Genomic DNA, 144,179 nt, shown 5'->3' with positions numbered 1-144,179 from the left:
GAAACAAAGCAACATTAAAGCTCAGCTGGCCTTTCCAGCCAAGATAAAAATACATTTTGCCAATGCGATGAAAACCTTTAATGACTTGGACGAAGCTACTATATTCATCAAAAACAAAATAGTTTCTATGCCAGAAGAAATGGAATGGATGGCCCCTAATCTTAAAAGAATAAAATAAATAAATCCTTGGAATGATGCTAGAAAGAAGAAACAAAAAACTGATTTCAAGATAGCTGTCCCTACATCTCTCAAAGTATCAACTGATATGATACATCACTTGTCATCTGTTTTTTATTTAAAAAGGAGGGATTCTTAAACAAATGAGAAACAGTAATGATTTATTCAGAATGTTCAAAGAGTCGAATAATTCTTCACAAACAAAGGTACATCAAGATGGGTTACAATTTATATATAAGCCAAACAAAGCAACATATAGTACAAACATAGATGTTTCAGTTCCTCTACTTATAGATAGCATAGCATCCATTACAAAGGGTTTAACTCAGTTCAACTTGACTCATCTAAAGAATCCCAAACTTCTACTATTTTCAACCTTCAGATAGTGCCTATAACAAACATCTGTGCAATCCTTGCATCATTCAAATGGAACAAACTAAAATCCATCCCCTTAGATGAAGTGATAATGCCATTAAATACAATATTCATCAACATTCTTAATAAAATAGCACCACAGTGTATCTTGTTCATTTTTAATTGATTTTACTTATAATAATTTAACAAGGTACCATTCATCAGAGTTCAGACTCAAATGTAACAAATTAACATCATATATAATAGCATTAACAGTAGAGTGTTTTAAAAAAACATGCTGCCATGGAGACTAATACCTTCTTCAGTTAAAGTATGATTTAGAAATGTCATGTATATCCTGGTTAAATAATAGTAGTAAGCTCTTAGTACAAATGTCATCATTATTCTAAATATAGTTAATATCAATTATGGCAAGTATCACAGATACAAGTGCTGTTTGATCGATCTTGATATGGTGTGCGTGTATACAGCTGTGTCTGTCAGCTAGTACAAATTTCATTATTATTCTGTCTAAACATAGTTAATATCAGTTATGGCAGGTATCATAGTTTAGAGTGCTGTTTGATCAATCCTGATATGGTGTGCGTGGATGCAGCCGTGTCTGGCAGCTAGTACAAATGTGATTTTTATTCTGTCTAAACATAGTTAATATCAATTAATGCAGGTATCATAGCTTCTAGTGCTTTTTGATTAAGCCTGACATGGTATGTGTGGATGCAGCTGTGTCTGGCAGCTGTTGTATGTTGCCGTTTTCATCTCTGGGAAGCTCTGGGATGCGGCTTGTGATCAAGGTTTACAAGGAATCAAGGAATGTGTTATCTCTTGTTGTGGCAGCTTGTTGAGAGTTTTTTTATCTGTTTGCTCTCCATTATTTTCCTGGCTGCTGCCTCTTTGAAAGGGAGGGAATTTAGGCTTCAGGTTGCAATGAAGTGAAGCTTTCTTTCAGGTGCATCTCGTGCATCTGGTAAGCATTACACAGACACAATAACAGAAATAGATGCTCCTAGGTTGCTATGGTAATGAACACAGATTGACGGTAATGCTTAATGGCTCTGAGGAGCCTCGGCGATGATTCTCTGCAATGAAGGTTTTGGTTTAAAAAATATATATATAATAAAAGGGCTGTTTTAAACCACATGTACACATATTGATGTTCTCCCAACACTTCCTTTAGCTCATTAAGTTGATTCTTAATAAAAAAAAAAAAATAATAATAATAATAAGCGGAATTTTATATTTAAAAAGTATTTGGTCCAAACACATTACGGACTTACATAAGAGGTGAAGTTTGAGTTATTGTGAAAGACTAAGAGCACTTGGTCTTGTGCAGTACCCTTTGCAGTGGTGTGAGGTTGCTCAGACGTGTTGGACATATGGGGATAGCTGATTTGAGGGGTGTTTGGAGTTGCTGGGAAGTGCTAGAGAGTCATCAGATTTCCTTCTGTGGGAATGGAATGTGTGTTGAGTGGTTCACTGGTAGAAAGGCCACTGCATGGAACAGGCTGGTAAAATGGAACAGGACAAAGGTTGGTTTGGATATTTTAAGAACAGCCTGGAAACATACCACATGAACTAGTGAATGGTATTCTGGCAAAACTGTATGGGCACTGTTGTCCATGCTTGAAGTACTGATATGTATGTATGGATGGAAATATAACAAATAAGAAACTAGAAGGGTTTCATAATTTACAGTCTATGGACTGTATAAACATGATGCTTGGAAGGAGCTAATAATAAGAATAAGCATTACAGATTGTGGCCTCTCAAATAACTAAGCAACAGCCAAAAAAATAAAAAACACACACGATAGTTATGTAATGTATGATTTTAGTAAATCTAGACATAAAATGTATACTCGTCATATAAGATGAAGTAGTCTGCTGAATTTAGACATTAAAAACAGGATTTATTAACATGGGCTTATGTATAATAACACTACTGTCAACTTGTCATAAATGACATTACTACACTGAACATCAAGGGAAGCATGATGATTTTCTTATATAAGTAAATATGCATAAGAAAGTCATGCTTTAATTGCTTTAACTTGAATTGTAGTTTTTGTAACCCATCTTGACTATATATACTACTTAAGTGGTTACCATGTTTAGATCCAACTCCAGGTTTGACTGCAATAGTAAGTTGGTGGTATATCTTGCTAAGTGCTCTTGTTGCCCAGCTTTCTATATCGGGAAACCGATAGAAGGCTTAGGGAAAGGATATACGAACACTTGTACAGCATTAGGACCATGAGAATGACCAACGCTCTGGTTAGACATGTACTTGACATCACTGGTCACCAATTTAAATTTAGGGTAATCGACCAACAGATTAGGGACATCAGAGGAGGGTACGATTCACTTAAATTAGAAAGAAAAGAACTCCTCTGGCAGCTACGGACTAATGCAAACCAGAAACCGGGATATAAATGAAATGACATCAATTGCTTGTATTCTCAAACTAAAGAACCTGGAAAGGTGAATCGACTTGAATGGCCAGAATTGGTGTTCCGTCACCTGTATTAAAATTTATAGGGGCCATTTAAATTGTTGAATGCAACACTAGAGAGGTATACTCCGTAAGGAATTATAAGTATGGCAATTGGAACAATACTATTGCCAATGAGAGAAATTTCCTCCCTTGATTTTCGGGTTACAACTATTGTCATTGGATAGTTGAATTTAACCGTAAAAAGGGTTATACTATTTTATTTTATTATATTATTGGCTAATCGACTAATTCAATTTTAGTGGACTTTATGGCCCATTACTAGGGTAAACTTTGTAATGTAATAGTTGAGGTTTTCCTTTATAAGTGCACGTGCTTTTTGTCAGGGGTGAGTCCATTTAGGCCTCCCCATTTTACATTCACCTACATTTTCCATATTTCTTACATTTTTTATATTTTTCATTTTTTACTTTCTATATTTTATTTTTATTTTTATGTTATTCTATCCATAATGGCCCCTTTCTTACATAAACACTTGCCCACCTAGAAACAATTTCTAATTCAATATTAACTTGGCAACCCCCAAAATCATAGTTGAAGGGATTTTCCGATGATACCGTGATAAAAAGGGGCGATGTACTGTTTAGGGTGTGGTATTAAAAACTATTAAAAACTATTAGAAATCCCAATATTTGTAGATCAGGGATGGGATTATGTTAGGGGGTGACTTTGACCGCAGGATTGTTAGTGTCATAAGGAGTAAAGGGACTTGTTCCCGCATTGCTGTGCTCTAGTATGTAGAGCGAGTTATATACTTATTTGAATTGTACTGAGGTTTTAAAACTCGTGAATTCCATTGAATTTTATAAGTTAGGAATCCGATTTTAAATGCGATGTTATGTACTGTCTGTGCAATTGAAGAACAACAACAGCCCTATTTAGAATGGCTCCTAGTGTTTTTGTGCCTGTTTTTGTAAACTAACGTGTGTCAGGATACAATAACTATGGTAACCATGGTAACACAATTATCAACAGGTGGAACCATTCAATCTATCAAACGTTTAGGGTTGAACTGCATGTGACAGTATTTAAGTGTTGTGGTTTATGTATTCACTGTTTTTGAGCTTCTGAGGAAGTCGGTTATTAGTACCCGACGAAAAGTGTACTGTAATTGACCGCGCTTTAAGCACAATAAATCTATTTTTTAGCAAAGAAGGGACCTGGGCCTGATTTGTATTTAACAGCCAAAAAAAAAAAAAAAAAAAAAACACACACAATAGTTATGTAATGTATGATTTTAGTAAATCTAGACATAAAATATATACTTGTCATATAAGATGAAGTAGTCTGCTGAATTTAGACATTAAAAACAGGATTTAATAACATGGGCTTATGTATAATAACACTACTGTCAACTTGTCATAAATGACATTACTACACTGAACATCAAGGGAAGCATGATGACTTTCTTATATAAGTAAACATGCATAAGAAAATCATGCTTTAATTGCTTTAACTTGAATTGTAGTTTTTGTAACCCATCTTGACTATATATACTAAAGTGGTTACCATGGTAACTAATGTTTTATACATGACATCAAATTGACAAAGTTGTTCAAGAGAAACAATAGAAGTCTGAACTTGAAATGTCACAGAATGTAACAATCATATTTTGAACAATTACTATTAAATTGACAACAGACACTCAGTTTAATAACACGGGCTTGTGTATAATAACACTACTGTTTTAATTTGTCATAAATGACATACACTATACTGAACATCAAGGGTGAAGAATGATGATTTTTCTCATATATGTAAATGTGCATAACAAACCATATAGTTGCTTTAACTTGAATTGTGGTTTTGTAACCCATCTTTACCATACATATTACTTAAGTTGTTACCAAGGTAACTGTTTTATACATGACATCAAACTGACAAAGTTGCTCAAGGGAAAAACTAAAAGCCTGAATTAGAAATGTCATAGAATTTAACAATCATATTCTGAACAAATAGCATTAAATTGACAATAATCACTCAGTTTAACCTTTGCTGATTATACAAAATAGAATGTTGCCATTTAAATCTAAACACTTTCAGTATATGCCATAAAATGGCAATTTATGAATAAGGAAAGGGAACTTGTAATCATTAATCACAATAAGTGAATTTGTTGTTTTTAACCTATAATTTCACTCATTTTATAATAAGAAATGACAGATATGAAAATCCTTATGTGTAGGAAATGGGGGGAGTGTACTGATAATTAAAATGTACTAACTTTCATCAATGTTTACATAAAATAAACTTGATGCATTAAGTAAGTTAGCAACAAATAAAGTGATTACTTAAATGCTGACAATGAAATATAACTTCTGATATATCCAGTAAAATGCATTGTATTATAAACATTAGGTATAAATATTATTACCATCTATTTATATTAAGTAGTAAGTTTTGAGAGACTTCATCAATCAGGGTGAATATGTTAAATAACTGTGGTATAATCCTTTACTGATGTTTTATATATGATGCATCCTACTTTACTATGACATAATTGCTTATCTATCTTTCATGTATATATTAATTGCTTATACAATAAGTAGAAATTTATATTGTATTAGAATTCTGTCTAATCTACAATCATACTATATCTGTTCAAAATAATATAAATATTGCTTATTCTATTACAAACATTCTCCATATGATAATTCAACTTATGGAGCTCAGATATTCTAGATTGTCAAGATATGAGTGATAATCTGATGGACTTAGGTTTATCCATCAGATTTATCCATCATATTTCATTCCATGGCTAGTGCGGATCATAGTTTTGTTAACATTTATTAATTTAAATTTATTTCACAAAAACATTTTTTAGTATGTCTGACCAAAACATTACTTTATTGGTAAACCCTCAAAGTATAAAACTGATAATTTTCTTTAAAAGCTCAAACATATACTTTATAGTTATCAGAGGAAAATGTTTATTAGTCACAATAAAACAAAAAAATGCATAGTCTAAATAACCTAAGATGGATTTAACTTTACTATCTTTAAATACCAATGGCCTAAACAATCCTAGCAAGAGATCAAATCTACTGAAATATTTAAAACTGAACAAAGCCCAACTTGTCTTCCTTTAAGAAACTCATTTCAAAACAAATGACAATTACAAATGGAATCCTAAGGAATATATGATATTGGCGCAAACCACTTAGAAGACAAAGACAAAAGGGGTAACAATTTTATGGAAAACAAATGTGATTAACACAGAAATCATTTATAAGTATGAAGATAAAGAAAGCCTTATGGCATTAGTAATAGTTGAATATAATAACAGAATATGGACCCTAGCCAGTATATACTGGTTCCCAGGCATTGGAACAGGAACTGTTAAAAAACACTTAGATTTCATTTCCAATAATTATAAAGGCAACTTAATATTTGGAGGAGATTTTAACTGTATATTTGATATTTCTGAAACTACAAATAAATGACCACTGCATACATCTGCTGTATCAAAATCTTTAAACAAATAGGTAGAATAATTTCATCTCTAGCTACTTTCAAATTTAAAGAAGATAAATCTCTGTTGTTTTCCCATCTAGATCACAGATTTGATACCCAAACTACAATAGATAAAATATTTGCTGCCCATGACTTACTCTCTAAAATCATTAATTTCTCAATCACTCCCTGTCCCTTTTCAGACCACAATTCATTGATAATAAATCTTCAAATGGGGACAAACCATTAATCTTTAACTCCAGAATTCCAGCATATATAACTAAATTAAATAGTTCAAACTCTGGTTATTATCTGAATTGAAGTTCTTCTTAGATATTAATTACACCACAGAGATAAATAAAATAATGATATGAGACTCATTAAAAGCTTACATATATGGTAAAACACTAACTTGGTATAAAAAAACATCAGAGAATGGGATTCTAAATTATTAGATCTACAATCCAAACTTTTGTCAGTAAATGCTGAAATAGCTCAAAATCATTTGGAGATGAAAAGAAAGTAGAAGTATTAAGCAATAACTACAATGAAATTATAATACATTAAACCAGTTTAGCTTTACAAAAACTAAACATTAATACCTTGGCCACTTCTCCCAAATATCTACATAATTTATCCACAAGAATCAAAATACAATCAAAAGCTAATAACATTAAAAGTATCTTCCTTGAAAAGAAAAGGAAAATTGTCTCGGATACAAGTGACATTCTTGATGCCTATAGAAATCACTATATGGAACATTTCCAAAAAGAAAATATACATATCGATCAATTAAATCTAGATGAAAAATGTTTCAATATAAAAAAATACCAAAAAAATGAAAACTAGATCTGCAAGCACCAATATCCTACAAAGAAATACAGATACAATAAAAATGATTAAAATAATAAAGCTCCAAGTATAGAGGGCATAATTATGAAAATATATAATTTTTTTCCTTCAAAGATACTATCCATCTTTAATAAAACTCTATTACAATTTCAGTCACAGGCTTTAATACCACCCTCTTGGTCTTTAATCACACCAATCCTAAAGGAAAACAAATCCCCAAACCTCTATACATCATATAGACCTATATCATTATTAAATAATGGCTATAAAATATTTATGACAATATTAACTAGCAGAATGAAAATACCACTATCCAAAACAATAAATAATGATCAAACTGGATTTATATATCATAGACACACACATGACAATATTAAAAGGATAATTTCTCTTACAGATTATGTTACTAAAGAAAATAAAGAAACACTCATAATTGGCTTAGATATAGAGAAAGCCTTTGATTTCCTAAATTGGGACTATTTATTCAAACTCCTAATGCTATCTGAATTTCCTGCATCCTTTGTTCATTTCATAAAGAATATGTATATACAAATAATTTAGCATATGTCCAGCTAGGTCCTTTTACCTCTGAATCTATACATATAACAAAAGGCACTAAACAAGAATGTCCCATGTCACCGATTCTATTTGCTCTGCCTATTAAAAAATTGGCAGATTCAGTTCATGACAATATATAAAGCAAAGGAATAGATGTTTATGAACAATACAATTCTAAAGTAACTCTATTTGACAATGACATATTACTAACATTATCTAATACAAAAGAGACATTACAAGAATTAGATATATTAATTGACAAATTTCACATGACTTCAGGACTCCATTACAATAAATCAAAATCAAAATTTTTATTTTTAAATAAAAAAAGAACTGCAGAATAAGGGGGAAAGAAGAATCTACCTTAACATATCTAGGAACTGAGTTATGCAAGGATAATGAATTAATCTCAAAAAACTACAATAATATCATCATTACAATTAAAATCTCCGTGGAAACATGGAACAAAATAATATTAACATTTGCAGATAAACTACAGTTAATAAAAATGGTTTTACTGCCCAAGATCCTATATATAGCCTTGGCAATACAACTGTTACCAGAAAAGAATATACTTAAAGAAATAAATTCATGCCTAATAAAATGTTTATGGTTTCCCAAAAGAGACAGAATACCTTTAAAACATCATATCAGACCATGGAAACAGGAAGGCTTAAACTTTCCTGATATAAAATATATATAAAAGCATCAATATCTAAAATAACCTCAGCTTGGATAAGCCCAAATTAATCTGCAAATTGGACAGAATTACTAACTGTAATATCAATAAATTAATTTGTTATACAAACAAAATTCAAATAAGAGATAAAAACAATTTGCCATTGCACATATTATGTATTAGTATGCAGTATAACATAACTAACCCCACTAAAACTTGTATGATTAATTATTAAATTGACTCATTTAGGAAAATTATTAATGCAAATATAGAAAACACCATTTATAGTCTCAAAGAACTATCCACATAAAATATATAGATAAATGATTAATTATTGGGAACAAAAAGGTTTTGTTTGTTGGTTCCAGTGTATCAAAGAACTAAAACTTTTAGATATGCAAGTAATAAAAACAACATACAAAATTCCACAAAAGGACTGGCTAACTTTATAGAGTATTCTGTCATATTCACAAGATTTAAGTAGAAAAATTAACAATTCTTCATTTAAAGAAATATCTAAATTTACAAAATACATATATGAAATCATATATAATGACTTTGACATGGGAAACAGTATTTCAAAATTTTACAAAATATTGATAAACTATAAAATAACACCCCAAACCCCAGACAGAATCAGTAAAATTAGTTCTTCCATAAAAGGAATACGTTGGAAATGTGAGCAAGTTCACAATGCAGATTGGAACTACAATTTCTTTGATTGTGTTAAAATTAAGCCATTTTGAAATGGTATTAATAACTTTCTACAAGCCTTATTTAATGATTCATTTTATTTAACTAAATCTCTTGTATTATTAAATGTGAATGAAGGTCCTCATTTGAATAGGTCAAACAAGCATTTAGTATGGCCTATACTTGCAATTTCAAGGAAGTGTATAACAAGCAGATGGAATAAAAACACAATACCAAATCTGGAAGACTTCTACAGCCTACTGAAGGCCACAGCATTATTGGAGATTAAAATTAAAGAACTAAGAATTTATCCAAAACCATTTATCAACAACCCTTGGGGGAAAAGTCTTATTGTTGGTTGACACTATACAATAATTGATCAGACACGCTGATAATGGATTGGACATACTTATAAAGTAACTGTATACATTAAGATCTGTTATAGTGTCAGGCTAATATAAATAGTGTACATAGTTATTTAAGATGTTATGTATAAATACTATGAAATTCGTTCAAATGTATTTGAAAAATAAAAAAAAGGAAAAAAAAGAACACATTCAATAAGCACAACACATATACACATATAGTACAGAGCACTTCCACTATACCAGCTTATGCTAAGTTTAAGATAACATGGTCTAACCCTCCCAAAATAAAGACTAAGAAATCTCAGTCATTAGTATATGAACCAACATGCCCCCCTTCACCTTTTACACCCATACCTAAGCCGCTACCTCTAAGAATCAATGGATGCAGACTCCAAGCAGTTATGGCCCACTAAAGCTGCACCGAACCAAGGTAATATTTTAGTAAAAAGTGACTATTGTAAGGCACATAAACACCACACTCACCAGGCTGGATAACAAAAGAGTGGCAGTTATTTGTCTTTCTGGAGCCAGAATCCAGGATGTAACAATGAGTCTTAGATCCCCACACCCTGACAAATCAGATTATGACTAGATAGTGGTTCATGTGTGGGAGAATCACCTTAGACACTCTACCCAGAGGGACATGCAGAACAATATGATTGAACTTGCTATGCATGTGTCTGAGGCAGGAAAGACAGTGGTGTTGAATAATACTTTCCATGACCAAGAATGATTCCCAGATTCAAAGACAAGATAATTGGCTTTAATAATTAGCTATATGGTTGGTGTCATTTTAGGGGGAGCGTGTGTCAGCATGGCATGAGATGGGTGACAAGTCTTCCTGCTTTGCCAGGGATGGCCTTCATCCCTCTCAACAAGGTTTCACATTCTTGAAATCCTAGGGTTGAAAAAAGACTCTTTAGTCTTCTAAGCAGTGGTCATCTACCAATAAAGAATGTCAACTTAGAGAAATGAATAAACTTCAACTGATCACAGAGAGAGAACAAGTACAATGCAGCAGCATTCAAGGTATAGAAGAAGATATATCATAATTCCTAGCCTCTGCACCTCTCACGAGGCAAGTTATACGTTTTACATTCTGGCATGATATTTGCTGTTCCCATAGCTCCATTTTTAGGCAGAATCCATCTTATGGACATTAAACCTAATAAATTCTAATTAGGAACACGTTAATGTGGCTCTAGTCATGCCAGGAGTCTTAACAAAAAATTCCAAAACTTGAGGCTTAGCTGTGATTTGAACACATTAATATATGTATAGACAGAAACATGGTTTCAGAGCAGTGAAAGCATTACCTCTATTCCTGGAACTCATTTCCTGGGTATAATGCCTATCATGTCTTCAGACTGACTGGAAATTGTGGGTGAGTATCAGCATGTTTCAAGGATATCATCATGAAATCTACTTTTAAACACCAAAATCCCAAAATACCAAAGACCACAATACCAAGACAAAAGTTGCTGAAATAGTATTACAGTGAATATTTACAATCCTGAATGTTGAAATGATAAAATGGCTATTAAAAAAAAGTGCTGTAACAGTTTTAAGAGGTGTTATGTCTTCAAGATGCTGTATGTTGTACTGAAACAAAGACAATGGCTGGTGTTAGGTTACAAGTTCTGGTAAGTGTCAGAGAGATATAGTTTACTTAAAGTATGGGAAAGGTAAGCAAGTCTTGCTTAAAGAAGGTTATGCAGATTATGCTGCACTTTAGACATGCAGCCCTACAGTGCATTAAGGCATATTTGCCATTTTCTTTGGTGTAGTGTGATCTTGGAATTTATATTTATATATTTAATTAGCAGGAGGTGAGGGGTGTAGGGGGGCTTGACCCCCTGCTTAAATGTAGAATAGTAGATATTGTATTACAGTTGGCTGAGTCCCGTGCTGCCAAACCTTCATTTGTGCTAGTCCTGGTACAATGAATGCACAATGCATTCACACATATGAGATCAATCTTGTAACTAGAGATCACGGTACAGTGGGGATCTGCAAATTTACCTTTTCCCCACTGCAGTACAATCTCATAGTTGGAATATATCATTTGCAGGGGGTGTGGGGGTGCAGGATGGCTTGCCCCCTGCAAAATCATCATATCAGGTGATGTGCAGTGTCAGACTGCAGTCTATGGATGTTGAGAAAGGTTGAATTTGCAACAAGAAGTGTGTTTGCAACATTCTGACCTTGTCAAGATTCTGAGTCAATGATTTTAGTCAACATTTAAGGTATGAATTTACTTTGACTGTCAACTATATGATAGTAAACCAATAGCTATAAAACACTCTCCATGTCTTCTTCTGAGCACAAAAGTTATCTTAACACATTAGCTGAAATTCTTATTCAACCCCATACCTTTCTGTTGTAGGATTTTGACTATCAATCAATAAATTGGCTGACTTACACTACAATGGTCGGTATGCCTAGCACTTCCTAGACATTACAAAGTCTAACTTTCTTTCACAAATTCTTAAACATCTTATTAGGGGCCCCAGTATCATGGATCTAGTCCTAACAAATATGGCCAGTTCTTGCACAGCTCTGTATGTTTTTTTCATGTCTTTTTAAGTCATTTACTCCAATGGAACTCAGGAAGTTTGTACTGTAACTACTAATGGGTGGAACCTAAGCCTTTTAACAAAATCAAATTATATCCTCATATTTCAAACAAATGTTCCTATCTCTAGAACCATAAGGGTTAAAAAAGAGTATAAATGGCAAACTCTGCAGCACAAACTATTTTTAGAGTGGTAATATTCTTTAGGTTCTAGGTCTTAAACCGAATTTTATGTCACCGTAACACAGTAACTATTAAGTTTGTAATATTTTGTAAACAACTTTCAATATCATAGCAACCACACAAGCTACACACATGCTATCAGCAGCATTGTATTCATCTAGCTCAGAGTTTTAGGCTAAGGTGTTCTGTCTGTGTTTCTTGGTTGTTAAGATATTTAGCAAAATGTGAAAATTACATCCATGTAAATTAATATCATAAAAACAACAGTTAATATCTATTTACCTGTACTAGACAGATGTCATATATTAATACATTTGAGTTTTCCATTGTGTCAACTTTAAGATGAAATCTTTTAGAACTGTGTACATAGCGTTTTGGAATTATTGATGCACATATGAACAAGCAATATTTGATGCCTAGAGGCCTCTGTTGGAGATAACTGCAGATGCACCTGGAGGCATCACTCAGATGTAATGAGACAAATCAGACAATAATTTAGTGAAAGTTTCCTTTAAAACCAGTGGTAGATCCCTGTAAATAGCTCTGTGTTTATGGATTTCTCAAAAGCAAACCTTGTTCAGATTCTTGATGATGTAAATAAATTCTGCTGTAATCCTCTTCTGAATTATCCTGTTCTTAAAAGTGCTGCCTGTGCTTTTGACTTCTACTCCCATTTAAATAGCTGTATTGATAATGCAGTCTGTATCCACAGCAAATATAATGAGAAGTTTAATAGCATAAAAACACTGGAAGCAACAGACCAAGGCTGCGAAATAAAAAATACAAAAAATTATTTCCACAATAAACAAACGGCGAGCTCTTTTGTGGACCAAGCCACTTCATCAGACAATGATTATAACTTAAAAAACTCCTTTTATACCAGTTCATGACAATTAAGCAAAAGATAGTGAGTATGATCATACAGCCCTTAAGAAAGAACTTTTTAAATTAGAAAATGATCTTTGCAAGTTTAAGCAGCTGCAGACAGAGACTCTATTTTGAAGCCTGTTTACATTTAAATATCTTTCCTCGTGGGCTGTGAGTACTCAACATGCCCACCTATGGTAAAACATACCAAGACTTGCTTTTGAAATGGCAATGTATCAATATAGAAACTAGCTGCAAGTACATACAGCTGCTGATTGATTTTTTTAAGCCTGAAGAGGCTCAGTTATCTGAAAGAATTTACAATATACAGGATGAAATGTATGGGAAGATTGCAAGCTCTGTCTTGGACATTAAATTGGATAATCTTATTAAGACTGTTGGCACATATGAGCGGCAACTGTTTGGCTATAAAAGGAAAAAGATCTTGAGAGACAAGGAATACTTTGCCAATGGGCGGGTCTTCGCTTGGCCCAGGGATCGCACTGGTCAACAACCTAACATCAGGACTTCCCAGCAGTCTACTACTACTTCCAATGTAGCTGGGCCGGTTCGTGAGGTGATTACCACCAAGGGAAGTGATAATAAATCAACGCCAAAAGAGGTGGAGTCTACAACTTTGATGTCTGATGCAACTAAGTGAGTCTTGGGGGAAGACACTACCAGGAGTATGGCCTTTACACATGTGGAAGATAATTCGCATGTTATCTCAACCCTCTCTAATTTGAGGGTTCAACCAAAGAAAGGGGCTGTCAGCTTTGTGATATTCAGTGGAGTGCGCAGCAAATACAGTGGGTCAGTACATGCACCCATTGTTGCAGGTATGCTACAGGGTCCTTCATCCCAAACTCTCACTACACCATACCTCATATGCCAAGTTCCTTTTCGCGACAGGCTGCCGCACAGAGGCTGCATGAAAAGAAAAGTGTCCCAGGAGGAGAAGCAGCTGCCCCTAACTTTAAAGAAAATGTGGCAAAAAGGGAGCAGACACTGATCTGGAATATTTCAAGAAGGACATTGAATGAGAATGAGACTGAAAGTAAGTTGTTAAATAAAGGTATGTCATTCATTCCTGCACATAAAATGGCAGTTATGGATAGCATTTTAGAACTAAAAGCCTTTACTCGAAGTATTATGTTGAAAATGCAATTTGGTGATGTTGGTAGTACCCCTGTTAGGGCAGATGTTTTTAAAAAAACAAGTGGTTATGTTCCCACTAACAATGTAGTGTTAGATGCTTTCAAAAGAGTGTGGATTAAAGAAATTTACAGCTTGCATGATTGCAATGTTCATGATAAATATTTTAATAATTTGAACAAAGAGGAAAGGATAGCCCTAGATTGTTTACGTAATGATGTTACCATCTCCATGAGACCAGCGCACAAAGGTGGTTCGCTGGTGGTGATGGATTATTCCTTTTATAGGGATTCCATGCTCAATATGCTAGATGACATCAAATTTTATTCTAAAGTGAGTTGGCAACAAGTGCAGAAATGTATTGACATTATATATAATGCACTGTATGAATGTCTGGCATGTCATATTATTGATTTTGATTTGTTTAACTATTTTATAGTGAAATATCCTGTAATACCAATAATACAGGGTCTCTCCAAAATCCACAGGGATCCTCTGTAACCACCAATGAGACCTATTGTTTCAGGGAGGGGTTGGTCCACCGCAACCCTATCAATTTATATAGAGAGACATTTGAAACCCATACTCAGGAAGAATCACATCATTTTATTAGACACAGAGCATTTTCTGAGGGATTTGTATTCATTTATTAGTACATATGAGAATGTAGGTAAACTATTGCTAATTACTTTGGATGTGCAATCTTTGTTTATTGTTATCCCCAACCAGGTGGAGATTGAATTTTTCAGGAAGTATTTATTAGATGATGGTTCATATGACAGACAGTGTGTGGATTTTCTGTCTGTACTCATGGAGCTCATTCTAGAGGACAATTTATTCATGTTTGAAGATAAGCTTTACAGACAACTAGATGGCATAGCCATGGGCACTTCTTGTGCCAATGGCTCGCCAATATTGTCATGGCCTCCTGGGAAAAGCAATATCTTTTGAGTGAGCATGGTAAACACCTGAAATTCTATAGGAGGTTCTTAGATGACCTCTTACTTCTATGGGAGGGGATGTGTCTACGTTTGACCCCTTCTTTTTGTATTTGAATGAGTCCACCAATTTTCTAAAGTTTACTATGCAGAGTTCTTTTAACTCAATTGATTTTCTGGATGTTAAGGTGATACAGAGGAATGATGGGGGTTTTGAGACTGAGATTCACAGGAAGGAATGCTATAGAAGTAGCTACCTACACAGGACAAGTATGCACCCCCAGCATATATTTAAAAATATTGTTAGGGGCCAAGGTTTGAGAACTTCGAGGCTAACGACAAGCCATGATAAGTTTGAAGGTGAATTGGCTGAGTTGAGAACAAGGTTCCTACATAGGGGATACACTGACAGAGAACTGCAGGGCACTCTGAGAGAAGAAATGGACTGTAGGGATACTGAAGGGAGGCCTTATTTCTCTGATAATGTACAGCCATCTCAAACAGTAGGTATGAGAATGTCGGTCACCTACTCTAGTAATACCAAAAGATTACAAGATATTTTTCGCAGGAACTGGAATATCTTATGCATTGATGATGCTGTAAAGGAGTTAGTGGGTGAGACCCTGAGGTACACTTTCAGGAACAAGAAGAATTTGAAAAGAATTCTGTGTGGACCCAGGTTACAACAGGGGAATGTACAGGTTGGTGATATGGGTCGAGGTGCCACCCTATCCTGTAACGGTTGTAATTATTGTACTTATATAGATGATAGTGGGGAGTTCAAACACCCAGATACGGGTAGAGCTTTTAGATTCAGACTCTCAGCCAACTGCACTAGCAGTAATATTGTATATTTGGCCCATTGATTGATCTGTATGTCATTTTATGTTGGAATGACAACCAGAAGGCTGAGGGATCGGATGCGTGAACATCTGTATGATATAGGGAGGGAAACAGAAACCAGTGCTCTAGCGAGACATGTCAAAGCTCATGGAGATGCACATAAATCTGTCTTCATGGTGATTGACGAGGTGTTAGGTGGTCTCAGAGGTGGAGACCTAAAATTAAAAGTGGAAACAAAAGAACTGGAATGGATTGTAAGAATCAAGGCCAATATGGGGAAGGGACTTAATGACAAGATTAACATTAAGCCCATTTTATTAGGAAGGGATTTTCTTAAATTATTATATTTTTAATTTTTATTTGTATTTTTATTTGTATAGGAACTCACTTTGGTTGTTATAATGTTTATTTGTCATATTTTTTACATATGATACTGTGTTTGTAACATGCTATTGCAATTCTTATGGCTGTTTGCTCTGTTGCTTTAAATGAAGGTGGAGATTTTTGCACTTGCTTAATTGTCATGAACTGGTATAAAAAGAGTTTTTAAGTTATAATCATTGTCTGATGAAGTGGCTTGGTCCAAGAAAGGGCTCACCGTTTGTTTATTGTGGAAATGCATTTTTGTATTTTTTATTTCACAGCCTTGGTCTGTCGCTTCCGGTGTTTTTATGCTATTTGACTGGATTTTGGAAGCACAGTTTACCTTAACCACTTATTTTTTGGTTTTACTCATAATGAGAAGTTTATAAACAAAAACCTGCTGTGGAATTCCCCATACAAATAAATTATTTAATAAGAGAAGGAAACTATTAATGAGTATAAGAATTTCTTTCTACCCACCAAGAGAGTAACTGCCCTGGGCGCAAAGTATTAGGGGCACATTCAGCCAGCCATCACCCTGATCACTAATTAGTGCAATATTGCCCTTTGCAGCTAAACCTGAGCATTGTAGCCCTCCATATAAACTTTAGCAAGCAGTTTGCTATAGTTTAAAAGAGATTATTTTAACTCAGATCTGAGTGATGTAGCTCTCAGTGCAGACAAGGTATTAACTGTAACAACTGTTTGCTATATTTGTACCAAGTAGTTTGCTACAGTTTTACAAATAAAATTATGGGCAGCTATAGAAGTGGGGGGGGGGGGTCACGAGCAAGACACAGAAACAGGACCTGAAGGGCTGGGGCATGAAGGTAGGTATGTGTGTGTGTGTGTGTGTGTGTGTGTGTATAATATTCACATATCATAATCTGTCATTTTTTTTCCGGGACTGCCAAACAAAAGTTTTCATATCTTGTACTTCTACATAGTTTTCACAATGTTTGCTAGAAATACAGAGATATATTCCTAGAGAGATTCAATCAAGATACAAGGCTAATATAAGCACTTGGGCACATGTATGGACTAACTCAAAGTGATTTGCTTTATAAAACAGCAAGCAAATAAAATGTATCATATTCCGAGGCCTTTGGCTTTTGTTTGCATAGGGTCCTGGTTTACTTCCCATTTCCTGTGAATGGATTCCACAAATGAATTAATTTGAATTCTATGCCATTATATATATTCCAGCTTGGTGCTTCTGTCTTATTTCTTTTTCAGCTCTGTACAGAGGTTCCCAACAATGTAGCTATTAAAATGTCCATCCTAATAACATGCTGTCTTTAAAAGAATGAAATAAACAGCAACCTTTCCTTTTTTTGTTAAACCTAATTTTCAATTTCCATTTTTGCCAATTGTTTAGCAGTATTATTGTCTTCCACTGGAGATGTGTACTACCCACTGCTAGAAAAAGATCTTGTTATATCAGACAAGCCACTTGATAATCACAGTTCAAATTAAATAAAATTGCATTCTCTGAATGCTTTATGTTCTCCCTTCCCTACAAAACTGTAGACACACAAGCGAAACATAGCAGTGAAGCATACATGAATTTCAAAACAGGAAACTGTAACCTAAAACAACTCTTCATTATAAATATATTTGCAGATGTGAGGCTATGCTTAAACATTTAAAAAAATACACCTTTTTTTGTGGAACTGTGACATAAGATTTCAGACTTACAAATTCATGGCAATGTTTTTAGTAATACTTCAATGCCATTGCAGATATTTCACTTCTACCTAATTTTCTTTGCTTATTTTTTTCATTTGCACCTCAGATATCTTATACAATCCTAAGCCATCTCTTTGAAAAAAGTAACTTATTTAATAATTGTTATTATTACCATAAGCTGGAAGAATTTCAGCTATACCTTAAGCTTTTTATTTAAACAACATTGAACAGCACTTTTTTCTGCTCAGTGGAGGTATGAGCTTTCAAAGGCCACGTGTAGTTATTTTTTATTATTCATTTATGTGGTGGTCAGCTGCAAATGAGCTAAATTATGACATGTGGCTGCCAAATGTTACTCATAAATTTGCAATGACATTAAAAGTTCCTTCTACATGAGGGGATTACACATGCACATCCCTTACAGACCAAAGATTTGCTTTACTGAAGAGCTGAAGAATTAGTATGTCTAAGAAAAAGGATATGCTTAAAAATCTTGTTAGAATATTGTATTAAACTATGTTTCAACACAGATGAGTTTTAGTGGTTCATTATAGAACTAATGCTGAATATACCATTTTTTTGATATTGTCAAATGACACTGTTTCACTTATCTAAAATGAAAGTCACGTTATTTAACTGAATTACGTATCAGCAGAAGGAGGAACACCATGATACACTATGGCCTGAATACCCTGACATCTTCATATATATTTTATTGAGATGAATATATTGAAACTGCAAAAGAAAGAAACTCCATATCATCTAACCACACTTCCGTGAACACTCCCCATCATCGAACCATACTTCCATGAAAACACCCCAGACTAAAACAAATAACTACAGAAACTCGACCTACAACATACCCACCCACCAAAACACTAGAAACCTACACTATCCTATCATACAGTTTAGCAGGGGGGCTGTGCCACCCTGCATCCCTACACCCCCTGCAAATTAAATATACCAACTCTGAGATCACACTGCATTGTAGAAAAGGGCATACACCCATGGCATGCCAAAATCTACCACCCTGTGAACTGTACATTTACAGTATATCTGTTCCCTTCACTACTCAAGTAAAGTCAAAGTCAAGTCAAAGAAAACTTTATTGTCATTTAGAACAGCAGTGTAGCTGAACGAAATTACAGTGCTTCATTCTCAATGCAGGAAAAAGTTGCACATATAGACACAGAAAAATTAATAAAATATCACAGTAGAAATGTTAAATAAGTAGCAATTTATAAGTAAAGTAAGAGAGCAGTGACCCACACCCATCCCAGAACAGGAGACAAGGAACACAAGGAACAATTAGAACGTAATATTCTCAAAGTAAAATTGAAACAATAGCAGCATATCTATCATTAGACTGAATTATTGCAGAGTTTGTATATTGAACTTTACAGTCAAGCACTACAGATGTGATGTTTGCTTTGAGAGTGTTGATGGAGAAGTACAGAGAAGGTCAGAAGGAGTTGCATTGTGTCTTTGTGGATTTAGAGAAAGCATATGACAGGGTGCCTAGAGAGGAGTTGTGGTATTGTATGAGGAACTCGGGAGTGTCAGAGAAGTATGTAAGAGTGGTACAGGATATGTACAAGGGCAGTGTGACAGTGGTGAGGTCTGCAGTGGGAGTGACGGATGCGTTTAAGGTGGACGTGGGATTACATCAAGGATCAGCTCTGAACCCTTTCTTATTTGTAATGGTGATGGACAGGTTGACAGACGAAATCAGACAGGAGTCCCAGTGGACTATGATGTTTGCAGATGTCATTGTGATCTGTAGTGAGAGTAAGGAACAGGTGGAGGAGAACCTGGAGAGGTGGAGATATGCTCTAGAGAGAAGCGGAATGAAGGTCAGCAGAACTAAGACAGAATATATGTGTGTGAATGAGAGGGAGGATAGAGGAATGGTGAGGATGCAGGGAGTAGAGGTGGCGAAGGTGGATGAGTTTAAATACTTGGAATCAACAGTTCAGAGTAATGGTGAGTGTGGACGAGAGATGAAGAAGAGAGTACAGGCAGGATGGAGTGGGTGGAGAAGAGTGTCAGGAGTGATTTGTGACCGACGAGTACCAGTAAGAGTGAAAGGGAAGGTCTACAAGAGGGTAGTGAGACCAGCTATGTTATATGGGTTGGAGACAGTGGCACTGACAAAAAGGTAGGAGTCAGAGCTTGACATGACAGAGTTGAAGATGTTAAGATTTGCACTGGGTGTGATGAGGATGGACAGGATTAGAAATAAGTATATTAGAGGGTCAGCCCAGGTTGGAAGGTTTGGAGACAAAGCCAGAGAGGCAAGATTACGTTGGTTTGGACATGTGCTGAGGAGGGATGCAAAGTATATAGGGAAAAAGATGCTAAGGATGAAGCTGCCAGGTAACAGGAAAAGAGGAAGGCCTAAGATAAGGTTTATGGATGTGATGAGAGAGGACATGCAGGTGATTAGTGTGACAGAGCAAGATGCAGAGGACAGGAAGAAATGGAAACAGTTGATCTGCTGTGGTGACCCCTGACGAGAGCAGCCAAAAGAAGAAGAAGAAGACTTTACAGTCATTCAGTGTGTAGGTGACCCACCTACTACTGTTGCTAGAGAGGAATAAGAAGTCCCTTCAGTTCACGGAAGTGTGGTTCGATGATGTGGAGTTTCGCTCTATTGCAGTTTCAATGCATTCATCTCAATAAAATATGATTAGGCATTGTGGGGATTCGATATTATAAGGTAGACCAATATATATATTGTTAGAAAAATATGTATTAATGTGTGTATGCTTAATGCCAATTAATAACCAAGTATTTTAATACGCTTTTCATTCTATTTTTCATGCACTGTATTTTACTCAAATTGAGTTTCATATGAGAATGAAAAAGATGCTTTTTGAAAACTGCAGTATGTGTTCTGAAACTTGCAAGTTGCCCTCTGACCTAGTAGCTGCTAGCACAGCAATATTCATGCTTATGCCTTTTGGAAATGTACTTGAGAAGCAGGTGCTTATCTGCTAGGTCAGGAACGAATGAATGAACAATTCTATATTCTGTAAATGTAATGATTTCAGACAATTAGCTCTGTTTGAAGGATGGGAACATGTGCAGCTACAGTAACTTAGAGATAAAGTAGACAAAGGATTATTAGAGAAATGAACTGCTAGCATTGTGCTTGAGTTAGCCATAGTATCTTGAATGGTAAAATAACATGTATCTAATTGGGAGTAATCAAGGCCATGTTGTTTTCCTCAGGAAGTTTCACATAAAAATTGATAAATCAGCAGAAATTCATGGGAAAGATGGTCAACAGATGATGATGAAAAAGGTGGTAATCTGTTATGTCAGCTTGGTAGGACATAACCAGTTTAAGAATGTATAAAAATGAAAGTATTTCCTGTTTCTGGTTAGACAAACTCTGTATTAGCATGCTTTTGTCTCCTTGCTGCAAGATTAAAGTGCCTTAACCTGAACCTACTGTGTTTTGATCATTTTTAAAGTATATTTTTCCTTTGACAGTTTGGTCCTTCAGACCGGAAAGTTCCTCTCGCTCTAGGCCTAGGTCAGAATTGGGCCCGGTGGCATGCATCCATACGGAGAAGAGGCCAAATTGGCTCTTCTGCTTTGAAAGACCTCCGACTGAATTGTCGTTCGAAAGAGGCCAGCCACTGTTTCTGATCTGGGATTCGAGGATGAGTCAACGATCCGGTGGATCAACTCACAGAGGGTCAGGTAAGGAGGAATTACCTTATTTCTGTTTTAAGATCAGGGACTAATTACAGAACTGTTTCTTCTCAGGTAGATTTAAATGTGCAGATACAGAAAAAGGGGTTACTGTTTTTGTCATAGATCAGGGAAACAGAATAGGTAGGCAGTTATTCTAGATAAACTGTGAAAAGGTATAGAACTGTGGTACCACGTGATAAAAAGGGTTACGTAACAATTTACAGCTTAGCTAAGGCAACAATGGGAAATCAGTGCACAAAAAGTTCCTGAGACCCCGCCCCTAACTGAAGATGCAAAATATATGCAATTACAGCGTGCCGACAATGTTAAGTATTACACAAAATGGGTTAAGTATAAATTTGATGGTAATTTAGATAAACTTGCACTTATGAAACTTGTTAAGCAATTAAAAATAGGCGCGAAAGGTCAACTAAAAAAGCAATGACAATTAGGAGTTCCTCAGGCGCATAGGTGACTTGAGGAAGCAAATCGCAGGGAACAGAGAATAAAGAATTCAAAAACAATGTTCTTAGACAAAGAAGATAATAACTTGGTAATAGCAACGGCCCCTCCTTCGGCCCCTCCACTTCCCTTACCAGAATATGAAGTGAGTGGACAAACTGATCCACTTCCGCTATACCCAGCTGTTCCTGCAAAATCATAACTGTTTGTCAGGGATCCTATCGAGACAAGGTCTCGAACACGCGACTTGAGGAGGGAGATTGAATTAAGTGAGATAAATAGAAAATCACAGGCTATGAGTGAAGAAGAGATATGCCCACTCATAGAAGTACCAAATCCTCAGGCAGGACAGGATCCGACTCTTTTAGTTTATAGACCATGGACACCGGAAGATATCTGGAAAGCCACGGAGGGAATTCCCCACCCAAAAGTGAATTTTTGAAAGTTTTTAGAAGACTTACAGGGTATGAGATTAACTTACCATTTGAATGGAGAAGAAGTAGAAAAAGTAGTTAGACAAATTGTGGGTCCAGATTGGCACATGATCAGTGGCGACTGGAACCCTCGTGACGCACAACTTAGACCACTCCCACATACTAATGCAGAACTGGATGGCAGAGTGAAAGTTCTGACAGACCGAATCTCTGAAAAGTGGAAGCCTAGGGCTGATTGGACTTGCATTAATCAATGCATTCAACAGGAAGGTGAAACAGTTGATAGATATTATGCTAGACTGTTAGAATGTTTTAATAACCACTGCGGAATGCAGATACCAGAAAACTAGACACAAGATTCCTCATATGAACAACAGTTAAATAATGCATTCTTGAAGGGTAGTATAACTCCCATTAGCAGCTTTATTACAAAGCACATGGTAGATCATCGTACAAGTAGATTACAGCCATTACTTGAATATGCTAGACATGCAGAGATACATTTTAATAGTAAAAAGAAAAAGAAAACTCATGTATTTTCGGCAGAAGATGGGTCAGAAGTATTTGTAGTACAAACTGGGAGAATGGGTAAGAAAAATGCCCAGGGAAATAAACAATCTGACAAGCGATCATAAGATTTCGTAGAAAGAAAGAAAAAAGGTGAATGTTTTAAGTGTGGGAAAAAAGGACATTTAGCAAGGGATTGCAGGCTAAATAAGAAGGTGACTACAGAGAATAAGGAAGATGAAGAATGACTATATGATAGTCAGGAATCACTGAATGAAAATAAGCAGGAAAAGACAAGTGCAAATATGATAGCAAGAGTAGAGGACGTGACAGAAGGGGTAGAGGATGTACATGAATTTGCAGACATTGAAGAAAATGAAATTTTGGACTTAGCCTTATTGAGTTTAGTGCTTTACTTAGCAGATAAAAAACCGGAAGCGACGCTTCTGGTAGAAGGGGGGGGGGGAAGTCAAATTTTTGTGTGATTCAGCGGCTTCACTGACCCTGATACACCCTTCCAAATTACCGGAAGATTCAGAATCACCAGATTATATACTAGTGAAGGCAGCTAATGGACAGCTGTACCGGGAGCCACTCTCCCATGACATAGCGATAACAGACCCTGTTTCAGGGATGACTAAGAGAAGTAAAATTGTGGTTTCTGCAAAATGCCCAGTAAACCTTTTGGTTAGAGACTTAATGCAGATATTTGGCATAGCTGTAGTTCCAACCATGCAGGGTATGGAAGCACCGCGACAGATGGATACTTTTGTAGTGCGACCGGGGGGTGAGACATATTATTGGTACAGCCAGGACTTAGTTACAACTGGTCCAGGGGCAGTAACCGAAGAATTGATGAACGCAGCCATCAGTAAGTCCCCCTCCCTCGACATTGACAAACAGCATTTGTTGCATTGTACTTTATATTACTGTAATAGACCAGGACCTGATAAAGATTATGAACAGGAATTGTTTCAGAACCATGCAAACAGACTAGAGTTACAAAATTTGTACTGGGATGCAGAGGGAAACAGTGTAGTGAGCTGTTCATTGCCCCAGGAATTTTTAGCACTTTACAAATATAATCGATTGCCACGTTAGCTTAACTAAGGATAAAAATTTGAAATGGGCAGACTTAGGTGAAAAAGTCACAAGATGGGAAAAGCAGACAGAATTAGAGCTCTCCGAACAAGGAGTACAGAAACGGAAACTGAACTGGATTACACAGACACACCCAGCTGTGCACTCACAGGCTAGTGAGAATAGCTGAGTGTTGCTCTTATTAGAAGAAGAGGAAAAGCCTCATGGCATACCAGACATTCTCTGGTCAGCAGGAAATCAGATGTAGGACTCCATACCTAACAGCAGGACCAATTACTATTACACCAAAGTCAGCTTTTAGACCCCAGAAGAGAGAGTATCCCTTGAGAAAGGATGCAGAGATAGGAATCAAACCTATAATAGCAGCCTTACTTAAGGAAGGAGTTTTAATAGATTCCATGCTCAATATGCTAGATGACATCAAATTTTATTCTAAAGTGAGTTTGCAACAAGTGCAGAAATGTAGTGACGTTATATATAATGCACTGTATGAATGTCTGGCATGTCATATTATTGATTTTGATTTGTTTAACTATTTTATAGTGAAATATCCTGTAATACCAATAATACAGGGTCTCTCCAAAATCCACAGGGATCCTCTGAAACCACCAGTGAGACCTATTGTTTCTGGGAGGGGTTGGTCTACCGAAACCCTATCAATATATGTAGAGAGACATTAGAAACCCATACTCAGAAAGAATCACATCATTTTATTAGACACAGTGCATTTTCTGAGGGATTTGTATTCATTTGTTAGTACATATGAGAATGTAGGTAAACTATTGCTAATTACTTTGGATGTGCAATCTTTGTTTACTGTTATCCCCAACCAGGTGGGGATTGAATTTTTCAGGAAGTATTTATTAGATGATGGTTCATATGACAGACAGTGTGTAGATTTTCTGTCTGTACTCATGGAGCTCATTCTAGAGGACAATTTATTCATGTTTGAAGATAAGCTTTACAGACAACTAGATGGCATAGCCATGGGCACTTCTTGTGCCAATGGCTACGCCAATATTGTCATGGCCTCCTGGGAAAAGCAACATCTTTTGAGTGAGCATGGTAAACACCTGAAATTCTATAGGAGGTTCATAGATGACCTCTTACTTCTATGGGAGGGAATGTGTCTATGTTTGACCCCTTCTTTTTGTATTTGAATGAGTCCACCAATTTTCTAAAGTTTACTATGAAGAGTTCTTTTAACTCAATTGATTTTCTGGATGTTAAGGTGATACAGAGGAATGATGGGGGTTTTGAGACTGAGATTCACAGGAAAGAATGCTATAGAAGTAGCTACCTACACAGGACAAGTATGCACCCCCAACATATATTTAAAAATATTGTTAGGGGCCAAGGTTTGAGAACTTTGAGGCTAACGACAAGCCATAATAAGTTTGAAGGTGAATTGGCTGAGTTGAGAACAAGGTTCCTACATAGGTGATACACTGACAGAGAACTGCAGGGCACTCTGAGAGAAGAAATGGACTGTAGGGATACTGAAGGGAGGCCTTATTTCTCTGATAATGTACAGCCATCTCAAACAGTAGGTATGAGAATGTCAGTCACCTACTCCAGTAATACCAAAAGATTACAAGATATTTTTCGCAGGAACTGGAATATCTTATGCATTGATGATGCTGTAAAGGAGTTAGTGGGTGAGACCCTGAGGTACACTTTCAGGAACAAAAAGAATTTGAAAATAATTCTATATGGACCCAGGTTACAACAGGGGAATGTACAGGTTGGTGATATGGGTCGAGGTGCCACCCTTTCCTGGAACGGTTGTAATTATTGTACTTATATAGATGATAGTGGGGAGTTCAAACACCCAAATACGGGTAGAGCTTTTAAGTTCAGACTCTCAGCCAACTGCACTAACAGTAATATTGCATATTTGGCCCATTGTTTGCTCTGTATGTCATTTTATGTTGGAATGACAACCAGAAGGCTGAGGGATCGGATGCGTGAACATCTGTATGACATAGGGAGGGAAGCAGAAACCAGTGCTCTAGCGAGACATGTCAAAGCTCATGGAGATGCACATAAATTTGTCTTCATGGTGATTGACGAGGTGTTAGGTGGTCTCAGAGGTGGAGACCTAAAATTAAAAGTGGAAACAAAAGAACTGGAATGGATTGTAAGAATCAAGGCCAGTATGGGGAAGGGACTTAATGACAAGATTAACATTAAGCCCATTTTATTAGGAAGGGATTTCCTTAAATTATTAAATTTTTAATTTTTATTTGTATTTTTATTTGTATAGGAACTCACTTTGGTTGTTATAATATTTATTTGTAATATGTTTTACATATGATACTGTGTTTGTAACATACTATTGCAATTCTTATGGCTGTTTGCTCTGTTGCTTTAAATGAAGGTGGAGATTTTTGCACTTGCTTAATTGTCATGAACTGGTATAAAAGGAGTTTTTTAAGTTATAATCATTGTCTGATGAAGTTACTTGGTCCACGAAAGGGCTCACCGTTTGTTTACTGTAGAAATACATTTTTGTATTTTTTATTTCGCAGCCTTGGTCTGTTGCTTCCAGTGTTTTTATGCTATTTGACTGGATTTTGGAAGCACAGTTTACCTTAACCACTTATTTTTTGGTTTTACTCATAATGAGAAGTTTATAACAAAAACCTGCGGTGGAATTCCCCATACAAATAAATTATTTAATAAGAGAAAGAAACTATTAATGAGTATAAGAATTTCTTTCTACCCACCAAGAGGGTAACTGCCCTGGGCGCAAAGTATTAGGGGCACATTCAGCCAGCCATCACCCTGATCACTCATTAGTGCAATATTGCCCTTTGCAGCTAAACCCGAGCATTGTAGCCCTCCATATAAACTTTAGCAAGCAGTTTGCTATAGTTTAAAAAAGATTATTTTAACTCGGATCTGAGTGATTTAGCTCTCAGTGCAGTCAAGGTATTAACTGTAACAACTGTTTGCTATATTTGTACCAAGTAGTTTGCTGCAGTTTTACAAATAAAATTATGGGCAGCTATAGAAGTGGGGGAGGGCATGAGCAAGACACATAAACAGGACCTGAAGGGCTGGGGCATGAAGGTAGGTGTGTGTGTGTAATATTCACATATCATAATCTGTCATTTTTTTCCTCAGGGACTGCCAAACAAAAGTTTTCATATCTTGTACTTCTACATAATTTTCACAATGTTTGCTAGAAATACAGAGAGATATTCCTAGAGAGATTCAATCAAAATACAAGGCTAATATAAGCACTTGGGCACATGTATGGACTAACTCAAAGTGACTTGCTTTATAAAACAGCAAGCAAATAAAGTGTAACATATTTCGAGGCCTTTGGCTTTTGTTTGCATAGGGTCCTGGTTTACTTCCCATTTCTTGTGAATGGATTCCACAAATGAATTGATTTGAATTATATGCCATTATATATATTCCAGCTTGATGCTTCTGTCTTATTTCTTTTTCACCTCTGTACAAAGGTTCCCAACAATGTAGCTATTAAAATGTCCATCCTAATAACATGCTGTCTTTAAAAGAATGAAATAAACAGCAACCTTTCCTTTTTTTGGTAAACCTAATTTTCATTTTCCATTTTTGCCAATTGTTTAGCAGTATTATTGTCTTCCACTGGAGATGTGTACTACCCACTGCTAGAAAAAGATCTTGTTATATCAGACAAGCCACTTGATAATCACAGTTCAAATTAAATAAAATTGCATTCTCTGAATGCTTTATGTTCTCCCTTCCCTACAAAACTGTAGACACACAAGGGAAACATAGTAGTGAAGCACACATGAGTTTCAAAACAGGAAACTGTAACCTAAAACAACTCTTCATTATAAATATATTTGCAGATGTGAGGCTATGCTTAAACATTTAAAAAAATACAACTTTTTTTTTTTGTGGAACTGTGACATAAGATTTCAGACTTACAAATTCATGGCATTGTTTTAGTAATATTTCAATGCTATTGCAGATATTTCACTTCTACCTAATTTTCTTTGCTTATTTTTTTTCATTTGCACCTCAGATATCTTATACAATCCTAAGCCATCTCTTTGAAAAAAGTAACTTATTTAATAATTGTTATTATTACCGTAAGCTGGAAGAATTTCAGCTATACCTTAAGCTTTTTATTTAAACAACAACATTGAACAGCACTTTTTTCTGCTCAGTGGAGGTATGAGCTTTCAAAGGCCACGTGTAGTTATATTTTATTACTAATTTATGTGGCGGCCAGCTGCAAATGAGCTAAATTATGACATGCGGCTGCCAAATGTTACTCATAAATTTGCAATGACATTAAAAGTTCCAGCTACATGAGGGGATTACACACCAAATATCTGCTTTACTGAAGAGCTGAAGAATTAGTATGTCTAAGAAAAAGGATATGCTTAAAAATCTTGTTAGAATATTGTATTAAACTATGTTTCAACACAGATGAGTTTAGTGGTTCATTATAGAACTATTGCTGAATATACCATTTTTTTGATATTTTTGTCAAATGACACTATTTCACTTATCTAAAATGGAAGTCACGTTATTTAACTGAATTACGTATCAGCAGAAGGAGGAACACCATGATACACTATGGCCTGAAGACCCTGACATCTTCATATATATTTTATTGAGATGAATATATTGAAACTGCAAAAGAAAGAAACTCCATATCACCGAACCACACTTCCGTGAACACTCCACATCATCAAACCATACTTCCATGAACACACCCCAGACTAAAACAAACAACTACACAAACTCGACCTACAACATACCCACCCACCAAAACACTAGAAACCTACACTATCCTATCCTACAGTTTAGCAGGGGGGCTGTGCCACCCTGCATCCCTACACCCCCCTGCAAATTAAATATACCAACTCTGAGATCACACTACATTGTAGAAAAGGGCATACACCCATGGCATGCCAAAATCTACCACCCTGTGAACTGTACATTTACAGTATATCTGTTCCCTTCACTACTCAAGTAAAGTCAAAGTCAAGTCAAAGAAAACTTTATTGTCATTCAGAACAGCAGTGTAGCTGAAGAAATGACAGTGCTTCATTCTCAATGCAGGAAAAAGTTGCACATATAGATACAGAAAAATTAATAAAATATCACAGTAGAAATTTAAATAAGTAGTAATTTGTAAGTAAAGTAAGAGAGCAGTGACCCACACCCATCCCAGAACAGGAGACAAGGAACACAAGGAACAATTAGAACGTAATATTCTCAAAGTAAAATTGAAACAATAGCAGCATATCTATGATAAGACTGAATTATTGCAGAGTTTGTATATTGAACTTTATAGTCAAGCACTACAAATGCGATGTTTGCTTTGAGAGTGTTGATGGAGAAGTACAGAGAAGGTCAGAAGGAGTTGCATTGTGTCTTTGTGGATTTAGAGAAAGCATATGACAGGGTGCCTAGAGAGGAGTTGTGGTATTTTATGAGGAACTCGGGAGTGTCAGAGAAGTATGTAAGAGTGGTACAGGATATGTACAAGGGCAGTGTGACAGCGGTGAGGTCTGCAGTGGGAGTGATGGATGTGTTTAAGGTGGAGGTGGGATTACATCAAGGATCAGCTCTGAGCCCTTTCTTATTTGCAATGGTGATGGACAGGTTGACAGACAAGATTAGACAGGAGTCCCCGTGGACTATGATGTTTTCAGATGGCATCGTGATCTGTAGTGAGAGCAGGGAACAGGTGGAGGAGACCCTGGAGAGGTGGAGATATGCTCTAGAGAGAAGAGGAATGAAGGTCAGCAGGACTAAGACAGAATATATGTGTGTGAATGAGAGGGAGGATAGAGGAATGGTGAGGATGCAGGGAGTAGAGGTGGTGAAGGTGGATGAGTTTAAGTACTTGGGATCAACAGTTCAGAGTAATGGTGAGTGTGGAAGAGAGATGAAGAAGAGAGTACAGGCAGGATGGAGTGGGTGGAGAAGAGTGTCAGGAGTGATTTGTGACAGACGAGTACCAGTAAGAGTGAAAGGGAAGGTCTGCAAGAGGGTAGTGAGACCAGCTATGTTATATGGGTTGGAGACAGTGGCACTGACAAAAAGGCAGGAGTCAGAGCTTGACATGACAGAGTTGAAGATGTTAAGATTTGCACTGGGTCTGATGAGGATGGACAGGATTAGGAATAAGTATATTAGAGGGTCAGCTCAGGTTGGAAGGTTTGGAGACAAAGCCAGAGAGGCAAGATTACATTGGTTTGGACATGTGCTGAAGAGGGATGCAGAGTATATAGGGAAAAAGGATGCTAAGGTTGAAGCTGCCAGGTAACAGGAAAAGAGGAGGGCCTAAGATAAGGTTTATGGATGTGATGAGAGAGGATATGCAGGTGGTTGGTGTGACAGAACAAGATGCAGAGGACAGGAAGAAATGGAAACAGTTGATCTGCTGTGGTGACCCCTGATGGGAGCAGCCGAAAGAAGAAGAAGACTTTACAGTCATTCAGTGTGTAGGTGAGCCACCTACTACTGTTGCTACAGAGGAATAGGAAGTCCCTTCAGTTCACGGAAGTGTGGTTCGATGATGTGGAGTTTCGCTCTATTGCAGTTTCAATGCATTCGTCTCAATAAAATATGATTAGGCATTGTGGGGATTCGATATTATAAGGCAGACCAATATATATATATATATATATATATATATATAAATATATATATAAATATATATATAAATATATATATATATATATATATATATATATATATGGTCTATATTATAACAACGAATGCTCAGATGATCAAATATTGTTATATCAGACTTTAAAGTTCGAATTCACAAAAACATCAAACAACCAGAACAATAATTTTTTTTTTCCCCTGGAAAAAAATTGTTGTTCCCAAAAAAAAAAAAAAAAAAAAAAAGACATTAAAACATTGCATAAAGTGGGGGAATATGCCCCCCACATGCCCCCTACTTAAATATACCAACTCTGAGATTGCATTACAGTGCCAAAATGGCAAAGTGATGGAAGCAGCCAAGCGACTTCTTTCCCAGGGAAAAAATTCGCTTATATGCTGCTTCGTCATTTTGCCTTCTCAACATTTTAAGTTCAACCAAGACGCATTCAACAAAATGCATCTTTGGTCATCTGATAAGAACCCTATATATATGTATGTATATATATATATATATATATATATATATATATATATATGGGTAGCTGTCAGGTGGACGAAAACCCAGTTTATCGACGAATACATCACTGAGATGACATCATCAACAGAACGCATCCCCGACAACTGTGAGTAGTGCAGAATGGGATTTATTCCCATTCCCTCACTGTAGTGTGATCTCGGAGTTGCTGTATTTCAGTAGGTGGGTGTGGGGGGGTGCAGGGGGTGTGCCCCCTGCTATACACACTCTAATGTGTTTTTTGAATGTATTACAGGAATGGATTCCATTCCATAATACATTGACTTACCATTGTTGGGGATGCATGTTGTTGGTGATGTCATCTCGGTGATGTGGTCATCGGTAATCTGAGTTTTCGTCCATCTTATATGGACCCATATAAATATATATATATATATATATATATATATATATAAAATAGATTCAGGAGATGCCATTTGAGAATTGTCCACAAAGGTGGAGTCTCCAGTGACCAAGGCAATTATAGGCCCATCGGCCTAAATAGCCTGATCTGCAAGGCCATGGAACACATTATCATGGACCTTATAAACAAGGATATTGGAAACCTCCAAATGCTTGACCCCACACAGTTTGGTTTTGTCAAGGGGAGATCATGCTGTTAAACATGGTCAGTTTCTTTGAAACAGTCACCAAAGCCATGGACGAGGTGAATATGGTGCAGACCACCTACCTTGACCTAGCCAAAGCCTATGACACTATTCCCCACTTGGGCATAATAGATAACCTCTCCCAGCTAGGCATCAACCCGTATTTTACCAGATGGGTAGCTAACTGGCTCACTGATAGAACCCACTCAGTCAAAATAGAGGAAGCCACCTCTAGCAGTAGACGAGTAATGAGCAATGTACCCCAAGGACTGGTCTTGGGGCCTGTACTGTTTGAGATATACCATTCCGAGATACAAGCCAAAACTAGTAGTCTCTGGCTGACTAGGTTTGTAGATAATGGAAAGCTGGGTGCTCTCTTAAATTCCCCTAGTGATGTGAACATCCTCCAAGAGGGCCTTAGCCAAACTAATGACTGGTGCCAGAAGCATGGCCTTAAACTGAATGCCAAGAAATGCATCATTATACCCTTTGGGGAAAATGGCATCCCCACTAATTATCACATTAATGACAATGTACTAAGCATGCAATCAGTCATGAGGGACTTGGGCACACAGGTTGATAGTAACTTGACTTTTGACCACCACGTTGCCTCCATTGTACAGAAGAATTTCTACACCTCATAAATAAGGATATTTCATCCAGGAGCAAGGTGGTCATAACATCTATGTACTCCTCCCTTATCAGACCCATTATCAAGTACAATTCTCCCTTCGACACGTTCCTTGCCAAGCACATGCAGCAGCTGGAGAGACTGCAGAGGTTTCTCACCAGGAAAATCCAGGGTCTCAAACACCTATCCTATACAGATAGGCTGAAAGCCCTGTCTCTCTACTTAGTCTCATATAGACTTCTCAGTGTTGACTTGTGTCTGGCAAACAAGGTAATTTCAGTCCCAGCCTTGATGGAGTTGCTGCATATCTGTAAGACAAACTCCACTCGCACAACCAGCATGCAAGGCCTTAACCTGGTCTCTGGCATTAATAGAACTTGTTGGTGGGATAGATTTGTGTTCCAAAGTCTCCCCCATCTGTGGAACAGACTCCCACTCCATGTCAAGCAGAGTACCTCTCTAGCCTTCTTTAAGAGGAACCTGGACAATTGGATGGGAAACAGAAAGTACACCCCCGGGATCCCACCTGTGTCCCTACTATACAAGGGAAACAGGTGCTAACTTTGAGGGAACATGGGTGAAATTCTTGGCTATGCTTATAAGGGCCTCCGAGTTAATAGCCTAGTATCATCCTATGAACCTACAAGGAGGATGGAATGACATAAAAGAAGGAATTCACTTGCTATAGCTGGTGACATTTTGCATATCATTTTAATGTGAGTAATGAAGCTATTAAGTTGAGAAGTGTTTAACAGCAGTGTGTGCGTGAAAGCAAAATTATGAAGAGATCATGGAAGGATTGAGATGGAGATGCTGAAGGCATATGGCTAGGATAGAGAAATAAAGGAAATAATTGAGAAGATGTAAACAATTAGTGTTAAATATGAAAGACTAAAGAAAGCAAGAATTTAGTATGCAGTGGTTACTAAAATGTTATATAGATGATGGCTGAAGCAGGCTAAATGTAGATATTGAAAAAGTTTGTCTAAGCAGAAGGCAGAAACTAGGCAAGAGAGAAAAAGCAGGCCTGAGAAGAAGGAAAAATAGGAAAGAATGTGTTATGGAATTTTTGTAATATCTTCACATTTGAGAAAAAAACTCATTAAATGACAAACTGAGTATAATATAAAAACAGAGTGCCATTCTGGCAAATGAAACAATGTTTACCTTTTTTAATATATGATAGTGCTTAAGATATGTGAGAAGAATTGCAGTAAAAAAGATGTACAAAGTTTTAAATATATGATGGGAAACATTGTTGAATATGGGCAATATAAACAAGGAAATTAGTAAAAAAAAATGAAACAGATATGTAATTGCATTATTTGGAAGTGAGCAGATGGAGAAATATTGATGAGTATAATTTAATAGGAAATGATACAAGACTATAGAATAATGTTTTTTTTTTTCTTTCTCTTTATTTCCTTTTGTTTTGTTATTACTCTTAGCAAAGACTTCTACTTACAGGGCATGTCAGCATATTATTTGTAATGAGTGCAAACTTTACTTCTGCTCTTCCTAGACTCTTCCCTACCCTAAAAAGTAGACATAGTCCAGAAAATTTTGTTTAAACAGGCCCCATTTATTACCAAGTCGAGTTAGTCTCATTAGAGAATTCTTGCCAAAATTCTTCCTACCCAGTTGAAAATATTCTCTGGATCAGATGGATCTTTCAATATGGGAGAGTCAGTCAAGGTTATAGGCTGAAGGAAGGACCAGTTGATACTGGTATGCTTCCGTGAAACCATATTATAGCATCTGATATCAGCTGCACTCTTTTGACCCTCCTCAGGTAAATGGGCTTTGTTCAGAAAGTAATATATTTTACTGATGATGTCAGTCCGAGCTGCAAAAGATGTGAAATCTTGTTTGGTGTGATTTAAGGCTCACCATATATCTGCCAGAAAGAAAATTCTCTCATCCACTCCTTAACATGTCTGAATATTTTTATACTTAGGTCCTTCTGGTGGAGGTTTGATCGTTTGCATTATTTAGCACTAGACTGGAATTCCCTGCTATAATCACTAGTACGTGATGTTCACTTAAAACTGTCAGAGCTTCATAGAAGTTAAGGTCGGAGGTTGTGAGTTCTTTTGGCCTATATAATTAGCCAGGATCATTTCCCCATGTAATATTTTAACCTTGACCACATCCCATCAGCCTTTACTGTCAATTTCTGAAGCAAGGTTCATCCATGCCAACCTGTCACTGACCAGAACTAATATTACCCTGGAGGCCTGGCCACTGCTGCACCAACAGGCCAGCTTTTTCATTGTCATAAATATTGTGAGATATCACTCTTTCTCTCTTTTTAAGTTTTCTTAACTGTAGAAAGGCTTTACCTGGTGACATTTTCACAAAATGCAAACTAAGTATATACTAGAATTGAGTCCCTGACATTCTGTGTAAGTCTGTAGCAAGTTCCGATCAATATTTTTCTCAATGCTGAGGTCTCTGGTATCCATGATTGCTATAATAACAATAATCACTGTAACAAAGCACACATCAGTTGAGCAATGATAGTCTATTATGTGCTTACTCAATGCATTCCAGCTCTTTGTGAGCTGGGTCTAGGCATTTAAAGTCCACATTTCTTCATCCTCAACAGATAATTCCGTCAGTGGCAAAATTTTGTTTTTTGAGTGCCCAAAAGAGTGTTTTGTCTGTTGAATAGTTCCAAATTGGTGATAGATTACCACATTAGTCACTTGAAAGGATTATGTTGTATGAGTGCTCTTTTTACTGGGTGACTTCTACTTCAAGATGGAGACTGAGGCAGTTTCCTTATGGTGTTCCCTATATTTGAGGTTGAGGGAAAATTGAGTGGTTGCTTTACAGAATTTTTACCAAGGAAGGCCTCCTCTTCTGCTGCTGAGCTCAGATGACACAAAAGTCAAGCCTTCCTTCAGCTATGATGACGATCTGCTGGTTTTCTATGAAGGTAAGAGGAAAGAACAACCAATGTCAAAGCAGATTATTTCAGAATAGTTGTCTCAGGCTATTGTCATTTGTTATACATGACTTAATAAACCCCTTTCTAGTTGGGTTAGGTCCATTGCACAAGGGCTTTGGCTTCTTTGATGATTTTCTTGAAAAGGATGGCTACTAGGAGAATTATAGAGGAAGCGGCTTTGTCCTCTGTACATACCTTAACAAAGCACTATGAACATTTTGCCAAGGTGTGGGTGTATACTTTTGTGTATATAGTTTACTGTTAGTTTTGTTTCCCAGCATTTTTATTTCAGGATCTTGGAAAAAAAAAAAAAAACGCTGAAGAGATTTGCCCTCTGTTGTTTAATGGAGCTCCAGCAAAGTTCTTGACAGAATGCATGGAAGGTGCCCAAAAGCTTTAAAAGATGAATAGTCACATGTTGATAAGACCCAAATAGTTTAATTACACAAATGGACTTTATCCCCTATAATTCTTCAAGAATGTTTATTTATAGTATATGTCCTGCTTATTGTACCCATCTGTCTCTGTGTTCATTCAAGTATTTGTTATTATACTATCTTATGAATTTAGGTGCATTTGCTGGGCATAACTTTACAGAAATTATGACCTAACATTCATTTAGGCAATAATACAATATATGATGCTTGATATGGTAAAATGTCCTACTTCTTAGGAAATATTTCAGAAAGCAATCCTGAATAGAGTTTGTTAATTGTTGCTTAGATCTCTGTTGAAACTGTTGTCTCACTGTTATGAGAGACTGATAGGCAAATATACAGAGCTGTGAATATTTTTTTGGTTTTAAAGTTTGTACTGTTAGCTGTTGCTTAGATATCTGTTGAAACTGGTTTTGTCCCACTCACCCTCCCTATTTTTTGGTTTGTAGTTTAAATTTGGTGGCTTTTGCAGTTGCCCGCCCCACTGTAGATTTGATCTGGGATACTCCCCCAGTCCATTCTCTTTATCACATTCTACCTAATAAAGTCTTTCTGCACTTGCTTTTAGTCCTTTTTAATTTAATTGCATTTTTAAACTGTGTTTGATCTAATACTGCTGCATACTCGTGTGCTAGCTTGCACTGGATGTGAATTGTTTTTGCTACTTTTCTGTAAAAAAAAACAAAAAAAACTGTAAGCCCGTTTCCTACCTTTCCTGTAACTAGTGTTCTAGATACAGATTTGCTGTATCCAGGACTGTATGTAAGCTTCTGAGCCCCCAAGCCTTTCTGTGTTGGAGGGAAGCCTTCTAGCTTATCAGTGGGAGTGGTAAGCACTAGGTAACCTGTCTACCACATAAGGAGTGGTTCTGGCCCAGAAATTGTAGTTATTGGCCGTTTGGGTAATCTTCCATCTCTCTCTCTCAACTTTCTGATTTGAAAGCCTGCATTTGAGCTTGTTTCTGTCCTGTAACTCATGTAGTGCAGATACAGATTCTTAGTTTTAGCACGTAAATTTGCTTATTCAGGCTCAGCACTTGTTCTGAACTTGTAAGCACTAAATAAGCTACTAATTACTATAGTACTCAGTCTTCCCCATTACCTAGTTTTGTACTCACTTTCCTCACTTATCTAGAGGAAAATAGTTTTTTTTTATTCAGGCATGTCCAAGGGTCAGCTCCCGGTGTTCTCTCCTGTCTATCTGAATGAATCTGGGTATCTTGAGGTAATGTAGAATTTGCCTTATGTACACAGACAACCCTCTCCTCCTACCACCCAGCACTACAACCTGTGAGAGATGCTCTTATCTAGCCAAACTGGAGGTAAAGCTCTCTCCAACCAAGACTGAACTTGACAATCATGAGGAGAAGGTAAACATTTGCACCACACAACACTCATCACATAGTCTCACTAAATCTACAGCACCAAAATCTACACATAGTAACACAAAAACATTTGCAGAGGCTCTCAATAATAATCTGTCTAAGCAACAGAGACCTCCAAAGCAGAAACGCAAGCAACCTCCATCCCCCAACACAACCCAAATGACACATAGCCCACAGACTCAGTGTGCCACTCAACCACAGCCAATAAGGCAAAACAACGCACCCAACACACTAGTCATAGGTGACTTTATAGTCAGGCACACTGATGTCCCACTCACCAGGATAGACAAGGAGAAGGTTACTGTCAGCTGCCTGTCGGATGCCAGGACCCGCCACATAACCCAGGAACTCAGGTCACTCCAAAACAAGTACAAATATGACTCTGTCATTGTCCATGTTGGTGTGAATGACCTGAGACGTACCTCCCTGGACTACATGAAAAGAGACATGGAAGAGCTCTTCGATCTTGTAGCCCAGGCAGGTATGACCCTAGCCCTGAGTAGCATTCTGCCATTGCCCAGAATGATACTGCAGTACAAGGACAAAATGATTGACTTCAACAATTGGCTAAGCTTCTGGTGTCATTCTAAGGGGATCCAGTATCTGTCTGCCTGGGATGACATGGTCGACAGACCACAACGCTTTGCCACAGATGGCCTGCACCTGTCACCCCTGGGATTCCGGATACTGGCTAAGGCTCTTGCTGCCCCTATAGTGCCTTTTTTAGGCAGGGTTCAAATAACAAATTCAACATCATAACAGAAACAGGCAAGCAAAAACTGAGGGTAATGCTACTCAATGCTAGAAGTCTAAGTCTCAAAATGCACTCACTCGAGACACTCCTTGAAATGGAGAACATCGATATCTGTGCAGTGACTGAGACCTGGTTCAAGGCTCCCCTGCACTACCAGGCTATAACTCATACCACACTTTTCGGCCATGTAACCTGGACCGAAACACCAAAGGTGGAGGTATGTCCATATTCATTAAGGATATCCACACCTCCAGGCTAGTTGCTCAGCATAATGCATCCAAGGTTATCCAAGTGCAACTAACTCTGGGCAAAACTGCAATCCAAATTGTAGCTTGCTACAGATCCCCCACCATGCCCCAGGATTTCTTGATGTACTGGAAAATATTAGGGTTCATCCAAACACCCTAATAATGGGCGACTTCAACTACCCCACCATTAACTGGGAAAACTACTCGTGTACCAACTCCTTAGCTCAACGCTTTCTGGAATTCATAAATTCCATTGCCCTAGATCAACTTATCCACACCCCCACCAGGGGCAACAATATCCTAGACCTAGTCATTACCAACATGAGTGACCGGTCTTCCACACCTGAAGTCAACTACTCATTGGTCCGATCCAACCATAAGCTTATTACCCTTGATATCCACATCCCACCCCCACCCCCCATTAAGGAAACCACAGTAAAAAAAATTCTCCAAAGCCAACTTCATGCTTCTTAAGACAGAAGTGGTGAACTTCATGACACCCATGCAGATGGATAATACAGTTACAACTGCTGAATCCTACACAAATGAACTCTATAAGCACTTACACGAGTCCTGAGACCTCTCTTGTTTGGTATCTACTTCTCTAAAGTACAGGCTACCACAGAAGGCCTCTGGCTAATGAAGTTCGCAGATGACTGCTAACTAGGAGCCATAGTCAAGTCCCCAAATGATGTGGACATCCTACAGAAGGGCCTCACTGAGACAGATGCCTGGTGTCAGAGCCATGGCCTCAAGCTCAATGCCAAAAAGTGCAGTGTCATCCCCTTTGTTAAAAACTCTGTACCCATGAACTACCACATATGCAGCAATCTACTTAACACCAAATGCGTGATAAGAGACCTTGGGACCCATGTGGACAGTAGTCTCTCCTTTGATAGTCACATCACCACAGTAGTCAGGAAGTCCTTCTACATGGCACACCTCATCATAAAAGGGTTCTCATCCAGGAAAAAAGAGGTCATGGTTCCCCTCTACTCGTCACTCATTAGACCCCATTATACAGTACAACACCCCTTTTGGAATGTACCTCACAAGACATCTGCAGCAGCTGGAAAGGCCACAGAAGTACCTCACAAAGAGGATTACTGGCCTCAAACAAATGCCCAATACTGACCACCTCAAAAAAACTCCAGCTTTACTCTGTAGCATATCGCCTACTCCGAAGTGATCTCTGCCTAACATATAAAGCTATGTGAAACCCTGAACTGTTGGACATGCTACACCTAAAGAAATCCCAATCCCTCCAATCTACATGCTCTAGGGACCTAAACCTTGTCACCACAATAAACAGGACACACTGGAGGGGTAGATTCCTGTCCCAGAGACTTCCTATACTCTGGAACAAGCTACCCATCTATGTCAAGCAAAGTTCTTCATTAGCACTCTTCAAGAAAAATCTTGATGAGTGGATGGGAAATAGGAAATCTGCCCCGGGGATCACTTCTGTGTCTCTGCTGGACAGTGGCACAGGAAAATAACTTTCTTGGGTGGCGTAAGCTATGGAACCTTGCTGGCTAGGCTTACATAGGGCCTTGAGATAATAGCCTAGTACCTACCTATGAACCTATGAATGATAAAATACTTTCTATCTGCATAAATTCATTTTTTTTTCAGATTAATGCAATTTTCTATTACCTAATAATTTTGCATACATTAACATATTCTGTAATTTTGATAAGCAAATCTAAATCTTAACCTGTTGCCACTTGCAAGACTAATTATGGTGTGATGTGTTTTCTTCAATAATGTATGTACTATATTCAGAAAATGTGAACTTAAGCTTCTGCAGTTTGTCTGTAAGAGGCAAGATGGTAATGAGTGTCTTACAGCTCTGTGTTTTAACCTGAGCAATAAGTACAAAATGAATGACCTGTGAGAGGACACAACTGACCACAAACTACTACGCTACTAAGCTGAGATGTGTACTTACAAAAACAATTGTATCTACTTTAAAGATGTCTCTACTTATGACATAGGGTGATCTTGTACTGGGAATTCACTTTTGTTTGCTATCAGTAGCTAAATAATACAAAGCAAATAATGTAAAAACAAAAGGCAGAAGGTTAGTGTTACTGGAAGATTATGAGTCAAAATAGTAAATATCGTTAGGTTACAACTTAAAACTGTTTCTGTTTATTTAGAAAGCAGATAACGTTTTATTATACTAAGTTAAATTTGATAAAAATGAACTGCAATGAACTGTAGCATTTTGCAAAATGTTGTACTTCTGGTATAAAATGTTTTTCCCCAAAGCTGAACATCACAAATGTTAATGAAAATGGGCATTTGATATATCATCACCTCAACAGCAGAGTGTTATTGTACATCCTGTTGTGGCAGTGTTTGACACCATGTCCAGATTTCCCAAAGACATAGATAACATTCAGGTCACTTCACCTGTTGAGTGGACTTCTATCACTGGCTCATTAGTATTGACATGGCTTTTCTGACCAAATACAGAACACAAATTGGGGATTGATATTTATAGGATCCGAGGAGGTTACTAGGCTAATGACCCTGGGGCCCTTACAAGCATAGCAAAGAGTTTATTCTGAAAAAGAAACATCAGTCAGCACCTGTTAACCCTGTCAATGAGAGACAGAGGTGGAGCCCCTGGGACAAATTTGTGTTTTCCCATCCACTTATCAAGGTTGCGCTTGAAGAGTCAGCAAGGTACTCTGTTTCACGTGTATGGGAAGTCTATGCCAGAAACAGGGCAGCTTCTGGGAGACAAACCTGTCTCTCCAGCAGGTTTTATTGATATCACATATTAGAGTCAGGCCTTTCAAGTGGGTAATGTGTGAGGAGTTAGAGTTATGGATATGGAGCATCTCAAGAAGAGAAGGTTCCTAGACTGCCTTGTAGGCGAGACACAGATCACCTCTAAGCAATCTGTATGATAATAAGTAGAGTAACAGTGATTTCAGCCTGTCCACATAGGACAGGTTTTGGAGGCCATAGATTCTCTTTATGAGGTATTTCTCTGGCCTTACCAGTTGGTGCAGATGTTTGGAGACATACCAAATGGGGTATTATACTCAATAATTGGTCTAATGAGGGAGGAGTATAGAGAGGTAATAACCTCCTTTTTTCTGGATGCAATCCCTTATCTTATGAGATGAACCAAGTAAAAGTCTTTTCTGACCACTGCTGCTACATGATGGGTGTTAACAACCTGAGTACCCAGGTGTCTCATCACAGGTTGTGTGCTTAGGGGGTTGCTATTGATGTGGTAATCAGTAGGGGCCATGTTTTTGCTGAATGGTATGATGATACGTTTTTATGAGTTTAGCTTGAGGACATGACTTTGGCACAGTTGCTGTGACACCCTCTTGCAGTATGTTAACATCACTTGGGAAGTCAATGACAGCACCCAACTTACAGTCGTCTCTAAACTTGGTTCGCCACAGGCCTTTTCTCTTTGCCTGGACCTCAGAGAAGTAGATGCCAAACAGTAGGGGTTCCAGGATAAATCCCTGAGGAACTCCACTAGTGACAGGTCTGCTTCCAGAGGTAGAGGCAACTATTTTGACCTTCAGGGTTCTGCTGGTGAGCCAGTTGGCTACCCACCTGATGAGATAGGGATTTTCACCAAGTTGTGTTAGCTTCTCAATGATGCCAGAGTGGGAGATTGTGTCAAAGACCTTGTCCAAGTCAAGGTAAACTGTATGTACTGACTTTCCCTTATCCAGGGCCTTGGTGACCATCTCAAAGAAGTCAACCAGGTTCAACAGGCAAGATCTGCCCTTTATGAATCTGAACTGTGTGGAATCAAGTGCTTGGAGATTGCCTGTATTTTTTGTTTGTAAGATCCATAATAATATGGTTCATAGTTTACTGATCAGACTTGTCAAACTAATAGGGCAATAGTTTCCAGGGTCAGTAGTGGCACCACCTTTGTGCAAGGGGATGACAATGGCAGTTCTCCACTCTGCTGGAATGAAGTCTGTACTTAGGCTGTGGTTGAATAGGGTGCTCAATGGCGAAGCCAGTTCTTGCCAGAGACAGTGCAGAATACAGCCAGGGATACTATCAGGTCCCATGGAAGCTGTTTTCTTTGCCTTGAATAGGGCCTTTAACACTTGATCAATGTAGATATGAAGTGCGGGACAGGTATCAGGGATGTCAAAAGGGCATTTGGGGGGCAGAGGGGTGATGTTTGCACTGAACCTATCTTCTAGCAGGTTGGATAAGTCAACAGGATCAGTGTAAGTGATACCATTACCTACTAACTCAGAACACACCTGGGCTGTGCTATGGAGGTTTCTGACTTAACTGAAGGAGGCTGTCTGGTTTCCCTTTGTTTCACAGGCTAGTTTTCATTCATAAATGGCTTTGCAGGTTTTCACTAGTGGTCTAATTTGGTTGTTATTAACAACATTTATTTCCACAAGGTGATGTGAAGCAAGTGATGGACCAAGCAATGTTTAACAAGAAAACTCTCTTCACTGGGTGTTGTTCTGTCTGCATCTGCATTGTTGGAAACTATTTTGTTTCCTCTAGTTATCACAAGGACCTGAAATAACTGATTCTGTGTTGATTTAGTAATTGAATTATATTCAAAAGTGAATATTTTTGGGACATTCTATTCACTGTCAGTTATGCTTAGTCTTGTTTGAGTCACTTCAGATTCTGCAACCGTTTCTTTGGTGGTCTTCCTAGACATCAGTACCATTTTATTCAATGGTTTCTATATGGTTCTACCGTTCTCCATACTGGTCATGTCTCTCAGCATCAGATGGACAGTTTAAAAGTACCTCCTTTCTATGTGTGGGGAATATATTCCTTCAACAGGTTTCTTACAGTACTATTAGTTTCTTACATACTTTTAGCATGAGAAACAAGAGATGACAGACATTGCTTTAATTTACTGTTCGTTTCCTCCAAGGATTTGATTTATATTTTAATGTTTACATTTAGTGGTTAGCTTGAGAATAAAATCATACTATTCATTCAGTTGATGACACAGCTTTCTATTTTAATTCTTCCAGCTAAGTAATGATGTTTCATTCTTTTGGCATATTTATTCTACCTGTTGGATGTGGTCACTAAAGCACTCCAGTCACTGTTTTTGCATCTCTTTATTTCTTTGCACATAGCTTTTTTGAGTTCCTGGCTGGTCAGTGTCAACTGTTTGCTTTGCTTTATACTCTCAAATTTCTTTTGTTGTGTATCTTAGGCCACTACATTATTTTGAGCATGATTCTGTGTTCACTTCTTGTTCTGCATTTAATAAATAAATCTCAGGTTGCACATTCAAATATTTTACTTTAGGTCAAGCAAGGTACTAGTAAACCTTCTGTAGCTCCTACAACAATTTTCTTTTTTTTTTTTTTTTTGTAAACACAGAATCTCAGCTTTGCACTGAAACTAACTTGCTTCATTGTTGGGTCACTTAAATTGTATGCCATTTGGTTTATGATATAGGTTGATCTAGCAATTTCAAGTTTACTTGTGTGTTCCACTGTCCCCCAACGTGTACAGAAAGTTCACTTTTTTTGCCTTCTTTATTTTGTCTTTATTTATTTGTTTATTTATTTTTTACCCTTGCCAAGGTCAATCAACAAACTTATAAAAAAAGTCTGTCATTTTATTTTAATTTTCAAAAAATAAAACATCTGTGATATCACTGTTATTCTCTGCTTGAAGGCAGCAACTCAGATGTGTATCAGACTTCAACTTTCTAAATAATGCACTGACTTATTGTTGTCAAGTTACACAATTTTGAGAGAGAGAGAGATACGACGACTGCTCTCTCTCTCTCTCTCTACTCTAACACTAGACACCAGGAAGACTCCTTATATATTCTTGCAGCTTGAAAATAAAAAAAAAAGTAAAAAGAAAGGAGAAGCTTGAAACTCTGCAGCCATGACACACAGAACAGTGCCTTAACCATCTATGCTAACTGATAAGGTTGTGTAGCAGGTCTTTTATATAGGAAGTATGGAAATCTCTGTCAGTTTTCAAAGACTGATAGGGATAGGCTATGCCTGTATGCGTATGTGTGTGGGTGTGTTGGGGAGATTTTGGGACAAAGCCTGGAGGAATAATAGAAAACACCAGAGAGGATCCTTTAACTATTACTGGGGCGCAATTAAAAAGTGAGTAGACTAACAGTTCTAGCATTACAAGGCACTTTATGAGCAATACAAAACAGGAAATTGTAATACCTGCCATTGTTGATTGTAAGTATTTGAGGGCAATGATAAAACTATAAAGCTACATGAGGGGCTTTCTGTCAACTCAGAGGCAAGTAAGTGGTATGTCTAGGGTGTGTAACTGTGTATATTAGTGTTTGTGTACATTTGTGTGGGAGAGCAACTGTAGGTGAGTGCCTGTACCAATGTGATGCATAAACTACTGGTGTTGACTGTTGAAGGAAACTAGTGATTTTCACTTGTGGTTGTTAAGGGCAATTCAGAGACATGCAAATTATCTGATAATGGGATCTTTCCTTATTGTGAATAATACGATGTCTGCTCTGAATCACTATTTCATGCATCAGAGAAACAGTCCCTTTTGGTTGCAGGTCTAACTGATGGTGTTGAGGTTCTTGCTGAATCCATGGGATAGTGTTTTGCATGTGTGTGTGTGTGTGTGTGTGTGTGTACATGCTGGGAATTTTGCATGTGTCTTGTGCAGTGACACCTTGAAGTAGAATTTGGGAAGAGCAAGTACTAAAACTTACAGGGGGACAATGGGAAGGATAGAGTGCTGTGGAATTTACTGAGGGACAATGGGAAGGAAAGAATGGTGTGGAATTTACAGATGGACAATGTAAAGGAAAGAGTGGTGTGGAATTTACAGGGGTATAATAGCAAGGAAAGAGTGGTGTTGAATTTACAGGGGTATAATAGCAAGGAAAGAGTGGTGTGGAATTTACAGAGGGACAATGGGAAGGAAAGAGGGGTGTGGAATTTACAGTGGTATAACAGCAAGGAAAGAGTGGTGTGGAATTTACAGGGAGAGAATGGGAAGGAAAAAGTGTTGGGGAATTTACAGTGGTATAACAGCAAGGAAAGAGTGGTGTGGAATTTACAGGGGGACAATGGGAATGAAAGAGTGGTGTAGAATTGAGGGAAGAAACATTTTATATGAGTCTACTTAAAGCTGCATATGGTTAGACCTCATGTACATTTTATATGAGTCTAGTTAAAGGTGCATATAGCTAGGCCTCATGTGGTCTATGTAATTGCTTGCATAGTATTTATGCTATTTCCTTGGTTCTATACTTTTTCCTGGACCACACTCCTGCCTTCCACTTTTTTTGGCATTAGGTATCCACCCTAATAGATTAGGTTACTGCAGACATGATCTATATGTTTAGCATACTGCCCTGTGTAAGTAAACTTACCATAGCAGTAGGTGTTTTGTAAGATCATTGTTGCAGTAACTGCCATTGTTTTCATATTTCCAGTTTCTATTTATTCTTCTTCATTGTTTTGTTTTCCCATTTTTTTTTTTTGCAGGCCCAGCCATTGTGCGGATAGAAGTGAGTCAGCATCCATCTTTACGCCAGACACAACAGTGACTTTTGGGTTCCAAGCAGGTCCCTGGCCTACCTCTGCATCATGTGAAATGTTACCCTGTAGAAGCTGACCTGGAATATTTGATGGTGTCTTCTACTGTCTCTTTTCAGGAGGAGCACAATCTCCTCTCCCTGTTTGTTTATATACCACATCATTATGGTGTTTTAGTGTACATTTTCAGAGGTCCTGGGGCCAGAAGTAAGGCTTTTGTGTCTCTGCCTATCCTTTATTTATGTTCCACTCCTCCCCATCACTAACTGTCCTCTATCAGTTTGAACCTCTCTGATTTTGTCCCCAATTATGTGTCACTACTACTACTGTCAGCCTTCCCCTCTGTTCTGTGTTTGTCAATTTGTACTTCCTACCTTATATGCTTTTTTTTCCAGTGCAGACCTTTCCCATGCTGCCTATCCCTATCACTTCTTCCTGTATGCAGGTCATATGACGCAGGTGATATCTATTGGTCATCCCATGATCTGAGAGCTGATGCAGGTACAACACTCAATATTAAGTATGACACGTTTTAACATCTTTGTGTGTTGTACTCTATGCCTCATCTTTGACTTTGAATGCATTGGCTTGCAGTGCTGTTTGGGCTTCACATAATTGCATTATATTTGCTAAATTAACATCAGCTAAAAAGCAATTGCTTCTCCAAGTGAAGGACTTGAAAATTAACACACTTTCTTACAATTTCTACTCTTACCTTACCTTGTAAATGTATAGAATGTATAGGATGTAAATGAGCACAAGTCACACATACTTTATTTTCATTAGCATAGTTCTCAAAACCCTTTTTTAATATGAATGGTCAAAATGTTCACAACTTCTGTGCATAGTTGTTTGTCAAGTTCTAATTGTTTTGGAATTGAGCCTGCATTGTTTACAGAAAACTGATTTGGCAGCTTTCAGAGAAGAAAAATATTTGGTTTTGCTAGAAAGCAAAGTCATTTTCTATTTCTGTGGTTGGGCAAATTGTGAACTCATTGCACAAGTTTACCACATGGGTGTGGACGACTTTTAGTTGTTGTAAAAAGCACTGTGTAAAACGAAGTACATTTGCTGCAATTATGTGATCTGTGTACATTTTATTACCTTAAGTCAATGAAACACAGTTTACTATACTGTGTTCCTTTAAATTGTTCCTAAACTATTTTATGTTAATATATTTACACGATTGCTTCTTCTACCTAGCCACATCTTAAGAACATTACATATTGATACAAAAATATAAATGATAAACTATGAATAAATTGAGTTTTCTGTCTCAGTAGTTTTATTGTTTTGATAATTTTCATGATAGGGTAGGTTATTATTATTATTATTACTATTTAATATTTTCTTAAAGCAAAGATAATAACATGAAACACTTCATACTGTATTTTTATTTATGGTTTATTTTTAGATGATTAATGTAAAGTAAAAAAAATCTCCATACTGGCATGAATGTTAGACATATTTATTTAAAATAAACATTTTTTCTAAATATGTCCAATACTGTATTCTACCTCGTTAACTTGTAAATAACATAGTTGATGATTAAAGTGGAACCGTGGCTGAGATTAGAATAACTGTGATGTTGTGGACATTGTGGGCATATTGTGGACAGTGCTTCATTTCATATTGGAATATAGACTACATTAGTAAACTATATTCCTGAGCTTTTAAATGGTGGATAGGCATGCATGCTGATATTCGTGATTCTTTAAATTGCCTCTAGATATGAAAGCTGCCATATGAGAGTGGGTAGGTGTTGAATTGTCTGATGGGTTAGTGTCTAATTAAGGATGACCTTTCCATGTTATGTGCACAGTGAGGGTCATAAGACAGTCCAGCTCCCTTGCAATCCTGATTGGATTAAACAGGTAATAAGAGAATGAGTTAATGAATGACTGAATGAATTAATTCATTAATACTTTTTGGGAGGGTCTTTTTTTTCCCTCCAGATATCAGTGTATTGGCTGTTCCAATTCCTCTCATCATTTAGTGGCTCTACTGTTCACACCAGTAGCACCCTTTGACCTCTTCCCAAACCAACTGCAGGGCTGGTGAGAAGATTGTGAATTCTGGTGCAGTGCCATCATGTGGCTGAGGAGTATTATTGTCTTTAATGCCCTGAGTGTTTCTCTCTTTGCCCCATCACATGTATCTGCTACGGTCTGGGACAGATGTCTCATGAGGATGTGCTGGTAAATCATCATTCTACTTCCTTGATAATTTATCCATTTCCCCTAACCTCTTCCACCACAGAGACAATGCCCACTGCATGTCACCAGTCTCGTCAAGAATCAAGTGGATATCCAAGAGTAAGCCCTCTCCTTCAGGATGAGCATAACCCTCAATCCCTGACAGCTCCTCAAATGTTCATGCATCCCATAGTCAGGGCATTATCCCCATGCCATGCACTGGCTAAGTAGATATGAATGAAAAAAATAATACAATTCAGTAATGTAAGCTGACATGAACTGCGAGACAACAAACAGAAGTTATGAATGACTGTCATACAAATTTAAGTGAAGAATTACAAATAATTTAACATACTAATTATTTATTTTGGAAAACATTAGATAAGATGATAATGGGAATAATCAACAATGACTGTTGGGGGGGGTGGCCTAATGGTTAAGGTGTTTGCCTTACAAACACAAGGTGCAGGGTTTGAGTCTCACAAGGGATAATTGGCTAAGCTTAAAATGGCTCGCAAGGGCAGTTAGCTTAGTACTAACCTATGAACCTATAAAGACATTAGGAATAAAATAATGTTCTTATCAAGTAAGGGAGAAAAATAAACACCCCTGACAAAGTATGTGTCATGTGTAATGCAAGAAATGTAAAGAAACTCAAAGCCACAGATTGGAGACAGACAGTCACAGAAACGTGAGGAAAAGAAAATAACACATAATAGGGAGGAAAATTATTTTCAGAAGCCCTAAAACAATAATTGGTGATACAATTAGTGTGAGCGAAAGAAGGCAGCATGATTATAAAATGGGGTATGAGATGGATCATCCATTCAGCACTTAGAGATTAATTAGTAATGTATGGGGAATAAAATGAAAAAATGTAATTAGCAAATCTGTTATGTACTCTAGGACCCTTAGTGAATCTGCTCAATGAAGACTGTGGATTGGATTTAGCTGATTTTATATGCAAATTGAATATTAACTGTATTAACTGGTCATTAAATATAACGCCAAGAAGCATCCAAAAATTAACAACTTCACCTATGCAAACTGATACTCAGCTTAGAATGTATCGACCATTTATGAATGCATGATGTAATGATCATATAGTTTAATTGATGCATTTAGAAACAGTCCATTATCATTTCATGAGTTTTGAATCTATGTATTGCCAACTTGTAGAATGGAAATGAGATTGTCAATGCTTGCAGATACAAAAAAATAAATTAGTTTCATTGTTGTACTATTCTGCCTCATATTAACCACAAAAATAAAATAAAATAAAATAAATAAATAAAAGGGGGAAAAACAGAGACCAAGGACTGAGCTGTATGGAATACTTATGACATCTGGGGGAGGTGATGGAGTATTATTACTCCATTGTACTACTAAAAGTCATTCATACTGGTAGATGAAGAAGTATGGGATGGAAGGATAGCCGACTGCATAGCTGGTGAATGGTTGGATAAGGAATGAATGACTGAGTGCATTAAATGCCTTTGATAAGTTATGAAAGAATGCAAACACTTAGATTTTCATGATTGAATAGAAAAAAGAGCAATTTAAGTACTATGACCAGGAGTGACGCTAGACTTAGCTGATAATAGGGTCCATATCATTCACAGCTGGTGAAAGTAGATACATAGAGACAAGAGTCTGGACATCTAATTAGTACAAAATATAAAAACCAAATAGCGCATAACTCTTCCTGTTTCCAGTAGGATTGTGGGAGACTACGATAAAACAAGAACCAGACAGTAAGTGTGATGCCATGCAACCTCCATAGTAAAATGAATAACCAAGAACATCTGAGGTTTACATAAGTACCGGTTCCAGTTTTGAATGAACAAGTTGCAGTTTTCTTGAATTAGACACAGTGGTCACACAATTGTAGGAAAAAAAAGTGTTTATAGTCAAGTGTTGGGCACTTTCATCCTGCAACTTGGGAGTTCATCAGAACATAAACAATATACAATGTTATCTAAGGTTTAAATAGTCCACCTAACTCCAAGAGGGAATTCAACTGGCCAGCCAATTAAGCAATTCATCAATTCAATGAGCAACAATAATAAGATGAAGAAACATTGCCAATCTACTTGTTAAATCACAAAGTGAATATAGTATAATATTAATTCTTGAAGAATGTATAAATAACATAGTTAAAAATATTGGTAAGAAAATATATTAGACTATTTCATTAAAATCCGTTTTTAAAATAGTCTTAAAAAACAGTGCAATCAGTAGTCACAAAAATAAAGTATTATACCTTAGCAGCTCTCATTTTAAGCCCAGAATGAAAATAAATTGTTTGAATGAAACCAGGCAGCATAGTAGCATCCAAGCTTACCTGCCAGAGGAATTCACTGTATTCCATATGGTTCTCCCACTGACCTCCTCTAATATTGTATGCAATCATTTCCAAAATACCAAATTCTAAATCTGAAAAATCCTCACAAACTAGTATTAAAAATGGCATTGTTTGTTATTTGTTTTCTTATGTTGTACAAATGTTCATAAATCCTTTTGGAAAGTTTCCTCTCTGTTTTGCCCATGTAAAATTCCTTATATTGTTTACACAAGGCTAAATACACTTAACCCTGAGACTAAAAGTTTCCTTTTATAAAAGTGACTTCATTAGAGCTTGAATGGGGCAGGGCTACCTTCCTCTGTTTTGAAACGTGAACAAAACTGACATCTTCTCCATTTGATAGCCGCACTAGGTGGAGATGTATTTTCTCTTTCCAGTATCTTTTTTATGTTATTATTAATTATGTAAACACAATGTGGGGTGTCTCCTACCTTGTGGAATACATAATCAAATTTATTTTAGAATGGATCAACTCCAATCTCCTTAATTAAAGAGTCAGAGTTGCTGTATGTAAGAGGCATGGAATTGTTAAAATATGAATTTGTGTTCTTGACACTGGACACATTTACCACCCTATGGATTCCATAAAAGTCGTATGTACTTCACTCTCCTAGCTCTAACAAGTTTGTCATATAAGTCAGTAACCAGGTCATCAGGGTAGGCCCTTTTTAAAGACATCTCTTTCATATAATCCAACTCCTGAATACATTTTTTACCATCAAACATCATCCTGGCCACCCGAATGAATTGACCTTTGAATAAACTCATTTTACAGTGCCATGGGTGGAAACTTTTGTAGTGCAAGTAGGAGTCGGAAACGTTAGTTTTCTTATATATAGAATAAGTAAATTGTTTATTAACTGCCTCAACATTCACATCCAAATAGTTAATCTCATGTGGAGAAAGGTTGTGTGTTAATCTCAATAAAATAAGAATCTGAGATGTGAAGTAGAAATTGTTCAAATGAAAACTTGTCATTCTGCCAAACAATAAAATATCACCCAGGTATGTACAGTAGAAAAAGCAACATTCAATAATAATGGAATGAAGCACAAAATGTTGTTCACAGTAGAGCAAAACTAAACTGGCAAACTGACACAAGCTGGCCTCATAGCTACTCCCTTAATGTGGTGATAAAATTCACCTTTATAGTATAAATAGTACTAAATATAAAAAGTAATAAAACTACTCAGAAACACTTTTAAAAATAAAGATTGTCAAAAACTACGGCACACTATAAGCACATTATCAGAGAGACACAGTGCAAAATCTGTCAACTTTAATGAAAGGTATTGCAAAAATTCTTTCACACAGGTTATTTATTTTTGCTTCTAAAAAGGGAGATGTAAGACGCCTGTCCTCTTCTTTAAATTATTGCTGCCACTAATATGGTGGCCATGTTGTGCCACTTTCTGTCTCCTAGACCGCTTCAAAAATCATGAGCGTTGAGGCATACGTATATATGATCTAAATGGTTCTCCTATCCCACTAATTTTCATTCATATTTGAAGAATTCAATCATATGACATGCCAACATGCTTGAATTATATTACTTCACCATGCATCTCAGTAACATTAACTGCTTTATTGTGTTTGAATAGGTGGTCTTTTTTCACTTCTTCCTCATAACCATGTGTGTGCCGTATGCAATAATTCAAAACTGGAGAATGAATTAAGCACTTGAAGACAAAGATTATTAATCAACTTGCTATCAGAAAGCTTTGTGACACATACGCAATACTGAAAACATGCAAAGCTGAAACTCAGCATAGAAAGTATCATAGTGTGTTGCAAAACTGTATATAATAAGCTCTACTCATGTTTTGCAGGCTTATATGCATCGATATGTGAGTGTGCCCTTTGATAGACTTATATCATATCAAAGGCTGATTCCTTTGCTTTGCACTGCCCACACAGTACCATGATACAATATGAGTGAATGAAGGAAATGATTTGCAGGGGATAAATAGCAGATTGTGTGTGTGTGTGTGGGCATGAGGGTGTATTTGTGCATGCATATGCTCATGTATGTGTATGCATATTTGGAATGATTTAGTTTTGGATGTGGTTAAATAGCAAATTGATACCATGGAAATTGTGAAAGTTTTCATCTTTTGTCATACTGTAGTTTTGACAGTGAATGTCCAGTTAATGTTTGAAAAATCCCTTAAGTACCAGTAACACATGCTTTGTGGCTTGAATTCATAGCATAGCTTCCTACAGTTCCAGAGATCCACTCTGTTTTTCAACAAAAACATCTTAGCTGATCAGGATTTTTCAGTCTGGCATTAAAAAAAAAAGAAAGAGTTCTTATCTTTACTCTCATGTCTGAATCCCACCCAACTACTGTCGCAGCCGCAGAAGGCAATGCTTTCATGTCTTTAAACACATGACCAGCTGCATGACTAAATGCATTTTCTATATCATATCAGATTATCTCAATGAAAGCCGTTTGTTCATTTTGTAGGAACAACTGCTTATAATTTTCACTCAGAGCAATGCAGTTTAGAAAGGCTTTCATCATTATCAGCAGAGATGTAAGCTTTCCTCTAAGAACTTCTCTCCCTGCATACTTTGACTGTTTCTGAACAATAATGATCTTTCTTTTAGTCTCTGCAATGCAATTTTTTCAAAATGTATATACAAATTAATCAGTCTCTGTATTATACATGAAATATGTCATAACTTTACAAAATACGCCACCATTAATCTAGGGCAGTTATACAATGATTTAGTATTTTCATATAACAGTCAGCTGAATTCTGACACTTTACTGCATATCTTTAAGGACTTTGCAAAACAAATATGTTTATCTAAGGATCCCAGTTTCAATCTTTTGTTTTATATTTTTCAGTGTACCAGCATTCTTGTTTGATGAGCTGTGCTCCTTGTTGCAGTCTGGTTATTAACAATTTATATACTAACATTTTCCAAAAGCCAAACACTTCAGTCATGTTACGATTGTTTTTGTACATAATTTTAGGTAGAATAAAATATTCTCTTCCAAATATTATTTTAAAGTATTTTAGATTTATCCAGTACTGACAATTGAAGATAATGCCTTTCATTTCCTTATAATCAGACTCCGTAGCGCTTTACAAACTCAGTATGATTTTTCAAGTTGCTGTATGGCTAAGCTGCTGTCTGAGAGTGATAGCTGCTTTCTGTTATACATGGTCTATTTTGTTTCCTGTTTTAAGAAATGTGCTTGGTCTGGTGTTTTTGGTCTATGTGAGAGATAGACATTTAAATTATCTACGCTGCACATTTCATGTTTTTTTATTGGTTAAATTGTTTCTTGAGTGATACTAAAATACACAGTGAATTTCTGGGTCCTTGTCTTTTACTGAAAATATTTCAAACCTGCATAACCTAAAGCACTACTGGTGATTCCCTGATGGGTGAGGAAAGTAAACCAATATTTTTTGTCTTATAGTGATAGAGCTGTTTTTTTTCCTGCTCCATTTTGTTTTCTGTTTTAAGAAATCTGTTTGGCCTTGTGCTTTTGTTCTATGTGAGAGATAGACACTTAAATTATCTAGGCTGCACATTTCACATTTATTTTCATTGGTTAAATTGTTTCTTGAGTGATACATAAATAAATACATGTTATCTAGGCTGTGAATTTCAAATGCTTTTATCACTGATTAAATTGTTTCTTGAGTAATACTTAAATAAATACGCAGTGAATTTCTGGTTCTTTGTCTTATTCTGAAAAGATTTCAAGCCTGCATAAACTAAAAGCACTGCTATTGATTTCCCTGCTAGTTTTTCCCATGGACTATGCCCTTCGTTGATCTGTGTTTTAAACCTGGTGATTTTAAGCTGCCCATCCCTACTATAAATCGAGCTTAATAAGCTATTTCCTTTCTATACTGCTGTTAATATCTTGAATTTGTTTTTTTTTGCCTTTCCTCGTGCTTATACTGAAAAAATGCAGTTTGCCTCTGATTGTCTGTTCTACTTACTTGATCTGAATTCATTATCTAGCTAGCTGTTTGGATAAAGTAGTGTATTTTTACAGTTCTACCAAACACTTGTTTTTACATCAAGAGGTCAGTGATTTTCCATGTAGTGCACTGGGAGGTAACCTGGTCTGTTTAGGTTGGGGAAACACATGAGATTTCTATATGTAATTTTATTGGCTGGAGGGCTCATTAATCAGCTTATCTTGTTTTTAGTGCCTTTATACATTCTGTACAATTAAGTGGATCATTTATACAAAGTGAAGTCCTTTTATTAACAAATCACACTTTTATAAGCTGTTTAAAGTACACTGCTGTATCTGTATCTTTAAGTTTGTTTATGGTAACATTTTGTATCTTTTCTTTGTGGTAGCATTTCACCCTTCACACACCTTTACTGTGCTTTTACATTAGGAGTACTGAGATTATTCATCTAGTGGCAGTAGGTGTTTATCTCATCTATCTGAGCTGGGAAACACACCAAAGGACTCTAAGTATTTTTGCACTTCTGTTATAGACTGTGACTGCACTTTGTTAGTTAAAAAAAAAATAATAAGAAACAAATAATAACGTATTGTCTGCTGCTTCTTTAAGTAGTTAATTGCATTGCATTACATTGTATCTGTTAGTTTTAGGGCTGTTATAGGTAGTTTGTGTGGTCTTGTTACACCTGGGCTCCAAACCAGCTATTCTACATTAAGAAGGTGTTTTCTGCACCCTTATAGAAAGAGTGTACTTATCTAACCTGGCTGAGTTGGAGACTGCTGGTGGAAGGTTTATTATATGCTTTTCTGATGCCACTAAACATAATGTATTGGTCATAGACGACTCCATTGTGAGACACATCAATGCCCCCCCTCATCAGGCTGGGCCCCTAAAGGACCCATCTCTATACCAGAAGAATGCAAGGTTCCTGTAATCATGGCTGCACAGGTAAAAAACACACTATCCAAAGCCAAGAACACAGCATCCATGGGACCTGATGACATCCCAGGCTGTGTTCTACATGAACTACAGAACGAACTGGCACCCCACCTAAGTACCATGTTCAATCATAGCCTCACCTCAGGCTATGTGCCCACTGAATGGCGCACAGTGACAGTTATCCCACTCCACAAAGGGAGAGCCACCACACACCCCGGAAACTACTGCCCAATTAGCCTAACGAGCCTGGTCTGCAAGGCTATGGAGCGTATCATCATGGAACTTATAAACAATGACATTGGTAATCTCCAAACTCAGAACCCCACCCAGTTCAGGTTTGTAAAAGGCAGATCATGTCTCCTAAACCTGATAGACTTTTTTGAAGCAGTCACCAAAGCCATAGATGAGGGTAAGGTGGTTCACACTGCCTATCTAGATCTCACCAAGACTTTTGACACCATCCCCCACTCTGGAATTATAGATAAACTCACTAAACTAGGTATAAATCCCTATGTCACAAGATGGGTTGCCAACTGGCTCACTGACAGAGCCCACACTGTGAAAGTAGCAGACTCCAAATCCAGCTTCAGACCAGTGACAAGTGGAGTACCACAGGGTTCAGTCCTGGGTCCTCTCCTGTTTGGTATCTACTTCTCTGAAGTACAGGCCAACACAGAAGGTCTTTGGCTAATGAAGTTCGCAGATGACTGCAAACTAGGAGTCATAATCAAAACTCCAAAAGATGTGGACATCCTACAAAAGGGTCTTGCTGAGACAGATGCCTGGTGTCAAAACCATGGCCTCAAGCTCAATGCCAAAAAGTGCATTGTCATTCCTTTTGGTAAAACTCAGTACCCATGAACTACCACATAGGTGGTACTCTACTTAACACCGAAAGTGTGATAAGAGACCTTGGGACACAGGTGGACAGTAGTCTCTCCTTTGATAATCACATCGCCACAGTAGTCAGGAAATCCTTCTATGTGGCACACCTCATCACAAAAGGTTTCTCATCCAGGACAAGAGAGGTCATTGTTCCCCTCTACTCGTCACTCATTAGACCCATTATATAGTACAATGCCCCTTTTGGTAAGTACCGCACAAGACATCTACAACAACTGGAAAGGCCACAGAAATACCTCACAAAGAGGATTACCACCCTCAAAGAGATGCCCTATGCAGACCATCTCAAAAAACTGCAGCTTTACTCCGTTGCATATCACCTACTCAGAGGCGATCTCTGCCTAATACACAAAGCTATGTCAAACCCAGAGCTTTTAGACATGCTCCACTTAAAGAAATCCCAATCCCTACAAGCTACACACTCTGGGACCTAAACCTCGTCACCACAATAAAAAGAACATGCTGGAGGGATAGATTCCTGTCCCAGAGACTTCCCATACTCTGGAACAAACTACCTATCTATATCAAACAAAGCTCCTCATTAGCACTGTTCAAGAAAAATCTTGATGATTGGATGGGAGATAGGAAATTCACCCCGGGGATCACGTCTGTGGCTCTGCTCGACAGTGGCACAGGAAGATAATTTTCTTGGGTGGCGAAAGCCAGGGTACCTTTGGCTAGGCTTATATAGGCCCTAGGGCCAATAGCCTAGTACCTACCTATGAACCTATGAGGATTGGGTTATGGTTAGCTGCCTGCCAGATGCCAGGATCCATCAGTCACTCAAGCTCTCAAGTCACTCAACCCCAAGTACCAGTATGACTCCATCATAGTCCATGTGGGGATGAATGACTTGAAACATACCCCATTGCACTATATGAAAAAAGACATGACTGAGCTCTCAGATTATGTGTCACAGGCAGGTACAGGCCTAGTGTTAAGCAACATTCTACCATCTCCCAGGATGATGTCACAATACAAACAAAAGGAAGTGTCAAAACAACCAACCTCCTAACATAACAAAATACTTTCTAGATAAACTCAAGGTACTGCTGTTTGATTCTAGGAGTCCAAACAAGAAACTGCACTCCGTGGAAGCACTCCTCACTTTCTAAGATGCTGACATCTGTGCAGTTACCGAGACATAGTTCAAAGATGTGAAAAGCACTGCAGTTGTGAAAAGCTACAGTGCCTTCCACACATTCAGGCCGTAAGCTGAGCATGAAAGAACCAAAGGAGGAGATGTGCTTATCTTCCTTAAGGATAAGCACACCATGACTCTCTTGAGCTATTCCATGTCCAATTAATGATAGGCCTAACACATCATAACTAGCTATATGTCCCCCACCATGAAACAGGAAAAGCATACCACATACCTGGACTAAATGGATTCACTTGCCATATAGTACAACACCTTACTGATTGGTGATTTTAATTATCCTACTATCAACTGGCAACTCAAACATGGTGGTTCAGAGGTTCTTGGACTTTGTAAATGCAAATGCCATGGAAGAGCTTGTCAGTACACCCACAAGAGACTGAAATGTTCTGGACAAAGTACTTGATAACTTGGGAGAATTGCACTTTCCTTGTGTTATGTGTTCCCTGTTAAGATCAGACCATAAATCATTTATTTGATGTAATGATAAGACCACCCCTCTATCCTTCAATATCTCCTCCAAAAATGGCACTATTATCTCTCCCGCTGACCATATCAAACTCTTAAGCACTGAAATTGATAAAAATCTACACATCAACATCCACATTTCATAAACTATCAAAAATGTCCATAAAAAATGGGAACACTAGTGTGTTCTAATCTGTACCTCTTTAAATCATTTATATAACTCTTGCTTCTCTTATTTGGCTTTATCATTGTATTTGTATTTACCTAGTATTTACTTTTTTTTTTTATATTTCTATCAGTGTATTTCTAAATGATGAACCCTTTTTTTTTTGCTCCCTCTCCTGAAAATGGACATATATCCAGTTGACTAGCCGGTCAACAAAGTACCAGTATTTACTTGTTTTTTAACCAATTATTGTTAGTCTAACCAAACATGTACCTTGAGGTTTTCTCCCCTCCCTCCTCCCACTGAAATGGACATGTATCAGTTGGGTCAACAATCATAAAAATAAAATAAATAAAATAAACACTATATGGACACAGATACCCCATCAAGCTCAAAAATGTTTACAAATTTTTAAAGCCAAATTATTGCCTACTAAGTCATGGTATAGTATAAGAAGTTTCAAAGCCCTCGTGAATGCAGATGACACAGACACCTATGCAGAGGTGTACCCCAATGCCCTGTACAACTCACTTTAGCAGTTGTATACAATCAGCTGCACTTCACTGGATTAAAATCAGGTATTGCTGAAAAAGTAAGCCACCCTGGTGTAAACAGGATGTACAACACAAGAAATAAACTAATGCCCAAGAACAAGAGGGAACTGGCTCAGCAGCAGCAGAAGTCCCTCTTGAGCTTAAAAAAACAAATTGAAGATCCTGTCAAGTCCTTCAAAGCTAATTATGAGCAAAAAAAGTCTCCCTAGCTAAGGGTAATTACAAGACATTCTTTAGCTACATCTGAAATCTAAAAGGGTACCCAACTCTGCACTGAACTGGTTGTGGATAGCAGCCAATAACCAACCTGTAGCTGACAGATTTTTTTGCAACCCCCCCCCCCCGTCCCCTCCAGTCATCCCCCAAAATATACTTTCCACCATTCCTCAGTCTATTATTTCGAGAGAGTAGGTCATCTCTGTGTTGTCCAAGGCCAAAAACATAGCATCAGTGGGACCACACAGCATTCCAGATTGCCTTTTAAACAACTTAAAACATGACTAAACAGACCCACCTGGTCGCCTGTTGAACCACAGATAGTGGAATGGAGGACAGCACCTGTAAGCCCCCTGTACAAATGGGGACCATCAACCAACCATGGCAATTATTGGCCCATAAGCTTGACTAGCCTCATCTGCATGGCCATGGAAAGAATCATTATGGACCATTAACAAGGACATAGGAAATCTCCAAACTCTGGTCCTGACCCAGTTCAGATTCATTAAATGTAGACCATGCCTATTAAACATGCTTGACATCTTCAGGAAAGTCACAAAGGTCCTGGATGATGGAAAGACAGTGCATACCACCTATCTTGACCTAGCCAAGGCATTTGACACAATCCCCCACTCAGATATTATAGAGAAACTCTCCCAACTGGGAATTAACCCCTATATTACCAGATGGGAAGCCAACCAGCTCATCAACAGGACACATTGTCAAAGTGGATGACTTCACCTCTAGCAAAAGACCAGTCACCAGTGGCACACCACAGGGTTCTGTGCTGGGTCCCTTACTGTTCAGAATTTATTTCTCAGAAGTCCAGACAACCTTGGACAGCCTGTGGATGACCAAGTTCATTTATGATTGCACATTGGAAGCAATCATTGAGTCCCTCAGCAATGTTAATATATTGCAGACAAGATTAACACAGACAAATGATTGGTGCCAAAGTCACAGATTAAAGCTAAATGCAAAAAATGCATGCTTATTACTCCCTTTTGGAAAACTGAGATCCCTGCTAATTACATTATAGGCAGCAGCCCCTATGTATAGACCCAGTGGTACATGATCTGGATACTTAGGTTGATAGCAATCTGAACTTTGACCACCATGTATCCACAGCGGTATGGAAGCCCTTATATGTGGCCCATCTTATAAGTAAAGGCATCACATCTAGATCTAAGGATGTTATAATTCCATTACAGTTGGCCCTCATCAACCAATAATTGAGTAGAATGCTCCCTTTTGAATGTACCTCACCAGACACCTGCAACAACTGGAGAGACCACAGAGGTTTCTCCCCAAGAAATTACAGGGTACACAAAACAAGTCTTATGCAGAAAGGCTGAAAGTCCTGTCACTGTATTCTCTCTCCTAGAGGTTGTTACGCGGTGATCTGTGCCTGGCTTACAGGGCAGTCTCTGACCTGGCTCTCATGGAAGTGCTACACATTCGTAAATCAAACTGCTGGAGGGTCACTCACTCCATGGATCTTAACCTAGCCTCTGACTTGAAGAGGTCATGCTGGAGAGATCGATACATCTCCAGACACTGCTCCTTCTCTGAAACAAGCTTCCAATTCATGTGAAACAGAGCCTCTGTATGACCCTTATCAAGTGCAATCTAGATCAATGGACAAGTGTCACTTGTCTAGTTAGGATGAAGTAGACAAACATTATGGGTTCTGTTCAAGCATTTTTATTATGTACAAACACATTAGAAATGAAGTTAAGTAACTAACATATATACAAACTAGCTGTCTCATACATAGATGTTGATACTCTGGCTGTACTCACAAAATGGCAATGAAGCTAGCACATGCTTGCTATTTATATGCACGTTCAGGTCTTAGAAATGCTTCTTAACAGTACAACACACCTGTTATTCTACATCCTCCCTATTTGAGAAATGAGTAATGCAATATTGACGACACTGACTGACATGCAGTTTATACAGAATAATTTTTATCATGCAAGCAATTACTTGAGAAGTCAAAGTGTGACAATACTAATGTCTTTTTGAATTTACTCAATCTCAGAAACATACCCCATGAAAATATACTTGGATCACACTCAGAGACATCTATCATAAACAAAAAAAAAAACATTGCTTATCATTTCATTTCCATTGAGGCCTAAAGCTAAAAACAAAAAACAAAAAAAGCCCAATTATATATTATTATCTTTTTTCTCTTTCTTTCCAATGAAAAATCAGATTTCTTCAGATTTTGGAAGAAAGAGAGACAGTGAGAGAGAAGGAGAAAAGTTTTGACCAGATTCCAGATTCAAGTAAGTAGGTGTCTGTGAGTGACTGAGATACCACTTAAAATCTCTGTGTGGAGTACAGAAGAAATTGCAGACAAGCAAGAATCGTCAGAACCAATATCACACAGCAGACCAATTGTTCCTGACTCTAAGACTCTAACAATTCAGACAAATGTTCTGTCACAATGTCATGTGAATCATGAACATGAACATGTCCTACTCTATGTCCCTAAGGTTGAACATTCAGCAGAGACAATCCCAGTTGCTGAAATCTAATCCCAATTTCTGTATCACAGAATAATTTTTATCATGCAATTATACTGACCTAGATAGATATATACAACTACATCCAACTATCATCATTCTCTGCTGTTTTATTCCTCCAGTTAATAACTCTCTCATCATTGAAGAAATGTTACAGTGGGTCACAGATAATCTCCCCCAAGAAACCATCTTACTAGGTGACCTGAACACTGATTAGTCAGCCTGTACCTCCAACAACCCCACTAACCATATTAATCTTTACAGTTTTACCCAACTTATCCAAGAACCCACTAGAATCGACAAAAAAAACTAGAGTCTATTCTAGATTGGACACTAGTTAACTGCCCCAAACAAAACTATCAGACAGGATGCCTTCCTGATGGTCTTAGTGACCATTTCCCTACCTTCCTCCTGTGGAAACATACCAACATAGCCATCCCATTTTATTTAGACAAGTCAGAGACAACTGTAAACTAAATATACAAGAACTAAACAGGTTTCTAAAACATAGTAACTGGAAACCACGACAAACCCTAAATCTAGGCCAAGCCATTGACTACTTCAACAATATTCTCATCAATATCCTTGACAGACTCGCACCAATTAGGAAAATAAGAGCCAAGTCAAACTATGCACCATGGCTAACTAGGGAAACTAGAGCCCTTCTAAAGTCAAGGGATAAGGCTTGGAGAATTTGGAAGAAATGCAATACTAGCCTAGCCAAACAAAGTTCCCTACAACTTAGAAATCAGGCCAAGAGACAAACTAAACTCGATTGACAAAATTACTTCCTCAATATCCAAAACAAACATTCACAAGATCCCCAAAGGTTTTGACATGCCATTAACTCACTCCTAAAACCAGACAAAACTACCACTCCCATGCCTAACTCCATGAATGCCAACAAGGACATTGCCTCCCAATTAAATCACCACTTCACAGAATCCATCTTAACACTATCCTCCCAACTATCCAAAAACAGCCGTACATATAACCCCAACCAAATGCCCTGACAACATCCCATCCTTTACGCTCTCACCCGTTCCCACCTCAACAATTAAAAAACACCTTCTAAAACTAAAACCTACCACCCTTGCCACTGACAGTCTACCAGCCAACTTCCTAAAAATAGCTGCTGAATCCTTATCCTACACTATTTCTATTCTTATCAATCGCTCCATAAAAGAAGCATATGTGCCAAAGCTATAGAAGGTATCATACATTATTCCACTACCTAAAGGGGGAAACTCTTATAAATACTCAAATTATTGCCCCATTACCATTCTATCCCCTTATCGAAAATACTACAGAAATGTATACTTTCTCAAGTAGCACAATTCCTAAACTCACACCATCTCCCATCCCCCACACAGCATGGCTTCCGGCAACACCATAGCACAACCACCGCTCTGCTCTCTTTCACCAGTCTGATCAACCAACATATAAATAATAATAACTTTGTATCTGCAATATTTCTAGACCTCTCCAAAGCATTTGACATGGTTTCACATTCCTTACTACTAGACACCCTGACATCCTTATCCTTTGCCCCTTTCGCTATAGTCTGGTTTAAAAGCTATCTGTCAAATAGGCAACAATCTGTCCAGTGGCAAAGTGTACTATCCCCCTTAATCCCAACTACCTTAGGTGTACCACAAGGCTCCATATTAGGCCTACTTCTTTTCTCCATATTTACCAATAATCTCCATACCTCCACACAGCATGCTTCACTTATACAATACGCTGACAATTCAACTCTTATCTGTTCAGCTCCATCACTTCCCACCCTACAACAACATACCCAGGAATCCTTTAGCTCTGTGGAAAGTTGGATCACTCAGATCCAACTTATCCTAAACCCTAATTAAACCGAATTACTACTTTTCACCACAAACAAAGCCATTTCAACCCCTCTATCCTTCAATATCTCCTCCAAAAATGGCACTATTATCTCTCCCACTGACCATACCAAACTCCTAGGCATTGAAATTGATAAAAACTACACTTCAACATCCACTTTTCACAAACTATCAAAAAAGTCCATAAAAAATGGGAACACTATATAGGCACAGGAAATCCCTCTCGAAACAAGCACGGATTACCCTAGAACCCACCATTGCTAGGCTCTATGGGAACTGCAATGGCTGGAACTTCCCCAGTTACTAACCTATCACCAATTAGTCATTGCCTGCAATGTGGTAACACATCCAGAAAAAAAACCCTGCACCAGGCCAACTTCTCACCCACTATAATACAAATCGTCATCTCCGATCTTCTGACAAACCCCTCCCCTGTATCTCTAGGCCTAACAATACTGCAGGAAAAGCACTGTTCTCCCACTCCATAGCTAGAACCTGGAATAATCTCTCTCTCCTGCTCTGATTTCTGCCCCTACCTCTTGTAATCTCCCTCCTGCCCTGATTTCTGCCCCTACCTCTTGTAATCTCCCTCCTGCCCTGATTTCTGCCCCTACCTCTTCTCACTTTAAAAACGCACATAGAACACACTTAAAGAATAAGTGGCTATGGCCATGTATTACATAAGTCCTCAAATTATTTCACTTATATACCTCACCTCCTAATATACTTACTGTAATATATATCACAGTCTAGGTCTTCTCCTAATGCTGATTGAAGTTGTACACTTATTCTGTTATTAACCATGTGTATCTATTTTTCCTGTATATATAGGTCTTATGTCTTCTGCTGTATACTGTATTTTAACATATTGTTTGAAAATTCTCTGTATACTGCATTTTAACATATTCTGTAAAATTGTACTTACTGTGGAGCTTTTCTCCCCAGGCCTCCACTGAAAATGAACCTGTGTCCAGTCAGACCATCCTGGTTAACAATTGTAAAATAAATAAAGAAATAAAAATAAATACATCCAGGTTGCTGTGTATTTCACACTGGATTTGGAAATAAGACCTAATCGTGTGATACAGAAATTGGGATTAGATTCAGCAACTGGGATTGTCTCTGCTGAATGTTCAACCTTAGGGACATCAGGAACATTATCAGAGACAGTAGTAGGAATCAAGACATGTTCATGATGTTCATGACAGGAACATTGTCTGAATTGCTCTGAGATTTAGAGTCTGTATCACAGGAACAATGCTGTGATATTGGTTCTGATACAGGACGATGTCTGCAATTTCTTCTGTACTCCACACCCAGAGATTTTACAAAATGGTATCTCAGCTCTAGACATGTACTTGTTACTTGACCAATCTGGTCAAAACTTTTCTCCTTTTGTATCCTCACTGTCTCTCCTTCTTCCAACGGATGAAGAAATCTGCTTGATTTGTCATAACCGACTTCTGGAAAGAACGCTTTATAAATAATTGGGCTTTGATTGCTTTGTTGTTTTTAGCTTTAGGCCTCAATGAACTGGAAATGATAAGCAATGTTTTCTGGTTTGCCTTGATAGATGTCTCTGAGCAGGTGATCCAAGTATATTTTCATGGGGTATGTTTCTGAGATTGAGTAAATTCAAAAAGACATTAGTATTGTCACACTTTGACTTCTCAAGTAATTGCTTTGTACTCTGTACTGCACATTCAGCTACACCATTTGACTGTCGATATTCTGGACTACTAGTAACATGTACGAAGTCCCATTCTCTTGCAAATTTTTGAAACAACTGACTGGTAAATTGGACTTCCATGGACTGAGAAATGATGTTTCAGTTTAGTAATCACAGCAAGAGTTTCTCCTGTTCGATTCTCGGCTGGAGTGCAGGGAGTGCCTTCTGTGTGGAGTCTGCATGTCCTCCTCGCAGTTTGGTGGGCATTTGGAAGACATGCGTAAATGGGCGTGCCTTCATTGAAGGTTGAATATTGAGCTGGCACCTCGGCGTTTGTCAATATTTACTGCCAATCATTAGCAGACCGGAGTTCCGTTGTGGCGACCCCTAACCGGGAAAAGCCGAAAGACAACAACAGTAGTCGAAGTTAGGTAAGGTAGTAGATTGATCTCAAACCAGTTCTAACAAGAGTCTACCAGTACTAAGTAATGTTGATTGTTCCACTCGAATATATCAGTGGCTACTGTTGACAAAGGTAGTTCAGGAACTTGAATTAGATGAAGTGGTTCCTTCTGCAAATATGGTTTAGTACTATTACATACTAAACAAGAAGAAACTACTTTATCAATGTCTTTAGTTACAGAAGTCCAAAATACTAGTCCTCTCACCCTTCTTTTGGTAGCTTGGGAACCTGGGTGACCACGATGCAAAATCTGGATGCATTTGTGTTGTAAGGAAGCAGGAATAACAATTTTAGTACCTTTGAAAATAATGCGATCTTTCATTAACATCGCATCTCTGGAAGGAAAGTAAGATTGCACTTCAGGTGGTATACTCGATTGCTTTCATGGCCATCCATCATTGATGTAGAGCTTGAGCTTTTGCAAAACTAGATCAGTCTTTGTGTGATCTCTTAGCTCATCAAGTCTTGTAGAAAAATTATGCACATCCATGACATTGAAATCAAAAGTCTCTGCCTCAAGCTGTTCCATTATATTTCCGGGCGATCTGGATAAGGTATCAGCCAATAACAAAGTCTGCCTTTTGAACAGACCATGTTGAAGTTGTACTTTTGCAATTTAAGCATCATTCTTTGTAATCTTGCTGGGGCTGAATGCATAGGCATCTTTAAAATAGTAACCTGAGACTGATGATCGGTTTCAATCTGAATATTTTGACCATAGATATAATCATGAAACTTGGACCATGGAAAGACTATTGACAAAAGTTCTTTCTCAATCTGAGCATGCTGCATTTCAGTTTGGGTAAGTGCCCTAGGTGCATAGGCTACTGGTCTATCCTCTTGAAGAATGACTGCACCTAGACCAAATCTTGAAATATGACAGGAAAGATTTACTGGTTTGTTGACATCATAGTATCTTAATGTAGGTGAAGGAGCAATTTTCTGCTTAAGGTCTTTAAATGCTTTCTGGTGGTGCTCTAACCATGACCATGAAACATTCTTATGTGTTAGCTCTCTCTAAGGCCCTGTCAACTCACTGAAGTCTGGTATAAACTTGCCTAAGTAGTTGACCATACCAAGAAAATGTTGTAGAGCTTGTACATTATCTGGTCCTGACATCTCAAGAATGGCTGCTTGCATGGACAGGTCTGGTCTCAAGCCAATGCTAGTAAATATATTTCCTACATATGTAACTTCTGGTAGTCTGAATTTGCACTTTAGAGGGTTGAGCTTCAAGTTTACTTCACATGCTCTGTCTAGAACTTTCTTAAGATTTCTGTCATGCTCTGCTTCACCATTGCCTCCGACTAACAAATCATCTGCTAGTATAGCAATTTGCTCCATTGCACACTGGAAGACCTTACTTGCAGAATTTATTCCAAATGGCATCCTGAGAAATCTGTATCTTCCAAATGGGGTACTGAATGTAGTCAGTAATGAAGATTTGCATTCTTGGTCACTTGCCAAATGAACTTTTTGCACCTAAGACAGAAAAAAACTGCGGCATTTGGTATTAGAGCTGCGACTTCCTTGACTGTACAAATAGGATGATGAGGTCTTTTTAATGCTTTTTTTCAAATCCCTTGGGTCAATGCTAATTCTAATTTCATCTGAGCCTTTCTTGTGAGCTGTTCCCATGGATGGCACCCATTCTGTAGGTTCTGTAACTGGACAAATTGCACCTTGCTGCACCATTTTGTCCAACTGGGCTTTGACTTTATGCTGCATGGCTATTGGAACTTTTCTTCCGGGTCTGACCACTGGACTGATCTTTGGGTCTAACTTCATAGAAAACACAACTGGAAGTTTGCCCAACTTGTCGTCGAAAACATCAACATACTATGAAAAGTTGTGTTAGTGAAGATGGAACTGGGGCACGTGCTTATTTGATTAACTTCTTTGGTAAAGAAAGCAAATTCATTCTCAAACTGTCTCGGAGACCCATCAATGACTGCACAGCTCTTCAGGCTACATAGAATAATAAGCTATCAGTTCTTGGCCACATAACATGAAAGCACTACTGCGCCTTCGGTTTGAATTTCTTCACCTCCACAAGCAACACGTTTCGCACAACTGGTCACATTTAGTTGTTCACCAGCTCTCACTTCAGCAAAAGTATCTGCAGACATAACATTACACTTTGAGCTCATTGGGTTTACCATTTATCTGGACAGTACCAAATGCTTCATTCTTTGCCAATAAATCTACTGCATCAGTTCTTTCCCCAACTACTAACACACCATCAGAAAGGAGACGGTTGCAGTTCTACTTTATCAACTTGCTTTTATGAATGACCCTTCTTTATAACAGTATGAGGCTTACTTGATATACAACATTTTTAAAAAATGGTTTCATTTCTTACATTTATGGCATTGCTGACCAAATGCTAAGCACTTTTCTTTTAGACTCATGGTTGGCACCACAATTGTGACATTTAACAATAAAGCTTGATTTGGGTTTTGTGGATTCATCCTTGTACTGCACTGAGCATGCTACTTTAACTGAATTAGTCTGCAAACTTGCTGGAAGATTGCAGGTTTTCTTTGCCACACCTACAGGGGCTACAGCTGCCACATGCTTTGGCCTGTTTCTGCCTGCCACATGTTGCATGCTGTCTACATCTGCTCTGGAGCCTGCCGAAACCATGCTCTTATCACTTGCAAGCATATTCATGTACCTTTCTGTAACTTCATGGATTTGACAAATCTCAATAGCTTTGCTCAGCATTAAATCACTGTCATGAAGCAAAATCTTTCTCACAGCAGCACTATTAATATAACTCATATTTTAAATCACCAAGTGTACGTGTTTTACCTTTGTTCCTCAGGTCAGTAATATAAGCTGCAAAAGTTCTCCTTGCTTTTGGTTTGTTGTGTAAAATAAATGCCTCTGTAATGTAACATTGGTCTGGGGGTTTCACATCTATCTGAATTTGTGCATCAAACACTTGGGGTCTTCCCTTTATTCAGCCTGAACAATAATACAATGTTTTCCCTTTCACCTTCATACACTGCTGGTGCATATAAAAATGAATGCTCCCTTTCAATGGCCTCTGACCCTGCCAGATTTGTCAGAATAAGCTGCTTTTATAAATATATTGTACTCTTGCTCAAATATTCTCAAATTCTCTGCAATATTCTGATCAAATACAAGTGGGAGTGGTTTTTGAAAGCCATCTGCCATATTAATACATATCAGTGAAGACTTTTGCCAGTATGCATGAACACAAACATATATATATATATATATATATATATATATATATATATATATATATATATATATATATATATGCCAGAAATTTATGCCAGTACTTGTAAATATGCCCAACAAGCGTCTGTATAACTGAACTTGCGAAGTACGTTTTTCGTGCACTGTAATACTCTTGAAATCACTGTACTGTAAAAGTCACATCATCATTTTAAGAAACATTTCAAATAACTGCACTGTGTGAATGAACTAGGCAGAAGAAGCTTAGAGTAAGAAACATTTTGAAGTAACTGCAATTTGCGAATAACAGTACACAGCACTCTGAAATTTCTCCATAATGGCTGTACTTTGCTAAACAAATCTGTATAGTTCAAGAAACACAAAGTAATGGCGGGACTCTTTTTATATACACACACCCAGTTCAAAACAATTTTCGAAATGGCTGTATTTGATTGCACTTTATGAAATAGTGGCACCTTGCACACAACAAATTCTTTGGAATAAATGCACAGTAAGAAACACACACTGTAAGCACTTTTACACACTTTGAGATACTTCAAATAACTCTAGTAATGCTATTCAGAGCTCCAGTCAATGTGTAGAAGTAGTTTATGCCAAAACACATTAATTCACTAAAAATGCAGTTGCCTTGGTTTATTATAGCAATAATCCACACTTGGGTGTGGGTAATGCTGGATTTACCCACGGTTGGTGTGGTTTGGTCATGAGGGTGAAGCCCGAGTGGACAAATAAAGACAACCATGGGTAAATCCAACATTACCCACACCCAAAAGTGGGTTATTGCTATTATACAATGACATTATTTAAGAAAAAAATAATTACTTTTCTTAAATAATGGCATTGTATAATGCCTCCTTGCTGCCCATCCACAGCTGTCTGGTATTCTGTGGCAGTTCTGATGTACTGCGTATGCGTATGCTTACGCAGTACATCAGAGCTATGGGCAAAAGGAATGGAGAAAGCAAGATCTCCGTTGCTTTTTACAAACTGTCTCGCTATGTTAAACCCATTTAACATAGCGAGACAGTTTTGAAAAAAGCAATGGAGAAAGCAAGATCTCTGTTGCTTTTTACAAAGTGTTTCACTATGTTAAAGGAGTTTAACATCTCGCTATGTTAAACGAGTTTAACATAGCGAGACAGCTTTAAAAAAAGCAACGAAGAATCTCTGTTGCTTTTTTTAAAGCTGTCTCTCTATGTTAAAACCATTTAACATAGCGTGACACCTTTAAAAAAAGCAACAGAGATAGGAAGATCTCCGCTACTTTTTTTAAAGCTGTCTCGCTATGTTAAACTCATTTAACATAGCGAAGCAGGTTGTAAAAAGCAACAGAGATCTTGCGTTCTCCACTGCTGTAAAAAAAAAAAAAAAAAAAAAAAAAGAGTTATACTAATGGAAAAAGTCCGGGCGACTGGACCGTTTTCCATTACTATAACTCTGATTTACAACATGCATGCTGACCAATCAGCGTGCACATTTTGGAATATTAATGGGGAGTAGTTGTATAATTGGGAGTAGTTGTATAATTATACTTAATGTGCCCTTTTTTGCCCTTTGTTATATTTGTTTTGCTCATTTAATCTCTTTTCATATCCATTATATTTTATTGTGCTCATTTTAACTCTAAACATGCCCATTTTACATTAAAGATGTTAGCTTTGCAATTCTGAGGTAATTTTAAACCCCTTATGGGCTTTTCTGATGGTCATTTTATCAAATATCTTAATTTCATACAATTTTGTCTGATTGATAAGCTTTTTCATGCTTCTCATTTGCTTAATAAATGTTTTTGTGCTATTCGTTTGCTTAGTAATGCATTTTGTGCCCTTGTAATGCTCTGTTTTATCTTTCTTAATAAAGAAAATGTTTGTGCAAGTTTTCATTACATCTAGCGAATTTTTGACTCTTTTTTTGCTCTAGGTTGACTTTGTTTGCCTTCACCATTAACTCTGCACCTCGTGGCTCCAAATAGCAGTCTCTGGAATCCCGGTACTGACACCATGTCGCTCGTCTAGTCAGTATGAAGTAGACGGACATTGTGGGTTCTGTTCAAGCAACTTTATTATGTACAAACACATTATAAATGAAGTTAAGTAACTTTAACATATATACAAATTAGCTGTCTCATACATAGATATTCACACTCTGACTGCAATTCACAAAATGGCACTGAAGCTAGCATATGCTTGCTATTAATACACACATTCAGGTCTTAGAAATGCTTCTTAAAGTTACAACACAGCTGTTATTCTACAATGAGTGACCAAACATTCACTCCTGCGTGACTGCAGATTCACTCCTGGGGAGTTTTCCATGTCTCTCCTGGACAGCAGAAGTCAATATTAACTACTATATACACTTGCCTCTGCAAACTTCACTCACCTAACCACTGACATTTGAGGCAACTTGGAATAATTATTGCTAGGCTTGCAAGGTCCCTAGGGCTGTTAGCCTAGTAACCTCCTATGAACCTACAAATGCCCAATAAATGTCAAAAGGAAGTAATGAATGTAAAACTTTAATAGCTTTAGTGACATTGTTAAAAATACTGAGTTGCAGACTCAGTGGTCATGGTCAGAATCTAATACTCAGAATAAGGCTGCATTATGTTATTCATCTTTCTATTTACATTATGTTTTTCCCTCATATTTGTTTGCATTTTTCTTGCCTTTTACTGGCCTCTTTCAAGACATGGATTGTTTTATCCTAAGGTTATCAACAAAGCATTGCATGGATTACTGACGATATTCACCACACATGTCCTGTGATATACTTTCCTTTTGTGTCTCATACTTTGAAATAGGTACTTCAGTTATCATATCTCCAGCTGATAAAGCCTTTTCTATAGTATTATCTCAGTTCATCTGTATAAAAGCTTCTATAACACCCGCTCCCTAACATTTTAACCCTGTGATTTTTTAATCATGGAGGCAGCACAGGGCGTCAGCAGGCTGAGCAGCAGCGCCCATTAGATATGCAGGCTGCCCATTGCTCTTACTCACTTCATAGCCAACAGCAGTGTTGGCAGCCATTTAAAGGTGCTGGGAAGCACAAGCTCACAATGTAAACTAAACTACTTGTCTGTAGGCAAACCCATTTTGCGAGCATGTGCGGAAAGCGTATATGAAGTAAGGACAGACTGAGAACAAGAATTAAAATGCAGGGGAGACTAAATGAGAAAGAGTTTCATGGAATACAATATTAATAGTGCAGACATTAGTACAGGAGGAAGATAAATGGAGAAAACGTACTTGGTTCATGCATTCAAATGCGATTACGTCACAAAGAAACTTTTTAAACAGAATGATGTCCATAATGATAAATAATACTGTTTTCAACTCTTTATGCATGTGCATAACTAAAACAGACATACTAACAACAGATGAGAGCGGGACACAATGTGACACCATAAGAAAAGGGAATAAATGTGATATTAATGTTGATAGCATGCCAAGTTGAGATAACAGTTTGCAAAGACTGTGGATACATTAGGTGCTATTCGCATACAGAGCAGTTACTGAATATGGGACATATCCACAGGTAATATGTGTGATACCTGACTGTAGTAGTGTATCCTCCACTTCGTCATGTATAAACAAGGAAAGAGCCATACAGTTATTGTATCATGCCCATACGAATGGGAGCAGTTTTATTATTTCTTGTCATTTGGTAGCCATAGACACGGGGTACCTTGACACATGTGTTAGACATGTACAACATAAACAATAATCTAACAGCACTCAAAATACAGAAGTGACAAATGACAACATCCCATGACATTATAGTATTTCAAGGTCTCCATTCATAAACAGAGAGTATCTACTACACAATTACTCTTATTATGCTCACAAGTCATTACAACAAACACTGCTATAACAACATGTAAAAACAGAGACAAAAGATCATCTAACATCATGCCATACAGTAAGAAATATTATGTAAGGCATCATGACCTACAAGGATGTGCAGTGTGAAGAAAAAATTACAGTCATACATAAATGTTTGGATGAAGACATGCGATACAGTGCCTTCTTATTTGGAATTAAGTAATGCCTGTGAACAATCAAGGACATAGTCAATATCTGCATCTTGCCAGACTCGAACATATGCCAGAACAGATATCTGAAAGTTACGTATTAACCTGTGACATCTGAGAAATAGGCATACAGTGTGTGTCATAATGGACACATCTGAAGGATTTATTTCAGTTAGTTACTGTACTGGGCATGGATCCCTTTTCTTGGAAGGTGATACTTTAAAATGATGCCCTCTGACTGTGCCATTAATACTTCCTTTGCCTAAGTCACTCCTATCTGACACAGAGATCCGACAAACAGACATTACCAAATTCAACCCCCTGCCTGTCATACGACGCACTCTACAGAGCTTTGTATTGACTGTATCTTCCACATGACATAGCAATGGATTTTGCCACAAATAAATTAAATTGTGCGAAATAATATAAGACATTTGAGGATAATTTGTATAATACGATTTTGTCAGAGCGATTATAAGGCGGTAATTATGTTAATGTTCAAACAATTGTGAGCAGTGCAATATTACTGTTTCTCAGCCAAGAAAGCTGTTCTTGTTGTCTGAGAATTGAAACACATTCTATCTGTGTAGATATGCTATCTATACAAGTCATTAATGAATGCATGTGCGGCAGAAACACTCACACTATGACATTCGCAGAACAACTGTTTGGCAGGATATTACAAAATGGCATTATATTTCTTTTTCCAAAGTAAAAATTGAGAGTAATAACATCATGTAGTGTGTCTGATGAATGCCAATAATACAACGTTGCCTTTTGCTGTAATCGATCACCTACCTAAGTTCACAGACTAATGACATGTATGAATCATATGCACCACAGTGGAAGTTTTAACAAAACAATTACACTCCACCTATGTGAAGTCATCACATCATATGATTGTGTTACAAACAATTTCTATAAGATAAAGGGGAATGGGGGAGATTTCTTCCACTGTAATTGCACATATTATAACAGTGTGGATGTCATTCATGCATAACAAAATTAGGACACAATGCTTAGAGTCAGTCAATGTGTTTTGTGTATGGTATTTACAAAGTTAACAATGTGATGACAGAAGCTATTTGATATTGCATAGAGTGAATGCACCACTGCGCAACTATGGCTAAAGTTGTGAGATAGTTGGTTATTTGAAGCCATGACATCATGTTATTACTGCAAGGGATATGTGTGCCTATAATTTCTTTAAAAGACTGCTTCTAAATGCCTCTTTCTCACACAGAATTGCCTGCCGCTATACCCAAAGACATGTGATATGTAATGCAGTTGTCACTGTGATTGAAAAATGGAAATTGTGCACAATGGCTGTGTAATCATGGATTCCAATATTTGCCTTACTAAGGCAAAAGCATATAGAACACTGATGCCCTCATGACATAAACAAAGCCTTAGTAGTTCTCATAGGAAAGCAAATCATTATCCTAGGGCATCACCATTATCAAATAATGCATTTGTGTGTGAAAAGTGAGTAAATTCTTGTAAGAGGAATCCCCAGCCATACATGTACATAGCAGATAGCTGGGTGACAACATTGTTACCTACCTGCACATTCACAGTCATAACCACACAAGTGATGGCTGGATATGAACAAAGTACCTAAGAACGCAAGGTACAGAACATTGTCTGAATCACATGCATGACAAGCGACGATGTTTTACAATTGTGATGAGGCCGAGCAGTTATACAGGAGGCATCACCATTCTTTAATATGTTGATGTTCATCTAAGAGGTATAAGGGTGGTTCAAGTGCATGGCAGCACTACACAACTACATGCATTAGAAGCCTTCTCTACACAGCATGACAGACAAACACACACAGTAGTCAGTCATTGCTGGATTCAAACCTACAACCTCTGAATTTATGCAGTGTAGAGAGCACAGTATCAACAGTCAGCAACACAGGACAGCTCATGTAACAATACTAATATAGTTATTTTTTGATAGCATGATGTAACCATTATATTTCCAAAACTGGGTATTGCTGGAGGTTAATACAAATTTATAGGGTAGATCTGTACAGGAAAGTGTTCACAATATGTATCAATCAAAAATATAGCAGCAGGTTATTATTTTATTAAGTAAATCTATAGCCAACATTTACACCCAAAGAAGTCATACCAAACATTCAAAAACACTCTGGCATACATCTGGAGTTGAACCTTGATAGTATCTCAAGAAAAATCTACAGACCTAAGTATTATCTAACTACACCACATAAGAACTCCTACTTTACAAGGTTCAAATGCAATAATAGATTGCAGAGAAGTGGAATATATACATTACTCCAGACGCACTAATACAAAAGGAGAAAGATACATAAATGTGGGAGAAGGTGGCAGAGACCAATTAGATTCTGACAGAAACAGGATAAAGGTGGAACAACACAATATTCACGTAACAGCGACACATAAAATAGTGTACTAAAAACAGTCAACAACACTTTGCTAATGCCTGGAATCGAACCCTGGGAAGTATGTAAAAATCAGTCTATATATGTGAGCATTATCTCATCATATCACAAAGTAACTCCTAATTCTCAAACTTTAAATCACACAATTGAAGGGACAGTGAAATTGTAGTGAAGCAGAAGGGATGAAAACAGAGCGAGTTAGAGTGAGAAACAGCAAAAATATATTTTTTTCTGGAACATGTAGGACCATCTTTACTCTCACTTATTACCTCACTGTTAATCTGCCATGCTGTGTACAATGAAATGCTTGCTATAGGGATCAAGAAGGGATAGGACAGTGCAATCTACATTAACACATAAGCATTAACCTACATTAACACATAAGCAGGATAAGGGGGAATTACTAAGTCTCCCTGTTGGCAAGGAATGTTCTTGCAAGTGCTTTCTTGCTGCACTATTCAAATGGTATGTAAATGAAATTTTGCAACTGTCGAGAAATACAGACATTTGCAGTGAACTACATGATAGCAATACAAAATGTCATGAGATAATAATTTGACATATAGCTGTAATTGAACCCATGACACTATTCAAATACATAAGTCAACATAAAGGGAAATTATCTTAACACACCACATAGGAACATGTTCGTTATATCCATCAGAATAATAACTGTTACAGCAACTGCCTCAAAGTAGTACCTTTACTTTGTAGTACCACAGCACAGCAGATTTTAGCAAATTTGTGAGAAAGTAACCAGACTACTGCATTTGAAACTAAAACCTTCAGCTTTTGCCATATAAAGTTAAATGGCATTAACTGTCTGTCAGCCTTGGTGCACAATGCTAACCTCTGTGCAAATGCTGATGACAAAAAGTGGAAGCTTTTAGATTGGCCATTTGTGGCCAAGTGTGTTATATGTGATTCTATTTTTGACCAGATAAAATATGTGAAAAAGTGGTCAATAGGACAGTGATGGAGATGGGGACTGCAAGCACAGGGTAGGACACCGGAGAAAGAATACAGGAATTTGCAGGAGGGTGGTAGGAGACCACAATAGCTATCCACTTCTTCACAATATAAATGTAGAATTGTTCAAAGAATTACATGACCTTTGAGAGCCACCATATGAGAGGTGGGTTACAACCACAGAATAATGTCCAGCAAATTGGACCGAGTCAAGAGGACACACAGGCAAAGTGGAGAGCTATGGATGGGAACTATATATATATATATATATATATATTTGTTTTTGGAGTAAGAGGAATATTGGGGAAAGTGCATAGGAATAAAAGGGTCGGGTAGGTAGAGTAGGCTAGGTAGAAGGTGAAAACATACAGGACATACAAGACGGACAGGGCAGATGATGGACACAAAAGGCTGAGGAGCATCATCATTGAGGATAGGCAGGGCACTTCAGAAGTGCATCCACATCCGGCTTGAGAACAGTGAGAATCTAGTCCTCACTGGAAGAACTGTCATAAATGTCTTCTGTGTCAGTGCCGGGTGTGGTATTGTTTTGGAAATATAGTCCAGGACCTTTAAAACCCAGCTAATTCTGGCACTGAGGTCCCTCACCATAATGCCCTCTATCACCTCTTAACTGGTGACAAAATTACCACCTCCACTACTACTGCTCCCAGAGGGTACTACTGCATCAGTAACCAGGGGCAGAGCTACCTGATGCAGGTGGAGCCTGTAGGGCAGGAGTTGTGGAGGTAACACTAACAGGTTGGATGTGCAAGTTGTCTATGCTGCCTGCGGTGGTGCCACTGCAGCCACCTGTGGAGGTATGACAGGATGAACCCCAGTGGTCAGTCTACATCCCTGTGCTGTTGGTCATTTTGTTTTTAGCAACAATGTATTAACATATATATATATATATATATATATATATATATATATATATATATATAGGTCCAGGACACATGCTCGACTAGCATATGTCCAAATCACAAAACATCGAACACACATACACAAAAGCACTTAACATCGAAAAGCGCTACTGTGTATGTGCAGTTCAAAAAAAAAAATCTACATTTCTGCTGTGCCCCCCACCCCCCTACTTTAATATTCTCACTCCGAGATCACACCACAGTGGGGAAAAGGGAATTTTCCCTTACCCGCACTGTAGTACGATCTATGAAACAGGCACACATACACGGAAACGCTTTTCGATGTTCCGGATCCTATATATATATATATATATATATATATATATATATATATATATATATATATATATGTTTACTATGCTATATTTGAAAGGGGTTGAGTCGAACAATTGCAACATCATTTTTGACATTCCCACCTTCCACCTGTATTATTCACCTTACCTCTACTATTTAGCAAAAGGGGAGCTATGGCCCCCTGCGCACCCCACACCCCCTGCATATTAAACATATCAATACTGAGATTGCACCACAGTGAGGAAATGGCCTACTTCCCTGTCCCTCACTGAAGCAAAAACTCCCTCCACAGTCTCAGAACGTCGATTGCTGAAAGGTCAAGTGCACCATGCAACTCAGCTGAACGTGATCGACCAATTTTTCCTTCAGTTTCCTGTCCTTTGGAAACTGTGACTTCATACATCGGCCGTTCGACTTAATGCAGTTCGCGTAAGTCATAGCAAACCATATATATATATATATATATATATATATATATATATATATATATATGTATATATATATATGTATGGGTTCACTACAAAATTTCGAAATCCCAAAATCTCGTATTATAGAATACCAAGTTCAGAATCTGGAGATCTTGGAAACACCACTCAACACAGTAAAAACATGTGTATGCAGGCCCCCTGCACCCCCCACCCCCCCCCCGCAACGTATATATACCAACTCTGAGATCGCACTTCAGTGAGGACAAGGGAAATCTCCTTGTCCATGCTGTATTCTGATCTCCGTTCAGGATTTCGAAGTTTTAAAACTTCGAACATATGATCTTCGATCATATGAAATTTGAAATTTTGAGCTACTATATTACTTATTATCAAGGTCATTGTTTTTTGCATTATTGGCACACTGATGCCTACCTAGCTGACCTGCATAGAAGTGGAGCAGTGTACATTATTTTGTTAATGCTGCGATGTACTCTAGAGTTAAAACGTTTGTCTTGCCATGAATTTATTATCGTTATTTCTTTCTTTTGTGATTGGGACAGATGGGAGAAATCTATATTAAGTTGTGTGAACCCATAATAAGCCTTCCTTTTTCGCATACTATTTCTACAATTGATACATTACATTCATAGGTATTTTGGGAGATTAACAATCAATTGTGTTTTATTTGTATATTTCTATTTGCTGTTACATTTCCTCACATACAGAGCTAGGGTGTCTAAGACATCTGCACTCTGTAAACCACTATAGACTGACCCTGAGAATGATGTGATCATTCAGGCACTATATCTGCATCTGAGAGATGGTTAATGATGAGACTGCAGCCAGTGGCCATGAACGTACATATTCCAAAATAATTCCTAGAGCCAGTGATATCATCAGACATTGGGGAGCTGCAAGCAGACCTGTGAATGTGTGGCGACAGGAGGATGGACCTGCTACAGAGCCATCACTGACTGAAAGTTCCTGTCCACTGTCAGAGATCCAGACAGCTCATCCCAGGGTTCAAACAGAATGCAACCCAAGTGTACCTACTGCAGAACTTTCAGGTATGTTATATAATTAAATAACTGTCTCATATATATATATATATATATATATATATATATATATATAGATAGTTTATTATCAAAATCACACAACTCACTTGTGCGAGTGTTCACTTATCTGACCCAAAATGTCAAAAAATCCAATTGCTGAACAGTCACATAACCAAAAGTGGGAATTAAGGAAAGCCAACAACTCAGGAATATCAACTTTACTGAAGGTACCTACACTTCCGGTTATGTGCTACCACTCATATATGCAAACTCCGAGATCGCACTACAGTGAAGGAAAGGGTACATTTCCTGATCCCCACTATAATGCAATCTCCATTCAAAATGATGAATCAAGAAGAGCAAATACACGCCAGCATTAGTTCTCGTGGATGCAAAAATTGATGTTGCGGCACATTGGGAGAGTGCCTTTTGACCTTCCAAGGTCACACAACTGTCTTACGACATTTTGATGGCAAACTATCTATACATAGATATATATATATATATATATATATATATATATATATATATATATATCTGATATCTATATATATATATATATATATAATATATATATATATATAGTATATATATATATATATGAGAGAGAGAGAGAGAGAGAGAGAAAGACATAGGTGGGATAGAAGAGACACTGAGGGAGATGGAGAAGGAAGGGTGAAGTCCAATGGACAGAAAAGATTTGTATGAGATGTGTCTTATTCTACAATTGTAAAGGTAGTTATTTTCCATTTATTATGTCATGTGCATTGTGATGCTTATCATACATGTTTCATCTTCCTTTGTACATCAAGGCACATCAGAGTCTGTACTTTATGACATCTTGCACATGGTAAGCACCCCTTCTGTATTCTCATTAATGCATGTGTAACTGTAAGTTATTGCTTTCTTTGTATTAGCATCCATTAATTTGTAATATACATTTCACATAACATAATCCTTGTTTATTCTATTTCTCTTTCTTTTTTGCTTATCATCACAGGTGATCCTGCCAGTGGCACTGTGGAATTCCTACCACGTGCTGTCAGAGTATCAGTAACCTCTGATGATAACAGCCGTGAAACGGCTGACATTAAGGTTGTCTTCAATGCTGCTTGCCCCTATTTTCGGCATACTGAGTGCCAACACATAACCATGCCATGGAAACCTCAGACACAGGACATGTTGAGGGTGACACAGTTGATCAGGAAAGTGGGGTTAGGCCAGTTGCATAACTAATTGATTCTCCCCATAGCTATTGCGAATGGAGGTGCCACACAGGCGGGTTAGTGAGGTGCTCAAAGAAGGACTGCTGTCCACCCATCTCCTGTTGTTGGTGTGTTAGTAGGTGCCACATGACACATGTGTAGGGTTGTTGTGGAGGAACAGAAACATTCTCCCAAGGCCTCTGAAGAGATAGTGCAAGTATTAAACATTGTTTATTTTGACATGCAGGATTGTCTGAATCATGTGGGTAACTCCTCAGACAAGATGAACGACACACTGCATTGGTAATGTCTGTAATGGAACATCTGCAGGGAAGGGTCAGCATCAACATGATGATGTTATCCAATGTGACTGTGCAAAATCCCTCTCCTATAATGGCACTACAGTGACCATACCAAGATGTGATGGGCCAGGCGGTTGTGATCCTGGATGTAGTTGTGATGAGAGCTCATCCAGCAGACACCACTCACATTAAAATAACACCCCAAATTCCATCTATGACCATGGAACTATTCTCATGGTCAGGAATGATGCTGCAGAACTGACTAGTCATCCATACATGGCTCCCACCTGTCCAACATGCCAGGACAGCACAGTGCTTGATTTTGTTCATGCAGAGACACACACACATTTAACAAATACTTGCCTATACCACCACACTCACTCACTCACTCACTCACACACACACACACACACACACACACACACACACACACACACACACGCACACACTACTTATGTAAGCAGTACTGTTGATTACTCTATATTATCTCATTACTGAACTGCAAATTGGATACATAAGAAATAAACTGCTGTTTTACTTGCACACACTCATCATTTTGGTGTCAGTTATGCTCTTCTGACCTACACCCATCCCCACCTTGTGCAAGCAATGATGAACTTGTCCTTCTTGAAACTGTTTCCTGAGAATGATATTGTGCAATAAGGAACAAACAGTGAGTATTTTGGAAGAGGATGCTGGGCTGTAATGCAAGGCAACTCCTGAGATGTCTCGACACTAGAACTTTGATATCAGAAAGCCAAATACACATTCTATGATATTCCTAGTTTGTGTGTGGGCATCATTGTATCCTTGCTTGGTGGAGTTGAATGAGTTTCTGAGTGTCATGAGCCATGGTTTCTGTGCATAACCTGCATCCCCTACCAGCTGCCTTTGTGGAAAGTCACCCCTAGCAAAACTTGTGTAGTGCTCAAAGTATCTTTACCTGTTAATGAATGTCCTTTCCTGTTCACTGGGCAGGGCTTTTACTTTTATGTGTGTGCATTCGATAGCCCTCAAAACATCTGAGAAGCATGCTGTTGCATAACATTCCTGCATGGTTCTTGCTCTGTCCTGTGGGATGCGAGGGAAACAGATATGCTCCCTTGTATGTTGTAGCATTGCATTTAGAAACTGATGCAATATTCTGGAAGCTGAGGCCTGTGTCAGCCCTAATATATTCCTTTTGGGACTCTGGAAAGTCTCCATGATGGCGCTGGGGCCTCAGGTGAGAGTGACAAAGGTTATCTATTTCCTCTTGTGTTTCTTTGTCCATCCAGTACTGCTCTACAATTTCTTTGTCATACAGTCCATGGTAAGTCAAACATGTTCTAAACAGCCATCTTCTTCTTGGCTGAGGTCTGGTAGCAGCAGTACTTTGAGTTAAAATCTACTGCAAATACAGGTTAATGATGGCAGCAGCAACTGGTAACACATTTTCTGTTTTTTTAAGTACAGTCATAGCTGTAATCCAAAGAGTTTTGGATTTCAGGGCAAATGGCTACACTGAGTGTGCACTATAGCTTTAGAGGTTTGTGAATATCTCTTCCATGTTGGATTGATTAATTAACATGTATGTCGGCTACTTATGCTGTCATTAGTATGTTCTGCCATTTACCCTTGTTTGGAGGGTCTACACTAAGTGTATGATGAATATCAAATAGATCTCTATTATGTGCAGCTGTTCATGAATCTGGCCCCATAACTTTCACTCAGTTTCACTTCACACACCACATATCATATGAATTAGCATTGACTGTTTCACATTTAAGAGTAGAAACTTCCCTGTTGTCCTATCACTCTAGTTTCTTTCCAAAAATAGGTTGTAGGACTAGTATTAACAAAATGGTAAACAGAAACTGAGTAGGTCCGCTGAGAAATAAATATGGTGATCCTTGCAGGTATCACAATACATACATATATGCAGCACACATGCAATATAATACAAGGGCAGGAAAATATACTGTCATTCAAAAATCTTAACTTGAAATAAAGAAATAATAAAAGAAAGAGACACCACTATGTCCAATGGCTACTGTACAGCAAAAGTACAAGTTTAGTGCAGTAGCCATTGGACTGGGTGCCTCATGTTCTATTCTGCTGCCTATGCACTTGCAGCCATGAATTTAGACTGCTGATGGGTGGTCTGCATTTCCTATCAGGTGTGCCACAAGGGATCAGAAGTAAAGGTTCCTGACTGCTTTGTCGATTCTATAAACAGGAACTGAAACTATGCATAGTTAGGAATATCAAACCAGGATAATCATTACAAATTTAGATCAGATCAAGAGACTGCAATATAATGAACTATACGCCTTTGCACTGTGTGAGATCCACCACATGCAAAATCTTATATTAGGGTACTCTGTCAAAGTTAGTCAAGGAAGCATCACTCTCACAAGTATTGCTTTCTGAGCAGACTTTTTCAGTTATGAAATTATCATAAACCTACCAGCATCAGACGATACAGTAGTTCAGTGACATCAACAAAAGATCAACCATTAGAGTTCTGAAACAAATTGAAGGCACCTACAACTAAATAGGGAACATTCTGCAATGTGAAATAGATGAAGATTTTGCAAGAAAGAAAGTAATTTCTTAAAGACTAACTGAACAAATATCTGCAACCACTTTATGCTGGAGGCACAGGAGTGAAGAAGAGTGACAAGGTAAATACGTTGGACGGGCACCAGACAATTGTGGGAATTTCAAATGACGGGAAACATTTGGAAACATTTTATTTGCATTAGTTTATCATATGTATATGCAGAGTGGGTTTTAATTAGATTTGATCTGCTAGTAACTACAACTGTTTCTCAGCTTAATAATAAACTTTAATAATACTAACCCATTCTTTTATTCATATTGCTTTGGGGTTTCTAGTGTGTGTGCGATGCCCCACCACAGGCAACAGTAGTTAAGAAGCCTCAATCCTCACCACTAGCATGAGTGGGTGATGTACATTGGCAGGATAACAGTTATACACATAATATTTTGAGATGCAGCTCTCTGCATTAGGTGCAATTTCCCTTAAGAGCATATAGAGACCACAATCAGTCCAGGGCTGGTTTCTCCTTTCTTTCTCCAGATCCCCAATAAGACTAACCACTGGCACAGCTATAGAGTTGAGATCTCAGCTGAATGACCAAACCAAGACCTCCAGCACTCTCTCTGTCCAACCAGTGCTTCATGTCACTGCCCATGGTAGCTGATACACACACTCTTTGAGGTTTGATTTATATGCACCTGCACACACCTGGGAAAAGCTGGCAAAGGTTTACTAGCTATCACCCCTTTTACCCAGATGATACTGTAGTTATCACTGCACCAGGCACTCCTTTTCAGCTAGTTTAAGGCCCTTAACAAAGGTTGTCTAATCTTACTGTGTAATGTTACTATCAATACAAATGGTAGCTTGACCAAGAGCAAGGCTATTAGAAGTGGCCCACAGTGTCACCAAATAAATATGTAAGTACTTTCAGCACTTAAATAGCTCTAGACAGATCAGCCACAATGAAAGGTTTAAATACATTTAAAAATACATAATAAAAGAACAAGAAAATACTCAGTATATAATTATACTGACATCACAGTTGAAAATCACAGGAAATATTTAAAACAACATTGCAGGACAGTTCCAAATAAATGAAGAAAATATCTAAACTAAATGTTAATATATTCCTGACTATATCTCAGAGAATTATACTTTTCCCTAGATTTACTTAATCTGAGCAAGGCAAATGTGTGGTGAATTGGTCCTCTTTAGTTGTTGTGAGGTCAAAAGACAGAATACAGAATGGTGTCTCTCTCTAATGGTTCTCAATTTAATATCTCAAATATTACTCCTGGGATAACTTGCAGAATGACATAATTGCTTGTCATCTGACTCCTAGTTCCCAGCTCAAAACAACCATTGATGGCAGCTGGTAGCATTTAGCATCTATTTGTGTAAATACAAATTCCGCAGATCTTTTGGCAGATGGTGAAAATCATAAAACAGTTTGCATTCCTCCACATTTAAAGACAATACAGAAAACTTCTCTTGTACAGACAATGTGTCTCCTGCTGCACTGAAACTGAAAGATAACATATTTTTTATGATCTAGTCATAAAGTAATTTAATTTCAACTATTTTCTGAAGTTAACCTCCTGTATTCCAGTTGCCACTGTTGAAATATACATTTAAACTGTTACAATAGTGCATGCACATTTCTGTTCTATTCCAGTAGGGTACACTATACATTTCAAACAGCACTTTGTAAAATATCTCTTCAGCACACGTCTGTACAAACCATCTTATATGACATACAGCTATAATACATTTGTAACACAAACATCTTATATGAATCATGTTGATATTCACAAATGACAATTATTTACAAAATTCGAGAAAGCTGGGCTGGCAGTATCTCATTTCATCACAGCGTGTAACACTCTGGAATGAAGCATTTAGTCTAGTTTTTTTAAATAATTTGTAACAAAAAACATATTATATCAATATCCTAAAGGTTGTTTTCTCTCCCATAGGATTACAATCAACATGTTCATCTCTAACAGTTGAAATTTTATACAGCTAACTTATGTTGAATGGTGTAGTATAGTGTTATTTAAAGACTACTTTAAATGTAAAAACCCTCTACTGTATAGAAAGTACACATTGCAGAGAATGAGTTCATTTGGTGGTCCCCCAGTGTTAATTTTCCTGTAGCTATGCCCAGTATAAATTAATCTAATAGCAGAGTATAAACAAACAATTGATGTATTTAATAGCCACTGGAGTGAATATAAACCTACTATGTATTATTAAAACTGTTATGTTATCCAGCTGGAAACTCTATATTTCATGAATAACCATTCAGTCTGATAGAATATTTTCTTTTACATGTTAATTGCATAAAAAATGGTTTTGATTATAAGGCAGGACAAAGCAGGTATTCTTCATAAGTAAGTGCATTTTCACATATGCATGCAATATCCGAGTAATAAGCCCATGCCAGATGTATGGAACAGAAAGCTACTTATCTCTTCAATGCAGTTTTTGTTAAAATTACAATCATCCCTCTCCTTATAATTCAAATAAGGAGACGCATTTCAGTTCATATAGACACACTAACCTGCACATTTTAAACAAACTTTGAAATTAACACCTGAAAGTGTGTTCTTTTTGTAATGTCAGACATCAGTTCATAATCTGATGTATGAGTTATGTACAGTATTATCTGTTTTCTTTGATAACATAAGGAGCATATTGAACCTAGAGCATTTCCTAGCTCTGATAAAATAGAATGTGGCTTTAGGGATGTTCCTACAGAATGGAAAATGTTTCTTTATTCACACTGATGTTTGCATGATAATGCAATCTTGAGTAAGAAATACATAGGCTTGGTATCTGTGATCATTTTATGCTATTATTCTGCGTGTGTCTGGCAAATTACACTACATCCTTTCAGCCTACAGCACTGCTCTGACAAACAGAACTTTAAAATGAGTCCATTTTCAAACTACCAGAGAATTATTATTTATTTTATTTATTTTACATTTGTTGACCGGGCTAGTCTAGCTGGACACTTGTCCATTTTCAGTAGAGACCTGGGGAGAAAACCTCCACTAGAAATATATATATATATATATATATATATATATATATATATATATATATATGTCATTTGTTGACACTAGTACTCCACTCCTGAATAAAATCATGTATCCTTTTGTCAAAAAGACACATAATTAAGAACAGTTTTGTAATTAGTTTTAAAATCAGTAGAGGAACCAGACCCACTAATTAAAAAATTCTGCATTTTGATCTGGCTAATGAAGTTTCTTTACCAAGACCAACAGCATGTATTTGAAGCAATGGAATCTTTGTACTTGTGCTTAGCCACTAGAAAAGTCTGTGGGGCAATGCTTATCCCCATCAAGTGAGTGTCAGGAATGAAGTTAGTTTTCGATTATGCTGCAATAACAAATTATAGATTAAAGTCAGAGAAAAGAAGTTATAGTGGTTTGGATATAGGTACAATAAAACAGAAGATGATGTGGTGAAAAAGACAGGAAGAAGACAAAAGGAAACAAAGATATCCTGCAAAGATACCAAGGAATTACATGAGAGAAAACATGTGACAATGATGCATGACTGTCAAACAAGGTAGTTGAGTGGCACTGAACTGAGAGAGGTGGGAACACTTGACATGGTACTCTTGCACAATGCAGATAAAGGGAAAAAGGGGGTTGATGATGATTTTTTGACTCACGTGCACTATTCTTATTACTTTTGGTTTTTAGCCACTCTATAAATCTAATATTCACATAAACTGTCAGTCTGTAAGAAAAAAAAATATTTTCTCACTATTAAAAAGCTAACCAAGAAACCTAGCTTAGCCAAGGGGATTGATACATGCATTATACAGCTAGGGTGCTTTCTATGCAGAGATTGCATATCCTCCTTGCATTCATGTGGGTTTCCTCTGGGTACTCAGATTACCACCCACATTCCAAAGACATGCATCTGGCGTTTTTCTCCCTGGGCCTCTGCTGAAAATAGGCTCTGTCCTAGTCAGACTTTCCTGATCAAAAAATGACAAATATATATAAGTATAACAATCTGGAATTACTAAACATTTAATCTTGAAAGACCAAAAGCCAAAACAATGAAAAAAAAAAACACTTACTTTTTCAGGGGTATAAGCCCCACTGCACCCCCAGCTAATTATATACACCAACTCCAAGGCCACTTTACAATGGAAAAAGGGTCTATGTCAGATGACCGAGTTTTCAGAAACTTGAAATTCTTATGAGCAAGACAATATGATCAAGCTGGCAAAAACTCAAACATCAAATAAACACACAAAAATCTACCTTTTTTTTTTACATTTTTGCAAGGGGGCAAGCCCCCCTGCACCCCTACACCTCCTGCAAATTATATATATCAACTCTGAGATTGCACTACAGTGAGGAAAAGGGTACATTTCCTAATCCTCACTGTACTGCGATCTCCACTCAAAAGCTTCAAGTTTTCAAAAACACGAAAATATAGTCTCAACTATATGAATTTCGAGTTTCTGAAAACTCGATCAACTGATAGGGACCCATTTTTTTTGATGCTCGACTTTTCAGTAACTCTACCATATGGTCTCAATCATATGAATTTGATCATCTGACACAGGTTCATAGGTCCCTGTTAGAAAGCCAATTATTCAGCACATTGACATTCAGGACAAGCACACAAGCTCAAAGTGACAAAATACTGAATTGCTGTAATAGCAAAAAAATCACATGGTAGAAGTAGGTGCAAGATAGTGATGCTAATGCATTTGAGATTTTGCCCATTTCCAGTTTTAGTGTGATCTCAGAGTTACTATACAAAATTAGTGAGGGGGAGAGGTGGGTGCATGGGGGCTTGCTCAGTGTAAGAACAACTAGATTCAATTTTCTCTGGTTCACTGTTATGGCAGTTTGATATTGTGCTGTTTCAAAACTTCTGAGGTCGCTGCTGTAAATGTCAATGTTCCGAACATTCATCATTCTAGCAGGGACCCATGTGCTTTAAAATACATGCCTCATTTAGTAGATCTTGTTATAATCAGAAGAAAAAGCACTGACTTACCTTTAATAAGCTCTGTGTAGGAAAAGTTTTTTATGATTTGGAAAAGGACAGATGAGTGTTTTCAAAACATTTGTCTTACTGTTGACTGTAAATTATTTATTTATTTTTTTTGCAGCCATGTTAGCTCATGATACAGAAATGCTTAATCTGTCTTATTTTTCTGGAAAAAAAATGAGAAAATTATTTTCCAGTCATTTAAATGATGTTATAGTTACTTACAGCAGAAAGAAACTTCTGGAACTCAAGTATTCGATTGTGCAGTCGTACTGGCTGAATTCCATGTTTACCGTGGTGCGTCTGGGGTCTAGAACACTCACAGAACTGCTGGAAATCAGCGTCCTAACCAAAAATCTTCAAAGCACCTATCTTAAGAAACGGAAAGTTCTGGAGCAATCAGGATGAGTCCCAAAATGAAGAGATGCAACAGAACCAGGAAAAGAGGCTGCAGAGCTGCAACTGCTGCCAAATTGAAAACAAACCTTCACAGGTCTGCACTTCCCTCAGTTCTGTTAGCAAATGTATGCTCACTAAACAAGATGGCCTTTCTCAGGCTTGAGGTCAACACTACAAACACGGTGGGAATTCCTGTCTTTTAATATTCGCAGAGCCTTGGTTAAACAACAGAATTAATGACAGTGCTGTAAGCGTTGATATTTTCATATTGTTCAGAGCTGATAGGAACTTAGCTCTGTGTGGTAAAGCTAAGGGAGGTTGAGTGTGCATTTTTGTGAATGACAGCTGGTGTAATTGAACATTGCTCTGTAAATGTAGAATTTCTGATACTAAAATGCAGACCCTTTTATGTGCCCAGAGAGCTAAATGGTGTCTATGTAGCGGCTGTATATATACCACAGAGTGCTAACCTCAGTGAATCATTGAATATACTGAATAATACCATATGTGAGCTGCAATGCAAGAATTCTGACTGTGCATTTATGATAGCTGGTGACTTCAACAAGGCAGATCTCGGGGAGGTGCTATCCAATTGCTACCAAATTGTGGATTTTTCCATAAGAGGAACAAATACTCTGGACAAGTCTTACTCTAACATAAAAGGGTCATACAAAGCTGTACCGCAACCAAACCTTGGTGGCTCTGATCACATCTCCATAAAACTAATACTAGCTTACAAACATCTCTTGATCAGAGATAAGCCCACTGTGAAACAAATCATAGTCCAGCATGAAGAAGCAATGGATAGTCTCAGGGGCTGCTTTGATACCACAAACTGGGATGTCTTCAGGGAGGCAGCCATGGTGAATAATCTGGTGAACATAGATGAATATACTGAGACAACTATGGCTTATATATCCAGATGTGTGGAGGATGTAGCAAACATCAAATATATTAAAGTAAAAGCCAACCAAAAGCCATGGCTAAACAGCAAGGTGGCCGAGCTGCTGAGGGTAAGAAACTCTGCTTTCAGAGCAAAGGATAACAAAGGTCTGAGTGTGGCAAGGGCTAATCTAAAAAAAGGGTATCAAGAAGGCCAAGGAGTATGGAAAGAGGATACAAGGATGCTTCGAGGATGTGAAAGTCTCAAGATGCCTGTGGCATGGTATCCAATAGCTGACTGACTACAAGACCAAGTCAGCTCAGTGCAATGATAGCACTGAATTTCTGGACAGTCTAAACACATTTTATGGCAGATTTGAAGAGAAAAACAACCTGGAGGCTGCAAAGATTCTCAATGACCAAAAGGAGGCAGTACTGTGGATGTAAGGAAGCAACTGACAAAACTGAACCCTAGGAAGTATGCTGGCCCAGATAACGTTCTGGGGAAAGTACTGAAAGGTTGTCCAGACCAATTTACCATAGTCCTGACAGACATAAATACCTCACTTGTCCAGGAAAAAGTACCAGCATGCTTCAGAGTTACCAGCATAATTCTTCTTAAAAAAGCCAACCCCAACTACCTAAATGATTACAGGCTGGTGACCCTTACTTCAAATGTAATGAAATGCTTTGAAAGATTGGTTAAAGACATTTGACAACAGTACTACCCCAATCCTTTGACTCACTGCAGTTTGCCTACTGGGTAAATGGATCAACTGCTGATGCCATCTCGTTGGCACTTCACCTCCCACTGGAGCATCTTGAAGAGAAGAACAACTATGCTAGGCTGCTGTTCATAGATTTCAGCTCAGCATACAATACGGTGATTCCAATGCAACTTATATAAAAACTAATCAGCCTTGGCATAAGCAAAGGGCTATGCAACTGGATCGTCACTTTTCTGACTGAAAGACCTGTGCTAGTAACAACACTTCAGGGAGTATTACAATCAACAGCAGTGTACCCCAGGGCTGTGTGCTGAATCCTGTACTGTTCACAGTCCTTACCCATGACTGCTCTATGAAAGCTAGCAGCAACCACATCATCAAATTTGCAGGTAACACCACAGTGGTGGGATTCATAAGTGGTGATGACAAGAGTAGGTATAGGAATTAAGTCAACTCCCTGACTGAATTGTGCAATAACAACAATTTGGACCTGAAAGTCAATAAAACAAAGGAAATAATTACTGACTTCAGAAGAAAACCCTGCCATGCACCTACCCCTCAAGATCAATGGTGAAGAAGTGGAGAAAGTCCAAACGACAAAGTTCCTGGGGTACATATATCAGAGGATCTTTGTTGGAGTACAAACACAGGTCAGCTAATTAAAAAAGGCCACCAGTTACTACACTTCATAAGAAGGCTTAGGAAAGCAAAGCTCTCTATGAATGTTCTAAATACCTTCTACAGAGGAGCCATCAAGAGCATTATCACCAGCAGCTGCACTGTATGGTTCGGTAACAGCACAATGGCTGACAGGAAGAAGCTACAAAGAATATATAGTAGAAAAGATTGTAGACACTTGTCTTCCTACCTTACAGGAGCTCTTTGAACTGAGATGTAAAAAGAGGTCCCACAAAATACTGAGTGACACTTCTCATCCAGCTCATGGCTGGTTCACTAAATTTGCATCTAAAGTTACAGAGTATCTGCTGCAGGACCTTTAGATTCATGAACAGTTTTTATCCATCTGCAATAAGACTCATTAATGCAGACATTAATCTGGATGTATCAAAACTATAGCAGATTGTTACACTCTCAATCGTTTCCTTTTTGTCATACAGTAATTCTATTTAATATTGCATACTAAATTAATATATTCTGATTCAAGTGCAATTCCAGTCACTTCCCTATGTGCAATATCGCCCAATCTCACCTCTGTGTACAGTGTACTTTTTCTTTTCATGCGTTAATTATCTAGTAGTCAGTGTTGCCCACTGTGTATATAAATAGTGTACAGGCATTTGAGTCAGCTTCAGCTACCACACATTTACTTTTGTACTATAGTTATTACTTTTTCTTTAATACCTATCATGTCTTGTCTTTTGTGTATGTTTTTTCCCGTAAAAGAGCTGAAACGCAAAATTTCTTTCGGTAGCACTTGTTTTTCCTAAATGACAATAAAGTTTCTTTGAATCAATACAATACTTAGAGCTGGAATTCTATGTGGGTAAGGAAGGCAGCATAGAGTGCCGGCCTTTCACCAAGGCCAATGCCGTAAATAATTTTCTTACAGCGGACAATATGCATGCTCCACATTTGTTATCCTCACTGCCGTATGGTGAATACTTGAGGATAGCAAACAATACTTCTGATCGAGGCAGGCTGGGTTATGAATTTGGGAAGGTTAGGAATAAGCTATTAAGTAGAAGCTATAACCCTAAAGTCTTGAATAGGGCCGAAAATAAGGTGCCAATGAAACTGGGATTGTAACACAGTAAGAGATGGAGAGAAGCAACCTATGGAGATGGGGAGAGTAGCAAATGGAATAAGGAAGGAGATTCTGATGGATTATTCTTTGTGAATAGATAGTGTCCTTTTCTGGAAATTCTTATAGGGTTAGTCCAGGGATTTTGGCCTATAATAGTCAATGACAAGAGTGAAGGACGTCTTCCCTGACAGTTATTTTTTCCTATAGTAGGTTTAAAATCCTAAGGGAACTGTTATCTATAGGCAAATGGACCAAAGAACAGGGCAGGAAAGGTAGTTTCCCCTGCGGTAGATGCAAGGTGTGCAATAAAAATCAGGAATCTAAATGGACACTTGATAAATGGTAAGGTCTATAAGGCTAGGGATTATTACAATTGTGATACCAGGGGGGCTGTTTATATATTAGGATGTGGATGTCCTTTAGTAAAATGGTATATTGGACAGACTAGAAGGGCTGTGAAGAAAAGAATTATGGAACATTTGGGTGACATCAGAAGGCATAGGATAGAGAGCCCTGTTGCAGAATATTTTGTTACATGTCATGAAGGTAGGGATGCTTCTTTGTTTTACTGTGTGTTAGCCAAACCCTACTTTTGTCAAGGGGATGAATTTACACTTAAACTGACACAATTGGAAACTAAAAGTATTATTAATGTAGTAGTCAGTGTTGCCCACTGTGTATATAAATAGTATACAGGCATGTGCGTCAGCTTCAGCCACCAGACATTTACTTTTGTACTATAGTTATTACTTTTTCTTTAATACCTATCATGTCTTGTCTTTTGTGTATGTTTTTTCCTGTAAAAGTGCTGAAATGTGAAATTTCTTTCGGTATTTGTGTTTCCTAAATGATAATAAAGTTTCTTTGAATCTTGAAAATATCTGAAACAATGAAGTCTGAAATGACTCTGAAACACTGAGACAAGAGTGTCTGACAGATTATTGGAAATAAATATTTAGAATCAATAAGAAAAACATTGAATTTTTACTGAATACAGCTGCAGTCTGGAATAGTTTGAAAATACATTTAAAACCTTCAGGCTGGAAAATGCTGTCAACAGAAACATGTGAACATTTTTTAATGTATTCAGACCACTAAATGGAGCCAACTGGTGAAAAATTTTTCACACGTGCATGTAACAATGATATTCAAGATTTTTGTTTTTCAAACTGTAGCACTCCAAGAAGAACACCGTAATATTCTGAGTCATTTGAGTTATGTGAAGCTAAGATCAATAAGGTAAAATCACAGTAGAAAAACAAATAGTATAGAATTCTAGTATCAGACTTATGGTCAGTGTCCTCTTGGATTCCGACTGGACCAGAGCCATTTTCACCGGAAGCCCGGGTAGAAAAGCTCCGGCATCAAGTTATACAAATACAGTACATCCAGCATAATACACAAAACAGGTTACATCATGTATGCTGAGCAGAGTAATATAACAAGAATTTAAACACTTCAGGTAAAAGAAGATACAGAACATAGGAAAAAAGACAATGACAGATATACATTGGTAAGAGAAAAAAATTTATCAAGTAAGATTCTACAGTTTAAAGTACCCTTTCAGGTAACTAAGCCTACAGGGGATCAGAGATCCAGTATGTGATCAGAGAGCAGTTTGGGGAGTTAACAGCAGTGTGGGTAGGGTTATGTGATACAAGGGCATAACCAGGTACTAAGAAGATGCGATTTGAGGGAGGTTTTGAATATGGATGTGGAGGGGGCAATGGGCATGGATAGGGGAAGAGAGTTCCAATTTCTGGCTACGGTGTAGGAGTAGAGCGCTTTCCTTGTATTATTGTTAGCCTTGGTGATGGAGAGGAGAGATTTTTCACTAGATCTTAGGTACCAGTTTGCAGTGTAGACAGTAAGTAGGTTGGATAATGAGGTTTTTTTTTTTCAGGATATTTGAGAATATTGTAGGCTGTGCCCAGATGGTGATAGTTAAGTAGCTGTGGTAACTCGAGCCATTTTAGTTCTTTTAGTGCAGTACAGTGATGGGTTCTATAGGGTGAGCTATTAGCAAACTTCGCTACTTTATTGTATTATGATTCTAGTTTGTCAAACCCAATGGGTGGGTAATGCAGTGGTCATCGGCATGGCCCCAACTCTCATTTCCAAAAGAGACTGATGTTTACAAGTTGTCCTGCCTATCCAATGGTAGTTCTTTTCATTGCAGTGTTCCTGATATCCAATAGGAAGATCAATCACACTAAGCAACTGCCCTCTTCCTCCTCTGGATGGACACATCCATTCTGCTTATCTGCACCATCAAATGTCTGAGCTGATACTTGAATGCAGGTCACCTGGGCCACAAATAGGGTTTTATCATGTCTTAATCACCAGCTCAGACAATCAGAGAAAATATTTCGGAGGGTGTCAATCTTAAATTGCTTCATTATTTATTTAATGGACTAAGTATGTAAACATATTAATATGTTAAGAATGTTTATAAGTAAGACAATGTTATGTTATTTACTATTACAGTACCTGCATATTACTTTAGTAAATACATTTATATCTTCGTATATTTATTTATAGAGAACCAGATGGATTATGTGTGGCCTTCAAACATAGCTCATGAACATACTCATGCAAGTGAAATAAGATGACAGCCCTGAAACAGATCTTCATAAGGACATGCTGATGAATGCCACAAAAATCATATCTCAGCTAAAGAATCCAGTACCTGGATGCACAATGTTGGTACATGCAGTATGAAGAAAAACATTTTTTATCTTTCTTCATTAAAAATTATAGGAAAGCATACAAAAGTCCAGTCTTTGCTAGTTTCCCCTCAAGTTCAGTGCTATTAAAATTATACCACAAAAAGCTCATACAACATGTGTATGTGTTATTTCAATAACTACCTGTTTGTCTGTTTACTTATTTATTTACTTGTTGGCATTTGTTTACCTGGAAGGTCTGACTGAGCAGTGACCTTTTTCTGTGGAAGCCTAGTGAGAAAATTTCTATTATACAGACATTATGGACATCACTTGCAATATTTCATAATTTGCAGCATGTTGCACTCATGAGCAACAGTTCTGTTTTTTTCAGACATCCCTGACATCAGTTCTTAAGTGGAATTGGATGGTATTCTGGTTATTAGCATTGCAGTGTGAATACAGGGAGTATCTTGCATTGCTGTTATGGAGAGTAATGATATGTCAGCAGACTGTAGAGATCTCCTAGTAGTGTAAAGTTGAATGGAGTCTTTTTCAGAGTTGTGAATTAATTTGATAGTTGCAATTAATTGTTACTGCAATAGTGAATTCTTTAGTTTGAGACAGTTTTTTTAGAAAGAGGCAGAGCTGTGATCTACATTGTTGCTTGGTTGCAAATTTGGTTACCTCTTTGTAGCATTTTCCTAGTTTGGCTGATAGAGAGGAGTTGAGATTGGTTAGGATCAGAGAGGCATATAATAGGGAGAGGAGCAGAAAATAAATAATGGCCCTTGTGGTTTACTCATGTATAAAACTAGTTGTTAAAGCATTCATGCTAATATCAATAACTTTGAAAGCCTTGAAAAAGGGATCACATAGTCTGAAAGCTCAATTTAATTGTATTGAAAAATCTTTATTGGACCTTTTCCATGCATCAGTTCATCACACTCTGATCTAAACAGCCAAAACCTCCGTGCAACAAAACACCTTTGTAATTTAAATTTAGTCCCTGAACATGAGAAGGCAAAACAAGTCTTTCTTGCAAACATTTTTTTAATAAACACTCATTGTTTTCTCCAAAACAAAGGAAGCATATTTACAATACAACATTATGTATTCACTTTATGCCATCAAATGTAGAGAAATGAAATGTTACTATTTGTGCCATGACAGGTAATAAGGCTCCACGTTCTTTACTTCTCTTAAAGTGGAATGAATTCCATCTCCCCTCATTAACAGAAGTTAACAAGCTAGCATTGCTGACAAAAAAAAATAATAATTGATAAATAAATATCCTACTCTAACTATGACTTTGTCAAGAAAAGGACATTCTCAAAAGAAATAAATAAGTAATAGTGAAGTATAAAGGATAATGAACATGATTAGTATTTTTTCTCTACCTGTCAATAAATAAATAAGTATGACTGCAGTTTAACTGTAGTCCAGCATATGGGTATTACATAGCTGTTGCTGATTGGTTCATATGTGTACCTGAAAGGTCAGCAGAGCCAGCCTTTGGACCACATGTGGCTTACAACTACTCCTTATCCAACTTACAATATTTGTATGTTTAATCTGTGTGCAGCTGCTCAGATGAAAGAGATGTTGACTTCATTTAAAACCTTTTAGGAGAAAGTGAAATGGATTTTCAAAGGTGTAGTTGTGCTACTAGCCTTTTGTGCCAAATCCACTTTAAAACACCAATGACCACACCAGAGTGCCATTCTGGCCTTCTTAGGTTCATAGGTGCATGCTAGGGTAACTATCCAGAAGGGTCATTATTAGCCTAGCCAAAAATTCAAAGTCAAAATCAAACCCTTATATTTTATGAGGTAAAGACCTTAATCTTAAGATTTCTTGCATTTGCCAGGAACAGAACCATGATCAGCTACTTGGAAAGCAACTATTGTTACCACTGTAATACCAGTGCTACAAAGAACCTCAATGCTTTTTTCATAGTTTATTACTCGTCTAGCTGCCCATGTGGACCATTTTAACCATAGCCAGTTTACCTCAGAGGTAAGAATCAAACCCTGTAGTTTATGTCTATGAAATAAACACCTTAACCAATATGCCAACTCCCTCTTGTTCCATATTCAATATAACCATATTTGTGTCATGAAAAGAACAATCATGCAATGGCAGTCTATTCAAAGAACATCCACCCTGCCTGTTTATACCAAGTGATGTAAAGAACCCACCTCCCACCCCAGCATACTTGTCCATGCCAAAACCTCTTGGGACTTGAACTCACAGGAGTACAGCTTCTAAACCTGCTTGTACATATAAACTTTAAATAACCAGCCCTCAAGGCTGAGAAAAGAGGGTGGAAAACAAAAGATGGGAAATTCTGCCAAACATTGGCAAACCGATGTGAAGTACGGTGCGGGGGGGGGGGGCAGTCTCTTGCTGACTCAATGAAAATGCAGTGATTCTCCTCACTAAACAGGCTTGAAATACATAACCACACACCCCCTAACATTGCAAACCTGGCACAAAAGCAGTGACCACAAAGGTCATTTGTACCAAATCTGCTTTAAAACACCAATAACCAAAGCAGAGTGCCATTGTGACCTTCTTCATTGAATATCATCTTATTTGTTTGCATGAACAGCTATCCAACGTCAGTACATTCAAACAACATCTAGCCTTATTTCTTTATACCAGGTGGTGTAAAAACTGCTCTACAGCAACTTTGTCGAAGCCACAGGAGTACAGCTTCTGCACAAACTCTAACATCTAGTATTTAAGGCACAAGAAAGCAGGAGGGAAAACTAAAGGTGGGAAATTCTGTCCTGAATCAGCCACCAGTCGAATTGTTTACCCCCCTTTCCTGGCCAAATCTGTAAAATATGAAAATGAGGTTTAAATATTAACCCCCCACACACACACACACACACACACACACACCGTTTTTAACATTGTTAAACACGTTTAGTAACTTTTGAATAAATGAAGCAACATGAAGATTAAGTAAATCATGACCAGCATCAGATACCAGAACCAAGAAAAGTCCAGTGGTCAGTTACATGGAGTTTTAGTGCTTCAGGTGCCTGCCTAACTGTATTGTGCATACATTTTCTTATCACCTCTATTACTCAAGTCAGTGACAGACTGGTCCAACAAAGTCTCTGTATGATGGCAGACCAACAAATAATAGTCTCAGACTGAGCCAAAATCAACATCTTAAAAAGTTCATCCAAAAGGTGCCATTTTGGTAAAATTCCAATGTCATTCCCTATTAATGAACCAATATTCAATACTGTGAACCAATCTGCTGAGTCAGCTGTGAAGACTGCAAACCTGAGTAGGCTCTCCAGACCATTTCAACTGAAGATGGATCTAAGCCTAGATTGGGACCATTTGGCTGGATGGACACTCACATAGCTGCAAAAAAAATGTAGAAATGACAAAATAAAAAAGCACAAACTGCACCTGTAACAAAAATAGACATTATCATCTGGGATTAAACATCTAATATATTTCAAAAAGGCACTTGATCGCCAACACGTGACCCTCTTTATGATCTCAATAAATAGGCCGTCTACAGCCATGTCAGTAGCTCTTCCAATATGGAAGGAGTATGGCAATATACCAGGGCCAGACAAAATTTGAATCTGTAATGTTTTATGAATTACTGTACAAAACATCCCAGGAGTGATCTTTTTATTCTGTAGTTTTGAAAAAGTCACTCCAATTGTGAAACAGGACAGCACAAGTTAAACAGTGTCATACCCCACAGTAAAGAAGAGGAACACAAAAAAATTTATATAGTTGTCTCTGAGACTGTTGGTTCATCTTATATTAATGAAGCCAAATGGAGACAGTATCTCAACAGGTTAAATACAGCAAGGGCTCACCTACTTGAAAAGCCCCCCCAAGTATAACCCAAATAACTAACATCACAAATGCAGCATAAAGAATAAAGTTGGGCATCAGTTTGTATAACCAATCAATAATAACGATTAACAAACTTCTATCAGTGAGGTGATGGCAATCTGCTGCAAGTGCCAAAGTTTCATCCCACTGTAACCAATCTGGATACCACCCAATCCTTTGTAAACTCAGGCAAACCTAGTGTTTTTGCTCAAAAGCAAAAACTTGATAAAAGAATGCAAAGCATCTTGGCGTCTTCATTGCATAAAAATCCTATGTGGGCTATTTTGCAGTCACCCTAATCATAATGCTGCTTTTAAATGATTCTCCACTAACAAAAAATACCTGTAATCAGGTCTTAAAGGTATAACACTCAAATAAAGCTTTCCAAACGCATTATATATATTAAAAATCAACAATACTAAATATAACAATATAAAATTCAGCTTAGTTTAAATAACCAACTTATCATATGTTTATTTTAAAATACAACATAAAAATGTTTTATTCCTGAAAAGAACACAAAATCAACAAGATAAAATGCTAATATTCATTAGCCCCTGTTTTTAGCACTTGAAGTAGGGAGAGGTTGTCATTAATCCATAGGTAGTGTGTGCCAGCCAGCTTTACTTGCCACCACAACTGCCTTTCCATCCCCCCCCCCCCAGGCTAGGTGTCACATACTCCAATATACAAAATAAAAACCCTTTGTAGTTAGAACAATTAATGGAGTGTCTATATAAAATGTTGTTAGTGTTTTTGAAGCCGTGGTGGTGCAGCGGTAGTGTTGTTGCCTCACAGCAAGAGGTTCTCCCATTTGATTCTTGGCTGGAGTGCGGGGAGTGCCTTCTGTGTGGCGTCTGCATGTCCTCCCCGCAGTTGGGTGGGCATTTGAAAGACATGCGTAAATGGGCGTGCCTTTGTTGAAGGTTGAACATCGAGCTGGCACCTTGGCGTTCGTCAAAATCTACTGCCAATCATTAGCGGACCAGAGTTCCACTGTGGCGACCCCTAACTGGGAAAAGCCGAAAGACAACACAGTGTTTTTTGCTCCTATTTCATACCCATGTTCATAAATTCACTTTTTAAAACAAATCTCGGTCTTCCTGTACATAAAAAGCTGGTCATGTACTACAGGTAGCTAAATAGACCATTGCTTTTTCTAGTAGAGTTTCTATATCTAGGGTATATAGTAGTCTTAGCTATGTCTTTCAAGTAAACAACTGGTTGTTCTAAAATATGATTACATTGCACATAGCTGTCACATTTTTCATACCCTTGTTGTATCCTTTACTACCTGTTTTGTTTTCCAAAATATTCTTTAAATTGGGGGCTGTTTTACAGGTGAATAGAGGTCTTTTCCTCACAAATTATTTCACTTTTTCATCAGATGTCATGAGCCCCCAACATTTTTCAACAGTAATTTTAATAATTGTGAACCCTGCACTATTTTCTTGAAGAAAGGCTCTTATAAATTCTCTCTTATCCGTGTGTTCACTTACAATATTCTCTCCATTTCTACCAATCCATCTTGAGGGTGTATATGTATTGATGGGCCTCACATCTGTTAAACCTTTTCCCAACAAAGGTTCATATTTATTTCCCCAGTTGTTATAACATAATCACTAATATTCTTTAAAAATGAATATCAGTAGTCCCTTTCTAAAAACATTTTCTCAAGTTTTTCCTTTCTGCATCAAATATGGTTTTAGTGGATATCATCCTAGTCCATCTAATGAAATGGAGGTAGTTGTTAGAAAAGGTAGGTTTGCGGTATATATTAGAGGCAAAAGCATGACTGTTCTTACTGAGGGAAACATTCAAATAATTAATGGTATTATTTTCTATTTGGTGTGTAAATTTGAAGAAATGGGAAGAATTGTTGATGTATTCTGTAAATTTTTCAATTTGAGGGCTACCTCTACGCCATAAAATAAAAATATCATCCGGGAACCTCAGATATAAATTTCTATGTTCCTGGAATGGGGAGTGTAACACAAACTCCTTTCCCATGTCAGCGTAATGAGTTTTGCAAAAAATGGAGGCACAAGCTACCTCCACAACCACCCAGTTTTCTGTCTAAAGATGTTACCTTCAAACCATATATAATTGTTAACAGGAACAATTTCCATACACTCCATAATAAGACAGATTTTTGGGGGGGTCCAAAATTTCCAAATTTAAAAGTACCTCATTAAACATGTCTAGGCCCTCTTTTTGGGGTCTACCACATCAATAGTTAAAAATGTGAGGTTGTTATCCAAGTACTCAGGTTTAATTCACCAAAAAAATTCCAAGAGTCTCTAATAATTCAACTTAAGCTATTTTGAATTGGTTTTAATGGTCTATCTACCTGTAAAGCAAAGGGATGAATTTAGCACCTGGTGCTGACATAATTGGCCTAAAAGGTAGTTCAGCTAGATTTTTGTGCAATTCTGGAATTCCAAAATAAACAGGTATTATTGGATGCAAATTCCTTAAAAACTTATATGTGTTAAGGTCCACCCAGTGCTGCAATAATTAATCTTCAAGAAAATATTCTATGTTGCTATATGAGGTGTTTACTTCATTAATGGAGTGCCTTTCAAAAATTATTTCATCATTCAATGGTTTTAACATTTCCTCCTTATATTTGTGGTTATAAAATATTACCACATGCACACTCTTGTCAAGTTTAATAAATCTAATCCAATGACCCTTTTAAGATTTTCTAACAGATATCATTCATCCTTAATAAGGTTGAATTTCTTATTTTTACCATCACTATAAAACTTGTAAATATCTCGTTTGCATCCTTTTGAGAAAACCATAGCTGTACTTTTTTCCTTTAAATTTAAATAGTTAGAATAACACTGAGTTTTAAGTTACTTCTCTCCTGTTCAACTTGCTGGTATTGTAAGCATAATTAATTTTCCTAATAAATAATTTGAACTCAATCAAACTATCAGCTAGGTTGTATTTCGTGGTGGTGACAAAGGTAAAGCCTGTTTCAAATAAAGAAAAAAGCTTGTCGGTTACCTTAAAATAACTATAGTTGTAAATAATAAAGTTGTTGTTCCGAGTAATCACCAACGTAAAAGGGCCATTAGCTTGACTGAAATTTGCCTCCAGTGACTTCTGTATCTTCCCCTCTCCCCTTTCTTATTCTGTCCTCTTTTGAAATGCCCCCCTCAGTGAGGCTTGTGGAACTCCCTATGTGGCTCTGGGAGAGAATGAGTCCTGATGGCTAACCTCTCTGACCTGGATTTTCCTTTTTACAACTAGTGATTTCATTTGCATTTGTCTGGCATTCTAGCTGTTTTTCTCTAAGTTGCTGTACTAGGAGTGCAGCTGAATAGCTATTATTCAACAATCATCTAAAAAAAGTCTAGGATATTGTGGGGTTTTCTCTAATTTTGTGACAATCTTTCTGAATTTCAGTCTGTAAGTGAGAAAGGCAGTCTGCTAAAATGTTGGATTTAACAGGAACATCCTAGTCTCTAAATCACATCTGTACCTTCAAATTTGTAAAATGAGCTGCCAAAGCAACAATTAGAACCTCTTGGACTTTTATTTAAGACATGGACAACAGGCATGTTGTCAGAATGAAAAACTATATTATTATGATAAAATAAGTCACCCTTAACAGCAGTTGCTGTCTAAATGGACATCAACTGAAGTAATGTAATGTAATATCCTTCCAAACCTTAGGGTTCCACAAAATCTGATCTAGAAATAACACCCATGCCAAAAGCCTCAGCTGCTTCCATAAACAATAGCAACTTTGAAGAAACCCAATCTTATTGCCAATAAACAATATCATTGTAGTGTAATAAGAAAAACCTCCCAATGCAAAGATCCTGCTTGAATCTTTCAGCTACTCTTACCCAATGATGTTTTATTTTACCACCCTTTAGACGATTGTCAATCCCCTGTATAAAAAGCCTACCTGTGGAAATTGCCCAACACAAAAACAGAAGTTAACCAAAAGTTGCATGACATGCTGAATCCTACCTTTTTAAAGCTTAAGAAGTGATGTATATATGCCCCCAGTTTTCTGTTTTTTTAGGCCCCTCCAAATTTCCCTTTTGACAATGGAACTCTCATGTCAGAGCACAACTGTGGGCATGTATTCAAAGCCTGAATGGCACCCAAAATTTCTTCTCCAAAAAAAACAAAAAAGTCATCTAGATAGTGGACAGCAAATTGTCCTGGAGATCTTTTCTGCCAAGCCCAGTGAAAGGACAAAGTAATTTTCTCGAAAGTGGCACAAGCCACTGAGCACCCCATGGGCTTTGCTGTATCTACATACAAGTCCCCAAATGCCTAAAAACACAGATCCTTTGATGAAATAGTAAAAGTTGAAAGGCTGACTCAATATCTGATTTTGCAACCCAAGGATCAGTAAATCTGATAATGACAACTGTATTCTCTAAAGTAGAATAATAGACTTGGATATTTGATATACTGATACTGTCAATGACAAAAAACCCAATGGGGAAAGACAAGTGGTGAATAACCCAGTACTGTCCTGGGGTACTCTTTGGGACCACCCCTTTGAGGAAAACTTGAAACCTGCCAAGTGAGGGGAATGAGAAGGTCCTAAAGCCCCACCCTCATTAACTTCTTTTGTTACTGAGCTCCAATCTTTATCAAATACCAATTTAAGTTGGAACAGTTTCTGAAATAAGGTGCCACAATCATTTTCTATGGGCATCCAAAAGAAAATATATAGTCTAGTCCCTTCTTATCTGAAACATTAGGATAATGTGACAAAATCATTCTTAAACCATCTGGCTTAACTAGAAAAAGAGTTATAGAATCTCCTATGGTGAAAATGAAAGGGGACTCCTCCTCTAACACTGCAAAATGTCAAGGTGCCCATTGTCCCATTACCTGGTGCAATACAGAATGACCCATCACTGAAAGGAGTTTTGTAAGCTGGCACCTGACCCTCGTTATCCCAACACCTAAGGATCAGGGGCCCCTTGCCATGTTAGAAGCAGCATGATGGCTAAATACAGATAAACACTGTTAAACGCCCAGCATGCTTTTATTTATTTATTTATTTGTTGATTGATTTTCATTTGTTGACAGGGAAAGTCCACTGCATCAAAAACCCATTTTCCGTGGAGGCCTTGGGAGAAAATCTCCAGAAGTGTAACAAATAAAAATGAATCTGACATATGTAAATCAAATTTCACAATGTATAAAAGGAGAACATGTATAACACAATTCAGATCAGAGTTAACATCATTAGGCTATAGGAGTCAATAAGTACAGGTTAAGTTACATATGTAGAATAGTATAGATATGAAACAGTACTACCATCTGTAGCGTGTGTTAACTATACAATTGCATTGCTAGGTAACAAGAACTGGAGTTATAGGACTTGTTATTATTTACTGCATAATACAAAAATGAATTCAAGGACTGTTTTAGGGTGGTTTGATTGTTTGGCAGGGGCAGGAGGGATTGTTTAGGTAGTAGGATTTGTTTTTTGTGCAGTCAATTTGAGTTATTTGGGAGGGTAAGGTATTCCATAGCTAGGCAATGCTATGAGAGTACAGCTCTTTTATTTGGTTTTGTTATGGTAAGTAGCTGTTTGCTTGAGGATCTTGGTGTCCATGAAGGAGTATATATGTGTAGGTTGCAGCTGAGTGCTGGACAGTCACTGGGTCTGAAGATTAATTTAGGGACTAAGATGAATTGGGTATAGTAGAGCTGGTGGGGAAACTCAAGCCAATTCATTTCTGTAATAGCTTAGCAATGATGTGAACGGTAAGGGTTTCCGGAGGCAAATTTGGCTCTTTTATAACCACAGGAATGTCGTTTTTTTAGTAAGGGTTGAGTTAAGGTTTGTAAAGATTGCACTGCTGTACAAAAGGGAGGGCCTAAGTAAGGTACTGGCAAGTTTTTGGTGCGGTTGTCCAGGTAAAGTTTGTAGCGATAAAGCTTGCCTAGTTTAGTGTGTCTTCTTTATTGCACTGAGTATATGAGTTTGCCATCTATTGTTATGCCCAACAATTTAGCTGTTTTCACTATTTCTATTTCTGTACCATCCTTAGAACAGATTTTGCAGTCTATATCTGGTGATTTTGTGGAGAAAAGTGGAGAAAAGTAAAAGTTGAGTCTTTTTAGGGTTTAACAGGAGTTGAGCATTTAGCCAGGATTCGACTGAGGTATAGCTTACTACAGCTGTCCTCCAGTTGTTCAATAGCAGAAGGCCTGTGTTTATCTACCATAACTTCCAACCAGGCGGTTACTTGCTTTCTCTTCCCACTTAAGAGAAGGGCCCACTGCTTTTAATTTTATAAACCTTTGGTCATAACACAGCCATGACCCCCCCAAACACTGTGTTTCATTAAGGGATTTAAAATACGCCAAAAGGGTAATGCTTATCTGGGGTCTTTCTCCACTATAATGTCCTAATTTTTAATGCTTTGACCAGCTTGGGTTAAAACAGGTCCTTGCATAAAATTTTGGAGAACCAATAATGGATCTATTCATTTTTACCTCAACTTTCCTTTTTTCTTTTTTTTAAGAGCAGCTCAAGCCTCCACCTACAGACAAGGATTCCATCTGACAGGAATCCAGAAGGCGGGAACCAGAAGTGCAGAAAATCATACTGCCTAGGGTGAGAATTCTGTGGGTGCAAAATAAACTCTCCTACTTTATAAAACTGGGGAGGGGGGAACAACTGGATAAAATATAGGAAATCTGAAACATGGCACAGGATACACCAAGCAGCACAGAGCAAAAGCTGGTTCTTGGATTGCTCTACCCTCTGCTTTAATTTTGAAAAAGTGGGAACAATCTAGAAACCCACTGAAACAAAATACATTAAAAATAAATTAAACTCCCCCACCCTTTAATAAAATAACTCATAAGAATATTTCTAACTGTCCCTATGTTTCAGAGATGACCCTGGTTTTGACTCAATTTTTTTAGCTCTGTTCCGCTTAATCCCTCCCCAAACTTGGAATTTATGTAGAAAAGGTGATGAATTGCACTTAAAATAATGACATAATTAGACTTATAAAGTACTTTTTTGTCAGAAAATATATATTAATTCACATATTGTCATTCTGTCAATGTCTAAGTTAACAGTACTAATACTTTAAAAACCCAGCCCTTAAAACACAACAACCCTAAGCTGAAACTATGATGGGTGCACACACTTAAGAAGAAACAAATAGAAATTGTTACAAAAACACCCAAATGTTAACAGCAAGAACAAACAAATCACATAGGTAGATCCTAGGATCAAACTCAAGTCATCAGCAACCAAATCCGAAAAGGTAACTACTTCTCCAAACTGACCTTGAAATAAGCCTGGATTATTTTCTATTAAAACAAAGGCTTCCTGCCTTTCTTTTTTCTTCTTTTGTTAAAAAAAAAAAACAAAAAAAAAACAAAAAAAAATTTCTTTTTATTTTCATTAATATTTCTTATACTGCTTGGATACATACAAACATGCTTTAAAACATATTTTGTACAGATGCATATAAATATACGCTTCACAATACAATATTTTTAAAGAAAATATTTTTTTGTAAACATTTTTTAGAAATGTTTTAATTTATTTATTAGGTAGGCTTATGTATGCAACTAATGTTCCTTGATATTTACAATATAGTAGAACTGTTTGTTTTATTTGAAGGGAGGTGGAGTTTGCTTTCTAAGCAAGAAATGGACAGCTACTCATATTACTATTTTTAAACATGTGATAGGAAGGAGGGGAATTTAAACCCCAGTGTTTTAAAATGTTTTTATCTGAAGAAGTTGTTTTTTGTAAACAACGAAAAACATTGTTAAAGCTTAATAAAATTGTTTCCTGCATCTGTGTGGAAAGAGGTCGTGTTTTGAGTGATTTGACTTGCACTGCTTTGGCGTTTTTGGAATTTCTTGCAGTGTTTACATTTTTACAAGTTTGTCTTTTGTACTGACTAAATGATGGTAACCCTTTGTCCCAGTATAGAGCTTCCCCCTTCCCTTGAGAATCAGGTGCCTCACTAGCTACCTGCCTCAGGCCTTGCAATGTAGGGTCTGAGAGCTGAGCCTATCTCAACTCTCTCTTTGTAACCCTTCCCAGGTCCCCTTCTACAGGAAGTCTGGCATCCTCTGACAGTGGTGCCTCACTGTCAGCCTGGGTACTACTTCTCACCTCTGCCTTTGCAGTCCCTCTGTCCAAGGGAACATCAGTACCCACAAGCAGCTGTGGCTTGCCTTCAGTTTCACTGCTACAGAGTAGCTCTTTCCCTGAAGTAACCACCTCACCAGTCCTGGCTGCAAGTATGCAGTTTGTCTGGGTCTCCCCCAGGCTTCCAGACCCACATGCTTGTCTCCTAGTCTGACTGTGTGTAACTGCATAAGCACATGATACTGCCTCATCCAAATCCTTCCCTATCAGGACATATGCAGGATGGTAGTTCGGTACCCTTGTTGTCTCAAGACAACCTACTATTGGCATTTTGTCTTCCCCACTTACTGGCTCTCTCACCTTTTGTTTCCCACCTTGCCTCTGTGGAAATCTGTATGCCACATGGCCCACTGGTTGCATTCAAAACATTTAACCCTAGGTCCTGGATATATACCTAGACTAGTGGCTTCCCCTGCTACTGGCAGATTCTGTTGGAGCAGTTTGTGCTGCCCACCATGGGTTCCTTTAGACCCATGAGCAGTACTGGGGGTTGCTTTCCTGTGCAGGGATGCCCTGCTTGCTAGGTATAGGTCTCCCTTCTTCCCCAACTCATCTGAAGTAGCACATTGTCTATCAGCTAACCAGATCCTCATGTCCTCAGGCAAAGTGGTAAGGGCTTGTTCCCTCATCAAAAGGTCTGCCAACCCTTCAGAAGTGGTGACCTGACATCCACTCACCCACCTATGAAAATACGTGTTCAGTTCAGCAACATATTCACACACACTTTCATCTGCCTGGTGTCTATGCTCATGAAACTTTTTCCCATATGTTTCAGGTATTAGCATAAAACATTGTAGCAAGCAATGCTTAACAACAGTGTAATTAAAACAGTCAACATCAGACATTTTAGACAACAGAGTTACAGATTTATCATAGAGTAAGGGGGTCAGGAACCGTACCCAGAGCCTTTGGTCAACATCAAACTGTTTACATACCTTCTCAAACATATGAATGAAACTATCAAAATTATCCCCCTCTTTAAACTGTGGATGAAATTTACTGACATTTTGTGCTTCTGGGGTCCAGTTACTCCCTTCCCCATTACCTCCATGACTCTGGCAAAGAGTCAATATCTCCCTCTCATGCTGCCTCTGCCTCTCCTTTTCCTCAGCTTCCAGGCATAGTAGTTTCTCATTCTCCTCAGCCTGCAGATTTCTCAGTCTCTCAGCTGCTTCTATTTCCAAATGCCTGGCCTAACTCAAGTCTCTTTAGCTCCAGATGGATTTTTAAGTCCTCTGCAGAAAGGTTGAGCTGTCCATTCTCTGAGGGTGGTACATCTCCGCTGCCAGTCTGATCGTCCACCTGGTTGGTGTTTTCTGATGCAGCTGTGACCAAAGCTGCAATCATGTCTGCCTTAGTCAGGTTTCCATTCACCAGTTCCCTAGCCTGGTACATCTCAGCCAGCTGTCTCCTTGTCAGCTTTCCATATTCCTCTGCTGACATGCTGCCTGCTTTCCCTGACTAACTAAGCTAACAAAAGAAATAAAACAATTGTGATCTCAACTCTTGAGTATTCACTGCGTGGCTGATTTAGAGTACAAAACACCTTCAGAGATCACTGTACACAAGCTACAGGAATTCACTTTACTCACACCGCTACAAGCCAATTAGTATTTGCCAACCGATTAATACATGGTATGGCTATGTGGCTATCCCACCACTGCCAAACAATTAATATGTGATGCCAATGCACTGGCCCAGCAATCAAGGAGCCTCAATCCTTACAACTAACACCAGTGAGGGGTGTCCATATAGGGAAAGGATAACAAATACACACACAGTAAAGTACAATTTCCCTTAAGACACACAGAGATCACAGTCAGTCTGGGGCTGGTTTCTCCTTTTCTCTCCAGGTTCCCAATAAGAGTCCCCACTGGCACAGTTATAGGGTTACGATTTCAGCCGAGTAGGCAAGCCAAAACCTCTAGTACCAACTCTGTCCTACTAGTGCTTTGTGTCCCTGCCCAAATAGCTGACACACACACACACACACACACACACACACACACACACACACACACTTTGAGATATGAGTTATATACAAACACACAGACACTAATGGGAAAGACTGGCACAGGTTCTCCAGCTATGCCCCCTTATGCCCAAATTATAAGGTAGTACTGACCTGCCACCACCTACTCCTATCAGCTACTCAAAAGGCCCTTACTAAAGGGTGTCCAATTATTACTGTGCAATATTATTATCCAAATAGGTAGTCTAGACCAGGGCTAAAACTATTGGAGTGGCTTTGTACAGTTTTACCAAAGACATGCACGTACTCTTAAGAGCTTGAGTTATCTCTACAGAAAACAACCACAGTTGAAAGGTTTAAAAATATTTAATAATAAATAATAAAAACACAAGACAATACTTCTTACTACACAGTGCTAGTCAAGAGTACAGAAATAACAGGAAAATGCTTAAAATAATACAGTAGAATAGTTCTGACATCAACACAGAAAAACAGTCTAATCTTCCTACGTCCTAGCTATTTTTAAGCGAAAACACAGTTCTAAAATAAACTTACATACAGAATACAGGCAGTACTGGTGGTAAGTTGGATGTTCTCAAGACAAAATGCTCTGAGCGCTCTGATTCTCTCTCTTTAAATTGATAACACAGAGCTGCTTCATGTGACATTATTCTTCACACTTCTCTAGTGTTCCCAGGCTAACAGAAACTACATTTACATTGTTTACACCTGGTTAGAAACCTGAGTAATAAAGGGCATTTATACATGCAAATTCTAGCTATTAATTCTGGTCTTAAAACAATAGGCAGGCTGCTTCCCTCTAGACATATCGACTCTGAATTTTGACATCAAAGACTGTCATAAAATGCTTGACTTATCTTTCTTACAGAAGAGTGCAGTGTTGTTGCATTTTTACAGTTCAATATCCAATGCAGTCTTTTCACATTTAAGAAAACAAGCCTGTGGCTTACATTAATATTTAAAAATGACAGAATTTTCTACAAAATTCTTTCTGGCTAGGCTGGCAGCCTTCACCTATCTTCACAATAGCTTTTAACCTTTTAATCCATGAAATCTAAAATGAAGGAACAAAGACCCAAAAATAGGGATGGATTTTAAACATAACTCTTATAAACTTATAAAGTTGCTGGAATAACATGTTTTGTATTGCTATACATTTTCTAAAGGATATAAAGTCTGAAACTCAAATGTGAGTCATTATATAGTGATGTCATTCCTCACTGATGTGCCAGAAAATCACAAATTTTATGAGGACTAGACAAAAATAAGGTATAAATCTTGGACATTCTGTGAATATTTGAACAACTGAGACTTAGGAAGAGAAGCTTTTGATAGACCAGTACAATTTTTACACAACTTAAGCATTTGAAGGACTAGATCGATGTTTACTGCTAAAATGATTAAATTGCCTGAGATGAAATTAACACATATGGAGTCGACTATTTTTAGTCTGATAAAGGGTAGCGTACTACAATTAGCTCTGCATAGGGGAAGTGATAACTGTCTTTTAGATGGCATTTCTTGATAATCATCTTTGAGACTCTTCTTTTTAATTTTTACCTGGGTGACATTTTTCCTAAGGAGGTTCTAATAAAATATTCAAACAGCATACTAAGTGGAGTCACACCTATCATGGAAGACAAATAGCATTCCAAATGTTCAACAAGTGAAATAGACCATCTGCAAACCATAGTTTTGTAGGTTGCATCTCAAGTGATTTGTTCTACGACCTTTGATATAGTAGATCACTCCCCTTAATATGTCTCACCCCCAGTTCAAGCTATCACCTTCCTTTAGCTGATGGTAAAGTCGCTGGCTCTGCAGCAGTCATATCGGAGAATATCCAATCATGGCTCAAAATATGCTCACATGACGTGCCCCACAAAGAGCTTTGTTTGAATTTCTATTTAACATTTTTACAAAAAACATGCCCTAGTCATGCATACCTGGAGAAATAATTTATTATATTATAAGTGACCACCAACTATTCTACATCAACAGCTAAATTAGTAAGTCCCTACAAGCTGCATTTAATAACTTATAGAACTGGTTATCTAATTACAGAATGAAACTCTTTTGTAACAAAACAAAAATAGTATTACTTTACTCAGGGCAAAACTCTTGACAAAGATGGAAATCCCTCTTAAATATGTCTCCTCATTAAGACAGTAAGAGTCACCTTTCAAATAATAAAAAAAAAACTCAGGACAAAACTCTTGACAAAGATGGAAATCCCTCTTAAATATGTCTCCTCATTAAGACAGTAAGAGTCACCTTTCAAGTAATAAAAAAAAATCAACTTGCAAATACATAAAGACAAGGTAGCTAGGTTAGTGTACTTTGTAATGTATAAGAGATCTCATTCCCACAAGCTACAGTCAGTTCTGTCAGTGTATTTATTCTAGCAATTCCCTTTTACTACTCTTCAGTCCTTGACAAACTTTCGGACCTACCCATTCAAAAACTGAAATTAACATGTCACTCAGTCTTTCATTTTACAACAGGTGACCCTGCATATCAGTTAAAGTAAAATGTGGGCAAGAATTTCAAAGCATGTTACCCTCCCTAGGCTAAGTATTGGTTACTCCAATGAGGTTCATTGAGTTTTCCAGCCCTATACCTCCAAAACAAATCCCCCAAATTCAGCCATTCACACAGTGTTATATCCTTAGTTGTCAACTCAGGGCCTTCAACAAACATGTTACCCATATGATTTTATAGCAAACAAGGAAATACCGATTCCCTAACTAAAGTTTCAAACCTCACTACCAAAGCTACCTTCAAACCTTTGATAAAGGACTTCCAGGCCTTTATCTGATAGTGCCATCATGTGTAACAGCACATCATGACATACATGTACCTTTTACACGCAACACATCATCAAGCCAATAGTTGTATTGCCTTTACTTACTTACCTTCAAAGTGCTGTTGGAACGTTCTCCCTATTGAACCAAACCTTCTTTTTCCTGCTAGAGTAATCAGTATAATATAGTGTTACATACTGTAATGAGCACACATATAAAATCCTTATTGTCTTATTTGAATATGTAATCACATAATCAGTAAAAGTAAGAATTATTATATTTGAGGTCCAGTTTACCTTGTTTTCATAGGTCACTGTCCAGTTATTAACTGCTTATGCTGTTACTGTGTATCACAAATAAAGGCCGATGATTATTTCTGATTATATGTCTATCATTACAATTTTGACTTTCCATTGAGTGAAATTGAAAATTATTGCTCCTGGAGGTTTTCTTCCAAGGCATTAGCTAAAAAAAGCATCTGGTACCTTGTTGACAATACTTGTAAACAAATGAAATGAATGTGAAACAAATAACTAAATTAAATAAAATGAATATTCAGAAGACTGTTTCCAGCAAGTAATTCAGATGCTAATATCAAAAATTAAATTCTCTTCTATGTCACTCCATCTTTTTCTGTATAGGACTCTGGTTAAATCCTGTTGATCTAAGAACACAAATTAATGACCATCTTAAATTTAAAACATATTTAGAAGAAATGGGCAAATAAAGTGAGTAGTTCATTCAAAATTGTGCATGTTTAGGCAGAAAACAACATCCAAAGCCCTTATGTTTCTCAGCCTAATAAGAGAGTTGCTTGAATATTTTTTATGTTTTTTTTTTTTTTTTTGGTGGTCCACTGTGACTACATTGCTTGCTTTAAGGATAATTAGTACAAAGAAGTTAGGCCTGTAAAATAACTGACTTTACCCATTTCAGATCGGCAGAGTGATGAAATAAGCTCAGAGGTGATTCTTGATAAAATATAAATGGATAACATTTTAATGACTATGGTCCTTAGGGATTCACATAAGTCCTTCAGTTTTGTACTCAGTAAGAATAATGGTTTATAATTGTAACCAAAGAATAGTTGGTGTATGCACACTCCAAATGACCATTAAATAAATCCAAAGAAGAACGTAGTCCAAACCAAAAAATGGAATTTATTGAACACAAAAACCACGTATTGACCTAGGTTTCGTCTTAACAGTAAGACTTCTTTGGAATGCTAAAATGTTAAAAAGCCACACTTTAAATAAATGAATGAACACACCCCCTGAAACAATCCAATTAATCAATCATCCATTTAAAAATGTCTTGAAACAAGACATAGACTAAAACCTACACATATATACAATATATATATATATATATATATATATATATATATACATACATATATAACTGTTAAATAAACATAAATAAATATATTATATATATATATATATATATATATATATATATATATATATATATATATATGAAAAAACCTTGTCAAGACTTCCCGGTAATATATTTAAGCCTAAGTATAGGCTTTATAGAACAAAAATCATTGAGACCGGGATAATTTTGTGCGTCCAATTTAATTTGCCACCTAAGTTCACATAAATCCAAATGGACATCTAATATTTTTCCTTGTAAATCATGTTTAATTTATTGCAACACACAAAACTTGAACTCGTGTGTGGGGTTACTAGCAATATGTCTAGCTAAGGCATTTGTAGATTTAAGGTGTTTGATGTTCTCTAACCCTCTCCCTAAAAAACCTACAAGTTTTCCCTATATAAAATACCGGACATTGTTGACATTTTGCCAAATAAACCACATTCTTAGAAAAACAATCGAAATGACCTAAAATATAAATATGATGATTGTTAATAGTAAACCTGTGGCCTGTTGGCAATATAAATGGACAAATTGAGCATCTCCCACACTTAAAATTACCTAAAACCCTATTAGTGGACAAAGCCTTAGAAAGAGAACACCTTTCAAAAATATCCTTAAATGCAAGGTCTTTCCTAAAAATAAAAGTGGGACTTGAACCCAACTTGGTTGCAACATTTTTGTCAAGTTGTAATATGCCCCAATTCTTTCTAATCATATATGTTAACCACTCAGAGTCCCCATTGTATGTGGAAATAAACATTAATGGAGACCCGACCAATTGATCCTCACCATTATGTTTCCTAATATAATTGGCTGTATTGTTAGAATTAAGAATAGGTTGATAAATACCTATATCCCTTTTATGTTTAACCTCATTAAATAATTCCATGCATACATTTTTGGAATACCCTCTATTTAAAAACAAATTGATCATGTAATTTAATTCGTCCACAAATTCTTGATTGTCACTGACCATCCCGGCTGCTCTAACCATTTGGCCCTTAACTATGCCTCGTTTTTGATGGTTGGGATGCCAGCTACTATACTGTAAATATAAAATAAAAAGTAGCTTTCCTATAAATGTTAGATTTAATACTCTTAGAAACCCTATCAATAGTCAATCTGACATCCAAATAAGTTATGGTGTCAACATTATACCCATGTGTAAATTTTAAGAACCCTACAGTACTGTTAATATAATTAATACATTCGTTCAAAACATCAATTTTACCATCCCAGATGATAAAAATATCATCCAGGTAACGTGTATATGTTTTAATATTTTCATAATAAACACTAGTGAACAAAAAGTGTTGCTCCCAATAAGCCATGATATAATTGGCACATGCGGCCCCCATAGCCACTCCAGTGCATTGCTTGAAATAATGTCCTTCAAAAAATAAAAAATTATTAACTATAACTACTTCCATTAATCTAACAAAAACATCAATTTGATCTTGTTCATACATACCCGTTAACAATAACTGATGTTCCAACCATGTGAGACCTATTTCATGTGGAATTACCGAAAATAGATTACATGTATCAATAGTTAAAAAAATAGTATTATTATTAACTTTAATATATTTAACTTTCTCCAAAAAATCCCATGAATCTTTGGTGATGTAAGGGAATTTTTTTAATTCTAATTTCATATGATAATCCAAAAACTGACTGATAAAATGTGGTTTACTTCTCTTACCATTGACAATGGGTCTAAATTTAACATTGTCTAGCCCTTTATGAATTTTTGGTATACCAAAGATACCACTGACTACCGGATATAAATTAGTCATAAATTCAAAATCTTTTTCTGTTATTTCACCTTGATAAAGCATATCCTCCAGCATGAAATCTAATTTTTTAAAAGCAACATTAATTTCATTCATACTGACTTCAGTATATGTATCATCATTTAGCATGGACATCATAATATTCACATAGTCATTATTATCCACTATGACCACCCCATTGCCCTTATCTTGATAATTCATTAATTAAATTAGCCTCTTCATCAGTTAAATTAGCAGGTATAAACCTTGATCGTTGCTTAAAGTGCTCCCTAATGTCCATTTCACATATTTTGTCAAAAACAGCAACCATTGGATTCATTGGCGGATTAAATTGATTCGATCTTGATAGTACTTTCTGTTTGCCAATGCCACCCACATCACCAAAATATGCTTTTAAATTCATCTTACGTACAAATAATTTTAAGTCAATAATGGTATCTACCAAATTTCCTTTTTTACAAGGGACAAAGGTAAAACCCTTAGAGAACAAGTTAACATAATCCGTATTGAATGCATAATGAGAATAGTTAATTTAAAATCACGTGCCTGATTTTCCAAATGACCATTATACAATGACCTCCCATTAATATTCCAAAATGTGCACGCTGATTGGTCAGCATGCCATTATAAATCAGACTTATACTAATGGAAAAAGGTCCAGTCGCCCGGACTTTTTCCATTAGTATAAGTCTTTACTTTTTTTTGTGTTAGGCAGCAACAGAGAACAGAAGAGCTCCATTGCTGTAATCTCGCTATATTAAATGAGTTTAACATAGCGAGATATCTTAAAAAAAAAAACAACGGAGATCTTCCTTTTTCTGTTGCTTTTTTTAAAGCTGTCTTGCTATGTTAAACTCATTTAACATAGTGAGACAGCTTTAAAAAAGGGAACGGAGATCTTCCTTTCTCCGTTGCTTTTTTTAAAGATATCTCGCTAAGTTAAACTCATTTAACATAGCAAGACAACTTTAAAAAAGCAACATAGATTTTCCTTTCTCCATTGCTTCCTCTACACATAGCTCTGATGTACTGTGTAAGCATACGCATGGGCAGTACATCAGAACTGCTCCAGGATACTGGACAGCTGCAGAAGGGCAGCACGGAGGCATTATACAGTGCCTTATTTAAGAAAAGTAAGTATTTTTTTTTAAATAATGGCATTGTATAATAGCAATAACCCACACCTGGGTGTGGGTAATGCTGGATTTACCCACGGTTGTCTTTGTTTGGCCACTCGAGCTTCACCCTCATGACCAAACCACACCAACTGTGGGTAAATCCAGCATTACCCACAACCAGGTGTGGGTTATTGCTTAATTAACCCACACCAGGGTGGGGTCACCACATGAAAATGATTAAAAGATATCAGTACCAATGTTATTTTAGAATGTGGTGTTAAACATAAACCCCTACTGTGAATTGGGGTTATTAAAAGGCTTATCTCACACCCATAGTACTGATAGAAGTACCAATATAATTAATATAACATTTTGAGACAACTTTATTTGTACAGAATAATTCAGGGGATAACATGCTAAAGTTGAAAATTAGCAGTAACTGGTGTATTTTTAAGAGTAATGACATAATTTTCAAAACATTACGAGATTACACCCATTTACAAAACAGCAAATAATTTGAAAAAAGTGTGTTAGAATGTATAAAAGATCAAAATAAATCATCAGCTATTCAAGGCACTAAAAATTGCAGGAGTGGTAATCAATGCATACATATACCTGATACTACTCCCAGAATATTATGGGGGAAATTCATGAAGCAATGGACATAGCAGGTTGTTTTTAAAAATGGTCATTGTGGCACTACATAGGTAGTAAACATAGTAAGATGCTTGTTATGTTCTATAGTTTATGCTGGAAAAAACAGGACTTTAAGGAAGAGAATTTACAAGCATTGCTACAATATACCAAAAGCTAATATTAATATGCACTTTATATATATTCTATTAACTTGCCAAGGTTTTAAGTAATTTTATTTTGGTAATCTGGACAATGTTGGCCCAAATTTAAGAGAAGAAATATGGTTAAAATCATTTAGAATATAAAGATCTCTTATGGCAGTTTAAATGAAAGACCATTGGAATGCCAGGCTTGATTGAAAATGTGTTTGTTGCTCTAGTTCAAAAACATACAGCAGCCAAATTATAATATGTATAATTATATTAACAATTTCATTGTTGGCTTGTTTGTCTAATTTTTCCTAGCTGTAGATGGCTGGCAGATATACAAGTATTCAAATATGATCTTTTTGGGGTTATTGTTTATAATTTTATATGATATAGAACCATATAAAATTATAAACAATAACCCAAAAAAAGATGTCCAGAACCCAAGAAACAGGAGATGAAAACAAGATATGTGAGTAATATTGTTTGTTTAATAATAACCATTAAATTTTTAGCAGCAGCAATAGGTAGTCAAAAAAAAGAAACACTTATTTTGTTAGAATGAATTTGAGAAATTATTTTGTCACTGTGTTTTACATGGTATAGTTGACAGATGGCTAACCAGAAAACAATTTAATTACTCAACATGTCCATATGCCATGCTCTTAATACAGAATACACAGTGCATACTGTTGTCTAATGGTATAAGCTTAATATTTAACTACAATTTAAGTGTGTGCTGAAAAACACAGACTTGATGGAATTTTTCTCACTAATTTCCCAATGCAACCCTAAATGTTGCTTATAAATTATAACTGCACAATACTGTGTGCCTTTACTGAACATGGATTGCTGATGCTTAATATGCAATGTATATAAACACATCCACACAAACTCATGTAGAAAGTAATAATAGTAAACACTCTTAAAATCTGAAACCATAAATGGAAGCATAAAATAATTCTGATAAGTACAATAATGAAAAGTGTTTTTCTCCCTTCCTGCACATCTTTGTTACCAGCCTGGCCCTTGTGCCCCATCTGCACCATGTATTACAGCTACTTCTTACCCCATTGAACTTACTTTGATAATTACTGGGGCCGATCACAGAGTGAAGGCAACAGGGCTCAGCTCATCTGAGCTTCCATCTGGGGGAGGACTAACTTGGGCTTACCTGTTTCTCCTCCTCCCCTTTGTGGCTTTATGGTATGGTCCAGGATAGTAGCACAATGTGGGCATGTGCTGTATCACCCCACCTCTGCAGCAGCTTACTCAAGCCTAATGCTATTTATTTTTACCACACCTCCTCTGGCAATGTCCCAAATCCTCACTTGGGATCATTGTCATGAGATGCCCACTTACTACCCACACCCATCCCTTTCTGCCACTCTGTCAGTCACTCAAGATGCATTGATAATTGAACCTAGGTTGCCTGGGTCAGAGTCAGGGCTTTATCTTTCCATGCCAGCAGAGTGGTAATGATGAAAAAAAACTTTACTGTTGTCTTCTATTTAACAAAACTGCTGCTTTGACTCAGACAAATATAAAAAAGATAACTCATCTAAACCCTTCAGGTAATAACATATCCCATATATAGCTTGCTTTTGTTCAAATGTCAACAGTGGTATTGCAAGGTATAAGAGTTACACTGAATGCCTGCTTAGTTATAAGTCATACATTTTCTGAGTATTATTTATTCATTACTACACAGCTATAGTATCTTTATATGTGTGTATGTATGTTTGTCTGTCTGTATTGGGGTGGGGGGTGGGGGCTGTGTGGGTATGCTTATATGCATCTACATTTTAAACCAAATCATTTATTCAGTATCTATCTGGTTCTGTACATAGGCAGTAACTAAATTTACTGTTATATTTACACATATATTTTACCCTATCCAGTACCCGCACCTGACCTCATGCATCTTGTTCCCCTTACTCATTAGCTTGCAAATTCATTTTACAAGATCAGTATAGTCCCACTATAACAACATATTGTTGTTTTTGCCCACTGCTGATGCCATTAGTGATGGAAGTGGCCTGAGAGAATACATCTCAACTTTTACCTCCTGAGTTATGGACAGAGCAAAGAATAAATGTATTATTATTATTATTATTATTAGGGGAAAGGCCTCAAGTTAGGTGTACTTTTTAAAAGTTGGTACCATTATCTTAGAACTTCTCTAAATAATATTAAATTTTAGGAGGGACAGGGTACACATCTGAGAACAAATTAGACACATTCCTCCAAAAATCTAGACAGATACGATGTTTATATGGAAGGCAGGACTTTTGACCGCCTTTTAAGTAACCACATTAGTGCTTGCACAGGGACTTCTCCCGATATGCTCTCCTTGTTCAAGCTTATAATAAATAGAGATTATAACTGCACCTCCTTTTGCTGGTGTATGATATTTATGAGATTTTTTCTTTTGTCTAGAGCTACACTAATCAAAATCCACATTCTCCTTCACTGTAACAGAGTCCCATCCCGTCTCCACAAGGAAAGAACAGTGGCACAATACTATTTGCCAGCTTTCCAAAGCGAGAGATCCACATATCATTTCCATAAAAAAAGAAAAACAGAATATTGGCCATGTTTCTGTAGTAATAGATCTTAACATCTCTTGTAAAAGAGCAAGGGCAGGGCATTTGCTAACATTTCACAGTCGTAAATCCAAAGCCTCTTCACAAGAAATGACAGTTGGTCACTGTCCACTACCCCAAGGGAAAATGTCTATAACAGCCACATGAGGAAGGTGAGCTGGCCACCATCCATTTGGATCTGTGATACTTTACCATATCCTCAAAAAATAAATTAAGGAATGAAAGCTATTATCTAGTTTTTCACTGGTAGGTCATCATATGTTGATTATGAAGACAGACACCAACTGGTCACTTTCACAGTGCTTGGTATGCTGATCATATGGAAAAGGAGCAGACCATTGTTCACCTTTACAAAGTGACCTGTCACATTACAGTTGCAGAGGAATTAATCAATCTTCCAAAAATTCCATTTCTATCTTATCTGCTAACCTTATAGTTAGTAGACATGTCTGATCTGCATGAGTTGCAGTCTGGCACCTTGTTAATCCACAGGACTTTGTAACATTGATTGTCACCAATTGTGATGTAATGCTATATTTGTATTTGAGTAACTGCAATGTTGCAAAGCTGCTTTTTGGTTTTGGATATGAAGAGATCCAGTTGGGAAGCACACATTTTCAGGAATAAGGGTTTATATTTAAATGCAGAATACACAACAACAAACTATGTAAATGTAAAGAACTGGACAGGCTGGAAAAAAAGATCAAACTCTGATAGTCTGACAAAGTTTTCCCAAATTTGTGACAGCTCTTTAAACAATCTGCTGGGGCTCTTTACAGACTGACCACAATGGTAACATAAGAACATGTATTGTATAGTTGTGCCTCTTACATGCTTCATCATACTTTTCAATGGCAGAGGGATAGGACTGTATCACAGATAATGCACTTCTCTGGAACTGTTTTCTACTCTACATAAAGCAAAGTGCTACACTTACTCTATTCAAACATAATTTTGATGAATGAATGGATAATCATTCTGTAATCCCTGCTTCAACTGATTGTTCTTTTCAGCTCCTTACCTCTCTTGTCTCTACCCACTCCGTTCACTTGCGGGCTCACTCTGCTCCCCTACCCTACCCCATTTCCTGCCCACCCCTAAGCTTATACATCCTCACCACACCCTCTTCCTCTCCAATCCAATCACAATAGTCATCTTAACATTCTACATACACATCTCTCTAATCACCCCTAGTATAACTTCTCCCCTTTAAAGAACACCAGTAAGCTTATTAGTCACTATGCAAACATGACCTTTCCAAATCCAACTAAAGCTCCTAATCATTGTCTTTCTCCTACTTTGTCTAACAGCAGCCTACCTGCTAACCTCATATGAACAGTCAAAATATTTACAGCTGAACTTCCCTAATGCACAAACAAGTACTATACCTCTAATTAACTCCCCAGAACACATAAATATAACATCCTTACCTAGCTATTTACCTGCTAAATATCACAGACTGACCCATATCAAATACAACTATCCAAAACCTAAAAAACCTCTTCACCATTACTTTGACCTCCACAAGCCTGTAAACAAACTATTACACCTCTCCTTACTAGATGGAGACATTCATCCTAACCCAGGACCAGGGTATAAAACTAGCACAGAACCACAAATTCTTGTTCCCTCTACCCCAAATATCCCATCTAAATCTCCCAACTCACTCTATATAGCTCACCTCAATATTCGCAGCATAAATAATACAATTGCCCATGCTCTCCTGGATGTTCATCCCTTTGATATACTTTGTTTAACAGAAACATGGCTGAAACCCACTACACAAGATGTTGAAATTATTCCATCTGGGTACAACATCTTGAGACAAGACTGCAAAGTAGGGGTAACCATTGATAACAACCTGAACTTTGAAACCCATATCGACAATACCATAAAAACTGTAAACAGGAAACTGGACTCCCTCTAAGGATAAAGCCCTTTTTCTCCCCACTAGCCAGAACCACTATTGCCTATTCCCACCTTATCTCCACACTTCTCTATGCTTCTTCCATATATACTAACTTGTCAAAAACAACCTTAAGCTAGCCAGCACTTACAATAGCATTGCCAGATTTGCTACTGCTTCCTCCTTTAGGACCCATCACTGCCATAACCTGAAACAATTAGGCTGGTTAGAGCTTTTGAATCAGATTCACTTTAAACAACTCACCATTGTGCACAAAACCCTTTTCCAACCTACCAATACCCCAATACTTGCTAGTCTCATTACCCAATATAAGAACCTTTCAACTTTACGCTCATCTAATAAACTACTAGTATCAACATGTAAATCTAATAACATGGCAGGAGATGCTCTGTTCTCAAATGCAGTTGGAAAGTATTGGAACCAACTCCCTCATGAACTTACATCACTGTCTTCATTTATACTTTTTCAACACAATTTGAAACTGTATCTTAAAACCCATTGGTTATGTCCCTGTACAAATCCAGACTAATCTCATACTATATCCCAAATACCCACTCTTAAGACCTAATTCCTGCTCTAGCTGTGTCTTTTTAGATCAAGGCCTATCCTTGGCAAAAACATATCATATCCTAATAGAGATAAATTAAAATACCTAATTAAATTCTTCTGCATATAATTCTAAAGCATCCTACCTAAGGCAGGCAACAAGTATTGTTTAAACTGTGAGCATTGCTGAACTGTTGAAATTTGAAGTATGTATTTGTTTAACAATTACTTTCTAGTTACTAATGAAGTCTTGTACATAAAGTCTAAAATATCTAATGCTTGTAACATGTTTTTTGTATAAACTGTGAAGATTCCTGAACTGTTTAAAATTTGTAGTATTTAACTGTATAACAATTAGTACCTGTATGTTAGTAGTCTAGTAATCTGTTGGAGCTTATCTCCCCGGGACTCTACTGAAAATGAACATAAATCCAGATAGACTATCCCGGTCAACAAATGTAAAATAAATAAAATAAATAATGGCATATTCAACCCTCGCAGAGCTAAATCCAGCACTAGGCAGCCTAGACAGTTGCCTAGGGCCTGATGGCTGGAGGGGCCCACTGGTCAGGGGGCTTCAACATTTACTTTTGAATTAATAAATAAACATTTTTTTGTAATATCTTAATGTCTTTCCCTATAAGGAGACACATGCACTTTCACTCTGCATCTATGCATGCATGTTTAATACAACACACACATCAACACGGCTGTGATGTAAACATGTTCCACATAAGAGAAACACACATGGAATTTAATTTGTAGTAACAAAGCCATTCTTTTGTAAGTTCAAATCCATTCTTAATATATGTGTGTGTGTAATGCCCTAGTTAAGGATGCCAAGTTAGACAATTAATTTACACAGGCTCAAACCCTGTTTTACAGGAGATAAGAGCCTGACTCCTCTACAACTACTACCAGACTGCTAAAGAAAATGAGGTTTGGAACAGACCAATTTGTCCAGGGACATCTTCAAGTGGGGTTAGATAAATAGAGTAGCAGGAATTAGGAGGATAAGGGGAGCATAGGGTTAAATAGGGATGTATGAGGTTTAGGAGGAAATGGGGTAGGGAGGGGCTTAAAGGATTTTAGGCAAGTGTACCTGGATTAGGAGTCACATTTTGGCATGAACTTGCTAAGTGCAGGATCATGTCTATGATGACCTGAGGTGGATTGGTGATCAGGTAGGCCTTTGGGTGACTAGTAGAAAGGGAGAGGTGAGTAACAAGTTTTTTTTCTCTCTCCCATAGCCAGGGGTAGGTGGGAAGTTACTTTGGGGCTATTATGAGGGTAGTCATGGGGTGTGACAAGGAATCAGGAGACACAGCTATGGTCTCCCATTAGTAGTAAGGGCAGTGAGTTGTTCCCCAGGGTTAATTTCCTAATGGCTGCTCCATATTGGGGCATGCACTCTGTTGTATGGGTTTCCCCCCCATGTATGTATATGTATATATATATATATATATATATATATATATATATATATATATACATATCTTTAAAAAAAAAAAACATGTTTACTTGTTAAAATTTGCTAGGTCCATATGGGTTTTCTCTTGTGGTGTTGTTTTCCCGGTCGTCCTACAGGCAGTACAAATGTCAACAAAAAAAAGAAATGGTAACACATTCTATTGAGCAACTTTCGAAGTCCCTCATTTATTTGAGCTTTATAAACTAAATAGTGCAAGCACGTCCCGGTGGTTTGCCCTTGTTCCCTCATACCTTAGGTTTGTGCAGACTCTAGACTCTTCCTACAGGCATTTGTGCTCATGCGACAGAGCAGGTTCATTACTCATATACATTTTTCGGTGGATTTTTATTCAGACGGAGTTCATCTTCATCAGTTATTTAACCACTTGCAGTGACAGTGGTTCCATGCTTTGGTTTGTCGGTGGGCTGGGAAGGCTTGCAGCGGTGACATAGTGACACTTACAATCGGTTTGATGACTGACCAGCTCAGGGATGGTAATTTCATGGGTTGTGAGGTGCTGGAGTGAATGGCTGTTTCCACCCATGTTACTCATATACATTTAGCGGTGAATTTTTATTCAGATGCAGTTCATCTTCATCAGTTATTTAACCGCTTGCAGTGACAGTGGTTCCATGCTTTGCTTTGTCAGTGAACTCAGAAGGCTTGCAGTGGTAACATTGTGACGCTTAGAGTCAGTTTGATAACTCGCCAGATCAGGGATGGTAATTTCATGGGCTGTGAGGTGCCCAAGGGAATATGTGCCCGAGTGAATGGCTGTTTCCACCCATGTGCATTGGGCAGGGTAGCCTTTGGGAGGAGGGCGAGATGTGCCCCAGACCACATAAAATAAAAAAAAAAAAAAAAAAAAAAAGAGGGTGCTAGGGGGTAACATTTATAGATTTAGATATGACCTACATTTATTTCAGGTCTGTTAAAAGGGAGGTGATTGGTTTCCATGTTCGGTTGGCAGTCAATTCATGCCAATGTGAACCTGTTATTCTAGCAACTTTCTCTGATTGTTGTTAGAGCACTCTGGACCACAGTTGCTAGGCATGGCATTTTGGTTTCTGACTTACTGTCAGAGGAAACATGTTGCCATAGTTCTGTTGATGTCACAGTAGAGGGATAGTGTAAAGGAGTATCCCTCTCACTTGTACAGAGTTTTGCAGTACATCCAAATTTGTGCTTCATATTGTGGTGTGCTTCAGTGGCAAATTGAAAAATGAGGATATATGTTTGAGTTTCAGACTTCTGGGAATATGGGGGAGGGTGTCAACTGTCAAAAAAAAAAAGTAGTTTTACATGCGCATTGGTGGTAGTAGTAAAGGGATTCACGCCCTTTTTCATCTGCTGAGCCAGGAAGGAAGATTTGCATTTTTCGTTGGTTCATAGCACCCATGTGTAATTGTTCACCGCACTTGTGCCGTGGTGTTTTCAGCCAGAATATGGAGGATGGGGGATGGGCAGGGGGCAAGGAGAGGAGTAGAATCGAACAGAATGGGGAGGCAGCGAGCTCCAGCTGGAAAAGTGGTGCTCAGATCTCGGTGTGTTGACAGACATTGAGACAGAATATCCTGTTGGTGTTTGTTCAGCCATGATTGGATAGGTGAATGGAAGCACAGCCTCCACTGTACTGGCAGTTGCATCTTGTTGTTTATTTCCTTGACTTTGGATTTGCATGGATTGAACCAGTTCAGGTATTTGGCTGCTGTGAAGATGTTCATTGTAGTTGGTTTGAGGTTCATGCTAGCATATTGCCTGTTGCTTGGCCATGTAAGGGGAAGGTTCCCTAAGTTTCTGATTTTGAGTCCTTCTGAACGGTATGGTTGGGACAGGATGGATGTTGTCTGCGGGCTTTCATTGCTGTTCATGTGCAGTTGCTGCCATTGGGGGGTGGCTGACTGTTGGTTGTCAGTGTTGTCGCAAATGGGGGGGGGGGGCTTCTCGACATACCTACTATCTGTACAGATTTTGTGGAATGTCCAGACTTGAAACCATATAGCAGCCATGCATATGTTGAAAACAGATCTATTACCACATGTAACATGATGTTCTATAACAATATAACAACAGTTATGAATGAAAATTGTGCTGTGATGTAATGTATATGGATTTAATTTCAGCATTTGACAGGGTCATATGTGTAACACTGTCAATAAATTAGTACAACTACGTTCTGATGTACTCTCAACAGGATGGGTAGCTGCATGGCTGACAAATGGGTCATGGCAACTGGACAGATTAAATCCTTGGTTATAGTCAGGGTGTCCCACAGGGTGTTGTCCTAGGCCTTACATGTTTAGATTGTATCTTTCAGACCTAAATTTTTTATCTGAGGTGTTCTACAGTCTATTGGGGGGGAGGGGGTAGATGACCTGAAATTGGGTAAACTGATTACAGGTGTCACAGATAAGACATGTCTGTAAAATAACCTGATTAAATTGACCAGTTGGGCACAGGAGATTAATATGCTGATTCATACTTCAAATCTAAGCATAGGAAGTTTGGTAGGCATAAATTGAAAGGTGAATATTTAATACAGCACACAATAATTGAAGCTGTAGATTCATTTAAGAATCTGGGTATGGTGGTAGATCAATGGGTTAATGATAGTTATAGAACTATAGGTAGTTTAAAAAGATTTATATAGTCAGGAAATCAAAAATAATGTCATTGTTGGTTAGTTATATATTAGACCCAAACTGGCGTATTGAATAATAATATGGCAACCCTGTAAAAAAAACAAGCATGACTACACTGGAAAGAGTACAATGGAAATATAGCAAAGGTATTCATGGATGGGAAAAATTAAGTTATTATGGAAGACCGAAATATCTCAATATAGTTCCCAGACTGGGCAACTAGTCAATGCAGGTGGCAAGGAGGGGGGCATAGTGTTTGGTTTGCCATGTACCCAGGGTAGGGGGTTTGATTAGCTGTTCCATACATTTAATTGAATTTGTGTCTTGTACATGGGTTAGGGTATGGGTGTGTGTGTTTGTGCGTGTGTGTTGTATAGGTAAATGTATAGATGATATATTTGGATAAATATATGTACGTGCATAGGTATATAATATATGCACACAAGGTGTATACATGTATCAGTAATGTTGCATGCCTAGCTGTATAGCTAAGCATAGGGATTACTTTTCTGTGGTAGCATCAAGCAAAGTTATCTGGTTATTGAACATATGCGGTCGAATGCACTTAAGGCTTTTGGAGGCTTGGTTTTGTTGTTGGATTCCTGTACTTAAGCATGACAGATAAAGGTAAGGGGTTGAAGGGTCAAGCTTTTAACATTTGGGGAGGGGAATAGCTTATTGGTTCATTGATTCAAATTATGGGCCAGATTCAGTTGTAGTGGGGCTGCATGTCCTCCCTGCAGCACACAGGTACAATGGGGTTTAACATGCACTGTGTGAGATGGGGGGGGCTATTGTATAGGCTGCTCTGTTGGGTTGAGAGATTGGTCTGGTCCATATATAACTGCTCTGGCATACCTTTCAGCTGTACAGGTTTCATGGAATGTCCAGAATTTGTTTAATATTTGGGGTTTGTTTTAATAGAGTTGGAGTTTGGCAATTTGTAGCAAAGCATCAAAGACTGAAATTTAGAAAATAATGACAGACATTGTAGTTTCAGTCCCCTTTTTAGTTATGGATTGCGAACACTTTTGCTCTAAGAGGTCGAAGTCTGGGCTTTGTCTACATTACATGGGCTAACAGGCTGAGAGGTATGTGTTTAGAGCTTTTGCTTCTGTTATTGTTTGCAAGTTAAGGGAAACAAATGGATACACATACTAATGGTATATTATAGCATATTAATAGCTTTAGCTGGTAAGATTAAGCTGGCTAAATTAAAAAAAAAAAATAAAAGAAACAAAAGGGGGAGGGTAGAAAAGTCAGAGGGAAGCCCAAGTCATATTTACATTGGAAGACTGATGGGAGCATTATGACTATGAGTCAACTTGACAGCACTCTAGGTTAAGATACTTTGCTTTTTTGGCAGTGAATTTACAGTTCTTTTCTTTTGCAGATCAATGAGGAATAAGTGCACAGTGGATAGTGTGCCGGTAGCTGGAGTGATGGGCATTGAGTTCGTAAAAGGAGATGTACAGAGTCTAATCAGTCAGTGGCCTGAAGGGATGGATGTTGCTTGGATGTGGTGTACAAGGTGGGCCCAGAGGGATGAGGTGCAGAGTTGTAGCACCTGTCGACCAGAGGGATGTTGACTTGACAAGTGAGAGAGGAGGTTGCAGCGAATGTCGGCTGCTGGAGCAGTATGCAATGAGGTGACACTTTCCCAGCATGCAGCTGGATGGCAGTTGTTATTGTGTGCGCATTTTTATTTATTTATTTATTTTTGCTCTTGCAACTACAAGGTAATGTCTTTGATTTTCTGCTTTGAGTAGGAAGGTAATCACTAGGACTGAAGCTCTTACTGCATTATTGGTACATGGAGTTTTCATTGAAATGGGGCAGGTTGTAGGAGTATTACCATGGGAGCATACCATTCATTGCAAGGGATGGGTATAATTATGCTTACTGCTGAAGGAGGTATTAGGAAGGTAATTTGGCTAGGTAGTTCTGATCATGCAGAGGGTAGAGAGGGCATGTCAAGTGCTCCTGCAGAGATATATTTGTCAGTTAGATTTAAGGGTATAGTTACGGTTATCTATATTTATATAGGTTGGATTGAGGTTTAAGTAAAGATGATATTATATGAGGTTTCCATCTTTGGTAACATTTTTGATTAATGGCAAATCTTGGTTATGAGAGGGTAGGGATAACAATGTGAGGTTGCGGTCAATGAACTGGAGGGCAAGGTAGGTTTGTGAGGGTCAAACTGTTCACGTAGGAGAGGCAGTGAGATGGTCTGAGTACTTTAGTGTTCGGCATTATAGGTGTGTTTTTGGGTACTAGGTCATTGAAGAATCAATTAACACAGTTTATAGATTTACCCTGAATGCTAATGTGTTTGGCCTGTTTTACCTTTTGGGGGTATTTCATTTACCGATGTTTTGTATTTTTTGTGAGTGGGTGTGGGTCAGTAAATGCTATTTTGGTTATCAGATGTTTTGCTGTGTACTGCTGGGTTTTCATTTGTTGGATGGTTTTATGCTTTATAGTGCTGTTGGTGCTTCTGTCATTTAATGACCGGGGTATGAGTACACATGATAGATGGGCATTGTTATCTAATGTTAGAGGTGGATTATTGGCTTTAATTTCAGTTGCTTATGCAATTGGTAGCTTGGCCAGTTGGATGTTAATTATCGGGGAATCATTAGGATGGTTATTGCACTGACTGCAACAAGACCATTTTTGGTTGTTCCATTAATTGGGTGATAAAATGGGGTCGCAAGTTGGCATGATGCTATGAAGTTGCCTCTGCATGGTTTTAGTTGTAGTGGGCTTACTGTTTGGTTGTCCAGTTGGCTGGTAATGCTCTTGGAATCATGGCGTGGCTTCCATTGGTCATGAGGTAAGGGTTATTTATTTTATGAGCAGTGGCTATATTAGTTTGTAAAGTTAGGGTTGCTATCTGGGCATAGGACAGGGATCAGCAGTTTATTTTCAGCTGCTTAGGTAGCTGGCTATTCTTGTTAGTTATATGAAAGGGCTTTAGGAGGTGAAAACTTTGTTACAGCTTGATTAGAGAGGATGGGGTACACCGAATGATGTTTGTCCAGCTGCATTAATGGTGGTTAGGTTACTGGAAGCTTAGCAAAGAGAGGGGGAACAGCCTGGTCAGGCTGGTTGGTGGAGAAGAGGGGCAGGCTTGCCATCTTCTGTTCCCCCTCTGGTGTTGGATGGTTAATTCAATAAGTTGGGAAAGGAAAGTGAGTGGTTACGCTGCTTGATAAGTACATAAGTAAGCGGAGGAAGCTGCTTATTTGGTTTAAGGTATAATGCAATAAATGGTAACAGAAGTGAGCGGGTATGCTGCTTCATAAGTAAGTGAGTGGAGGTATGGATGCTGCTTACTGATCAGGATGAGCAGGTTTATGCTGTCCTGTCGGGTCTATATTAAATACTCGAAAGCCAACAATGTCGAATCTGACATTGTTGACACGAGAATAACAAAACTGCAGTACATTGAAGAGGTAAACAGAAATCTCCGTAAGGGGAGATTTCCATTTACTTCAATGTAGTGCAGTCTCGGAGTTGGTATATTTAAGTAGCAGGGGGTGTGGGGGGTACAGGGTAGCTTGCCCCCCTGCCTACACCATTTAGTTTTTTTTTGTTGTTTTTATTTTTTTTTTCTGAACAAAGTTTTAACAGTTCGATCACTAAGGGTCGACCTTTAGTGATTCGAACTGTTAAATATTCGATGTTCTAATATAGACCCATCCTGTCCTATGATAATGTTACATGGATGTTATTTCACCTGTATCATGTTTTGGTTAAAATGAATGAATTTTGGTTAAAAATTATGTTTATGGAAATTCAATAAAGGTGTCAAATGTCATTTGGTGTGATGTGTTTCTTGAAGGGGACTGGGACAAATGAGGTTTGGAACAGACCAATTTGTCCAGGGACATCTTCAAGTGGGGTTAGATAAATAGAGTAGCAGGAATTAGGAGGATAGGCTTAAAGGATTTTAGGCAAGTATAACTGGAGTCACATTTTGGTGTGAACTTGCCACCCACCCTCCCTCCCTCCCTTCCCTTTTTATTAGTGGGGAATATGGTTATTTTTTAGTTTGGGTAGGACAGAGAAGAGGAGCAGCCTTGCCCATCTTCTGTTCCCCCTCTGGTGTTGGATGGTTAATTCAATAAGTTGGGAAAGGAAAGTGAGCGGTTACGCTGCTTGATAAGTAAGCGGAGGAAGCTGCTTATTTTGTTTAAGGTATAATGCAATAAATGGTAATGGAAGTGAGCGGGTATGCTGCTTCATAAGTGAGTGAGTGGAGGTATGGACGCTGCTTACTGTTCAGGATGGGCAGGTTTACGCTGTCCTGTCCTATGATACCATTACATGGGTGGCATTTCACCTGTATCATGTTTTGGTTGAAATGAATGAGTATTGGTTAAAAATTATGTTGATGGAAATTCAATAAATGTCATCAAATGTCATTCGGTGTGATGTGTTTCTTGAAGGGGACCGGGACAATTGTGAGTTTCAGTGCATTTTCAAGGAATTGTAAGTTTCAAGGGAAGAGAAGTTAACTGCTACTCATGCAAAGTCTGTTTTCAATGTGCAACTGATTTGTTTAGCAAATGGCAGTCCAAGTTTCTGCTGTAAAATATGAAAGAAATGTTAGTACCACAACAGGTAGCACTTTGATGCAAAAGGCAGTGGGTTCAACTCTCACATCATTTGGATGGACTGATGATACTGTGGTGCATTTTGGGGGAGGAGGAGGTTACTGCACTCCTGAGTGTATCCTCCTTTGGATGAGTTGACTAGTAACTATGGACTTGTTGGTTTGCCAGCCCTTCCCTATTGCAGTATTACCAGCCACCAACGTTTTTTAATGTAACATAGGCAATTAATTCTTCAAGGGCAGCAGGCACTGAATTTGTAGATGAAACATTGACATGCAAAGTTATTTATTAGTAGCAACATCTTCATTAGTTACAGATCTCTTTAATGTTTAATGTTTAATTATTCAGATGACTTACTTCTGCAGGAATCGAGCATATTGCCTGATATCAGTGGATTGTAGTGATAGAATCCTGAGTGGCCTTTTATGGTTGAAATGTTCTAAAATGGGTATTTTTGTCATTACTGGTTCATACATTTTGTTTTATTGCTTACTGGAAAAATGTTCAAGGCTTGTAATTTAACACACATTAATAACAAGTGGTGCTATATTACATAAGGAACACAATTTCGTAAAATTTAATACCATCAGAAAGGTGAGTCAAAGAACACATGCATGTGTGCATGATCCTACAAATGTGTGCAAGGAGCCTATGATTTGAAAACAGCCCAGAAGTAAACTTAATCAGCCAACGTCTGGATGCATTTTCTTTTAATGTGGGTGTCAATGCCATTTCAATGAATGTGAGTTTTAAGGGGAGAGAATGTTACTGTTCATACTGTCTGTTCATAGGTGTTTACTCAGCTAATGACCACAAGGGCCTTTTTAAGCCTAGCTATGCATCCCAAATCTCTGACAAGTTCTGATACCCTTGCTAAGTGTAAGCAGAGATTTAGGAGATGAACTGTTTACAGGTTACCTGTGTCCATTAGAGACATGGGTGCCAAACTAGGGATGAATTTCTGGTTTCCCATCCAATTGTCCAAGTTGCACTTGAATTGGGTTAGGGAGGAACTCTGTTTCACATGGATGGGGAGCCTGTTCCATAGACACGGTAGTCTCCTGGATGCATACCTATCTCTCCAGCAGGACCTATTTATATCACAGGCAAGGTTTAAGTCTTTAGAATGGATTATTCTGGTGCTGTTTGTTTTGTGGATATGCACGAGGTCCATCAGAGTGGGGTCTAACAATGCCCTGTACGGCAGGCATAGATCTCCCCTCCAAAGCCAGTAGGAGACAGAATACAGGAATAGAGCCTTGAGGCCATCTGCACAGGATATTTTACTTACACCCTCTATTCTTTTAGTAAGGAACCTCTGTGGATGTTCCAATTGTTGGAGATGCCTGGTTAGGTACATACCAGAGGGGGCACTGTACTTAATGATAGGCCTGACGAATGTGAATACAGTGGAACCCCTTGGTACTGGAGTTGTTACAAGTACACAGCCATTTGCTTGAGATGTTTTCATTTTGAGACTGTTTTGTTATTTGTTTAGCAAATGGCTGTTTGTGATAAAAAATTAAAAATAAAAGTTTTAAATTGAATCCAAACTTCTGCAATCATTGTAGAAGTAAAGAAGAAAATATTATTTACATTGAGAGGTGTGAACAGTGTTTATGGCATCTGGGGAGAAATAACCAAGTAAAGTGACAATGGCTCTGGGGAGGCTATAGTGGGGGGATTGCTGTGGGCGGGGGGGCATATCCATTACCCTGCCTAAGGCCCCATTTGACCATGATCCGACTCTGGCTCTGACCCTTGGTGCAGCACCACCTTCCCTCACAATCAGGGGAAATGTGTAAATGTTCAAGCATATCCCTGATCAGCTTTTCTTATATTTTACATGCAAAATGTAAGGGATAAACACTATTTCTTAAAATCTTCCAAAATAAATAGCCAAGCAAGTACCTATAAACAATCTGAAAATACTATGAAAATAAAGCTTTCACCATTGCAGATATAATCCTGTGTACTGTGGTATCCCTTACCATGTATTTTAGTCATGTAGGTAGATAGATAGATACATACACATTCACAAACACACAAGAATATAACAATTACTACTCTCCCTGTTCCTGTTCCTGATTTTAATTTAGTTGAAATACAATATGGGTATCATAATGCAGGGCTATCTGTGTCCCTAGTGATGTTGAAAAGTTTGAGCAAATAACCATTGTCTCACATGGTCCTGCATTTGCTCAATTAAAATGAATACAAATAATTTTTGTGTTTTTTGAAAGAGAAGAAACACAAAGTCACTTTGCTATGCTTTGAACATATCATGCTTGGACAATATCAAATAAATTGCACTATATTGGCCAGACCTTCCAAGAAACAGAACATTTATGTTCCGTAAAGCAAATGATGATATTAAAGTTATAAAACCAATAGTGAAATGGATGCACAGAACATGTTTCCACTCAAAATTTTCAGTGACATGCAAACAAGTGTCATGAAAATGAAATGAAATAAAAAGCAAATGTTATTTTGTGTGGTCACTATGGTGAAAAATTATAATAGCTTATAAACAAACATTTAGCCCAGACTGTTTACTGTTTATGGCTCTTTAGCATTTGCGCATTTGAAACCACAGAGCACTGCTTTGCCTTTGTTGAAGTGGAATTATTTATTAGCACCTCCGCAGGGTTGTTACACTGAGTAACCATGCCAGCTGTCTTCACTAAAAAGTTCAATTATCCATCTATGACTCTTAATAGCACTGCCATCTGGAGATTTTAGTTCACATCTAAACAGGATTTATTTTTAGTTTCTGCTCATCATTAAGTCTTTCAGAAGCACGAACAACATTCATAGATAATTTGCACAATGTACCCTTAATACTGTGGGAAAAATGCCTCATGATCATTTCACTAACACTTTGTATGGGAATGTGAGAATCACATGCCAGAATAAGGGAACACAGTTCACTATGCAATATTTGTATTAAGTATAACGCATTTATTTTTTCCATCTAAGTGGTTCATGTTTTCGAATTCTAGAAAATGATACAGTTTTAGAAAGTAAAATTTCTAGTGTAACTAAATCAGGATACAGGTTTAAAAGCTCTTATCTGTAATAGTGCAAATCAACACTAATTCAATTATATCCAAATTAGATCTTACTATAATGCTAGTATTATTATAGATGAGTTTTGGAACAGAAAATAAAACATGTTGGAACATACTGAAATGCAGCAGGCAAGAAAGAATGACATTTTCTGAAAAAAAAAGATACCAACTTTAAACACAAATAAGCAAGAGATACATAATTTATAGTATATTTTCATGTATGAATTGTATCAACAATGCAGGTAGAATGCTTTGCTCATATTAGAAAGATTCCCAGTAGGGCATCACCTGAAACTGCACAGCCATTTCTGGAGATCACCAGGCAGAGCTTTAGGAAGGGAAAAAATGTAATGCAATCTGATTGCAACCAAAACCTCTGAGGTAAAAGGATATTTGAAATGGTCCAGATGCAATGTATTCTTTACCATGCTTGTGGTAACCACCTTGTCATGCAACTCTGTTAAAAATTCCTTGCATCTTCCTCTCATAAAAAGAAAGTTGGCCACTGACCACTAAACCAAAGCATCTTCCTCCAGCTGGACTTATGGTGCTAGATCCACTAAGCAATACCAAGCTATGTGATGCAATGTGTCATTCTATGACATCATCAGCTGGATAAAAGTATTTATTAATGTGCTTTACAAATGAAAGTGCAATACAAATGTAATATAGAGAAGAGCATGTCCTCTAGATTCAATAAAGGATAACAAAGGACATGTAAATGGAGTATGGACAAGATAAAAGTTTACTAATTTTTCTGGGTAAAGAATTATATCTTATAAACAAAAAGTTTAAAGTTGTGTATGTTTCATACTTGCTAAATATAGCTTGGCTTGCTTAAAATGCATATTCATTGCATCCTAGAACTCTAGAATAAATCAGTTAATGCATTCATTAGTCAGTTGTAATAAAGGACATACTTATGCTAGATGAATAGAAGTTTAATTAAATCATATCACAATGTGGGGATATACTTCCTTAGTTTATCAATGACTATTTTTATAAAAATATTATTTATCCCTGCAAAATATTGTGCCTTTGGATAAATTACCTTGCAAAGTTAAGATGTGTATATGAGAGCTAGCTTAGTCCAAATAAGTGGTTATATGAATATGCAGCAATGCATAAAGGTTTTCCTCTAGTGATGCTTCTTTTATCTTAAACATTTCATCAAGAACTACAAATTTATTCCAGATTATTTAGCTTTTAATAAACTTAAAGGCACTGTTTGTTTAAAAACATACACACTTGTTTGTAATTAACTTTTTGAAGATATTTTTCTTTGGAAAAAACATATTGCTGTGAATAAGTGAAATATCTCTATCCTCTACAATTTTCATACTAGAGGCATTCCTTAATGACCTCCATACCTTATTTCTTTCATAAAAAATTATTTCCTTTTTATCATTTATTTTATATATTTTGAATTTTGTTACTGATTATTGCCCCTAACCTATTCCTGAATGCATTTGGAAGCATTCATTAAACTTTTACTGAGAAAAGTTATATCATGGCATATTCTTAGAACTATACATCTTTGTTTTATGAAATAGAAGGGCATTATAAATATGCACATTTTTTACCTACTTGATAAATTTCAATGATATTCTTATTTGATGTCTTTATTCAGAGCTGAACATAGAAAACTTGTTTCACATTTATTTATATGACCATTACTGCAGGTGACATACCACTTACATTGCCACTTCATAGGCAAGTACTAGAGAAGCTGTACTTGTGGACTATTTTAAGCCCAGCCAATTTTTCTCAAAGGTGAGAATCAAACTTTGCACCTTCTGTCTGTGATGTAAACAATGTAGCCATTATTCCAGTCCCCGATTTCTAATGCCTTAAAATCTGGAATGCAAAGTGTCATGCTGTGGACAAAGTTCTAATTTTTGTTCATAGGTGAGAACTAGGCTTACTGTTCTGAAGAGTCATTTTAAGCCTGGTCAGTACCCGAGGTTAGACTCAAACTCTGCACCTTATGAGGAGACCTTAACAATTATGCTAAACCCACTCCTGATCTGACTATCCACAGACCTGACTATGTCTTGACTGTATTCCTAACAATGAGATTATTATTAATTGCAGCTAATACCCTAGATGGAGTCAGACGGATAAGCAGCAAAGGATGATAACATTGTGCCAATTTCTTTTGTCAGTTCTTCGTTTTTTACATTTCTGTAGCCAAGCGATATTTCTAATTGCTTCTAATTGTTTCTAATTGCTTCCGCACTTTACATGCTTAGCTTTAAATTATCCTGTTTGCCTGTGATGGTTCCCTTTCCTCTTTAGTTTTACTGATACTTGGCTTCTAATTACTCTCATCAGGTAGATCAATTGCTGATGCTGCAGTGCAGCTTAAGGGGTGATACACTCCTGAATGTGACATCCTTCGGATCAGATGTTAACCAGGGCCCCATCTGCTTGAGTTCATTGTAGCTTAGCTAGATGTAAAAGATCACGTGGACATATCCATAAGAGCAGGGGAAATTCCCTAATACTCCAGTCAAATTTCTTCTAGTAGTACAAATACCACCTTGGGTCCCCACTGAAACAATGCTACTAGCCTAATGGGACTAATGGTTTACCTTTACAGAGGCAAAACACACTCATGTGATTGCTCATATTAGCGAATCGTAACCACGAAAAACAAAACCGTGACATTTCCCAATGTTCAAAAATCAGCAAATCAAAAAGCAGATTAGCTGATTTTCGAACATAAATGTCGAATAAGAAATGTAATGAACTGTAATGCAGGGGGGCAAGCCCCCCTACTTTAATATACAAACTCCGAGATCACACTACAGAGGGGAAAGAGACCATTTTCCGATCCCCACTATAGTGGAATCCATCTCAAAATGCCAAATTTGCAATGAGAGAATGTCACTGTGCATTTGCTTATTGCACTTTCAGACCTTTTTGTGTTCAATGTTTGCAAACTTTGCAAACGACCTTTCGAACATCTGCTGTTCGCCCATGTGCAAAACGCACACATAAAGGTAAACCCGGACTAATCTGGTCAACAGAAGTTAAACAAATAAATAAAATAAAATGAAATAAAATAAAAATAAACATCCCTCATTCAAAATATGGAAAATAAAACAGGGAGTAGTCTGTATGCCGATGGTTAGTTGCATAGAGATTTTAGTCAATTATATAGAGTACCTAAGGTTATTGAGAACAAAAAAAATAGCTTTTTTGGTAAGAAGATATGAAATCTTATGGGAAATGCCTAGGATGCCATTAACCTAAATGCCAGTCTAACCAATATTTGTGAAAAGAGACATTTTCCTATGTATTTGAACATGTTGAGTGTGTCATGTAAGGTTTTGGAGGAAGCTGTTACAATCTATTTGAATGGAAATGTCTTACATTTAGTGGGCTCTTCCACTAAAAATCAGTAATACTGGAGTATTGCAAAGCCTTTATTCCTTTTTGTTCCTGAGACATTAATAAACCTCAATGTACCACCACTGTTACTATTTTATAGTGCCAGTCTGCATAAGGAAATGTATGTGCCTACTTCTGAAATATAAATGCAAATAAATAACTATAACCTAACTAAAGATATATTACAAAATGTTATACTTATTCACTATAGAAGCTTGACAGTATATAAATGCACTTTTATTTATTTAGTTATACATACATACATACATAAATAACACACATACAATTTGTTAAGTGGGGTAGTGCACTGATGTCTTTGGACCAGTTTTACTCTCAGCCAAGAGTATAAACACACATGAAGTGAAAAAAATAAAAGTAATTTATATGGGTCTATATCAAGACGTTGAATGCACAGGTGTCCGAACGCCGTAATATCGAACCAGGAAGTTCGACATGTGAAAATAGCAAAACCGCGGAACACCGATTTTTCCCCAGGGAAAAAATGGGCCATTTTTGCTGCTTTGCTAGCTCCTCCACTGTGGTGGGATCTCAGAGTTGGTATATTTAAGTAGGGGGGGGTTGTGGGGGGCACAACCCCCCCACGTTGGGGGGTGTGGGGGGCTTAGTGTTACTTTAAAGTGTACTTTTTTTTTGTTTTTGTACCGAAACAGCGATTTCTTTCCCTGGGAAAAAAATTGCTGTTCTGTGTGTTCATACTTCTTACATTTCGGACTTCCAGGTTTGATAGTACGTTGTTCAAACACTTGTGCATTTGACGACATGATATAGACCCATTTATACAATGAAAGAGCATGCTAAAAAAAGGAATAGTTAATATATAAAGAATTTAAGAAGACAGTCAACAGAAAGCATTATGTACAATATTTCATCAGTTAGAGTAGCAACATGTTAGGATTTAGAGAGAGATGGTATACTGAAAATGATAGGCAGTATGCATTAGAGGTTAGGAAGACTAGTTTATGTGACTTGAAGCAGAGCATTTGTGGTGGGGGATGTTCTTCAAGTTGTGCCTGAAAGAAGGAATAGTTAGAGAAGTCTTTAAAATTTGAGGAAAGAGCCCTTCAGAAATTGCACTGAAGGGTAAAAAGGGAATGCTTAGAGGATTGAAGTGTGGTGTGAGGTTTTTGCAAGAGACCCTGAGTGGCTATGAGATCTAATGTTATATGATGGAGGCTATCTAAATAAGTTGGAGGAAAAAGAAAGGCCGTTTTTTTTTCCTCAGGAGACAGAAAAGTTGGGAGCCAATGAGCAGATTGGCTTGTTACTGAACAGGCAACCAGTGGCTTTGGCTAGTATAAGAGAGTGCCATTCATACTTTGGCAAAGGGGTAATGAAGTGACGGATGGAGCTGGAGATTGTTGGGATTGCAGCTGAATTTCTTTTGAAGGCAGACATTATAACAGGTAGGCAGTAGTCGTGTTGGGCTTGCAGAATTCCTTTGCCAATATCATTCCTTTTTTGGTGAAAGAGGAAAGAAGAGATTTTGCTGGCCTGGAAGGTAGGGAGCTTATCTTTTTCCAAGTGTTTTGGAGATGATGGTGGAAGTTAAGTGAGGGATCAAGCCAAACCCCTAGGTATCTGAAGGTAGTTTTTTTTCTATTGAGTCAATTAATGAGGAAGAGGAAATCTTTATCCCAGACTTGAATATGGACTATTATTTGTGCTCTCCTCCTAGAATCTCTTCAGTTCAGTCTACAGAAAACTAAATGATCATATTTGTTAATGTAGCTAATGACAAAGTGCATTGTTGTATTACAATGTAAAAAAGGCACCCTGCATTATTCAGAGTATCTCTTCTTTTTAACATCCTCACTTCTAAACTACTACCTGAAAGATACTGCCCTTCTCTCCTTTACAAACTCTACATTAGAAACCAGAACTACTAGCTTGCTACCATATTCTATAGCTATACATTAAAGGCCTTTTTTTTCCCAAGGTAGCATCAGCTAGCTAGGAAAGCATCCCGTGACAGTTTCAGACAATTACATTGATTTAGTCATTTAAAGAAATCTCTTAAGCAGTACTTTATGGAAGATGATAATTGCACTTGTTTCTCATATGCTGGCTTATTCCCCAAGTAATCTTACAGCTCTGATGAGTATTTTTTTTGAGTATTGTTTTTGAGCATGCATACTCAGCTCTAAGTTATAAAACAGGGTTTACAATCACAATTTCAAAGGAAGGTTCGGTGACCATGGGATGTCGAAGTACAGTTGGCTGAATCCCAAGTTGGAAAATAGGATTTACAATCACAATTTTGGGGGAAGGTTCAGCGACCACAGGATGTCGAAGTACGGTTGGCTGAATCCCATGTTGCCGAACCTTCATTTGTGAGAGTCCCGGTTCAGCAAATGCACAGCACATTCACACATACGAGAATGATCTTATAACTAGAGATTAGGGTACAGTGGGGTTTGGGAAATTTACCCTTTTCCCCAGTGTAGTGTGATCTTGGTGTTAGAATATATAATTTGTGGGGTGTGTGGGTGGCACAGCCCCCCCAAGAGGAGAGGTGTACTGCACAATTTGTCACATCATGTGATATGCAGTTTCAGACTGCAGTCGGATGCTGAGAAAGGTTAAATTTGCAACAGGAAGTGTGTTTGTGACATTCTGACCTTCTCGACATTCCGACTTGAATTTCTTAGTCGATATTTAAGGTAGGAATTTATTTTGACTGTCAAATATATGATTATAAACTGTAAACATTTTTTTTTCATTTTTCATTTGTATATTGTAAATATTAATAATTTTGTTACCATGTTATGCATTCAGACTAGAACTCTTGATTAATTTTACATGCTTAGGTTACCTGTTTTTTATTGAACTAATGCATCTGTATTGCTGCTTTTCATCTTGATATAACTGTTATTTTTGTCTTTGAGTATCATGTCAGGGTCATGGCTAAAAATGGTCCATGGAACAACCCACTTATCTGGTTATAAATGTAATAAATGACTAACAAAGTAAGCTAGTAAAAAAGTAAGTAAATGAGTAAATAAGGGAGAGAAGTGTCATTCTTTACCTGAAACTAGTGAAAAGGAAATGTAAGTTTCATTTACGTCAGAATTACATTTATAATGCCAGTTTATTCAAGCTTATTTAATAGCTTTCTAAAGATGTACCCTGTTTAAGCACTAATCGTTAACAGATTTAATGATGTGAAGTTGCATGAGAATAAAAGATATGTCCTTCAGCAGCTGGTAACCAAGTGTGGGTGCTGCTGACGATTTAATATTTTTAAGCAGTAGTCTTTTTTTCTGTGTACACATAATGGCAAAACTATGTATGTAACAAACCCTATAATGAAATGTTTTGTATACAGTGCAGAAATAATACGGCACACACTATGAATGCACACACAGTTACAAAGTACTGCACCAGAATGCTAAACCCTTTTAAAATGCATTAAAAAACATGACTGTTTTACAGTTTTTAGAAAGCTGAAAGCATTATTCGTCTTTCTACGTTACTCTTACACTCATTTACTCAGGACATTAAACTTGTTTCAGCCAACAAAGAAAGCACAGTCATCTTCTGTTATTCTGATGGTGTCACAAAGATTCACACATTGTGACTACATCCAGGTGGGAGCCCAGGTGAATACACTTTTAGCACAATATCTGCATCTGAACAAACACTCGTAAGTGGGGTCCCTATCATCAGCCACCGTCTCACAGGCACAACCTTTGAACTTCTCATGCAAGGCCTCTCAGGTCATGACCCGCAAACAGTCTTAATTTTAAAAGGAATGCTTGTGCAGTAAAGCATACTTTGAAGGAAGGCATGACTCCAGCAGAGGATATTGCTAACATCTTGATATACATTTGTGTTTTTCTTCCTTTTCGTGAGTATATTTAATGCTATACCTATATTCTTTCACACTTCCCCTCAGAAATAACATGTGCCTGTCTCAAATTGCATCATTTTCCTAAGCTGAGAATAATACTAATATGAAATATGAGAATTTAAAAGTGGTTTTATTTATTTTATTAAAAAAGCCATTCCCAAATATGCCTTCTGTATTACTTTATATATTTTTTCTTCAGTATGTAAATTCTGTGCATCTATGCATACTGGAAACACATAGTTGATAAAACAGAAATTAATAAACTAGTATACTATGGCTTCCTAAATATATTATCAGGACTGCTTACTTTCTAACACTGTTACCTGGTTCTTTATAGCTATGTCAGTTCTTTTACACTCACACTTGGATACTGGCAAATCAGTCTACTGTGAATTATATCTTTACAACTGTATTTTGCTATAGAAAGGTAACATTTATGTCAGATGCATTACTTTTTTTTTTGGTTTGCAAACTATTTCCAGACAGTGTATTTTTTATGTGCATTCTGGTTTATTTAGTGCATGAATTTGTTCCATTTCACTTTCACACATCATAGGTTTTCATGATGGTAGATTAAAGCATATCTCACTGAACTGTACTATATGTTAACCAAAGGGCTAAAACTGAAAAATGCTAAATAGTTTAAAGTATCCAGCACTATTATTGACTGAAAAAATCACAGAGTGAGACGTTAAGATGCTACATCGACATTGTTTCTACAATAAACCACTAAGTCTATGCATATGCAGAGGGACAAGATACTGCAGCTTTTTCCTCAAATGGGGGCCAGTGCCCCCTTACTTATGTTCACTCCAATGTCATAGAACCTGGGGAATGGTGAATTGTCTAGCTTCATATAAACCTGAGTATTGCCCAAACTGCCAAGGCTGTGTGGCTTCAGAATGAGAATACTTTTGTGGGACTGTGAAGGTTAACCCCCCCAACACATAGGTGTGTGTGTAGGGCTGCCCCACATATATACTGCTACACCGTCTATATTCTTCAGAAAACTGATTTCATGCCTGACTTCAGCATTATTTGAAATAGGAATCAGACAGAAATATGTTACGGTTAAAGACAGTTTATATGTCATCAAACAGCAGCTGGAGCCAATCACTTTCATCCATAGTTTGTCTTAGTATGCAGTCATTCTAGCTACTTTATTAACTATACAAACTTCAGACAATGTATTGCAATCAACAGCGCTGGCATTGGCTTCCCATTGATGCCTTTTTTGCCACACATTGGTCCCCTCACACCACCACAATGCCTCCTCCCATATTTTCCCCATCCTGGCCTTCCCACAACATACATAAAGATGACATATTTCTTGTTTTTCACATTCTGCCTTTGACTTCAACTTTTCCCTCCAGTCTTTCAATGTACCCTAATTGTGTAAGATTGCACTGTAATAATTATTGACAAAGTAAGTGAATTAAACTGGGAATCTGAAGGCTTTAATTTGCCCATACATGAGGGTCTTTATGATCTAAGGAACCTTTTCAAACTTTCTTCTAACCTTTTGAACAAATGTGGGCTTGAATAAAAATCATGAAAAAGTAATGAAATTCAGGCTTACTTTTTAATATTCAAAGCTAAATAAGCAGAGAAGATAAATGGTTGAGAGGATACATAAGTCATATCTGTGAATAGTGACAGTCTCACAATCACCCCCCCCCCCAAAAAAAAAATAAATAAATACTTTAACCTTCTATGCACCTCATAGGTATTAGATTGGAATGAAAATGAATAAACATACAGCACCAGGCATATATTTCACATTTGCTAACATGCACACACATCACCATGATTTTTCTGTGTACTTCTCTGATATTAAACTGGGACAAAAGTGAGTTAAGAATTGGCCATAAAATTCAGCTTGTTGCTGTCATTTGCATATAAGTAACATTCCTACTTACGATTACCTACAGAAATTAACCATATATATAAAAACTGATATTTGATTCTGAAGAAAGTGAACAATAAATAATTCCATCAATGTACTCCAAATTGTTGCTGCAATGTAGTGCACTGTCCCTAAACAAGCTTTAGTGATAACCTACGCACACCTCTGAGGATTTATTTATTAGGGAAGTTAAATAGATAATGCCTGCACTATTAGCCCCACAAAATATACATTGAGAATATGCGCACACCTTTGAGCAGGGCCAGGCTGGAAGATGTGTTTTATATGTGCCCACCAATACTATGTGTACCTGCAGATAAAATTTATATTATTATTTTACATATGCTCACAAACACATATAATGACACTGCCCCAACAAGCAAGGTTACCAAATGGCAGACACACACACACACACACACACATGCACGTGTGCACATGCAAACGAATACACATTCTCACACTAGACTATCCATGCTTCTTACCTACAGGCAAATCACAGACAGGGTAGTTTACTTACAGCATGTCTTTGTGATGGTGGTGGAAACCAGGGGGACTGAATAAAATCCTCATAGAGACAGATGATATGCAGACTTCATGCATAATGAAGTCCAGCAAAAGATTCAGTCAGAAAACCGAGTGTGATGGAAAGTAAAATAAATTATAAATAATTTGTTACTTTCAGATAGACTACAACAAGCACACATGCAGACACACACACACACACACACACACACACACACACACACACACACACACACACACACACACACACACACACACACATTTATTTTCATCAACAGACAGCCCCTGTCTATATCAATCACAGCCACTTAATTAACTGTGCATACCTCACGTTTGACTGACAATTAAGCCAGTTAGACATATGAGGAGTGCACAGTTAATTGCCACAACAAAATGTTTCAACCTGCTTCACACAAATGCATCTCTAAAGACAAGTTACTGACTGTTTTAATTTGATCAAAATAGCATGGTCAGTCATTTTTATTGGCAGATACTCCCAATGTCTGATTGTTAAAAAAATAATGGCCAGAGTATCAAACCTTAACTTGAAACAAATAGAAAATAGTCCTGCAACACAAGAAGAATGTCTATTTTGAGCAAGTGATGGCAGGATCAATCCCTGTAACCCACGGATATGCCATTGTACCCAGCAACTATAGGTGCTTTAACTGTACACACCTTAGATATCTGTCATAATTACAATGGTAATGCATTAACTCATTATATGAAGACTCTCTTAACCAAACTTAAACCTTGCTGCACAGCTGCTGACAAACTCTCAAATGAATTCCTAAAACTTGCCACTCCTTCTATTGCTTACCCTATTTCAATCTTGATTAATTGCTCTATTAAAGAACACTATGTTCCACTCCTATGGAAAATATCTCACATTATACCTCTCCACAAAGGTGGTCCCTCCAAAGAACTAACTATCACCCTATAGCCATCCTCTCTCCTCTTGCAAAAATCCTAAAAAAATGTATCCACAGCCAGCTCATTAGCTACTTCCTAAACAATAACCTCCTTTCCAGTACTCAGCATGACTTTAGACCTAAACATAGTATGAGCACTGCCCTCCTAACTTTCACTAACACCATCCATCACTTCATGAATGAAGACC

Source organism: Protopterus annectens, chromosome 16.part0 (genome assembly GCF_019279795.1).
Source record: "Protopterus annectens isolate FY-2018-M chromosome 16.part0, PAN1.0, whole genome shotgun sequence".
NCBI classification, from domain to species: Eukaryota; Metazoa; Chordata; order Ceratodontiformes; family Protopteridae; genus Protopterus; species Protopterus annectens.
This window is presented reverse-complemented; position numbering follows the sequence as displayed.